This window comes from Crinia signifera, chromosome 11 (assembly GCF_055691185.1).
Source record: "Crinia signifera chromosome 11, ASM5569118v1, whole genome shotgun sequence".
NCBI classification, from domain to species: Eukaryota; Metazoa; Chordata; class Amphibia; order Anura; family Myobatrachidae; genus Crinia; species Crinia signifera.
This window is the reverse complement of record NC_139227.1, coordinates 63,059,096-63,203,274: the sequence shown is the minus strand read 5'-3', so window position 1 is coordinate 63,203,274 and position 144,179 is coordinate 63,059,096. Positions and strand designations below refer to the sequence as shown.

General features: G+C 45.3%; 1 protein-coding gene and 1 long non-coding RNA gene across 2 annotated transcripts; both read right to left on the bottom strand.

Annotated features, from left to right (window-relative positions):
* Positions 1-330: 330 nt before the first annotated feature.
* LOC146044973 (uncharacterized) lies at positions 331-14,742 on the bottom strand. The gene is made up of 3 exons (XR_014465359.1): positions 14,567-14,742; positions 8,556-8,690; positions 331-665 (listed from the first exon to the last, which is right to left on the bottom strand). It is a non-coding gene; the product is annotated as an uncharacterized LOC146044973 (long non-coding RNA).
* Positions 14,743-44,965: 30,223 nt separating this feature from the next.
* Positions 44,966-133,648, bottom strand: LOC146045223 (transmembrane protein 272-like). Its single transcript, XM_083163937.1, has 6 exons — positions 133,623-133,648; positions 112,899-112,941; positions 67,778-67,837; positions 67,510-67,686; positions 57,241-57,404; positions 44,966-45,294 (listed from the first exon to the last, which is right to left on the bottom strand). The coding sequence occupies exons 2-6, from the start codon at positions 112,921-112,923 to the stop codon at positions 45,226-45,228; spliced, it is 495 nt and encodes a 164-aa protein (XP_083020063.1). The 5' UTR covers positions 112,924-112,941; positions 133,623-133,648; the 3' UTR covers positions 44,966-45,225.
* Positions 133,649-144,179: the final 10,531 nt, after the last annotated feature.

Sequence of the window (144,179 nt, the reverse complement as noted above, 5' to 3'; positions counted from 1 at the left end):
CTTGTAAATTACCCAGGTTTTTCTGTGGTGTGAAAGGGTCAACACAGGTCTTAAATCCCAGCTCTCCGACCCTGGTCAAGAGCAGTGTCAGAGTGCCGGGATTTAAGACCTGTGTTGACCCTTTCACACCAAAGAAAAACACGGATTTTTCAGAAAATTCCCGCGTGGAAAATCTTTATCCTGGGAATTTGCTTCTGGTGTGAAAGGGGTATTACCTGACCCCTGTTGGGATTAGGACCACCGGCAACCCAACAGTCAGACATCGGTATTAATCCTGTACAAATAATAAGCCCACAGCCTAAGCCTTTAACTAAACCCTTACCAAAAAACACCCCGACACTGCCATTAACAGATTAAAAAACCAGAGATGATCACCCATGGCAGGCCTTACACTAGATGTTTAAACCACCTCTTTTCTTTTGTCAGTCATTCAGTTTCTCTTTCCAAAAACCAAATTGCAAAGATGTGAAGGCAGTGTGGCACTGATGCTTTATGTACAGATAGTTTGTAAAATGTTGAGCAATGCAACATACAGTATACATGTATTAGTAAAAACATCTTCAGTCCAACATTCTTTCTGTAATTGGATGGAATCCTCAGTGATACCAAACATTTTGGTTGGACCTGTCTTGATGTCCTTAGATGAGGGATGCTTTACTCAGGCTCTGCAAATAATAATGCACAAGCAAGAATATTACTCAAGAGTATTATAATGAATATGTTTCATCACTTACATATATGAGTTGTCTTATCACTAAAATGTAAAAGTCAATTGGGCGGTATTCAATGAGGCTGATTCGCCATGTTTTTATGTCGATTTTGTGCTGTAAGGCGAATTTTTGACTAAAACGGTGAATCACCCTATTCAATGACCAGATGGCGAATACATTTCAAGGTTTTTTTTGCGCCATGATTCACCGAGTAGCAATCGCTATCTTTTTATGGTGAAGTGGAATGTGAACTTTTAAAATAAAGTGTTTTTTTTTGGTGTCAAAAAATCAGGATTTTTATTCTGAGGAGGGGCATGCTATTTTTATTCATGTGCTTTAAGCACATGAATATATATTTAATTAAAAAAATATATATATATTTTTTTTTACACAGACCAGCCAGCAGGGGGCCGGAGCCGAGCCGCTCATTAGATATTCATATATTCACTCGGGTGTAGTGAATATACCCGGTCCCCTGCTGGCATCCCCGGGGGGCAGCCTGTGCTGCCTGGCACCCGGGGAGCCCACCTCCCCCCCACAAACATTCTGGGGCAGGCAGGGAGACTTCCATCTCCCTGCCTGGCGCCGTCCTCAGGCTCCCTGCGGCATCGCCGCAGGAGTTAAAATTCGCCGGTCAGGGGCAGCGAGCCCCTGACTCGTTGAATACTGGAGCCGGCAAGGCTCCGGAACGCGGCGAGCAGTGGCGAATGTGCAGCGAATCCTAAACAGGATTCGCTGCACATCGCCAAAATGCTCATTGAATACTGCCCAATGAGGCAGATGTACTAAACTATGAAGAGTGATAAACTGGAGAAAGATGATGGGGCCTGTTCACACAGGTCAGAATTTGGCTACCCAGTGATCATAATAGCATCCACCTTGCACCCACGAAATCCAGCCTTGCAAATGGATTTGGTAGGTTTGGGGAAAGCATGTGTAGAGATGCACATCCATTCGCATCCAAACGAATACGCCAAAAATCATTCACATTTCACTCACCATCAAATGATTTCTTTAATGGTCTCTGGTATTCACAGTCCCTACATAGACTAGGACTTAACTGGCGGCTGCAAAGAAAACAGGCCCATCCGGCCTGCTGCGGATGTCATAGGCCCTCCCATAGCAGGCTTTAACATACCTGCATTGTCATTTAAGAATCATTCAGGTGAATATACAGTAGCTATAATTCTAAATACTTGTGATGTATTAACTAGAGATGTGGGCCAGCCTCCATAACTGGTTTTGGCTTTGGATCTGTATCCCCATTCGGTTTTGGATCTGTATTTGGTTTTGCCAAAACTGCCCTTGTTGTTTTTGGTTCTGGTACTGGATCTGTATTTTTTTTAAACCATAAAAACAGCTATAATCATTTTTATGGTATTATTAACCTCATTTACATTCATTACAAACCAATCATTTCAGCGACACACTTTTTGGCTGAAATTATTGGTTTGTTTGGGCCCCTACAAAACAAGCTGCCAATGATCTCTCCCTGCACAACCTGGCTCTACATATGCAAGCTGTCATCTTCCTCAGATTCCTCACCCCATCAGTGTGTAGATCCTTTACAGTCAATTGTTTTTGAAAAAAAGATGTTTGTGAAAAAAGATATTAGTGAAAAAAACACAAAACAGTACAAAGATTAATACATATTTGCGCGTATCACTAAAAAAAGATGGTTTTGACGAAAAATGTTTGTGAATAAAAAGTTTGTGAAAAAATGTGCACCAAACAATACAAATGACATTTAGTTTTCTTTTTTTCTTATCTTTTTTTTTTTTTAACAACACACAGGCAGAAATTTATAAAATACGATGTTTTAACCCTTTCTTTACATGGCATATGGATATTAGGTCGACAAGCATTGGGTCAATAAGCATTGGGTCGACACCATTAGGTCGACATGCAGAAAGTTTGACATGGGTCTAGGTCGACAGGTCATTAGGGCGACACAAGCATTTATTCGACATGGGCAATAGGGCGGAGTGAAAAAACTGAAATTGAGATATTCAAAATCGGCTAGTGTGGAAAAGTTGTGACTTGACCTGAATAAGAAATGTGGAAAATCTTTTTGATCTGAGTCAACAGCTTCTGTTCTGGCAAGAGGCCTGAAGTTTCATTTTTTTAGGTGAAAATAACGAAACCTATGAAGATGCTCCGATCTAGTTAAAATTATGTCAGGATGTCTTAGAGTGGTTCATTAATATACTTTAGCATAGTAAAAAACAGTACGAGCTTGTCCTAGTGCAAAGTGACTGACTTTGGCGGGAGAAAAAATCCCCAATAATTGACCCATTTTCATGGTGAATATTGTGTGTTTTCTCCTGAATGTGTTTGTAACAAAGCAATGAAGAAGGCAAGTCAGATGCTTGGTTGCATAGAGAGAGGTATCAGCAGTAGAAAGAAAGAAGTTATAATGCCACTGTATAGGTCATTGGTACCACCTCACCTAGAGTATTGTGTTCAGTTCTGGAGGCCATATCTCCAGAAGGATATAAATACATTAGAGACTGTACAAAGAAGAGCAACTAAAATGGTGCATGGCCTACATCACAAAACGTACCAGGAAAGACTAAAAGATCTTAATATGTATACATTAGAGCAGAGAAGGGAAAGGGGGGACATGATAGAAACTTTCAAATATATCAAGGGTTTTAACAAGGTACAGGTGGGAGACATTCTTCACAGGAAGAGGAGCAACAGAACACGAGGACATGCACTGAAACTAGAGGGAGGAAGATTCAGGGGAAATGTGAGGAAGAATTTTTTCACAGAAAGAGTAGTAGATAAGTGGAATAGCCCACCATCAGAGGTGGTAGACGCAAATACAGTAGTACAATTTAAACATGCTTGGGATAAGCATATTGATATCCTTACAAAAAAATATGGTTTGAGGTAACATGTTTAAAAAAAGGGGCAGACTAGGTGGTTCTTATCTGTCGTCAAATTTTGTTTCTATGTTTCTATAATAGAAGAAGCACAAATACTCTAAATGGAATTTCAGTCACACTGTGTGAAATATAACACTGCATAATGGCCCTTAATCAGACCTGATTGCAGTACAAATTTGTTCTCAAAATGGGCAAAACAAAATGCTGCACTGCAGGTGGGGCAGATGTAACGTGCAGAGAGAGTTAAATTTGAGTGGGGTGTGTTGAAATTGAAATCTAGCAAAAAGGAGAAAAGTAAATGTCTTTCTGTGTGGTGCACCTCATGAGAAAAATAGCATAAAATGTAGCTTTTATTAACTTATATTAAAAGACAAAGAGGCGAAATATAGACAAAATAGTGAAACATAAAACACAGACAGTGTATTAGAAAGGATAAGCGAATTTATCCTCACTCAGTGTGGCCCAATTCCCCTGTGGTCCCCTTTAAGAGTTTGCAAACGGTGTTTCTTTTTTAATTAGAACCGTGCTGACAGGCAGTGAGTACTAGTATTGTGGGAGTACAACATGCTTTACTATATGTGCCCTGACAGATTGGAGTTGTGTCCAGAAATCTGGAAATGCCGATCACCTTAAGCACTATGGCTTGGAAACTGTGTAACCAATATAACAATTAATCCCAGATGCGAGAATGATGTCCCTGTGGGGAGATTAACCGCAACAGTTAACACCTAACAAAATCTTAGTGCTTTGGTCATCTTCATCTTTCTAATAAACATTTATTCACCTGTTTATTATTACCATTGTGTGACACATATGTTGAAAAAGTCAGGCACATGCCTGTATATATCCTTATGTGCACGGTATTCCACCAATGCAATGTTCACCATAAAATTCAGGTTTAAAATTATTTTATGTACAAAAATTGCATGGAGGCTACACACCTGCAGATATGTGGTGTGTATGCCGTGCAGGAGAAGATTCAATCCAGCATTAGAATGTGGATTACCATACACACACCCACAGGACAAATGACCAATGAATGGGCGTATTGCACACACCCACCTGCAACACCTCATGTGAATCAATCATTAAGGCAGCAGGTATATAATGGGCTTCCGGGAACCTGCCAGGTTGGTCCTGATGAAGCTCTGTTTGCGAAGTGTACACTGACCTAACCCTCAGTGTGTTATGCCCTCTTCCCCTCCCCACTTATACTGCATTTTGATTGTGTCCAGTTTTATTTTTAGACCAAGTGAACGCCAGTCTCCACTGGGCTCACTAATTGTCTCAGGCTGCAGCGTGAGACGTCTGCGCTGCAGCTTGCTGTTTTACAGAGCTGGTGTTAAGTCAGACAGCGTTGTATTTGGCATGCCGCCGCTCACCATAGTCTCTGTTTACTTTTGCCGCTACCTTATATTTATTAGGAGCAGGCTATAAGATGGACAGCGTTGTACTTGACACGCTGCCGCCTGCCTTGCTCGCTGTGTATGAGCTCCCTCCTTACCTTCTAGAGCGGGCAATAACTCGGACGGCGCTGTAATTGACACGCCACCGCATGCCTTAGCTCTTGAAGGGTTAACCACCAGTGTATCATCTCTATACCCCCGGCTAACACGGGGTGCCAGAGGAGTGGCAGTCCTCATTGGCTACCGCAGGCTGGGGAGATCTGCAGTCCCAATTGTATGGTGATTGCTCAGACACTGGTGTGCTTTTTGGAGGGGCCTCTAACTCCCTAATTAATACCACACTATCTGGGATTAATTGTTATATTGGTTACACAGTTTCCAAGCCATAGTGCTTAAGGTGATAGGCATTTCCAGATTTCTGGACACAACTCCAATCTGACAGGGCACATATAGTAAAGCATGTTGTACTCCCACAATACTAGTACTAACTGCCTGTCAGCACGGTTCTAATTAAAAAAGAAACACCGTTTGCAAACTCTTAAAGGGGACCACAGGGGAATTGGGCCACACTGAGTGAGGATAAATTTGCTTATCCTTTTTAATACACTGTCCGTGTTTTATGTTTCACTGTTTTGTCTATATTTCGCCTCTTTGTCTTTTAATATAAGTTAATAAAAGCTAAATTTTATGCTATTTGTCTCATTTTTCCACACAGAAAGACATTTCCTTTTCTCCTTTTTGCTTGAACATTTGTAAATAAACCTGTGCGACTGACCGTCCTTTCCCCCTGTCCCCCAAAAAACGAAATTGAAATCTAAATTGCAGTGTAAAAATAAAGCAGACAGATTTTACCCTGCACAGAAACAAAATAATTCACACAAATTTAACTCTCTCTGCACATGTTACATCTGCCCCACCTGCAGTGCAGCACTTTTTTGCCCATTTTGAGAACAAATTTTTACTGCGATCAGGTTTGAATAAGTGTTTACTAGGGGAGAGCAGACAGTGTAACGCACATGTACCACAAGCAAGACAAACAAGCCGGATCTCAATATTGATTTCACGATTGAGGAGATAATATTGAGGCTCAGCAAAATCAAAAGAAACAAATCACCAGGGGCAGATGGGATTCCTCCTAGGGTACTAATGGAATTAAGGGTGGAACTAGTGACCCCTCTATATTACATTTTTGATAACTCACTATCATCAGGTAAGGTACCAAAAGACTGGAGAATAGCTGAGGTAGTACCAATATTCCAAAAAGGATAAGGGACGACCCAGCAAATTACAGACCGGTGAGCTTAATATCAATAGTTGGTAAAATATTTGAACGATTTTTAAGGGATGGTATCCAGGAATATTTATATAGTTTGCTCAGTACTAACCAGCATGTGTTCGTGAAAAATCGTTCATGCCAGACAAATTTACTAGGCTTCTACGAGAACGTTAGCAAAAACCTTGATAACGGAAATGCTGTAGATGTGATCTTCATAGATTTTGCTAAAGCTTTTGAAACAGTACCACACAGGAGGTAGATAAATAAAATGGAGGACCTAGGATTAGGCGCAAATATCTGTAGATGGCTAGGTTACTGGCTGTGTAATAGAGACCAGAGAGTGGTTGTTAACAACGCAGAATCAAATATGATACCAATGTTAAGTGGTGTGCCACAGGGTTCGGTCCTTGGGCCCATCTTGTTTAACATTTTTATTAACGATATTGGGATGGGTTTCTCAGCAATGTATCCATCTTTGCAGATGACACAAAATTGAGCAGAGTTATTAAATCACCCGAGGATGTCGCTGCGCTTCAAAATGATCTTGACAATCTAGATGAGTGTGCAAAAATGTGGAAGATGAGGTTTAATGTAGATAAATGCAAGGTTATGCACCTTGGGAGACATAACCGGTGTGCTAGTTATAACCAGGGCTATTTTTGTGCAGGCTCCAGCAGGAACTGTGGCCCTTATTCTAGTTCACTCTTTCTGACAAAATATTTCTTAGATGGACAAAACCACATGGACAATTTGCACTGCAGGTGAGGCAGGTGTAAAACCCCACCCAAATCTAATTATCTCTGCACAAGTAACACCTGCCTCACCTGCAGTGCACATGGTTTTGTCCATCTAAGAAATATTTTGTCAGAAAGAGTGAACTAGAATAAGGGCCACAGTTCCTGCTAGAGCCTGCACAAAAATAGCCCTGGTTATAACCTAAGCAGCCAGATGTTGGGTAATTCGGTACTGGAAAAAGATTTAGGAGTCCAAATAGATGACAAACTGGGGTGTAGTGCTCAATGTCACCTAGCAACAAAAAAGGCCAACAGAATTCTAGCATGTAGTAAAAGGGGCATGGGAAATAGGGACTCAAAAGTAATAATGCCCCTGTACAAAGCATTGGTTAGACCTCACCTTGAATATGAAGTACAGTTCTGGGCCCCATACTAGAAAAAGGACATCATACAATTAGAAAAATTCCAAAAGAAGCAACAAAACTAATTAGGGGAATGGGGAATTTAAGCTACGAGGAGATATTGAGAAATTTGGGACTATTTACTCTAGAGAAGAGACGTTTAAGGGGGGACATGCTTAACATGTACAAATATATCAGGGGCCAATATAAGGAACTGTCAAACACCCTTTTTACTGCTAGAAAGGAATCTAGGACATGAGGGCACGAATATAGATTAGAAGAAAAAAGATTTTGTTCTCTTAGAAGAAAAAAATTATTTTCGGTCAGAGCAGTCAAACTTTGTAACAATCTTCCTGGGGAGGTGGTGTCAGCGGAGACAATATATACGTTCAAATTAAGGTTGGATAAACATTTATTGGTTAATAACATCCTTGGGTACAATTAGTAATCATAATCTGACTTTAACAACATACTATACAGCAAGGGATAAGCTATTAAAACCTAGGTTGAACTTGATGGACGTAAGTCTATTTTCAACCTTACCTACTATGTAACTATGTAACTATGTACATTTGAATAGCTCTGTTCGGCATCCTCTAGTACCTGCAGGTGCAAAAAAACCTTTGATTCTGGCCCAAAGTGTTTATCCTTTCAAGATTATTTATACATTTACTCATCCTGACACGCCCACCTGGCATATTGCCAAGAGATTCAGTAGAACTTCCTTACACTTAAACACCACTTTAAGGATGCTTATATCTGACATTAGAAGACTGGCACTGAAGTGGCATTAAACAAAAGGCCACAATTCCCAACAGTACTTGACACGAGATAAAAGTTCCCCGTAGGCTGCAAGAATAGGTTTCTCAAAAGCTGATCCCGCACAGGCATCCTAGAATAGAGAGACCATGCCAGACTATAGGAAGCTAGTTAGTTTCTCCATAACTTGGTGCAAATATACCGCATCCGCTGTCATCATTAGTTTTTGAACTATGTAGCCTCCCATGTTGTCCTGACACCAGATTATTGGTAATCACCCCACCTTTCTGCTACAACAGACACAAGACATTGAAAACCACAGAGAGTGAGACAGATACATATGAAAGAAATGAGATAAGATGAAATGTAATAACTCACCTTGAGCCCACAGTGTCAAAGAGAATATAATTAGGTATATATATTGCAATACGAGGACACCAACGGAAAATGGATATATGACACTGTTGCATAGGTCTGTATACATTGTGTATATGGGAAATATCCACATACTACCTATAGGGTATAAACACAGACATACAGTTAAAGGGATAAGCATTACATGATTAAGATACAAGTCCTTTTTCAGAAGATCAGAATGATGGCGCTCGACTCAATAAAATACTATTTTAGACCAACCATAAAGAGCCTCCAAAACCTGACCTCATTTTTATCTCTACATGAGCTCACAATAGCATATTGCATTTTCTGATTTACATATGAAAAAAAGAAAGGTGACCTGGAGAAGGGGACATGAAGCAGCAGCCGGAAGGAGAAACCAAAAGTGGCTAGCACAGTGCGAGGAGTGGCGTGTGTGGTTAAGTGTGGGGGAATTTAGCCAGCTACCTACATCGTGGGCAGCCATGGAATGAACAATGAGGGTGGGCACCATTCATAGCTTGAATTTGGCTTGATTTGCCTGAGCATGGAGATGTGTGGGCTGTGAAGTACAGGGGAAGCCAGATATCTCTGTTCCTGGACTTCACTCTTATGATTACCATTAGTAATGGTGAGACACCTTTCTTATCAATGAAATAGTACAACACAAGTGATGGCAGTCAAAAAATTAAGTGGGAAGTCCAGTAACAGAGAATAGTGGACCTTATTCTGATTGACCCGCAAGGCTGCAAAGTTCTTGCAGGTCCATCAGACACCCCCTCACATGCATGACCCCCCCCCCCCGCAGGCCTGCAAATGGATGATTTACATATTCATCCATTAGCAGGCAGGGAGAAATCATTTGATGGTCGGCGAATATCGAATGATTTCTCCTGCGCTTGCAGTGCAGAGACACCTACAGTATATGGTGTCTCTAAACTGCATGCTCCCTGAGTGAGGAAGGGGCGGGCATCTGACATCAGCTGCCCGCCCCCTGCACCCGTGTCACAGCCTCATTAGCATGAGAGCGCCTAACATTCTCATGGGAACGCCCATGAAACGCTTGGTGTTCCCATATTGTAATGGGGCTGCGTGGCATCCCCACTCTTCTCCGTCCTCTGCCCGCTGTGTAAGGTGTGTGCACCCAGCGAACAGAATGTTCACCATGTGTGCTCTCACTCTGCATCTGCACATGTGTAGAAATGCATCTGTGCATGCACAGACGCACACCATCGATCCCCCGCACGCGGCACCAAAGCGATTAGAATAAGGTCCAGTGTCACTCCTCGAATGGGTCATGTAGGGAGGCATGGACATCACCAAGGACGGTGATCTTTTTGATGCGATTAAAGTAGATGTGACTGATTGTTGTGTTTAATGCTGATTGATTTGTTTTACCACTACAACCCCACTGGCCTGGGTTTGTCTGCAGGGTCAAAAGTGGTGAGGTTCCCAACTGTTTTTGGTTTCATCTGTTTGTACAGTATTTATGTCCCTTGTTTTTTTTTTGTCTGATTTTACCTTGCTAGAGGGCTGATCTGTTAACTGGTCTGCACGGTGCAGAAAAGTGAGAAGGATTTAGGAATAATTAACCTTAACCTCACTGTGGCTAAAAGTACATTTAATATATGGACTACAAACATTAATATGTGTCATTAGAGACAGAAACCTATCCTCACTACCCATCCAAAGTTGGACGGGTGTAACATGCAAATTTATGGTTGCATGTAGGTCCTTTCAACACCCTCACTGTGCTATCAGTACGACATAACATCTGTACTTTATTGCTCTTCTATACATGTTGTGTACATTATTATGTGCCTGGGTGGTTTGTTCTATGTGGGCCAAACCACATGTAAGTTTAAGGAGAAGATGGCTGCCCATCGTTCATCCACCAATGCTATTTTGAAAGGCAAGGCCGTGGACCAGCCAGTACCACAGCATTTCAAGCAGGCTGGACATTCGTTTGACACGTCAAAATATTTTATTATTGATCAGGTCCCCCATAACCCGCGTGGGGGTAATAGGCAGTGCCGGATTTGTGTCTATGCCCATGAGGCACTGGCCTCAGGGCGGCACCGATTAAGGGCGGCAGGCAGGCTGACATTCTGTTAAATAGAAGCATGGCAGAGCGGTTGGGCAGCGTCGAGTTACGAGCGGCGCCGCCCCGCCATGATTTATCATATCACTCGTCACCCACCGCTGCCCACCCGCTCTGCCATGCCCATTATATCCCCGTTATATGCAGGGTCCGATGGTCCTCCTGCGCATCCGGCAATTGGCTCAAGCTCACTGCCGCCTGCGCCCATTGGCTACCCTATACACGCAGCCTATTGGCTGCTGTGAATCCAATAGGCGGGTACAGCAGCTGAGTCAGTCAGTCACAGTGTGAGACTGTGGGCCTTAATATAGTTCACTCTTTCTGACAAAATCCTTCTTAGATGGACAAAACCATGTGCACTGCAGGGGGGGCAGATGTAAAATGTGCAGAGAGAATTAGATTTGGGTGAGTTATTTTGTTTCTGTGCAGGGTAAATACTGGCTGCTTTATTTTTACACTGCAATATAGATCTCCCTTTGAAGTAAAACCCCACCCAAATCGAATTCTCTCTGCACAAGTAACATCTGCCCCATCTGCAGTGCGTATGGTTTTGTCCATCTAAGAAGGATTTTGTCAGAAAGAGTGAACTAGAATAAGGTCCTGTGAGAGAGACTGACTGAGACACCTCTAATAAAGATCCTCCAACTTCCGGCCTCCCTCCCTCCGGGTCCTCCATACAATGAGCAGTGCAGACTGCTTAAAAAAATAATAAGGTGGGCTACAGTTAAATTTGAGTGAAATAAATATATATATATACAATAATATACGTGCATTAAGAGTCATTTAATGAAAATTAAAATATAACTTTTAGAATTATTGATAAAATCTGTGAAATTCTGGTTAGGACTTTTACCTTATTAATGATTACATTAAAATAGGGGGGGGGGGGGGGGGAAAATGTTGTGCCTAGGGGCGGCCAGACCCCTAAATTCACCCCTGGTAATAGGGCGGAACAATTAATGAATTTCATGGATACCCAGTGGTTATGAGGCTGGGAACTATTAAACCTAGTGGCCCCAATGATAAAATTAATTGGAATAGCCTCCTACAGTTGATTTGTCATTATTCATTTTATTGTTGTTATTCATTCCTGTCCCTGTCCCATACTGAAACCGGAAGTTCGGGTGATGGGCTTCCAGCAGGCTTTCGGCTCCTGGGGTCTGCGGAGATGGGCTGGTAAGTATAGTATATATATCTGCTTCTCTGTTTGGGATATCTGTTGCACACACTTCTATTATCAGGGGTGAATATCCTGATGACGGGGCTGTGACCCCAAAAGCGCTCAATACGTTTGCCTAATACACAGTGGTTTTTAGCTAATTTGCCTGAGTGCCTTCTTTCTTTGGACATTTGTAATATTCTTTTAAGTGCACCGGATTACGTTGGATGGGAGTACCGGCATACTGTGGATATATATATATATATATATATATATATATATATATATATATATATATATCTGCCATCCTTTCATGTAGGAGATAGAGGTCCCATAGAGAGGTTTTTATGGGACTAGCATGAGAGGGGTAGGAAACACATTATAAGGGGGGTATTCAATCCTTGTCGTGCTCCCGCAGCCATCTCCCGACGGGGGAGATGGCTGCGGGGCCCTATTCAATGCTGTCCCCCAGCATTGAACAGGGGTTCTCCGCAGAACGAGCCCGACATCACAAGCTGTCTGGCTCGTTCTGCCGAGAAAAGACGGAAATAGGCGAGCTTCCGGCCGGAGCTCGTCTATTTCCGTCCTCAACTCGCGGCCACACCCCTTTCTCGGAATAAAAGAAAAAAAGCGTGGAAAATTTCAGCCTGATCTTCTTTTGCTAGATTTTTACTATTCCATAATTTCATGAAGTAAAAGCATATCATACCTTATTTGATCTGTACAGAAATCTCTGTACAGATCAAATAAGGTATGATATGCTTTTACTTCATGAAATTATGGAATAGTAAAAATCTAGCAAAAGAAGATCAGGCTGAAATTTTCCACGCTTTTTTTCTTTTATTCTTTTTTCCTTCTTTTTCCTTCCTCCCACTTGAACCTTTTTTCCGAAGTTTGACATTGAATCTTTCCATTGAATTATGGAGAGTTCAAAAATAATATATAAAAATGAAAATAATGAAAAACCTCCTGTCTCTCATATACATATGTAGCGAAAGAAAATACTACATCTAGTATCAAAATAAATGTATAAAATCCATCTGTTCTTCATCTATATTGGACAATCTGTAAAAATGTAAAAAAGTTAAATTGTATGTCTTTCCTTGTCTGATCAATATGTTTTATTTATAGATATATGTAAAGTACCCCTGATGAAGTCTCGTAGTGAGACGAAACGCGTCGGGCTTTTGCATACATCCATTGTATAAAAGAAAATCCTCTGTTGAGAAACAACTGTGAACAAATTGTTTTTAAAAGCGATTTTATAATAAATGTATTTTTATGTGTAAAAATGTGTCTTTGGATGTTATAGACAGGAAAGACTAGTGTAATTACTGGGCGCTATTTGGCACTATTGTGGTGGTATTTGTTTGGTGTAGCCTCACTAGTAGGGGGCTAAGTGCCATTAGCGACCTTCTGTTATATAGGATTAGCGCAAATCTAGGAATTTTGTGTGTTGTATATATATATATATATATATATATATATATATACATATCTGTATACTGTAGCCATCAATTACAAATTAAGTAGCCATTGATTACAGCAGTATTCTTTTAAAGCATTACTGCCTCACAGCACTGAGGTCATGAGTTCAATTCTCACCATGGTTTCAACTGTGCGGAGTTTGTATATTCTGCCCGTACTTGTGTGGGTTTCCTCCGGGTACTCCGTTTCCTCCCACAATCCAAAAATATACTGGTAGGTTAATTGGCTTCCAACAAATTAACCCTAGAATGTCTGTGTGTACATGTGGTAACAAATATAGATTGTAAGCTCCACTCGGGCAGGGACTGATGTGAATGTTCAAATATTCTCTGTAAAGCACTGCGGAATATGTGTGCGCTATATAAGAAACTGTTAATAAATAAATATATTGTTGCACTTTTATTTTTGTACTTTCAGTATATTATATGTTGCAATTATATGTGTGACTATTGTCATTGTTATTATATATAACTGGTGGCCACCCAGTATATTTTATTTATTCTTAAATTTTGTATTAAAAAAATTATGATACATATAGATGCGTTTGCAATCCTCCAAATATCTTAAACAAACAGCACGGTGCTTCCATTGCTTTTTTTTTTTTTGCATTGCGAAACATATATGTGCTTTTTAACACACACATGCATTCATATATTTATATAAGGTAGTGTGTGTCACCGGGGGTGGCACAGCATGCTGCCTTGCATGAGAGCCCTGTTTGTCCACTGACCAGATAAGACAGGTGAATCTTTTTATTTATTTTTTTGTAATTGTCTATGTCATTGCACCTTATTTTGTTTTGTATCTGGCAGTGCTGAGGAAGGGGGCAAGGACAAGCACATTTTAGTGGTGAATGTGGGGGGTAAGGTTGGCACTGCCTTGGCTGTCAGGAGGTATTGATACCAGTCTCAACATCAGGGGTGCACTGATGTGATGGAGGGTAATCAAAAATGTTGTGCCTAGGGGCGACATGACCCCTAAATTCAGCCCTGATGACTGTGTTGATATATATTCTGTATCTGGAATAATGTAGAAAAGTGTTATAGAATATCTTGCTGTAAAGGTGATGATAAGGAAATGTATTGCAGGTAACACAGTGAATATTTGGGAGCCTTGTGTTTTCATTACCTGTAGAAGAGCTTTTAGAAATAAGGGAGGGGATCTAACTGTGTAGTTTCAGATGAAAGATTGAGAATGAAGAAGTTAGGTAAGTAAACAGTAAAAGAGAAGATTAAATACTAGATATGTGTGTGTATACGTACTTACCAGAAATTAACCAACACATAATAAGTAATAATAGAATCCACTCAAACATTCCATATAATTGGCGGGAAAGACACTGTAATGGCAACAATATGATGATGGCTAATAAGTGGATCACCCCAGCCACAATTAAGTAGATTGGTATTAGGGGTTGCACCAGGCACTTGTCCAAGTATATGGTACCTGTAGGAAAAGTGATTTATACAGAGGAATTAGTGCAGTTTTATATAATGAAATGTTATAAAGTGCATAAATACAACACAACATATAACTATATATTTAGCAGAATAATTAGTATTCACTTATTTGTATTATATATAAGAAGAGCAGTGCCTAACTGTCATTGCCAAGTGATTAATTATATTTATTGATAAAGACTGATTATTCATTTTATTCAGTGATACATTTCTTCCCCATTTTTTTAGTTCACTCATCTATCTGTCTTAATATATTCTGTAGAAATAATACATTTTAATTTCCTTCAGTCTGTAAATACCTTGTAAACCACGTTATGTGTCTTATTATTGCTGTCATCAAAATCCCGACAAGGGGGGCGTGGATCTCGGCGGTCGGGATTACGGCGCCGGGATTCCGACCGCCGGGATTTGAACTGCATCCCGTTCATGGGGATGTCCATAAAATGCAGGGCACTCCCCTGCTCTGGCCTGGTATCCGCCCCCACCCCCTCTGGAAGGGGCGGGTGCACAGACCATCCACCATCAGTACGGGGTCGAATTTGGCCTCTTCCGATTGAGTCTGAATTAGGCCCAAAATGTTTGAGAGAAGAGAGAAATCGAAATATGCTCATTTAAAAATAGTGAGAAATTGTGCAGTGATAAAAAATGTGCAGTACAAGGGGATATGAGTTCCATGAAACGGAAATAATAATTAAAATAAATAAATAAGAAAAATATGAAAAAAATAATTGATTGATAGATTATGTAAATATGAAACTCTCTTATTTACTGTAAATTTAAATCTTAGTCACTGAAGGTTTGTGCACATAATTGGATTAATACCCTATGAGTTGTTTAATATCAGTAAGACTGGTTATATACTATATACTAGACATGTGCTCACAAAAAGGTACTGAAACATTCTGCAGAGATGAAGAATGTGCAAGACAAAGAGATGTGAATTTCCAAAAGGCGCAGAGAAAAAACCTGAAACAATATGATTGCATAGAAGGACTATTTCAAATTAGCTTCTAAAAATTTATAGATAATAGATAACTCTAGATGTATTAGAACCACTATGAACTATAATGTTCCAGGTTTTAATATAGCTGTCACTAGGGTGGCCAATCCCAGGGCATTTTTTTTTTTATCCTAGGATTTAAAAATGCTCAATTACAGGATCGCCCAACCCGATGTATTATTTACATGGGGCTGGCCAGTGGTGACAGACAGCAGGTCCTGGCAAGTGATTGTTGCGGTGGAAGGGAGGGAGGCGGTTGGTGTTGCACCCAGAACTGGTGAGAGGTCATGGAGAGAGGGCTTTATGGAAAAAGTGGGAATGGGAGAAATAGAGGAGCAAGAGAGAGTGTCAGAGAGAATGGGAGGGGTGCAAGCAGGACTGACAGAATGTCAGGGAGGAGAAAAAAAGAGGAGAGCAAGAGAGTGAGAGTGTCATGGAGAGAAAGGGGTAGACATAGGTGGAGAGAGAGAGTTTTCTGGAGAGGGAGTGTCAGGGAATGAGAGAGGGGGAGAGAGAGTGTAGAGACAGAGGGTGTCAGAGAGAGAGGGAGTGAGAGAATGGGTGTCAGGGAGAGAAAGGGAGACAGGTAGTGACTGTCAGAGAGAGAGAAAAGAGAGAGAGTGGAAGTGTGTGGAAAAATCTGGAGAAAAGAAAGAGAGAGAGAGAGAGAGAGAGACTAGAGACAGAGGGCGGTATTCAATGTGAATACCCTGCGAGGTGCAGCGAATCCTTTTTAGGATTCGCTGCACATTCGCCACGTTCCGGAGCCAGCGGGCTCCGGTATTCAACGTGTCAGGGGCTCGCTGCCCCTGACAGGCGAATATGAGCTCCTGCGGCGATTGCCGCAGGGAGCCTCAGGACGGTGCCAGGCAGAGAGATGGTAGTCTCTCTGCCTAGCCCAGACCTTTGTGGGGGGTTAGGTGTGCTCCCCGGGTGCCAGGCAGCACAGGCTGCCCCCCCGGGGTCCCAGCAGGCAAGCGTATATTCACTACACAGGATCGTAATGATCGTGCAGTGAATATATGAATATGTAATGAGCGGCTCCGCTCTGGCGCCACCTGCTGGCTGCTGTGTAAAAAAAAAAAAAAAAAAAAAATATTATTTTTAAAATTAAATATATATTCATGTGCTTACAGCACATGAATAAAAATAGCATGCCCCTCCTCAGAAGAAAATTCCTGATTTTTTGACACCAAATGTAAAAAACAGAACACTTTATTTTAAAAGTTCACATTCCACTTCACCATAAAAAGATAGCGATTGCTGCTCGGTGAATCATGGTGACCAAAACCTTCAAATGTATTCGCCAACTGGTCATTGAATAGGGTGATTCACCGTTTTAGTCAGAAATTCGCCAAACAGCACAAATTCACCATAAAAACCTGGCGAATCAGGCTCATTGAATACCGCCCAGAGAGAGGGGTGAGCGTGTTGTAAGATAGTGCTGAGAGAAAGAGGGGGCAAGGGGAAGAGAATTTGCCACCTATTGGGACTATGTGCTGTTTTTTGTCATGTTGCACGTGTTGTGTTTGTTTATTCTGTTGTGCCACATACAGTATAGTATATCAGCATACCTCCAAAGACAGCTAATGTGGTCCATACTGTACCTATTGTGATCATTGCAATGCTCATGAAGCCCCACAGCACCAAACTAAATATCTGAACTCCTGAAATACAATCAAATTAAGGCCATAGATCAATATACAACATAATCATTTTTCACAAATTGGATAAATAAATGTTAGAATCCATCTTGGAATTACCCCTGGCTTATATAAAGCTTTCAACAAAATAATCACGGCTGTGCCTTCTGGAATAGGAAGGCACAATCATAGAACGACAGAGTTCTTTGTATTTCTTACTTTCCAGTTTAAATAAAGTCAAAGGGGTAAATGCATACTTGCCTAAGTTTGAAAACTAGTTTCAGGGAGATTTATGGTTGGAAGTAGAATTTTGCACAGCACCCCATTGAGAGGGCGTGTCATGCTCCACCCAAAGGGTGTGTCTAGTGCCATATATGGAGAGATTGTGAACGCACCTAGAAGCGTGGGTGTGTTTTACTACATCTTTTAAGGAATCAGGAATCTTTTAAAATGACATATCCAAATGTAGATGTGCCCCAAAGCAGTTAGTGAGAGCTACTATACTTGCTAAAGAAGAATCACTAGTACATGTCAGGGATTGTTCATCTATTGAGTTTTACACATGGTTCCATATAAATGGCCACAAGACATGCAGGTAGCCATAGGGATCATTGTGTTATATCATCAACGATGGGAAATGGTGCTGATAATTCAATGTAAATGCATCTATCTCTCATTCCTTTTTTTTTTCCAAAAATGTACAGCTACATAATGTGAGCTAGAGGTGAAATGAGGGAGATTTCTAGGCTAATCAGGGAGAGAGGGAGATTGCTGCAATTTCAGGGAGTCTCCTGCAGAATGAAGGAGGGTAGGTAACTATGGGGAAATGTTATTGGATGGGAGAAGCAGGAAGGCCCTACCAGTGTAAAGATTGCCATTTTAAGAACTCAGGTATTCTTATTACAATAACCCAAAAGCTTAAACAGAAAACCATACTGTAGCATTTCAGTTATTCCTCAAGCTTCATGGTGGGTCAGGGTCATTGGGGCAGATGTATTAAGCCTGGCAAAAAGTTTAACTGGAGATGAAGTGGAAGGAGATAATGCACCAGCCAATCAACTCCTAACTGTCATATTTCAAACACAGCTGATTGACTGGTATGTTATCCCCTTCCACTTTATCTCCAGTTTATCTCTTTGTCAGGCTTAATACTTCTGCCCCATTGTGTCTACATTGTAACTCTGCACATTATGTGGTTAATGGTTGCCTACCCTTTTGCATTTATAGGGAGTCTCCCGCTTTTGTAATCATCTCGCATAAGAGGTCCGCACCACCCCCAGCCGGCACACACACTGTCAAAGGCTGGGACAATGAATCACGCTGCTGCAGGACAAGCGTGCAGGGAGGAGACTCACTGAGCTGCTGTGCATAACATTACCCACAGCAGCTCAGTGGGTGATGTTACACAAAGCTTCTGCCGATTAGCTGCCGGGCATTTTAAATTATGGCGGCCATAGGCAGATTGGACGCAGGGGGAGTCTCCCTGCCAGAGCCGCATCCAGTGCCTTGTGTGGAAGTTGTCCAATATAACTCTGCATGAAATGGCGCAGTCTGAGTCTCTGCTATAGCTTTTAAAGACCTTTGTTTTCTTCAAGGTTTCAGGTGTTAGCTGAACCCAAAACGTTAAAGGAAATAAAGGCCTGGGTGCCTCCTCATGCAAGAGTGAATCTTGCTGCATATAGGAACCAAATAACGAGTGTCACTCCGGGACTTGAATACTCAGAAAAACAAAAGTGCATTAATGTCTATGGCATTTTGGGCTCACGCCCGTCTTCAGGACACACAGGTACAAATAATAGTGCTCAAAACAAACGTATACTGTATAATGGCATACTTACAGAAATGTGGGACCTGACATGCTGCTCTGTTCTCCGTCTGGGGCCGCCAGTGACTGCTTCCAGTGTCTACCCGGAAGCATAGTTACCTACCCTCCTGCATTCTGCAGGAGACTCCCTGAAATAACAGCAATCTCCCTCTCTCATTAGTCTAGCAATCTCTCTCATGTCACCTAGCCCACATTACACTGTTACATTTTTGGGGAAAAAAGGAATGATAGATACATTTACATTGAATCCTCAGCACCATTTCCCAGCACTTTAGCAAGTACAGTATCTCTTACTAACTGCTTTGGGGATCATCTACATTTAGATATAAATAATTTTAAAAGATTCCTCTCAGATGTAGCAGTACACACCCACGCTTCTAGGTGCCACGTTCACAATCTATTTTCACAATATGTCCATATATGGATCTAGAAACGCCCTTTGGGGCGCTGTGCAAAATTTTACTACGAACTATAATCTCCCTGAAACTAGTTTTCAAAAGTAGGCAAGTATGCCCGTAAGTGACATCTCAGGACTGAAGGTGAGGAGGGGGCATGTACTGGAGAACAAAATACATTGCACATGACAAATCAATTCATAGCATACATATTATTAGTGTACATGGCAATCGTTAAATCGCCATGCAATGTGACATGTACTGTATATGATTAGTGAAAAAAATGCAAACCCCGGTTTTAAAATACAAATAGTGATGTTCTTCTATTTACCATAATTATTAACACCACTAGGTGGTGCTGTTGTGTTGCAAATTAAATATATTTTTTCAGCTTCAATAAATATTCTGCTATGTGAACACAATATATTGGGTGAAATGTAATAGGATGAGAGATTCAGAAAGTGAGAGATTTGGTAAGAAATCCTTCTGGCCCTAATGAACTGGGAATAAGGCAACAGGTCGCTCGCCACTTTTGGCAGGCCAAGCATAGCATGGCTGTACTTAAATGTATTATAATTGACCATGTACAAGTAAGTCTTAGGGGAGGGAATAGATCTGCCAAGCTCCTAAAATGTGAAGCAATGTGGATCCGACAGCTTGGGACACTCGCGCCGGGTGGTCTGAATGAGACCCCGGGCCTGCATTGCTTTCTTTAAATTATCTGTATTTGTGTATACCTTTTTGCATAGCCCAACTACTTGCCTTGTAGTTTTTGCATTATATTTTGCTCCATTTTGTGTTATAATGTCTTTGACACACTGTCATGTATTATGTTGTGGATGCTTTTTTATCTACAATGCATTTTAACAGAGCGGAGGCCTTGGTCTCTAGGACAACGGATTGACGCTCAGTGATGTCAGTGGTTTCCCGTAGAGCTTGGTCAGTGACCATGGCAAGGGGCACCGCAGATTGACGTCACTTTGATGAGCCTTTGTCGGTGTCGGGTGGCCGGCGTCCGCCCAACACTGGTGAGTTGTGTATATATATGTTCATTGCACTGTATATTTGTTTGTGTCCTGAAGACGAAGCATAATAAACAAGCTTCGAAACGTTGACTAAGATCTGCTGCCTGTGAGTCAATTTATTGTCTTGTGCCGTCCATACTGTCTACTATTATTTGGTCTCCCAGCAAAGAGAAGCCAAGGAAGGGCACCGCACCAGCTGATGCACGAGAGGTGTGCTCTCCCATCCCAAGTCGTATATATATATATATATATATATATATATATATATATATATATATATATATCATACTTGCCTACTTTTGAAAACTAGTTTCAGTGAGATTCCAGGTGCTAGTAAAATGCGCCGCTCCGTTGAGGGGGGCGATGATGACACATCATGCTCCACGCCAAAGAGCGTGTCTGGATCCACCAATTTACTGACACTCAGGGGTGTGTTCTGCATTGGCAAGGGAAAACTATAGCATATCTCACAACTCTTTTTGATTTAAACCTCGACCTGCCGCGCCAAGGTGGGTGTGGAATTGGGGAGGGCATGGCCTACACACCAAGTGGTGTGGAATTAGGGAGGGCATGGCCTAGCAACACGACACCCATTTTCATCCTTGCAGCTGGGCAGCCCCCTGCTCCCTGCCTGCACGCCCTCCGTCCCTGCACTGAAGAGATGCCATGTGCAAGCTTATGGCATCTCTTCAGCGATTACCAGCTGCTCTGCAAAGCAAAGCAGCGTTGAGCTCCGGCTCACCCAGTGGCGTAACTGTAAGGCCGCAGCCCCCGCGGTGGCGGGGAGGCGCCGGGGGGCTGCGGGCGCTATTTTTTCTCCACCAGCTCCCCACTGCTTGTGGGTGCAGCGGGGAGCTTGCAGGGTGGTCCGTGCGGCGCGGAGGTACCTGTATTCAGGGAGAGCCTGGAGGTCCCTGCGCCTGTGGCGCTGAGTAGGATGTTGCCGGGGTCCCTGCAGTGAAGTGGAAATAACGCGCTATCTCCGCCGGAGATAGCGCATTATTTCCACTTCACTGCAGGGACCCCGGCCGGCAACATCATACTCAGCGCCGCAGGCGCAGGGACCTCCAGGCTCTCCCTGAATACAGGTACCTCCGCGCCGCACGGACCCCCCTGCCAGCTCCCCGGGGGGATCTTTTAACGGGGGGCAGTGGCAAAATTGTCCCGGGGGGGGGGGGCGGCGAAATTGTCCCGGCGGGGGGGAGCAAAAGTTTTCGTTACGCCACTGGGCTCACCCCAATTACTCCCGTGGCAAGGACAGCAGGACAGTCTCCAACTAGTGGGACTGTCTTGCTGTAATCGGGACAGTAGGGAGGTATGCTATATTACTAAAAGCAGCATTCACACACAACACCTTGGTGCATTACATTTTACACTTGGCAATATAATGAACTATATCTCTCATTTTGGTTCTTGTGAGTGATATCATTCATAATATTGCCCTGTCTATACGCAACAAATGAGGCGTGCTCATGATAATAAACTTGATGATATTGCTCATGAAGCAAATCGTCAAGTCTGTATGGGTAACACAGCATACCCCTTCCAAGTGTTACACCCAGTACACACAGCACCAAGCTACATTACACACACACCCCATATTATACTACGTACACACAGCACCATATTACACTATACACAGGCCCCATATATTACACACAGCACTATGGGCCTTATTCTAGTTCACTCTTTCTGACAAAATCCTTCTTAGATGGACAAAACCATGTGCACTGCAGGGGGGGGGGGGGCAGATGTAAAATGTGCAGAGATAATTAGATTTCAGTGAGTTATTTTGTTTCTGTGCAGGGTAAATACTGGCTGCTTTATTTTTACACTGCAATACAGATCTTGAAGTAAAACCCCCACCCAAATATAATTCTCTCTGCACATTTTACATCTGCCCCACCTGCAGTGGACATGGTTTTGTCCATCTGAGAAGGATTTTGTCAGAAAAAGTGAACTAGAATAAGGCCCTATATTACAATGGGCCCAAATGAGACCTGTTTGCATGGCTGCAAATTTGCATTGCGGCCGATTATCAGTGAACTGCGCATGCGTATAGTTTGCAGTATGCATGTATGAGGCCGTGCTGCAATGAAATCCTGTTACTATTTTTGTTTGCTGGCCGCTCCCAATGTGACAGGAGTGGGCGTGCGAGGTGAAAACGACAGTTTTTTTTTTAAGTGCCAGGAAAAACACTGGGTGTGCCTAAGAAAACGCTGGGAGTGACAGGGAAAAGCCTGTTAGGAGAGGGTGTGACATCAGCACCAGGCCAGATACCGTATGCCTGTTTTCATCACAGCCATCGAGTAAGTCCTGGGCTACGTGACGGCTGCAATCACTGGTGCCCAGTGTAAATATAATTTGATGGCCAGCAGCATCCAATGGGATTTGTGAATATTAAGACAGGCATGAACAGATGTGCAGCCATACACATCCATTCACACAGCGAGCACATTGATTTGCAAGGCGGGCTTTTACTGGAGCAGGTCAGAGGTCAAACTGCTCGCTGGCCGCTGCAAATTCGCACCCATGCGAACAGGTCTGAATCTGGTCCAATGTGCACAGCCCACCATATATTACATTATACACAGCCCACCTTATATTACATTATACACAGCCCCCCATATTACATTATACACAGCCCCCCATATTACATTAAACACAGCCCCCCCATGTTACATAATACACATCCCCATGTTACATTATACACAGCCCACCCTATTACATTATACACAGTCCCCCCATATTACATTATACACAACCCACCATTTATTACATTCTACACAGCCCCCATATTACATTCTACACAGTCCCCCATGTTAAAATATACACAGACCCCCATGTTACATTATACACAGCCCCGCTATTAGATTATACCCAGCCCACCCCCATACCTCCCAACTTCTGTGCTGATTAAATAGGGACGGGGCGTATGCAAATGAGGGAGTGGCTTATGCTTATTAGCCGCAACCTCATTTTCATACGAGAATAGACGCACAGCGTCTATTCTACTAGATTGGGGGTTCTCCCAACTGCCACCCACCGGAGCAGGACAATGCCTGCCGCGGGTGGGACAGCGGGACAGGACCCGAAAATCGGGACTGTCCCGCTGTAATCGTGACAGTTGGGTGGTATGCACCCCCCATATGACATTAAACACAGCCCCCATATTACATTATACACAGCCCACCCACACCCCCCCCATATGACATTATACACAGCCCATCCCCATATTACATTATACACATATGGGGGATATTACATTAGACAGTCCCCCCCCACACATACATTACACAGAGTACCCACAGTCATATTACAGCCCCCTTTCCCACACACTAGTACACATCATACTTGCCTACCTGACCCTCTCCATGCGGGAGAAAATGCTCTGCTCCTGGACTTCCCTGGTAATGTCTGATTGCCAGCACCTGTGGTGAAACGCCTTTACCTAGCTCCCCACAGGTGATGGTAATCATACATTACCAGGGAAGACCAGAAACAGAGCATTTTCTCCAGCATGGAGAGGGTCAGGTAGGCAAGTATGGTACACATAGCCCCACAGTAATTCATACAAGTGCCACATTACACACAACCCCTCACTCCCCAAGTACAAAGCACTCACCTGGCTATGTTGCCCCTTCCTGGGAGGTGCAGGGAGCTGGCAGTGTCATACTCTCCAACTGTACCGATTTTGCCGGTGCAGTACTGTTTTTTAACAGTCTGTACCGGCAAAATCATTTTGTACCGAATGTGCCATTTTTTTTCAAGTGTCCTCTGCTTTGTGCGGTGCCCGGCTCTCCCCTCCCGTTCCCAAGTGTCCCTTGCGGTTTTTTCAAGTTTCTTCTGCTCTTTGCGGTGCCTGGCTTTCCCCTCCCGTTCCCAAGTGTCCCTTGCGGTGCCGGTGGGCATTGCATGACGTCATGATGTCACTGCCGCACCAGCGCCGCACCCTGCGCACAGTCTGTGCGCTCAGGGGACGGAGAGACAACTGTACTGCCCTGCCTCACTGTCGGCGCGAAAGATCATGTGAGGCAGAGGCAGACTGGCAGGTGCGCGGTGGCCGCCAGCCAGGGCACACATGAGGGGGGATCTGAGGAGTCTGACCCTGGTGACCCGGAGCTCAGCCCAGCTGCCTAACTTGTTCAAGCTGCAGTGCACCAAAGCCTCCTGAGAGAGATCATCCTCTCCGTGAGTCACTGTCACAAAATCTCATTCCAGTGAGCGTGGTGGGGGTGGGGGTATAGCCTGGACATTGTGACTGTGTCTGTACTGTATAACAGAGAGGGCACATGTGTGGGAAGGCTGCAAGTGTTTGGGATGGTATAATCCAGCCTGGCCATATATTATCATGTTCCACCTTTCTGCACAGACGTGTCTGACTGGTGGCTTAGTCTTATAAGTGGGCTGCTGGCATATTAATATAGTATATTATATTTAATATATATTTTTTTAAATAAGTATAAATATATGCTGATTTAATATGCCAGCAGCCCACTACTAAGCCACCATGTCACATGAGCTGCAGACGTTTGTCTGCAGCTCATGTGACATAGTGGCTTAGTAGTGCGCTGCTGGCATATTAAATCAGTATATTTAATATATTATTTAAAAAATAAGTATATTGAATATATTGATTTAATATGCCAGCAGCTCATCAGCTTCTTCATGTGCTGAGCCAGGGGTCAGGGTCACTGCCATATGCCCTCCAGGGCCACTATGTTATTTCACGCTGTCTCGGGCAACAAGAATTATGTGGGGGAAAAACTGCCCACTACACATTCGGAAAGGGGGCGTGGCCACCCCCACTTTGTCTGTGGTCACGCCCACTTTGTCCGTGACCACGCCCCCTTCCTAAATGTGTACCGATTTCTGCCCCTCAAATGTTGGAGGGTATGCAGTGTGGTGGATGAAGCACGTGGCAGCCGGTGACAGGAGCAGGGAAGCCCTGACGGCTCTACTGCTCCTACTGCAACAGACTTCTTACAGCACGTCGGCTACCCGTCCCGCGGTAGCCGGCTGTCATGTAGTCACGTGCAGGTGGCGCCCCCCTGGAATCAGTCAGTCAGGATTTTGCAGGAGTCCCCACAAAAACCGGGAGGTGGGGGCAGGTTTGCGGTGCAGCGGGAGGCTCCTGCGGTGCAGCGGGAGGCTCCTGCAAAAAGCGGGAGCCTCCCGCTGAATGTGTGAGGGTAGGCAAGGCATTTTTTTGCCCATTTTGAGATTTTTTTTTTTTACTGCGATCAGGTTTGAATAAGGGCCAAAAGGCAGTGATACAACAGTTCAAAAGACTCATTACCTTGTCACTAGTAATGTCCAACCAACCTTCTATATAACAGGACATTAGCACATAAAGAGTAAAGCTGATTATATTTTTCACAACCTTATATGAATTTTGGAATGTTTTGTGATAGTAATGTCAATCAAGTATAAAAAAAACCTGCACTGTTTTTGAAATCTGTAAATTAAAAAAAAAACATACTATTTAGCATTGTTTGGAGCACTGTGATTGTGGTATATTGGGCGAGATTTAGTGAAGTGCAATTTTTTTGAAATGTGCGATTTAGGTGAAAATCGCTTTTTTTTTAAATCGCATTTTTGCTGTGAATTCGCATATTTAATGTGATGCGAATTGACGGACAAATAATGAGATATTGTGCGATATGGGGTGATACAGTATGAGGCGATTTAAAAAGCTAAAAAAGTGTGATTTCCGGCTCTGGTCATGTGCGATTTTGTGATTTACTACACTACCTTGCCACTCCTTACAACCTCCTAAGTTATTGGGCCATCAAAGTCCACTAAATTCTGCATCACAGACCCTATATAAAGGGGCACAGGGGCCATTTTGAGCTTTGATAGGAAGTAAGGAGCAGAAAATGGAGAGAGCAGTGATGAGAGGTGCAGCGGTTAGAGGCAGATGCAGCAGTGGCAGAGGTGCCAGAGTTAGAGGCAGCAGAGGTCCACTATCAGGTAGTGGAGGGGGAGGCACCAGTGTCCCTCTCACATCTAGCTGTCAGTGCGGGGTGAGCTGGCTGTGGAGGAGGGAGGCAGCGCTGGACCCTGTTTCTGTAAGTATATTGATGTAAAAGTGAGGTGTGTGTGTGTGTGTGTGTGTGTAATAAAGTTGTACTTTTCTCTGTGTGTATTTTTTATTTTAACATTCTTTTTACAGGTGGACTACAAGTCCCAGCGCCCATTAAAGCCCTGCATGCTGGGACTTGTGGTTCACCAAGTCCCAGCATGCGGGGGGGGGGGGGGCTGCTGGCACTTGTTGTTCACCTGTATAAAGCAGTGTTATGTATGAATGAGTTAACCCTATCAGGCCTGCGTCCAAAGCCCACGGATGCCGGTGACAGCCCCGGGTTTCAGCCCTGGATGGGTGAAGCCCTGGGGGGGGCACTCCCCCAGGTACGCCGTCCAAGGCTGAGCAGCCACAGTGCTCATGGTACGGCCAGGGGACCTTATGTAAAAAGTGTCCCCCGGTTGTGGCATGACACCACAAAAATTCGCACCCTATTAAATGTCACCCAGTGTGTCTTATCAATAAGAGTGTCTGGTCAGATCTTGCTAATAAGAAATAACTGTTTATTGAAAAACAGTAACTGTTACAATAAGTATTACAAGTAACTGTAAACTGTTTACTGTATTATTTTAAATATCACTAAACATTACATGTATTTGTTTATTACATCATAATACACTTCAACGTATGTTACTATGGTATGTCTACTTGGCAACCTTTGCAGGGGGAGGGGAGTTAGCGTAAGCAAGTCTCCCACATGTTCGCCGCATCCTCTACTTCCCTCTTCCAGCAGTAGAAAACGCTGGAATCTGAAGGTCTTCAGAGAGGGGTCAGGGCTTAAATGACGCGATTCACATCATTTCGAGTAATTTTATCCACCAATGTGTTGTCTCTGCATCTCTCTCTGGGCTTTAAAGCAAGCATGACATTTCAAGACACTGTTCTGTACAGAAAAGCACAGTGTTGTAAACCTTAAGTTTTATGTTACAAAAAAAGTTCTCAACTTCTTCAGCATTTCATCAATGGTAAGGGATACACTAGGACTGTGGGGGTACAGGGATCTATATACCCCATACCTGCTACAGTATAGTGTGCCAACGGAGAGCATCATCACATGTACAGCACTAATGTGTAAATGACCTGAACATTGTGTATTCTAACATTTAGATCAATGGAAATGGCACTTACCTCCTTTAAATGTTAGACTCATCATACGTATTATCTGAAAGATTAATTTTTTGTGTTTACAATTTTTTTTACATAACATTTTTAATCTTTTCTATTAAACTATCTATTAATGGGTTTATAATTATAATTAAAAATTATATTTATCAGTCTGCTAATTATGTTTCCTTCATTATATTAGGTGTTCAGTCTAATGTATGCTGTATAATTTGTTTGAATATATAATATACCCCATATCACATAAGTCTGTAAAGAAGTCAAGAGGAAAGATTTGTTTCCCAATAACAGACACGCTCAGGCCACCAGTCACTGTCACTGGCCACAAGTCATTTGTTGGGAATCTGGATTTTTGATTCAGTCTGCTTTGGTTTTGTGTTCAGCATTTGACTCACTGGTGGCCTCCAGTGGCAGGTCTGTGCCACATCAGCTCAATATTCTGTGAGCAATTATTCACAAGGCTGTGAGGTAATTAGCTCTTTAAGCACAAGCCTGGGAGCTCCCTGGATCTTCAGGTGTAATTAATCACCTGAGCCCTTTATAGGGCAGGCTCTCCTGCAATACTCTGCCAGTGATAGCTTCCTGTTAACCAATGTTTAGTTCCTGCTTCTTGTGCAGGGAACTCTCTGTCAGTTCTCAGCTTCGCTACCTGGTTCCTTGTTCCGGTCTGCTGTTTGGATCTCAGGATATATCCTCTGCAGCTCAGCTCCCAGTTCCTTCATCTTATTCTGGGTCCCATTACATTTGCAGCTCTGCCAAGCTGTTTCTGGTCCCCGGTGGTTTTCAGTTCTTTTGGAGTCTCTTGCTAAGGTTCTCTTGCTAAGGTTACACCCAGCGCCCAGGCGGCATCCGTAACAGCATTAGTGTTTCAAGAGAGGAGGAGACCATGTGCAGCCTCCTCCATACAGCCACCTTCGCTCTGCTGGGAGTAGCGGACGATGTAAAGCCTGAGCAATAGAGCGCTAGACCCTACTACGCATGCGGGCCTTGATTATAAATATGCCTCTGCCAAATGGCCATATTCCCTATGTTCACAGATATGCTCTTTATATACAAATGCATTTGCAGCTGCTAACCTGTACGCAGATACTGGGCCTAATTCAAGCTTGTACACAATGGGGGCTATTCAGTAAGGATCTGTAAAACAAAATCTTTTGCTAATGGGCAAAACCATGTGCACTGCAAGTGGGGAAAATATAATATGTGCAGAGTTAAGGTACACACTATATTATTTACATCAACGATATACACGCTAACGATATCGTTACAAATATAATTGTGCATATCATTCAGTGTACCCACTATATCATTAACAATGTGCACTCTTGGAGATTGTTAACCATAACCCCTATCGTATGAACATGCAGTGAGATCTAGTGATATCATCAGTGACTGCATGTTCTGCAGGGGTCCTGGTGATGTTACTGAACAATATCGTTTTACCTGCGGATTATTTGTTAACTTTATCAGCTGTGCTGCATATCATGTTGAGGAAAATTACTAAGCCAAATACAGCTAAAATAGGAGTATTCGTACACGAAAATATGCCTATTTTATTTGTATTTGTATTTTCGGCATATACTATGCCGAAAATACGTGCAATCATATTCGTATTAATGGCACATTCGTATTCGTATTTAAAAATACAAATGCATACGCCAATCGGTAGAATATGACTAGGAATCCCCATTCAAAAGAATGGCGATTCCTAATTGAATAAGCGTCCGTTAATTGCCGGTAAAATATGTCTGGAAAATTCATTTTTCCAGGCATATTTGGCAGAAGCCTCCACGGATCAGAGTAATTTTGTCTCTGTGCAGCATAAAAACTGGCTACTTTATCTTCACACTGCAATTTAGATTTCAGTTTGAACACACCTCACCCAAATCTACCTCTCTCTGCACATGTTACATCTGCCCCACTTGCAGTGCTGCATGGTTTTGCCCATTAGAGAAAGATTTCTCTTGTAAGATCCCTACTTAATAATCCCCAATGCCTGATGCAATAAAGCGATTATCGGCAAAGAATGATGGCTGCATGAATGTACATACAAATACATGGCGTGTCATAGCCATTTTGGAGGTAGTATCTTCTGATGGCTGCATGATCGTAATTTCAAGCACGTGGCGCCTGATTCGCTACTGCTGTGGCCAGTCTGTGTAGCCATAAACCAACCCTTAGCTTCAATGTTCTTTGTAATTGTTGTGTATAGTTTGCCAATGTGTACACAAATGCGATTGTGCTTACAAGGAGTCCTGTGGGCAACTCCTTTCATCCAAGGCCTCACAGCTTAATTTGCTTGCATTAGGAGCTCTGTAACCTAAAGAGTTGTAAATAAATATGTGTACACACACATGAATAAGGCACACCATACAAAATATGCAAATGTCTCAGGCAACAGGATGAAGTTCAAGTTTTCTTTCGCTATAGCTGTATTGTAATATACACCTTGTGTACCTGCAGTTGACCTTTCCTTTCTCTATCGCTGTACTGTACTGTACTGTAACAACACATGCCTTCTGTAACTGCAGTTCACCTTTCCTTTCTCCATAGCTTTATTGTACTGTAATAACACTGGCCTTGTGTACCTGCTGTTAACCTTTGCATTCTCTATAGCTGAACTATACTGTAACAGCACTTGCCTTGTGTACCTGCTGTTGACCTTTCCATTCTCTATTGCTGTATTGTACTGTAACACTTCCCATGTGTACTTGCTGTTGACCTTTCCATTCTCTATAGCCGTGGTGTACTGTAGCAACACTTGCCTTCTGTACGTGCAGTTCACCTTTCCTTTCTCTATAGCTGTGCTGTACTGTAAAAACACTTGCTTTGTGTACCTGCAGTTCATCTTTCCTTTCTCTATAGTTGTACTGTACTGCAACAACACTTGCCTGGTGTTCCTGCAGCTCACCTTTCCTTTCTATATAGCTGTACTGTTCTGTAACAAATCTTACCCTTGGGTACCTGCAGCTCACCTTCCCTTTCTCTATGGACCTTATTCTGGTTGATTCGTTTGCATGCACGTTCCGAACGGTAGTCGGACGCATGCAGACATGCAAATTTACGCCCATAACACATGCAAACATGAGCATTCGCAATGGTACCCAAAGGATACGCAGTCAGCCCATTCACAACCCATTAGTTAATGACATGATTTAACTAATTTCATTGTGTTTATTGGAACTAATTTTCTAATCTTAACATACATAAGAGCCATTAAAAAGACGGATGCAAGTGTGGTTTAAACAAATGATACATATATGTGAGTTGTTAGAGTGTATAGGATTAAGATGTTTTGCACAATGATTGTCAGTCATCACAGTGATTTAGTAGTCATGTTTCCAAATGAAAGTGTCCACAAGCACACAGCAACAGTTTGTAAAGTGAATGATATTGAGGTGTTACATATAAGCAAACATATATATATATATATATATATATATATATATATATATATATATATATATATATATATATATATATATATTAGATATGAAGCATGAAAGGTAGAAATGTTTCATGTGCAATAGTGTGCTTACCATGGGTCTGCATTGAGTATAGGTGGTTAGATAATTGTTAATGAGAAACTTGTATGGTGCATATTGTGTGCAGCTGCATGTATCTCAGCTATTATGCATGCTGATTGGTGTTGCGAACATTGGTCCACTAAGCTGCAGCCCTGCGAGACATGAGAATAACTTTTTCCTTGCAAATGTTTTTCAGCCTGAGCACTGCAAGTGAACATGCAAGGTTGCGAAGCCACCGCCCAGCACTTATAGTCAACTCCCCTTGTATATACCAAGGCTTCCACCCATTTCTGCCCTCTTGCGAAGCCGCACCCAGAGAAACACCCACATCATCACTCCTTCATTTTTAGGACTCATTCGCAAGCGTATTTCTGTGTGCAAGGGTGCGACTATGCACGGACAATGAAACTTGCACATGCGCACTGCGGCAGTTGCGCATGCATAATTGGCTAAATTTCGCCTTGCGTGCAAATTCACATATGAGCATATCAACCAGAATAACCTCCTATAGCTATACTTAACTTGTGTACCTGCAGCTCACCTTTCATGGAGTTCAGAAGTTTCTCTACAGGAGTTTCTCTACAGTACAGGCAGACAACAAATATGAATTCTTATCTCATCTCTTCATCATCCCATTGAACTTAATTTATGCTCACAGACTAAAAATGTCCCGGATATAAGATCCGCTTGCAAATATCCCTAAAGGTATAAGAGGAGGAATATTAGACCTTCTGATGTGTGCTGAGAATATACTACAGAGTAGTGATGCTTTCCAGAACTGTTTACAAGAGAGAAAGGTTACATATAGAAAAATATTACACCTTACACATATGAATGATTTTTGCAGAAAATCATTATTTCAGTAGAACTTACATATATGATTGTGCTATTGTAGAATACAGATGTGTACTCATACACATTTACAATATGGCTTAAGTCGCCAAAAACATTCCATCTTGTTCCCCAAATGATCATGTGCAGAATCAGATCAAATAGAAATGACCTGGATGTCCATGCAGCCACAGGGATCGTAAAGGACAGCTCTTACTGGGAGAGCTGCTCTTTGATTTGCTCATCGCATATGCCAGTAAATCCCACCCACAGAGAGAGAGAGGATGGGAGAAAATGGAAGAGAGTAAGGAGGAAAAGTCCTGACAACAGACAAGTACTAACCTTGGTGGGGCTAAGTGGGCGGTCCTGGCTTTCCTTTTGCCCTGAGCCTTCTCTTTGGATCAGTACATCTTCTTGCTTGGTCTTCCTCTTCTCCTCCTCACAGGCAGTGACCTAACTGCTTGCAGATCTCCTCCTCAGATCTCCTCTGTCCTGAGCAGCTGCTCATACTGAGAGAGCAGCTGCAGGCATCGTCTAATCTTGTCTGGTGCTAGACAGCAGGGGATGCATGATTTTTCCTCTGTTCGTTGCTGAAAGTAAGCTAGGACTTGCTTTTCATTTGACCGGTCTTCTGCGAAATTGGGGGCGAGTGCTGATGTCATGTTTCATCATCCACCCACCCCGAGCAGGCAGGGACATGCTTGCGTTTAAAGGGGCCACCCAGAATTTCTATGGGTGCACCCACTGTTTTTGTGGGCATGTCCATGAAATGCTGAGTGTCCACCCTGGAAAGCCCCCTGGCAGTAAACACCCCGGCAAATTATATTTTAGCAAAACTTTCATAATGTCCTAAAATATCACCTATGCACACCATTTTCTGTTACGTTATAAAGTAAATGTGCAAATAATATATTTAGAAAATAAAGCATTGAAACATTTATACAGTACAGTGAGTTGTGAATAATTGGCATTTATAACCATACTCTGGTAAAAATAATAATAATAATAACATTACATCAAAAATATGAAATAGCATAACATCCTTTGTTACCAAGGGCCTGATTGTGGGTCCCTCACAAAAGCAAATTCTCTCTCTAATGGATAAAACCATGTGTACAGCAGGGGGGCAGATGTAATATGTGCAGAGAGATAGATTTGGGTGATATTTTGTTTCTGTGTAGAGTGGGTGCAATATAGATATCGGTTTGAAGTACAAACCCCACCCTTATCTAACTCTATCTGCACATATAACATCTTCCCTACCTGTAGTGCACATGGTTTTGTCCATTAGAGAGAGAATTAGCTTTTGCGAGTGAACCAGAATTAGGCCCCAAGTGGCATCCAGGAATAGTGGTTTAGAAGAATGTTTCTCAATTGTTAAGCGCTATGGAAGAAACTGATGATAATAATAATAATAATAATAATATATATATATATATATATATTTTTAAAGGATGCTTAGTGGAAAAGTTAATCGTGGGATAAAACAAATACATATTGTGCACATGTGTATGGCATGTATTCACAAAAGAGAGGGATTTGGATCATGCACATGATTTGGGCATGCACCACAGACAAAAAAGGGTACTTTTGGCATATTACCTAAAGCCACACCCCTTCGTTGTGATGCCATGCCCCCTAATTTTGGATGTACACCATTGTCATCTGTGATGGTTAGGAGGTATAAAACTGCCACAATAGAAGTACACAAACATCTTTGCTACAAGTACACCATTTTCTATTGGACCCATGCACCAGAGGAGTAATTGCTTGATTTAAATTGACCAGGAGATCTTAGAATCTTCTGGATTCAGTATCTATCTATAGAAAATTGGTCATGAATCATGCAAACATATTGAAATATAGTTGGGTCGTGTATTATCCCCATAGATACATGACATATTTTTTATACTGTACATATCTTTGATAATTTTGCGCCCGGATCTTTGTATTAAAATTGAGTGAAATTACCGGTTCTGAAAATGTGCCAGTTTTGCCCATAAAAAGTCTGGGAATTTTTTACATGCAGTTTTTGCTGAACCCCCATTTGTTACTGTATATCAATGTCTGCCAATAATCAGAATGGAGAATTGGGGCCCGAGATACAGTATATGGTCTGAGGCCCGTGCTGGATGGGTGGCAGACAAGAAAAAGAGCTTAAAGGCCACCACCATGTGAAGAACTAAGAAGATGCCGTAGAAGTCCTGGGATAGAATGTGGCCATGCAAAACTTGTAACTGCTGGTGGGAAAATGGTCACTGGAGGTGGGCAGTGCAGTAGGGTCCCATTGGGTCATTCGGCCCATGGGTAGGGGCACTTTGAGCCCCTACAATGAGAGAGCCCTGTACACAGCCATGATTAAACACAATCAAACCATTACAGTGAATAGCTAATTAGTCTTTTACAATATTACACCCATGGCTCGGCAATTACGGTAGGTACTTATTGCAATATGTCCCTGATAATAGAGTGACTTAGCTATGGTACACACAGAAAAGACTACACACAGTAAACTAAAATATACTGTATCAATGCCTTTATGCTGCACTTATATTCATTATAATTATGCGATTAAGTCTTACATTAGATAATTCCAAAAATATTTCACTGCTACAGTATTATTGTTAGTGTAAATGTTTCTTTGGGAAGTACTTTGTTCCTCTTAATGAAGTTACAATGCCAGGTAACTCAGTAAGCCTGTGAAGAGAGACAGAATGCACTCAATATGCCTGGCAGATTCTAAAACACACAAGTTTTGTGATCAGCAGGCACTGCCTAGACAAGGTTAACCCCTTGAGTGGTATGCCCGGCTCAGCTGCGGGCTGTCCCGGAAAATTTCCGGGCATACCACAAATATCAAATAGGTGCGCGCCAGTGGTGTCCAGGTGCGCACCACTGGCGCAGCACCTCTAGAGCCCCCCTCCCCAATCACTACCCTAACCCCCCATCACCTGTGCTCCGGCGATCACACGCCGGAGCTCTTCTAATAGTGCTGCCCCCGGCGCTTCTGCCTGCCGCCATGCTTTTAGTAGCAGTGACGTCGGCGGGAGAGGCTCGGGATGTTCGGGGTGGCTCGGGCACCCGAGTCCTCCCGAGCCGCCGCGAACATCCCCCAGCCTGCCGCCGACGTCACTGCTCAATGTGACAGGCAGCGGACTGGGACACAAGCGGCGGCAGGGAAGCTCCGAGCTGAGGGTAGGGTGGGCTTCCCACTGTGGTTGGTTTTGCTGGGGCAGGACAAACCTGCCCCAGCAAAACCTACCACTCAAGGGGTTAATGGTCCTAGTGTCTTGGTTTGGCATATTCACAGTTTTGATGGTTGCATAGTTAGAGGTTTGCATGCTTTAGAGCAGTGGTTCTCAACAGTGCCAGATTAAGGTCTAAATGGGCCTGGAGCTGAAAATTATCAAGGGCCTATTATTCGCAATGATAGGGGTTGTGACCAGCACCTAAGAATGTGGGAGGTATGACCAGTGTTCTGTATGGGTGGTCTGCTCATGGGTGTGTATTTATTTGTGTAAATACTTTCAACGGTACTTATTTCCTAGCACGGCGCCCACGATCTAGATTGTATGTGTCGGGACGATATCGCAAGCATTGCATGCATCTTATGTGTTTGTGCATGGACGAGATATACAATCTATACAATTGAAAAGATTTTTAATTGTATGTACAATATCGCATCTTATGAATCTCATCTTATCTTATGGATCTTATGCATCCATAAGATGCATAAGATCTATGAGATCCATAAGATAAAAGATCCATCAACACCAACCCGAAGCGTGGCGAGCGCACTCAATATGCCTGGCAGATTCTAAAACTCACAAGTTTTGTGATCAGCAGGCACTGCCTAGACAAGGTTAACCCCTTGAGTGGTATGCCCGGCTCAGCTGCGGGCTGTCCCGGAAAATTTCCGGGCATACCACAAATATCAAATAGGTGCGCACCAGTGGTGTCCAGGTGCGCACCACTGGCGCAGCACCTCTAGAGCCCCCCTCCCCAATCACTACCCTAACCCCCCATCACCTGTGCTCCGGCGATCACACGCCGGAGCTCTTCTAATAGTGCTGCCCCCGGCGCTTCTGCCTGCCGCCATGCTTTTAGTAGCAGTGACGTCGGCGGGAGAGGCTCGGGATGTTCGGGGTGGCTCGGGCACCCGAGTCCTCCCGAGCCGCCGCGAACATCCCCCAGCCTGCCGCCGACGTCACTGCTCAATGTGACAGGCAGCGGGCTGGGACACAAGCGGCGGCAGGGAAGCTCCGAGCTGAGGGTAGGGTGGGCTTCCCACTGTGGTTGGTTTTGCTGGGGCAGGACAAACCTGCCCCAGCAAAACCTACCACTCAAGGGGTTAATGGTCCTAGTGTCTTGGTTTGGCATATTCACAGTTTTGATGGTTGCATAGTTAGGGGTTTGCATGCTTTAGAGCAGTGGTTCTCAACAGTGCCAGATTAAGGTCTAAATGGGCCTGGAGCTGAAAATTATCAAGGGCCTATTATTCGCAATGATAGGGGTTGTGACCAGCACCTAAGAATGTGGGAGGTATGACCAGTGTTCTGTATGGGTGGTCTGCTCATGGGTGTGTATTTATTTGTGTAAATACTTTCAACGGTACTTATTTCCTAGCACGGCGCCCACGATCTAGATTGTATGTGTCGGGACGATATCGCAAGCATTGCATGCATCTTATGTGTTTGTGCATGGACGAGATATACAATCTATACAATTGAAAAGATTTTTAATTGTATGTACAATATCGCATCTTATGAATCTCATCTTATCTTATGGATCTTATGCATCCATAAGATGCATAAGATCTATGAGATCCATAAGATAAAAGATCCATCAACACCAACCCGAAGCGTGGCGAGCGCAGCGAGCCCGCGAGGGGCGTCGGTACGCGTCCTCTGACCTTTTCATACCCCCACTATCCAAGTCGGCGTGGAGTTGATTCTATATAGTGTGGTGAGTGCTTCGGGCTCGGTGGCTCGCTGCACTCGCCACACTATATAAAATCAACTCCACGCCGAAGTGGATAGTTGGGGTATGAAAAGGTTGGAGGACGCGTGCCGCTGCCCCTCGCGGGCTCGCTGCGCTCGCCACGCTTCGGGTTGGAGTTGATGGATCTTTTATCTTATGGATGCATAAGATCCATAAGATGAGATCCATAAGATGTGATATTGTACATACAATTAAAAATCTTTTCAATTGTATAAATTGTATGCCTTAATTAAGGCATACAATCTTATGCGATGGGCGCCGTGCTAGGAAATAAGTACTCTTTCAACTAATTATATATCAGGGGGCTGGCATAGGAAAAATGCAGGGAGATATATTGACGGGTGCCCTCCAAAGGTGATGTCCTAAGATACTTGCGGAGTGATGCGGCACTCCAGTCATAAAAAAAATACTGAAAGCCGAAGCTTGGTAGACAACATTTCAGCAACTTTTATGTGGTCACCTAAGTTTACCACACCATATACCCCTTATACAATTCATGCAATACAATAACCCCCTTATACTGTACTTGTCTCTTACACATTATGTCACATGGAATGAGCCAAAATTCACACTACTGTATGTGACACGGATTGAGTAAAACCTCATGTTATGGCACACAGATTAAGGCAAAATTCACATGGATTGAGCCACAATACACACTATACCAAATGGGAATAATGCACAATATGCTTCACAAACAGGGGCATTGCGTGCCAAAGGCGTGTATTAAAAATTTACACCATAATGCCTATTACATGTTAAGCCACACACCATAATGTCCATTATATATTCTGCCAAACACCATAATGTCAAATAAAAATGATGCTACATAAGTGCTGCTTACCTACATGCTCATTGCCAGGAGTTCCATGCTCATTGCCAGGGGTTCCATGCTCGTTTCCATGTGGGATTACATGCTCATTGCCAAGGGGGAATACATGCTCGAGGTAACTGGGGGACAGCTGCCGCCGGGCAGAAATGATAGGTATTAACAGCCAAGCAGAGAGCAAGGGGCTGCGTGGCTGTATTCCGAGCAATGCAGGTCCTGGCTATTTGAAATAATACCCCTTTCACACCAGAAAATGCAGGGACTTACTCAGGAATATGGTCCCATGATCATGCAGGGACATTCCCGGGCTGGCCCCTTTTACACCAGCCTAGTCCCTGCATTTTCTGGTGTGAGAAGGAGAGAAAACCACACCCCCCGCTCATTAAAAAAAACAGCTATATCTTCAGAACCAACTGACTCATTTACATGTGGGCTTCGATGATTTTGGTCCTGTGAAACTGGGCCATTTGGTTCCAGAGAAATCTGTCCTCAAACAACATGAACAGCCATGAAATTTAATTTCCTGCAATATCTCTAGAAACAATGAACCCATATGGACCTGGTATCAGATTGAAGGCCCAGCGGGTCCCATGTTAATCCTATTGGGAAAACGTTCCAGCTTTGCCTGGCGGTATCTCCGGTTCCCAGGGGGCTAGCGACTCGCGACCAGGCTCGTTCGAAAGCCCTTGCCCTCAGCTATAATGGGCCTATTTGGATGGAGAGTAGGCCTGGAGCTGTAGCTCCATCAGGCCCATTGTTAATCCACCTCTGGTTCTCAACAGGGGCAGTAGTGCCCCCTGGTGGGCGTTCTTGATTTTCAGGGGGGCAGTGAAACAAGAAGAAGCTGGCTGTGTGGCTGCTGGCTGCCTGTAGGGGGAGCAGCAGCAGCATCACACAGCTCCTCTCAGGCAGATCAGAAGTCAAAGTTAAAATGGAGCTTTGAAACAGTTACGGAGCTGGGAGAGGCAGTGGTTGTCACCAGGGCAGCCAAGAGGCGGGGGGGGAGCGAGTACTAATTACCCCAGCAGGGGCCCTGGTCCGACCCCTCCCTTCCCCCTCCATCCCTCCTGGGTAGCAACAGCAGCACACACTTTTACACCACGCGCAGGCTCATCATGAGCATCTTACTAACAGTGTGAGTGTTACACGCAGGAATGTGGTTCAGCGGGTCCGAGACGGCAGCAACTCCCAGCCGCTCACTCCCTCTGCTCTGGCGTCTCCTGGACTGGTCTCTCAGCAATAGCCTGCAGCATTGCTTATTACATTCAGGTGTATGTGTTTGACTAGTAATCAGCATTAATTAGCAGACCCAGGCGTCCACTCTCATGCGGTATCTCTAGGGGTGGTCTGGAGCACTCTTTGGTGTCCGCCTGTTTTGGGGCCAAAAACAACGGTGCATTCACCGATCGAGGCGGTTGTGGCACTGTGCATTTTGTGTGCACACCCCTGTGTATGCCATGTTTACGCCCAGTTTTCCTCATTATTCCGACCGCACCCATAAAAACGCCCACATGCCGCCCACAATGACCGTGCTCTTGCAGACAGGTTTTTTTCGCACGGAGAGACCCGTCCGTGAGCGGTGTGAGGTCGCCGCACATGCGCATTGCGAAAGATACGCATGCGCAGATGAAAAAAAGCCCGATCCGACCGTATACGATCCCACCGTACCAAACAGAATAACCCCCAAAGTGACCAGGTAGCATTCTCTTCCTGACTCTCAGCCTGCAGCCAGATAGTGAATGGCTGTCAGCATGCTGATTGGTAGATGGCGGAAGCTGTCCACCATTCAGAGTGCTGACAGCCATTTACTGTATGGAAGCAAGTGGGGAGATGGCACAGGAGGGGCATGTTATGATTTTTGTTTACTTTTTTTCCCCCGTGAATGGATGTGGAGGGGCCCCAAATGCATTACAATGCCAGGGGCCTACAATCCTGACAACCCTGCTCAGATGGACTGTTAAGAAGCAGATTTGCCAGATGAGTAAAACTGCACTAACTATCCACTCTGCAGTATACACCTCACCACATTGTGTATTCCTTATAAGGTTTTGGGCCTGATACAGTTGCAGATAAAAAAAAAAAAAATGCCACTGCTGTCTCCTCTCATGCTGAGTGCTGCCCAGCACAGGGCAAGGTGGCCCAATAAGCCATGATCCCTCCTACTATGCAATTGCAAAATAATTGCGATTACATCACAAAAATGAGAACATTCTGGGACAACATAGTTACAAAAAACAGGCCGCGCAGTTTAGTTCACTTTTATTGAAAGAAAATACAAAGAACAATATTATTCATTATCATAGAAGATGCTCTGATTTCATTGATACTGTATTGATTGTACTGAGAGGAAAATATTTAGCATATTGTCAAAACTGATTTATACAGTATATTTATGTTTTGTCAATCATGGAGATATTCCTACTAAACATGATCACGACCTCTACATTATTTGGAGGCGTCACTGACCTTTGGAGCAGGTGCTGCCATAAATGCACTATGAAATGGGATCAGGACCGCACATCCCAGACTCCTGATTTTGTCACTATAAGGGTCTTGGAGTACAGACTCCTACACAGTGACAGGAGCTGGGTACTGCGTGTACCCAGTTCCAGCTCCTCCGTGACCAGAGGCATGCAGCACCTGCCTCTTTGTACTGAGGATTTGGCACTTTGGTGTCACCTGTCAACCAGAAACCCGCACCCCTATGGTGATGCCACTGCCATTATTATTCCTTGTCTATAACCATACCTCTCAAACAGGACTGCCATCAGAAATTGTAGGGCATGGGACTGACAAAATAGTCTGGAGCACTGGTCGCACTACCCTATTTCTACATTTCTTCAAGGAAAATGTAAACTTTGTTTATGCCAAATTATATTTTATAAACTCCAGTTCTGGGCCCGGGACTGAAGTCCCCGCAGTTCACCTTGATCTTGGCTCTGCTCCCAACAGTCCCGATTACAGCAGCACAGTTCTGCTATTTGGAGACTGTCCCACCCACGGGTGGCAGTGTGGGGAGCCGGAGTTCACTGTTGCTCTGCTCTTTTTGAGCTTTTTCAGTGTGACATGGCATCAGTGCAGGGATGGACACGGGAGGCTCCCCAGCTGCTTGAGGAGCTCTGAAAATGATAAAGTGGGGGGACAAATGCTAGACCACGTACCTCTGTCCGAGATCACGCCCATCTGGTGTGTAGCTAGCTCTGTCCATTTCTCAGGGTGGCTGCGCCTTTGGCTCGGCAGCTCCCAATTTCAGGACACAAAATTTGGGAGGTACGACATAACAATTTAACCCTTATAAAACAAATCTTCCCTTTGGTAATTTGTCTGAGTTCTTCTTTGACGTGGTACGCATCAGCCGGCAGGGTGACTAGGGACAGATACAGCAAACTGACTGGGTAGTCGCGTACTGCATCTTTATAGCAGCCGGCAGGGTGACTATGGACAGATACGCCAAAGTGACTGGGTAGTCGCTTTCCATATCTTTATAGCAGCCGGCAGGGTGACTATGGACAGATACAGCAAACTGACTGGGTAGTCACGTACTGCATCTTTATAGCAGCCGGCAGGGTGACTATGGACAGATACGCCAAAGTGACTAGGTAGTCGCTTACCACATCTTTATAGCAGCCGGCAGGGAGACTATGGACAGATACGGCAAAGTGACTAGGTAGTCGCTTTCCGCATCTTTATAGCAGTTTGCCGTATATATCCATAAACATGGGGAGAGGTGAATGCTTCTTGTGCTGTAGGAGAGATCATGCAGCTATGGAACGCCAAGCTTTGGCAGTATAGTCGCAAGAAAGACCAGCATATCGATCGAACATGCGTACACACTGCACTTTTGTTCCGATATAGGCCCGTCCTGTCGGATGAAAAGTAAACAGCAAAGAACCTTCGACCGACCGAGTATGGACCGACAACACCGTTTTGGGCCATTTATCAATCGTACAGAGTGAGGTGGGACAGCGTACACACCTATACAATTGAACGGCCGTCCGATTGTATAGATGTTTACCCAGCTTAAACCTTGAAGAATGATAAAGTGGAAAGAGATAAGTACCAGCCAATCAGCTCCTAAAAAAAAATTATAGTGATGAGCTGGTTGGTATTGTGGGGTAGATGTATAAAGCAGTGATAAGAGAGAAGTGAGCCAGAAGAGAAGTGACTCATGGCAACCAATCAGCTGCTCTGTATAATTTTATATTATGCAAATTATAGGTGTTACTTCAGTGCTGATTAGTTGCCTTGAGCCACTTCTCCGCCTTATCACTGCTTCCCTACACCTACCCCCCTTATCTCTGTCCAATTTAACACTCTCCAAGGCTTAATACTGTACATCTGCCCCACATTAATAGCCTTGTTTGGTGGTGATGTATATGGGATCTCTCAGGATATAAATCAGTCAGTGTATACTGTATACAGTATATCTATTTCTGCTACTAATACATTTCATTTTTCTTCTATACTATTTATTCTGCAGTATATAATAATGTAAATCATGTAAAACAAAGATATATCATTTATAAATGGTGATTACATAATATATAATAAATAGCATACTATCTGAGCTTTGCTTTCTGAGACTTGTGGTTACATGGCTTTATATATGTAAAAATAAGCATATGCAAGCATATAGGCAAATGATTTATTTACCATCAACACTTTAATGGGGCTTACACATGGGGCGATATCAGGGCAATGTAACTAGATCACTTAGAAAATGCCCCTACATCACTCTGTGTGTAGGGGCCATAGTGATAGCCACATGTCTCTATTGCCCAGCGATTAATATCCAGCATACTGGATAAATCTAGTTAGATTGTCGGTCAGGGCCAGTGTTCTCTCTGGAGAACACTAACCCTGACAGATGGCTCAGCACACAGCGCTGACACATCGCTGAGTGATCTTGCTGAGCAATACGAGCGTTCTAGCATTGCACAGATCGCTCAGAAAAATCTCCCCATGTGTAGGCCCCATAAGTCGAAGATCTTAAAGAGATCTGTAGATAAAAGACCTATTAAAAAGGACATTTTGGGGGAAATGTAATAGGGTGAGGGAATCAGAAAGTGAGATATTTGGAAAGAATTCTCCAGGTTTTTTTTAAGGCGTCAATTATTTACACTGCAAAACCAGTTTGATTTTGCAGTGTAAATAATTGGCGCTTTAAAAAAAATAGAGATTTCTTACCAAATCTCTCACTTTCTGATTCTCTAACCCTATGACATTTCACCCAGTATGTTCTTTTCACTGGTCATCTGACATAATTCATATTTATCAAAGGCTATCTCATTGGGCGGTATTCAATGAGGCTGATTCGCAAGGTTTTTATGGCGATTTTGTGCTGTAAGGCGAATTTCTGACTAAAACGGTGAATCACCCTATTCAATGACCAGATGGCGAATACATTTCAAGGTTTTTTTCGCCATAATTCACCGAGTAGCAATCGCTATCTTTTTATGGTGAAGTGGAAGGTGAACTTTTAAAATAAAGTGTTTTGTTTTTTTACAATTGGTGTCAAAAAATCTGGAATTTTATTCTGAGGAGGGGCATGCTATTTTTATTAATGTGCTGTAAGCACATGAATATATATTTAATTTAAAAAAAAAAATATATATATATATTTTTTTTTACACAGACCAGCCAGCAGGGGGCCGGAGCCGAGCCGCTCATTACATATTCATATATTCACTTCACCCGATCATTACATATGCATGATCGGGTGTAGTGAATATATCCGGTCCCCTGCTGGCACCCCGGGGGGCAGCCTGTGCTGCCTGGCACCCGGGGAGCCCACCTCCCCCCCACAAACGTTCTGGGGCAGGCAGGGAGACTTCCATCTCCCTGCCTGCCACCGTCCCTCAGGCTCCCTGCGGCGTCCGCCGCAGGAGCTCAAATTCGCCGGTCAGGGGCAGCCAGCCCCTGACTCGTTGAATACCGGAGCCGGCGAGGCTCCGGAACGCAGCGAGCAGTGGTGAATGTGCAGCGAATTCTAAACAGGATTCGCTGCACGTCGCCAGTATTCACATTGAATACTGCCCTTTGTCTAATGAATTCCTAAATACTAACACCAGATGGGACATTGGGTCCGATTCAGACACATTCGCTCAGCTGCAAATTTTAGCTCCAGCAATTATCGAACGAATGCGCTAGCTGTCTGTGTGAACAAAGCCAGCGATCGAAGGATAGTTATTACTGACGGCTGTTCGTAAGGTGATTAACAGGCAGGGGGTGTTTTAGGTGGCACCACTGCATTTTCTGGGCATGCTGCCTAAAAGTGCAGGAGGCCCGGCGGTGGGGAGGGTGGACTGCTGATTCCAGCTGCAGCCTCCATCACCCCACGGTGATCGCAGCGCCGAGTAAGTGTAGACTTACTCAGTGGCTGCGAACAGGGGGTAGCGATCAGGTCTGAATCGGGCCCATTATTTCACAGGTAGGGCACCGAAAATATCTGGACCATTAACCCATTCAGTGGTACTCCCGAGAATTTTCCGGGTTGTGCTCCAGTACTCGGAAAAATCTCGGGATTGGCACTGTCTGCGCTGCTTAGTGCCAGGCAGCACAGCTGAGCCGAGTGCTGAGATAAGCGCAGTAATCCGTTTCAGCCGCTCACCGCCTCCTTTCCCCCGGCTGTGTGTGGCGTGACCTTGCTAACGTCACGCTGCATACAGCCGGGTTATCGGGGGCAGGGCAGGGCAGTGGCTAATATAACGCACAGCAGCACTGCCCGGCCCTGGTAGACACAGCGGTGGAGTTTAAAAAAAAAAAACACTGAAAGGGTTAAATGATTATATACATTAAGTGCTGCCAATTATAAAATAACAGTGCCCCCTGTGGCTAAATTGTGTGGCCAAATTATCATGGAAAATGGGACAATGGCACAATATCTTTATGGCCTAACCAATCATTCACAAGCATCTCTCAGTCAAGGGACTAATGTTTCTTTATTCACAAAGAGCTCTATAAAATATATATATATATATATTTAAAACAATTGGTGTTACTTTATAATGTCCCTTTAATATGATGATAGAAATGCTTGCAACCTTGACAGAGGACACCAGCATCATGAAAGAAGCATCTAAATCCTATGAGCCAGGTGGTGGTGTCAGTGCGTCTCATTCTCTCATCAGCACCTCCATAATGACAGGGTTCCTCTGCTTGATCCACAAGTCAGGAAGTGTTTTATTTCAGAGCTTCTACATCCTCCGGTGAGGTGTTCCCAGCAGGAGCCTCTTCTGTTGTTTCTGATGCCTGAAACATAGCAGAATTGATATTACAATACAACTTGCTTATTCATGTAAATGATATGGAAACTATGTACCAAGTGACAATAGTACAGTGCCTATAATACCCAACTGCCCCGACCCATGGGAATAGCATAGGTTCTGTAATCACCACCCACTTAGCATTAAATATTAAATCCGTAAGCAGATACCTTAATAAATATGCCTTCTTATAGTTTTGCTTGACTCAGCATCCTGATATCAGAGGACATTGTAGAATGCTGTATCAGAATTCCAGATGAGAGAGTGCCCAGTAATATACCTCTGCACAGAGTGTAGGTGCGAATTATATCAGGAAGTCGATATCAGAGATCCAATGACAGAAGTGCCCCCTTTACTATTCTTTCAACCCAACTGTTAATCCAAGTCTCGCTCATCCACAGTCTCATGCTTTGCATGACTGTGGGACAGCAGAAGACAAGGCAATAACAAACGGGTTCTAAGAACTATATTTATATTACACATGTGATACAGTAAAACTGATATATAGCACACCTACTGTATATGTGCACCGCTCTGACAACAGCAACCATAAACATAATTGTTTACTATGGTACTTGTGTATTATCTGGGCGCCCGTTTTTTTAATCTTAAGTGATTGCACAACCAAAAATCGGTCACATCGCATGCGATGCGACCCGATTTTTAATTGTACAGGCACCCAGATGCCTGATTCCTGTATTAAATCCCCCCCGACCCGATTTTTGATGCCTCCCCATTGTTAACGCCACCTCACGATCAACGCCAACCCGAAGCGTGGCGAGCCCGCGAGGGACGGCGGTACGATTCCTCCGACCTTTTCATACCCCCACTATCCACGTCGGCGTGGTGTTGATTTTGTATAGTGTGGCGAGCCACCGAGCCCGAAGCATGGCGAGTGCAGCCGCATTACTTCACATGTATTCCACGTCCCCACGGGGCTCGCTGCGCTCGCCACGCTTCGGGCTCGTATTCCACGTCCGCTCGCCACGCTTCGGGCTCGGTGGCTCGCTGCGCTCACCACACTATATAAAATCAACTGCATGCCACCGTGGATAGTTGGGGTATGAAAAGGTCGGAGGACGCGTACTGCAGCCCATCGTGGGCTCGCTGCGCTCGCCACGCTTCGGGTTGGCGTTGATCGTGGGGTGGCATTAACAATGAGGGGGGGGGGGGGTATTTGACCTAATAATTAACCATCAGGGTGGGTATACAATTAAAAATGGGGTCTGGGGGGGCATTTAACATTCCAATGTAAAAATCAGATCGGTCGCGTCGCATTGTAATGGCATGCGATGCGACCGATCTTTACATTGTACAGGGAACATCCAAAAACCCCGAAAATCGGGTCCCATCGCGTCTCATCGAATGCCTTAGTTAGTGAAAAAATCGGGTGCCCAGATATTACACAAGTACCATATATATATATATATATGTCCAGGATAAGTAGACGGCACTCTGGAGATTTTTCAATAGAAACTGCACGGCGGCAGATCAAACAGTCAGAAAGACAAAAAGTCGGTCAGTGTGTCAACAATTCGGGAAATGAAACCCTTTATCATGTCTTGATAAAGGGTTTCATTTCCCGAAACGTTGACACACTGACCGACTTTTTGTCTTTCTGACTGTTTGATCTGCCGCCGTGCAGTTTCTATTGAAAAATCTCCAGAGTGCCGTCTACTTATCCTGGACATATCTCTCCCCTACCGTGGGGATAGAAAGGCACCGGAGTCGTTGTGTTTCGTTAGAGAGTGCCTGGATTCCTTCATGTGTTATATATATATATAATTAGAGATGAGCGGGTCCGGTTCTCTGAGCTCCGAACCCACCCGAACATTGCGATCGGAGGCGGGATCCGAGCAGACTCGGGAGTTCCCTCCGGACCGAAAACGAGGCAAAACGTCATCATCGCGCTGTCGGATTCTCGTGGGATCTGGATTCTATATAAGCCCCACCATCTTTACTCCAGCATAGGAGAGGGAAGAGGGTGGTTGTGCTCTGTGCTGTGCTATAATAATAAAATATTATTTTGTTTGCTGCTGCTCACTCGATTAGGGTCTGCAGGGGCTGCTGTACACAAGTCTAGTGTACAGGGGCTGCAGTGGCCAGTGTACAAGGGGCTGTACAGGGCTTGTGTCCAGTGTGACAGGGCTTGTGTCCAGTGTGACAGGGCTTGTGTCCAGTGTGACAGGGCTTGTGTCCAGTGTGACAGGGCTTGTGTCCAGTGTGACAGGGCTTGTGTCCAGTGTGACAGGGGCTTGTGTCCAGTGTGACAGGGGCTGTGTCCAGTGTACAGGGGCTGTGTCCAGTGTACAGGGGCTGTGTCCAGTGTACAGGGGCTGTGTCCAGTGTACAGGGGCTGTGTCCAGTGTACAGGGGCTGTGTCCAGTGTACAGGGGCTGTGTCCAGTGTCCAGGGGCAGTGTCCAGTGTCTGTGTCCAGAGGCTGTGTCCATTGTCCAGGGGCTGTGTCCATTGTCCAGGGGCTGTGTCCATTGTCCAGGGGCTGTGTCCAGGGGCTGTGTCCAGGGTGACGGGCTGTGTCCAGTGTGACGGCTGTGTCCAGTGTACAGGAGCTGTGTCCAGAGGCGTTGGCCAGAGGCTGTGTCCATTGTCCAGGGGCTGTGTCCAGGGTGACGGGCTGTGTCCAGTGTCCAGGGGCAGTGTACAGTGTGACGTCTGTGTCCAGTGTACAGGAGCTGTGTCCAGGGGCGGTGTCCAAAGGTTGTGTCCATTGTCCAGGGGCTGTGTCCAGGGTGACGGGCTGTGTCCAGTGTACAGGGGCAGTGTCCAGGGTGACGGGCTGTGTCCAGGGGCAGTGTCCATTGTGACAGCTGTGTCCAGTGTACAGGGGCAGTGTCCAGGGTGATGGGCTGTGTCCAGGGGCAGTGTCCAGTGTACAGCGGCTGTGTCCAGTGTACAGCGGCTGTGTCCAGTGTACAGCAGCTGTGTCCAGGGGCGGTGTCCAGAGGCTGTGTCCATTGTCCAGGGGCTGTGTCCAGGGTGACGGGCTGTGTCCAGTGTACAGGGGCAGTGTCCAGTGTGACGGCTGTGTCCAGTGTACAGGAGCTGTGTCCAGGGGCGGTGTCCATTGTCTGGAGGCTGAGTCCAGTGTGACAGGCTGTGTCCAGTGTAAAGTAAGAAAAATAAATAAAAATAATAAATAAAATAAAAACACATATTTGGAGGATGATGGAGGAGGAAATAGTGTGAGATCAGCAACCTGATAGAAGTGCTGAAGCTGCTACCACCAGTCATGACAAGGCCGATGGTCAAAGGCCTAGAGGCCATGTGAAATCAAAGCAGAAATGTCATTTTACAAAGGTCCATAAAAAATCCAAACAGGTAAAATTACCTACAGAGAAGCATAAAATTGGCAATATGCCATTCACCACACGCAGTGGGAAGGAAAGGCTAAGGCCTTGGCCTTTGTTTCTGACTGATGGTACAGCATCTCAGAATGATGGTAGCCCTTCTGGTAGTACAATCAAACAAAGGAAACTTATTAAGAAGACAAAGGCGAGTTCACAAATGTCACAAATCCCAGAGGAGAGTCGAAGTGTGTCGATGCCATATGTGAGCCGGACCTTTCAAATACTGTATATGAAGAGGAGGTTCATTCCACCATTTGCGTGCCCTCTGCAAGTGTGTGGAAGAGCATCCCCAGTCAAGATGCTGACCTGGTTATTGAGGATGCTTGTGAGGAACTGGATGAGGATGTGGGTTCTGTTGGTGTAGCTGGCACACAGAAGCATGTGGATGATGACGATGTTGAGGATGATGTTGTTTGTTTCAAGGCACCGACTGAGACAGTTGTCCGGGGTACGAAAAAGCCCATTCTCATGCCAGAGCAAAAGACAAAAAAAATCTATGTATGTAAAATCTATGTATGGAATTATTTCTACCCAAATCCGGACAACAACTGTCAAGCCGTGTGTAGCGTTTGCAAAGCAATTGTAAGTAGAGGTAAGGACGTGCAGCACCTTGGGACCTCTTCACTGTTACGTCACTTGCAGCGCATCCATCAGAAGTTTTTGTCACAAGAAACTGTGAACAAACATGTAGCAGCCTGCCCAGTGTCACCGTCCTGCTCCCCTGTCTCTTTTATCTCCAAGGGCCTGCAATCTCCTCAAACACCTGCATAATCCACATACTCATCGATTATCGGATTGGGAAGTAGTCCTGCACCCAATGTCATGATCCTGACTGAATCCTCTCCTATCCTGGATTCCTCAGAAGCATCCTTAACAGCTACACCTGTTGCTTCTGCTGCTGCTGCTGGTGCTGCTTCCAGGAAGGGGACCAGGAATGGTAGTCCTGATCAGTTAACCAAGCAACTGACTGTAAAACAATCCTTTGCAAGGGGGATGAAGTATGCCAGCCGTCACTCCGTTGCACAGTGTATTACTGACCCCTTAACAACTATGTTGGTATTAGACGTGCGTCCAGTATCCGCAATTAATACTGTGGGTTTTACCCAGTTGCTTGAGGTCCTGTGTCCCCAGTACCAAATTCCATCTAGGTTCCTCTTCTCCAGGAAGGCAATACCCAGACTGTACACTGACATTAAAAAGCTGTCCGGACTGTCCACTTAACCACGGATATGTGGACAAGTGGAACAGGGAAAACTAAAGACTACATGACTGACTGCCCGCTTGTCATTCAGAGGCAGGCTACTCTGTGTATCACCGGTTTCAGTAACAGGCACACAGCTGAAAACCTCCTAGAAAAACTACGGGAAGTCATTGCGCAATGACTTACCACAAATCCCGAGGAGAGTCTAAGTGGGGTATCAGACAATGCCACCAATATTGTGAGTGCATTACATCTGGGCAACTTCCAACATGTCCCATGTTTTGCTCACACAATAAATTTGGTGGTGCAACATTTCTTGAAAAATAACAGGGGTGTTCAAGAGATGTTGGCAGTTGTCCGGAAAATTTGTGGAGATTTTCGGCATTCTGCAGGTGCGTGCAGGAGATTGCAACACTTGCAAGAAATGCTAAATTTGCCCTGCCATCAGCTGAAGCAAGAGGTGGTCACGAGGTGGAATTCCACCCTCTATATGCTTCCGCGGATGAAGGAGCAGCAAAAGGCCATCCAAAGCTACACCTTGACCTATGACATAGGGAGAGGAATGGGAAGGCACCTGAGTCAAGCTCAGTGGAGAATAATTTCCGTGTTGTGCAAGATCCTGAATCCCTTCGAGGTTGCTACACGCAAAGTTAGTTCTGACACTGCCAGGTTGAGTCAGGTCATTCCCTTAATAGGCCTTTTGCAAAAGCAGTTGGAGATATTGAAGGAGGAGTTGAAGCAGAGTGAATCTGCTAAATATGTAGGACTAGTAGATCACGCCCTTAATTCACTTTGCAAGGATCCAAGGGTCATCGATCTCTTAAAATCAGATCATTATATTTTGGCAACAATACTGGAACCTAGGTTTAAGTCTTACATTGTGTTTGTTACCAATGGGCACAAATCTGCAGAGGTGCAAAGACCTCTTGATCCAAAAATTGTCAGCTGAAGCGGAATGTGGCAGGCACAGAACTCCTCCTTCAGTTTCTCCCACTGGGGTTGTGAGGAAAAAAACAAAATTTTCCTAAGAGACCCACTGCTATTCAGTCCGGAAATATATTTGACATCTAGTCCGGACTGAAGGAACTTCCTACCATAATGGACATGTCTACTGCTACTGCCTATGATGCTATCACAATTGAAAGAATGGTGGATGATTACTTTAGCGATAGCATCGATATAGGTATGTCAGACTGTCCATTCTATTATTGGCAAGAAAAAAAGGCAATGTGGCGGCCTTTGCACAAACTGGCTTTGCTTTATTTAAGTTGCCCACCCAGTGTATATTCTGAGAGAGTCTTCAGCGCAGCTGGGAACCTTGTTAGCGATCGGCGTAGGAGGTTACTTCCACAAAATGTGGAGAAGATGATGTTCATAAAAATGAATTTCAAATTCCAACAACTGGACCTCCTTCACCAGCACTTACGTCCTAATACACACAGTCCTCCTGTATTGGTTGATTCCAGCGATGACAAATTGTGTGTAAAGAGGATGAGGAATCGGATGCGGAGGGTGACATCTTGCAAAACCAGTTCGTGCACTGCCCATTGCCAGCTTGTTTTGTGGGGGCCCAAACAAACCAATCATTTCAGCCACATGTGACAGTCCCTGCTGCTGAAGTCCCTGTCGCTGAAATGATTGGTTTGTTAAACTGTGCATGTCCTGTATACAACATAAGGCTGGGTGGGAGGGCCCAAGGACAATTTCATCTTGCACCTCTTTGTATTTTTTGCTCTTTGGAGCATTTCTCTTTTTTTGGGGTAGTTTATTAAACTGCCACCCTGTCTGCCCCTGCAGTGCCGCTCTGATTCCAAGATATGACGCTTGATAGAGTCTATCAAGTATAATTTGTCATATACAAAGTTAAGTTCTTAGTGAGAGAGGTATAGTTAGCATCAGGTGGCATGGTTGGACCTGAGTTGCTTTGCACTGTAAACAGGTAACCTGGGACGAGTGACCCGGGTCCTGTTCAGCTCCAAGTGCTGCCTCCCCCACCTCCCGATGACGTTCCGCCTCTCTGCTACGTCCCCCAATGGTGTCGGCATAAGCAGAGTCACTGTGGGGGATCTTGCATTGCAAATGCTGGGTTGCGCCCTCGGTGGACCAGTGTCCAAATCCAGGATGAGAGCGGATGTGAAATTGGTATAAGAAAAATCTGTGCAATGACTAACCATAGAAGAGAAGGTATTCCCTTGAAACAACAACATTTTGGACTTCTAAAATGAAAACATTTTTATTTAGAAGAGCCTCTAAAAGGTGATTAACCTGTGAATACAAAACTTTTTTTATTATTATTTCACTAGGTATCATGAGAATATATCGCATTTAGAAATAAAATATATTTTTGGTTGAAAATGTTTTAACCATCCTATTTCTGTTCTCACTAGAAATTTTATGTGAGATTAATAAAAAAGTTATGTTAAATAAAAGTCCTTCTTTCTGCAAATAAAAAAAATAGTCTTTTCTCTTCACATTAATGTTCTAACTGTAGGGAGCACCATCCACCTATTGTTTTTGTATCAAAATAGAGAAATAAATCCCATTGGGTTTGGTTAAAAGAGCATTAATAACCTTCCACTATTTCCTAGCCTTTTGATAAAGGATAGATTCTGGGGGGAGCAAATCCTGTGCAGAATTCACTTGATTTTTGTGATGTACCAACAGGCAGAGTCTAATAGGGTGAATGTCAGTAAAAGTGCACAGGGCAGGCTATGATGCCAGTGAAGGCCAGGTGAAAGGTGGAGGGGCCGCAAATATATAACTTTATTAGGGATCCTTGAAATAATAATCCAGGATGTGACCATCACCATTACTATCTGTTACATGTCATTACATGTTATTTGTTGGTATCATCTAGCATAATGCTCCCTAATTCTGAAGTTAGATAGTTGGATCCTGGCGTGCTCTAAAACAGGGTTGCTGACCCTCCCGGAATTACTGGGAGTCTCCCGAAAATTGGGTCCCCCTCCCGGCCCCCCCGGAAGGGTGGGAAACCCTCCTAGAATCAGGGGGACCCCCACTGAGCCCCCCGATCACAGCATTTAAATGCCGCAATCCGCGGGTCTCAGAGGAGGGGGCGGAGCTAAAATGACACTCGTGTCTTTTAGCCCCGCCCCTCCCTGGAGATCAGTGATTGCGTCTATTTCCTGTAATGGGGCGGGGCTAAATGACGGCACAGTTAAGCCACGCCCCCTCCTGAACGGGTAATGAAAGTCTCCTCTCCGGGCTTCTCCCGAAGAGGAGCATTTGAAAGTCGGCAACCCTGCTCTAAAAGGAGATGAAGCCTTGCAGCATGATCCCCCTCCCTACACTATATAGATTCTGTGTGTAAGCGCAAGGCATCTATTCAGTGATCACCAGCTACTATGCAGACCAGGGGTGATCGCAGGCTTTCCTGATGTGTTGTCCAAATAGAGGGACTGTCCCTCTGTAATCTGGACAGTTGGAAGGGATGATACTGTATTGGTGATTTTAAAGACCCAATGTGCGAATGCCTACAGGGACTATAACAGTCGGCGAGGCATTAGCACACAGCGGGGCAGGTAGTGGGAGGGCAGGGGGCTGTCGCTTGGGGACACCCAGTGTTTCCTGTGCGTGCCCACAAAAATGGTGAGTGCACCCAGAAAAGCACTCTGCGTCCCTATGCAAGCGCAGGCGTGGCACAACCTGTATGGGTCGGGCGTCTAACGTCTTATGAAGTCAGACTGACTTTTATATGTGAGTGGTGAAAACTCATTCGATGGTCGGCGACCATCAAATGATTTTTCGCCTGTACACCTGCATGCTACTGGATGTGTCAGCGTACATGCTGGTGTTTCCCACTGGTCATAAATACAGGAAGCCAGCTGTACTATAGGTGTATTTCCAGTGCACCCTTTCGTACTCATTCAATGTTACATACGGCTGGGATCAGCTGTTCGGCTGATTTACTATCAGCTGAATTCCGCTGATTTGCCGTTTTTACAAACTGCAACTTTTAGGCAAATTCTTCTGTATGGATGAGTTCAGCCATACAGTATATGACCATGAGTTCTATAGTGTTTGGCTCATTTACTAAAATTCGTACTGCTGAATTTATCTGGGAATTCAGCAGACATTACGAATGGAAAATGCACCACATTTTCCATCCATTTTGTGCTGAAGCCTGCTCGAATTAGTCAGATCCCTGTAGGCTTCTCTGATTAAAAATGTGAAAAAATAAATAATAAAAAAAAACTGGGTGGGGGTCATCCCCTACGAGTATAACCAGTCCCAGGCTCTTTGAGCTGGTGCTGGTTGCAGAAATACGGGGGGACAAAGAAAATAGGGGTCCCCCATATCTTTATAACCAGCACCAGGCTTTAACAGCCAGTGTCATGCCACAGCCGAGACTTTTTATACAAGTTCACCCATGACAACTGACCCCAATAAAGGGGTCCCCCCTCCAGGGCACCCTCAGCACAGGCTGAATCCCGAGGCTGTCCTCTGCCCCCCTGTGCAGGGCGTTGGGCTTGTAATGTAAAAAAAAGGCATTGGTTTTGTAGTAGAACTACAAGCCTACCCCCGTATGCTGGGATGTGGTGAACCAAAAGTCCCAGCATGCAGGGCATTAATGGGCCCACTGGGACTTGTAGTCCCACCATGGACCCATCACCCAAATTAAACACACACACGATTAAAGTATATTTTTATTACACGCACCATACATACATACATACTTATCCTGTCTTGACACGTAGGGTCGGTCTACTTCTCCTGTAGAATCCAAAGGGTATCTGAGAAAAAAATTATACTCACCATCCCTCTGGCATATATCGCTTCTTCTTTGATCCATGTACTGTAGGCATCCAGGGGTTGAAAAAAAATCTGTAAAATCCCGACACCAAACGGACTGAGGAGTTGCAAGTGTGTTTACACTTGCAGCTCCTCCCTGAGAATGAATGAATTCCCTCAGTTTATCCAGAGCAGGCTCCGGGTGCACCTGATAGGCTGTGTGCGGTTCCTTAGACGCAAATGTTATGAATTTAGTATGTTCGTCTATGGCCGATTCCCACCATAGGACCTATGTTAAAACTCCAGGTGTTTTTCCCCCTGTATTTCTGAAACCACTTCTGTCTCAAAGAGCCCAGGGCTGGTTACATTTTTTACACAGTGAAGCATGCTTCTTGGTCACCTGCCAAATACGAATGACTTCACAATCTGAAAATACGAATCCTGAGAGTTTGTCAGCTTAGTAAATTTGCCGAATTCTCAGGCTGATCACGGTCGTACCCGTTTGTACTGCGGGTCAACTGTGATGGTCAATTTTAGCATATTTTCCCCTGTAAAGTATCCCAAACACTACAACGATGGAATTTCCCTTGAACTCCCCGGGAATGATTCTATCCGATTTTGTACCTTGGTGTCATTTTTGCATAAGATATATCTCATGCGATTGATCAAGCTGAGATAAATTGCATGCACTATATGTTAAGGCATACAATTGTACCATAAGATATATCTGATGGGCTGGATTAGTGGGCTAGAGGGACTGGAAACGTCAGTCAAACTTCATGCAAAATATATAAAAATGCAAATAGCACTCCTTTTCCATCTGATTCCGATAAATCACTGGTGCATTACGACCGATCTAGGGGCTCCTATGCGACACAGGACTATGCATCAGATTGTATTGGGTGGAAAACACAAACTATTTAATACTTTTCAAACAATATATCGACCCAAAACATCGTAATCGGATGAAATCGTGCAAAGTCATCCTTTGTGTATGTGGTTCTTAAGTTTGAAGTTGAAGAGTGTTATTGTGATACTGTACATTGTTTATTTCATAGACAAATATTATATATAAGGCACTCTCATCACTGTAAGAAAATCCCACCTAGTGGACACATGATTACCATTTTTTATTGTTTTAACATTTAATTGCTTGATGTTTGTTTAACAGATAATAATTCACTTACAGTATACATCTAATTGGCTGCTATATCTCGAATGGTGTGCACAAAGGGGCCAGAGCCGCAGCCTTCTCGGAAGCCGCTGGCTGGGTCTGTTGGGACAGCTGGTGTGCAAGATAAGGAGTCCAAATACATGGCATGGCCGAGTATGAAGAGGGCACCGACGGTTAACGCCACAACAGCGGGGGCCTCACTCAGGTAGCTGGCTAGGCTCAGCAGGGGGCCCCAGGCTGGGGCCCCCTGCATGTGAAGAGTCTCTACAGGGGCAGGAAAGCAGCATCCAGGAGATATCATCTGCCCAGGCCAGCAGAGGAAATGCAGTGAGAGAGGAGGCCAGGCCAGGGTAGCTTGCACTCATGTAAACGGATGAAGAGAGATGTGTTCTGGGCACCAGGAGGGACCTTTACTACACCCTCTTCCATTACCTGGTCACAGCTTGCTGCCTGTGTAGCCCCTAGGCCGTGCCTCATGGGCCTAGTCACAAATCCGGCCCTGCTTTCAGCCTGAGGAAGTGGTTGGGCGATCACAAAATGCATTGCCTGTTATAGCGCTGAGGAGATTCACATATATTACAGTAAGAATCCTTTTTTTCACTCCGTTATATTTTTGTTTTTATGTTTTTTTGTATTATTTTTTTAATTTATAATAAAAAATATATATAACTTGGTTATTTATTGCACAGCAATCTCTATCAGACTGTCCATAGCCTGTTCTCATCAGTCCATAATCACATTCTCAGCATCTAATTGGTATAACCATACACATTATGTTTCTATAATCCCTTTCAGTACTCTACCTAGAACGGCGCCCATCGCGATTTACATTTTAACATGCATTTCTATGTAAAATCGCGGCCATCGGTCGCATTGCATGCCATTATAATGGCATGCGATGTACATGCGATGCCTGCGATTTTACATAGAAATGCATGTTAAAATGTAAATCGCGTCGGTCGCATCGCATGCGGCCAAAAAAACGCATGCGATGCGACCAACGCGATTATACATAGGGAACAATGTTAAATGGCCCACAGACCCAAAATAGCCACCCTGAAGTGTGAAATGCCCCCCCCCCAATTGTTAACGCCACCCCACGATCAACGTCAACCCGAAGCGTGGCGAGCGCAGCAAGCCCGCGAGGGGCGGTGGTACGCGTCCTCTGACCTTTTCATACCCCCATAATTAACATTGTTCCCTATGTAAAATCGCGGTAATCGCGTCGGTCACATCGCATGCGTTTTTTTGGCCGCATGCGATGCGACCGACGCGATTTTTTACCTTGCGATGCCTAAGATCAAAATCGTGGGCGTCGTTCTAGGTAAAGAGTACCTCCCTTTCCTTAAATATATTCATTGAGATAAACATAAATAATTTGCCACCATACAAATAAAGAGCTAGGACATTTCTATATAAAAAAAAGCCTACTTACCATTAAACCCCGATAACCTGCACAACATCCGCATAGGCAAATAACTGCAACAAGGAACGCTATAAATATGTAATCGAAGATCAGGATTCCAAATGCAAATTTATAAACCAGATCATTACAACGTCTTGAATTGTCCTGGTAGATTCTAAACACCCAGACATTACCTGGGAAGCAAAAAGGAAAAAAGGGTCTTAAAGAATACAGACGTTTATTTTTACATATAATTGTATTATAGTGATATAAAAGTGTTTGCTACAGTACATTATTTATGTTGTGGATCAAATTTGAGGAAGGTTGTTGGGGAGGTCCATTATTCTTAAAGGTTTAATTTATGGAGCATTTTAATATAAGTTTAAACAAAAACTAATTGAATACATGTATGGGTAAGGTGAAAATTGTGGCTGATGTACATTTCGGCTAAAATTTATCTTTAACTTTTTAGTTTTTTTTTTCCATTTTGCAAAACTTGTTTTTAGTTTAGCTTTTGCAAAACTAATCATTGGCAATCAGATATTTAGATTTGGAAATGGATCGTGGTGCTCTGAACCCAAATGGCCGGCTGCTAAGTCGAGTGATCCCAAACTCTAGAATTGATGCTGATAGTATTGACCAGCGCTCAGGCACTACAAATAAATGATATATGGTAACCTTAGTGTAACCTGTTTGTTGGAAATGAATGGGTCTGTGAAACAAAACATGGGGTGAAAAAACAGTATTTATTTGTACAGAGGGACACACAGATGTGGTCTGTGTGTGCAGTGCCGTTCCCGGCCGGGAAGGCAGATGGTAGGGCACAGTGGGATGCACTGGCGGTCCTCTGGGGTATAATGATACTGCGGTGGTGGGAATGGTGGGGCGGTGGTGGATGTGGTGGGGGGGGGGATGCGGGTGGGGGGTAGGTAGGTGATATCAATGTGGACTATGCCCACAGAAAAGTCCCGGACAAAAGTCAATGGTGGAGAGTCAAATGGCGTCCTGGAGGATGGAAACCAGCTGGTGGGTCAAGGAAGGTGTCAGGGTGTCATCGAGGGCTGGCGTCCCAAAAACATTCGGCGGTGCACCGTGCACGTACCCGATACCCGATGCTTCTTCTATCGTCTGGAAGGTCCCTCGATGTCGTCCACGGTCTGGAGATAGCGCCGGCGTCTGCTGTGGGTGATGATGCCGGCTGTCGTTCCACGCCGCTTCAACACCTGCCGTCAGCACTTCCGGGTTCAGCGGGGTTCGCGTCTCCGGTAGTGGAGGCTGATGGAGCAGGGTGGGCTCAACTCGCTGGGGGAGGAGACTTAGTTGCTGTGTGGATGCTGTATGTCGGTCTGTGAATCCAACACGTTTCTGCCCTAGTGGGGCCCTTTTCAAGGATCCTTCCTCGTCGAGGGACCTTCCAGACGATAGAAGAAGCATCGGGTATCAGGTACGTGCACGGTGCACCGCCGAAGGTGTTTGGGACACCAGCCCTCGACGACACCCTGACACCTTCCTTGACCCACCCGCTGGTTTCCATCCTCCAGGACGCCATTTGACTCTCCACCATTGACTTTTGTCCGGGACTTTTCTGTGGGCATAGTCCACATTGATATCACCTACCTACCCCTCACCCGCATTTCCCTGCTCCCCCCCCCCACCACATCCACCGCCGCCCCACCATTCCCACCACCGCAGTATCATTATACCCCAGAGGACCGCCAGTGCATCCCACTGTGCCCTACCATCTGCCTTCCCGGCCGGGAACGGCACTGCACACATAGACCACATCTGTGTGTCCCTATGTACAAATAAATACTGTTTTTTCACCCCATGTTTTGTTTCACAGACCCATTCATTTCCAACACACAGGTTACACTAAGGGTACCATATATCATTTATTTGTAGTGCCTGAGCGCTGGTCAATACTATCAGCATCAATCAGATATTTAGATGAACTGTTTTGCAAATCTAGGGCAAAATGTTACTGATACGCAGGGCTGATTTGTACTGGACACGGAAGCCACAGAGGTACAGGACCTCTAACTAACGAAAGATTATCAAGACTTGGAAAGTGGAGTAGCCGACCAATCAATCAGCTTCAAACTGTTATAGCAAAGACTGTGCTAGATTAATGACAGAAGCTGATTTTTTGCTCTGGGAAGCTTTATCTCATACCACTTTATCTCTTACCAATGTTTGATACATCTTTCACTCTTTTTCTTATCACATAGTGGGCCTGATTCAGTACCGCTTGCTAAACTTAATGCCACGATGCCCGCCCCTTCTCCACCGCTGAATCCAATTCGACCCTGTCTGATCACTTATTAATCACGCACAGTGCATGAGGTTCGAGTTGAGCCATGCAGCTACAGTAGTTAAATGTGTCCCAATGTCTACATTCAGGATGATTGAATGAAGCCATAGAACTTCTTGATTGGTAAAAATTAGATGGTTAGATAACTTAATTGGCATTTATCTGTTGGATTATAGCAGAGTATTTTATATCTGGTACAGGGAAAATGGATGAAGCAGTGAAAATAGTGATGAAGTGGGCCAGTGCGGAAGTTGTCCATGCCAATCAATCAGCTTTGCGATTACATTTGTCAAATTAATGAAATATAATTATAGGTAGCAGTGGGGCAGGTTGCCATGGCAACTTCACTGGCTTACTTCTTCACTCTTTTCACTGCTTCATAATCTACTACAAAATTAGTAATGGAAATTGGAAACGTATATTAAATGAGTTCTTACTATTATTTGGGCATTAATGTTTAATATAACATTACAGTGTGTGGGTCATGGGGTCGACAGTAATAAGGTTGACAGTCAATAGATCAACCACTATTGATGGGCCATACTGTACGTCGACACATGAAAATGTTGACTTACCTTAAGTCGACATGGTCAAAAGGTCAACACAAGCAATATGTCAACATGAAAGAGGTTGACATGAGTTTTCACACTTTTTGGGTGTCTATGTCAACATAGGTCAACATGGACATCGTATAAGTGTACCATGCCCCCCCGCTTCTGTTAGGATTCTGGAGGGTACCGCCAAACCTGACCCCTAACTCTGTTGCCTCTCCTTGTGGTTGACGGACACGTGCGGTGCTAGTCTTAACCTATAACAACCGCATTCGAAGAAGCTGGTTATGCCAGCTCCAACCCCGATATTGCCCGGCCTTACATGAGACAACGTGTCTGCCAAGGTGTGGAGAGTGCAAGAGGAAAGCTGACTAAAGAGACACACAGTATGGGGTACCCCCAGAGTCTACAAAAATGCACTAAGGTAACAAATAACAAATACAAAAACAAATACAAGCCCAGACTACTGCACAAAAGAAGGAATGGCCCCTAGAGGGCAACCAGACCCCCAGTGCGAGCTGCTGCAACAATACAGAGATGGTACCGTACAAAATAATAATAATAAAAGAAGCAGCTGCAGGGAGAAGCCATGAAGCCATGGGGGGGGGGATGCTCTTACATCCGCGCCCCCTTACCGCTGCCCATCGCCGGTTACCGCAAACATACTTATCGCATATGATCTAACATATGTTGTAATTATCACAAAAGACCGCTCGCGTTATGAGCTGTCTTTTGCGTTGACCCGCCGATGAGCGGCGGGTCCCGGTGGCTCCCCCCTCCCTCTCTTACCCGGCTGCTGCGGAAGGGGGGGGGCTGGTTCTCCTCCTCTCTGCACCCGGAAGAGGATGTACAGTGTAGTGAGGAGGAGGTCACAGGTCCGGGCAGCACAGCACTGTGCTGCCCAGACACAGGTGAGGGGGGTCGGTGCGGGGTGGCGAGGGGTCGCGGTAGAAGCCCATAGGCTTCTATGGGGCATTGCCAGATTTTTCTGGCGATGCCCCCCGTCGCGGTTACCCGGCGGGGGATGCTTAGAGCATCCCAAAATACGGCAAAAACCTGATAACGTGGTTTTTACCATATTTTTAGTTTAGAGAATCTCCCCCATTGACTTATCTGGAATGATGGTATTACAGTAGACAGATCTCAGGAGGCTGCAGCGCAGGCAGGCAGGACTGCTAACCGGGACCAGGAACTTGGACACCGTAGCACTGGCAAGGCTTGGGGCTCAGGACGCTCGGCAGGAGGACTACACAGGGCAGTATCCAGGCTATGACAGGCTATGACAGAACTAGACAAGGCTAACAAGCAGCTACTGTAGGACAGAATACTGACTAGACTTAAACAGAACTAAAACTGAACTATAACTGGCAGGGTCTGCATGCTGAGAACCTAAACCTAAGAACTAAATAACCTTGCATGCAGCCACACATAAGAAGCAGGGTATGCATGCAACCCAGGGAGCTGGATCCACAAAACCTGGAGTACAGATCCAGGGAAAACATACAAGCTACAAACAGAATATATAAACTGCACATTTACAACGATCCGCTGGAGGTGAATCATAACAGCTTCGCTCACCATGCTTCGGGCACGGTGCCTTAATATGCACGGCACACTATTATAATCTAACTCTATGTCCACTTGGATGGTAAAGTGTGAAAAAACCAACATGAAAAAGTAATGTCAACCTTTCCCACGACAACCTATTGCATGACTATTTGATAATGTCGGCCTAAGGTATGTTGACCTTTTTATGTGTCAACCTATAGCCTATCAACCTATTTACTGTATCCCACATTGCACTGGTGTTTCCCCAGGTGTACAATCTACAGAAAATCCTACTGGCATAATTATTTGCTCCTGAATTAATATCTTTAGATTATTAGAAGCGATATAGCAATTTACCCCTCCAGAGTCCTGTGTTGATGGCAACAGCACTATTTTCCTGGCATTTTGCACATGCACAGTATGAAAAATCACTGGTAAAATGGCCACCACTATTCCTTTTCATTGAGACTTGGACTTGCAAATTAGACTCCGGCAAAGCTCTAGGGCATGTATGTCCAAACTATGGCCCTCCAGCTGTGAAACTACACATCCCAGCATGCTTTGCCATAGTTTTAGCATTCCCTAATAGGAAAACTGTGGCAAGGCATGATGGAACTTGTAGTTTCACAACAGCTGGAGGGCCATAGTTTGGACATGCCTGCTAGAGTCTACTTGTGACCAAAATCTGCTGCCTGGCTAAAAAGGAGGGGGCCATGATGGAGACTGCACACAGGCTATCTCCTCTATTAAAATGCCCCTGCAGTTTGCGGTCATAGGTGGAAATTTACTAAGATGGGATTTCTATTTCATATGGGATGCTGATATGGGCAACCAATCAGACTCTACTTCTTATTTATTTAGCACCCTCTAGAAGAAAATAGACAGGATCTGATTGGTTGCCCATAGCCAGGGCTATTTTTCAGTAGGCTCCAGCAGAAACTGACGCCCTTAATCTAGTTCACTCTTTCTGACAAAATATTTCTTAGATGGACAAAACCATGTGCACTGCAGGTGAGGCAGGTGTAAAACCCCACCCGAATCTAATTATCTCTGCACAAGTAACACCTGCCTCACCTGCAGTGCACATGGTTTTGTCCATCTAAGAAATATTTTGTCAGAAAGAGTGAACTAGATTAAGGGCCTCAGTTCCTGCTGGAGCCTACTGAAAAATAGCCCTGCCCATAGCAACATCCCATGTGAACTAGAACTCCCATCTTAGTAAATTTCCCCCATAATGTCAAGAAGAACATTGCATCATTTTATCCTGATCATATCCTGTTGTAATACAAATTAACACTGTTCGCAGTATAACTATAAACATAGTATTTTTAAAGCACCATGCTGACATCTATACTGTCAATAGCATTACAAAGTTTTAAATACCATTTTAATGGGGCCGACTGGTGCTGGGTTCACAGTGCTGACAAAAACAATTTCTGTGATGTCCTTGTTGACATAACTTTCCCAACACGCTGAGTGCAGCATTAAACAGAACATAACTAATGAATGACCATAGTTCACCCCTAGCCTCTTTTTACTTGGATTATTACAATAAAAATATTAAAATGTCGAACAGGTTCAAAAACCTATTTAGTATGTTGTAACCATGTCTGGAGGAATTTAATGATTTCCTTTTGGCAAGTGTAACGATTAGGTAGAAATAAAGATAACTTCTTTTGTGAAGTCTATATTCTGTATTACTATATTGGGGGGTATTCAATCACCGCCGCTATTTCCGACAGGGGATATAGCGGCGGGCGCCTATTCAATGTTCTCCCCACAACAACTGGGAGCATACCCCCCTTTTTCCCTTTGGGAGTCAACTTCTGGAACAAGTGAGAAAAATTGTCTAATGCTATACTGATATTCCCATTTTTACGCAACATATCAGGCTGTACACCATTATTGATTATTCGTGTTTATTATATTGGGCTGAGTATCAGCCATATTAATGTGTATATTATATGCAATTGCTTTTTTTATGTGAAACATCACAGTCTTTTATCAGTAATAAATAATTTGTAATACCCAATTGGTCATATCGTTCTATCTGAGCGCTCCACCATTTTATATATTGTTCGTTTCTTTCTTCTTTTGGGGGCTGACCTCCCCACGGTGGTAGCAGCTTGCCAAATCACTCACCTCAAAGCGCCTGTTGTATTATTCCACCTAGGTGGCACAATAGATACTAGCATTGAAGAGGTAGATCAACAAAATGGGCCCGATTTTAAAAGCTGTCAGGCCCGTTTTGCCGTGAACGGCCGCGATCCCGGCCGGATCACCACAATCCACGGGCATTTACATAGTTACATGTACGGCCGTTTACATAGTTTTTAACCAATAAATGTTTATCCAACCTGATTTTAAACGTATTTATAGTGTCTGCCGACACCACTTCTCCAGGAAGAGAGTTCCAAAGTTTGAATGCTCTGACTGTAAAGAATTTTTTCTTCTAGATGAACAAAATCTTTTTTCTTCTAATCTAAATTCGTGCCCTCGCGTCCTTGATTCCTTTCTAGTAGAAAAAAGGGTGTTTGACAGTTCCTTATATTGGCCCCTAATATATTTATACATGTTGAGCATCGTCTTTTCTCTAGTGTAAATAGTCCCAAATTGTTTAACCCCTTCCCGACATTTGACGTACATTTACGTCATGGTCGGGAAGTACTTCCCGACATATGGCATAAATGTACGTCATGGATTTAAACTGTCACCGCGTCTATAGACGCGGTGACAGTTTGGAGATGTCTGCTGTCCCTGACAGCAGACATCCCCCCTCGCCGCCCGGGGGGGGGCAGGGATGCCCCCCCTGGTCGGCGATCGCTGTGATTGGCTGTTCAAATCTGAACAGCCATTCACAGCGTTTCCTGTGTTACCGGCGGCTAAGCCGCTCGGTAACACAGAGATCGGTGGTGATCGGTGCTGTTAAGTACAGCACCGATCACCACCGATCCGCAGACCCCCCCTCCCACCCACCCACCCGGCAGCCGCTCTCCTCCCTCTGCTCTGATCCAGCAGCGCCGCAGCGCTGCCTCCCCCTTCCCTCCCCCCCGTACTTGGGAGAAATTGGGGCACAGATTTTGGGGTGCTTTGTCTCCTTCATTCCTTGTGAAAATGAAAAACTTTGAGCCAGAACTGCATTTTTGTGTAAAAAATTACATGTTTTTACACAAAAATGCAGATCTGGCTCAAAGTTTTTCATTTTCGCAAGGAATGAAGGAGACAAAGCACCCCAAAATCTGTGCCCCAATTTCTCCCGAGTATGGCAATGCCTCACATGTGACCAAAAAATACCAGTTGGGTGCATGGCAGGACTCAGAAGGGAAGGAGTTATATTTGGATTTTGCAGCACAGATTCTGGTTGAATGACCCCTGAAGCACCCATACAGTGGAACCCCCCCACAAGTGACCCCATTTTGCTAACTACACCCTTCAGGGAATTCATCAGGGGGTATAGTGTACATTTCAAACCCCCAGGGGTTTCACCAATTTTGATACAACTGAGCTGTGAAAATGAAAAATTAAATTTTTTCATTTTCACAGCCCAGTTGTATCAAAATTGGTGAAACCCCTGGGGGTTTGAAATGTACACTATCCCCCTAAATGAATTCCCTGAAGGGTGTAGTTTGCAAAATGGGGTCACTTGTGGGGGAGGTTCCTAACTTTTAGCATCTTATGGTGCCTAGAAACCTACATGGTGCCTAAAATATAATCTCATAAAAAGGAGGCTCCAAAATCAAGTAGGTGCTCCTTCTATTATGAAGCCTGTGGTTTGGTCAATGTGCACACTAGGGCCACATATAGGATATTTATGAAAACAAAAGAATTGGGGGAATCAATTTTTAGTCACATTTCTCTAGTAAAATGTACTGTGTTCCTTAGAAAAATGTATTAAAATTGCAAATCTGCAAAAAAAATGAAATTTTGAAATTTCACCTACACTTTGTTTTAATTCCTGTGAAACACCTAAAGGGTTAACAAACTTCCAAAATGCTGTTTTGAATACTGTGAGGGGTGTAGTTTTTGAAATGGCATCATTTATGGGGGTGTCTCACATACAAGTCCCTCAAAGTCTCATCAGAACTGAACTGGTCCCTAAAAAAATCAGTGTTTGAAATTTTCTTGAAAATTTGAGAATTTGCTATTCATATTTTAAGCCTCCTAGTGTCCAAAAAATTTAAAAGGAAGTTGAAATAATGATGGAAACATAAAGTAGACATATGGTCTATGTTAGTTATTAACTATTTTGAGTGGTATGATTATTTGTCTCACAAGCAGAAAATGTGACATTTTGCAAATTGCTAAATTTTCCATTTTTTTACGACATTTTGGTATTTTTCACAAAAAAACACAGACTGTATCGACCCAAATTTACCACTAACTTGAAGTACAATGTGTCACGAGAAAACAATCTCAAAATCACTGGGATAAGTAAAAGCAAAAAAAAGTTATCCCCACTTAAGTGATACATGTCAGATTTGAAAAAAAGGGCTCTGTCAGGAAGGCAAAAACTGGCTGTGTCAGGAAGGGGTTAATCTTTCCTCGTAGCTTAAATTCTCCATTCCCCTAATAAGCTTTGTTGCTCTTTTTTGGATTGTTTCTAATTCTATGATGTCCTTTTTATAGTGCGGGGCCCAGAACTGCACTGCGTATTCGAGGTGTGGTATAACCAATGATTTGTACAGAGGCATAATTACTTTTGAGTCCCTAGTTTCCATGCCCCTTTTAATACATGCAAAAATTTTGTTGGCCTTTTTTGTTGCTATATTACATTGAGCACTACACCCCAGTTTGTTGTCTATTTGGACTCCTAGATCCTTTTCGAGTATTGAATTACCCAATTCATCCCCGCTTAGGTTATAACTAGCACACTGGTTAATTCTCCCAAGGTGCATGACCTTGCATTTGTCCACATTGAACCTCATCTTCCATTTTTTTGCCCACTCATCTAGATTGTCAAGATCATTTTGAAGCGTGGTGACATCTTCTGATGATTTAATAACTCTGCTCAGTTTTGTATCATCCGCAAAGATGGATACATTGCTGAGTAACCCCATCCCAATATCGTTAATAAAAATGTTAAACAAAATGGGCCCAAGAACCGAACCCTGTGGCACTCCACTTAATATGGGTATCATATTTGATACGGCACTGTTCACGACCATTCTTTGTTCTCTATTATGCAGACACACCCCCTTTTTGATGATCGGCACCTGGAGATTTGCGGTCGAGCAAAACAAAAATGGGCCAGGGTCACTGCTGTCGGAACAGACCGACAGTCGTGACCCGGGATTGAATCCCCCTTTAATCTTTGTATATTGAATCAAATTGTGTTTTATGTAATTTGTAAACTAAAGCCATGATACGTAAAGTCTTCATATATAATCTGTGAGGAAATTTATTAAAGCTTGTAAAGAATGAAGTGGATAAAGATAAAGTACTAGCCAATTAGCTCCTAGCTGTCATTTTTCCCCTCTCTCATTTTACAGTCTACTAATTCAGGGCAACTTTAAGAATATAGGCAAAGGAGGCCCGTGTGCAACTCTCTAGACGGTAGCACTGTCAACTATAAACACAAGGTTCTCCCTATGCAATTTTCTCAGTGATTTTATTTGCTGCACTTGCGCAAAACACTAGGAAAATGGCCGCTGTGACATTTTCCAGGTGATTTTTGCAGCACAACTGCTGCTGCCGACACGGGTAAGTATTAAAATAAGAAGTGCGGTTTGGGCCCATCTGGACCCTGAGGGCCCGTGTGCACCATGCATACTGTACCCATTATAAATACACCAGTGTACTTAATATATACAATGGCAATGTCAGTTATATTATTCTCTGTAAATGTTATTCACTGGCAAAAATTCAAACCCCAAATGTCCTCATATTTACCTGCAATGAACCAGCAAAAGGAGAAAAGGCCCATAATGCTCTCTATGGCATTTGCTAGCTTGTCTATCACCAGCTTTAGTGGAAGGAGTGCAAATGCCACCAAACGAAAGACCCCTGCCACAATCAGGTAGATTGGGATTTTTGGCTCTACCGGACAGTTGTCAACATGCATGGAACCTGTAAAAAGAAAGTTCCAAAGATTACAACACAAAAATGTATTTACTTATCACAATAAATAATATTGCTCTATAAATCTATAGAGTCTTACCTATAATGACCATAGCAAGACTGAGAGCCGTCCACAGTAATACAGTAAATATCTGTAAGCCTGAAATAAAAAACAAATATTTATGTAATTGAAAGTCTTAACAATTAGCCCAAGGATTAGTACAATAAACATGGCTGCATTTGAGGAGTGCAAATGGGGCAGTTACCAGTGGCCTGGGTAAGGGGGGCTCTGAATACCCTTGTGCCCCCATTAAACACCCCCTGCAGTATTCACTACTGATGTCGCCCCCTCACCTCCAGCATATCCCTAGTCTAACTAAAACAAACATCCACATAAGTTATTTTTAGCTATGATAAAAAGAAAATAAATTAAAACAAACATCAATGTTCAAAATTACATGTTGCTGTATCCTGTCACTGTGTTGTGACCATAGCAATACCTACGGTTGTCTCACCCAAATATCTAAATATGGAGCACTGTCACTGAGACGAAGGGGACTTGAATCATATGTTTTAAATTACCAGGCAAGAGTAGTATTCTACATTATATACAGTCTGGTCCATAAATATTGGGACATCAACACAATTCTCATATTTTGGGCTCTGTACACCACCACAATGGATTTGAAATGAACCAGACAAGATGTGCTTTATCTGCAGACTTTCAGCTTTAATTTGAGGCTATTTACATCCAAATCAGGTGAACAGTGTAGGAATTAAAACGGTTTCTAAATGTGCCCCGTTCCGACAGTGCCCTCTGCAGCTCCCCGCCATCTGATGCAGCTGCCCCCAGCTCCCCCCTAAGGCTGGTCATCTCCCTGAAACAGAGACGGGCAGGGAAAGTACTCCCCACCGCCGTGTTGAAGGGGGCGTACGTGCGTGCGTGTGAGACGCTGGCGCGTTTATGTCAGATGTAGGGCCTCTCCGCCGGTGATTCTGGCGATTGGCACCACTGGCTGAGCGGTCCATCTGTATTTATTAAATTAAATCAAATATATCAGGGGCCAATATAAGGAACTGTCAAGCACCCTTTTTTATGCTAAACAGGAATCTAGGACGCGAGGGCACGAGTTTAGATTAGAAGAAAAAAGATTTTGTTCATCTAGAAGAAAACATTTCTTTACAGTCAGAACAGTCAAACTTTGGAACGCTCTTCCTGAAGAAGTGGTGTTGGCAGACACTATAAATACGTTTAAAATAAGGTTGGATAAACATTTATTGGTTAAAAACATCCACGGGTATGGATAAGTAACAATCTGTCTTTAAAATATCAGAACATACTATACAACAAGGGATTAGCTACTATAAACATAGGTTGAACTAGATGGACACAAGTCTTTATTCAGCCTCACCTACTATGTAACTATGTAAATTGTATAACCATTATAACATGATAACACATGAAAACGGTATTACTGAGCGTAAGGGAGGGATCGCTGTGTCACCAGGATAGTATCAGAGAAAGGGATTCGAATGGTAAATTCTTTCAAAAATCCCTTTTTCTCTTTCAACCTATCCTGGCGCAACCTTGGGACGTTCAAGAGCCGGTCCTTTGGGAGGGTACGCTCAGGTCTGCAGTTCTAATCACTGCTCACCCGAATGATGTGTGAAAATGTGAACAGATGACCAAATGGCAGCCCACCCTACTTGTTCTGCCGCAGCCCCGTGACGCACCGCCCAAGAGGCAGCAACCGACTCGGTGGTATGAGCCCTGATTTTGAAAGGCACTGGTCTGCCAACTTTGGTATAGGCCAAAGCAATTACCAACCTCAATCACTGAGCAATGGTCTGCTTAGAAGCAGGCAATCCCTTTTTTTTGTGTACATCATACAAACCAATCAAGAATCAGTTTTACTGAGTTCCTTCACTCTGTCCACATAAATGCGCGAACATCATCCAAATTTTTAATTCTGTCCCTTTTCCTGGTGTCCTCCGGGGAACTGAACACCGGAAGAACCATTTCTTGGTTTAAATGAAACGAAGAAATAACTTTTGGTAAAAAATGTAGGAACTGTACAAGCACAGCCTGTTAGGATCCGGGGGCAACCACGCCTGCCCTACCTCCGTTGCCTCAGACTAGGGTTGGCGGGCGCGTGCAGAACTAGGCTTCGCCATGCCACCTGATCTTAAGAGTGACAACACGCCCACCAAGGCCAGGAGAGAGCAAGGGGAACAGCTACCTAATGCCCACACGATGCAAGGGGCCCCTGGACCCCCAAGGGGTTGACTATACAGGGAGATTGGGAATGCTCCTACAGGTGATGAGACAAGGTAATCTATGGCTGGACGCAACAATGCGTGACGGTGGTATATATACACAATGGCAACAATGCTCAGAAGATGATATGAATAAACAATAATAAACAATGGCAACAATGCTCAGAAGATGGTATGCATAATAAACAATGGCAACAATGCTTAGAAGTTGGTATGCAATAATAATAAACCTCAACTGTACTATCCTGCACTGCGAGGGACAAGCCCCACAATGCAGACACCCAGGTTGGTATTAGGGAAACCAGGAGACAGGAGGAATACAAGGCAAAAAATCCAATGAACACTTAGCTGCAGCAGGGCAGGATGCAGTAACCAACACTACGAGACTCTGGAGGACTCGGGAACCAGGAACACCAAGGGATTGCTAAGCAGGGTCCACAAAGCTGGGACAGCACTAGTAGCACACAGGACTCTGGCTGGGGCTTGCACACGGCTGAATGAGGGCTGACAAGACAGTATAACTGGCCGGGCTACACAGGTCCAGATCCTTTATCAAGGCTTCTGGTAATTAGTGCAGCTGTGCACTCCAAGCTAGCATTCTGATAATGACACACCTGTGCCCAACTGACACTGAGAGAGCTGCAATGGCACAGGCTGATCAGTGGAGGCCACCAGCAAGTAAACACAAACACAGGCTGAGATAAACCCAGGGAGCAGAATCCAGGGAAAACATACAAACTGCAAACAGAATAAGTAAACTGCACATTTACACCGATCCACTCAGGGCGGATCGTAACACAGCCCTATGTTCATGGAAAATCAAAAACGGAGTCTTACAAGATAAGGCCTTGCAGAGGCGATTGCCAACAAAAATGTCAATTTCCAAGTAACGAATTACAGGTCAGTTGACCCTAATGGTTGAGAAGGAGGTTTCTGAAAAACTGAAAACACCAAGGACAAATCCCAAGGTGCCGCAGGTTGTTTATAAGGAGGCTTCCGTGTCGCAACTCCCTAGATGTAAGTCTGTACCACCGTTAACAAAGCTACTTTCTTTTGAAAGTAGATAGACAAAACCGATATTTGAACTTAGGCCGGAAGGGAAAACCATCCTGTAAAAACTCTAGAAGTCTAGAAACTTTAAACCTAGATGTGTGAACCGTTAGCCTTTTACACCATCTAATATAAATCTTCCAAACTATAATAGTTTGAAAAAGAAACCGGTTTCCTTGCATTAAACATGGTATGGATAACTTCAGAGAACCCCTTCTTCTTAGAGAAAGAGGTTTAAATAGCCAAGCTGTCAAATTTAGCCAAGCTAGGTCCTGATGTAAAAAAGAGACCATGTCTGAGCAGGTCTGGTCGAAGAGGAAGGCACCATGACGCTGTCAACAACCTCAGTGCTGGAGTACCAAGATCTCCTTGGCCCATCCGGTGCTATCAGAATGAAGCAAGTCCCTTGTGATCTCACCCTCTTCAGCACTCGGGCAATCATTGTAAAAGGAAGGAAGACATATGCCAACCTGAACTTCCAGGGCACTGTCATGGCATCAACGGCCCAAGCCAGTGGATCCCTGGTCCTTGAACCAAACTTGGGCACTTGGCAATTGTGCCGGGACGTCATCAAGTCCACTTCTGGATGACCCCAAACAGCTACAATCTCTTTAAAAACTTCCGGGTGCAAAGCCCATTCCCCTTCCAGGACGTCCTCCCTGCTTAGGAAATCCGCTTCCACATTCCAGATTCCTGGAATGAAAATAGCAGATAGAGCTGGAACATTAGTCTCTGCCCATTTGAAGATCCGAGACACTTCCATCGTCACCATCTTGCTGCGAGTACCCCCTTAGAGGTTTAAATACACCACAACCATGGCATTGTCCGATTTGAATGCGAATGGGAAATCCCCTCAGCATTTCTTCTGCTTTCGATAAAGTCTTGTTTTCATGGTCTTGGGTTTTCTGACCAACATGCCAAAAAGTTCCACTGGAAAGGCCCAGAATGGAATCTGGCATACTGAAGGGTCTCGAAAGATGCCCATCTTGCCCAGTAACTTTAGGCACTGCCCTTACTGATGGGCCTGGTAACCTCAGAATTGTACGGCCCAACTGACAAATGTCCCTGGCCTTCAATACCGGGATGAATACCAGATTGGTTTTGTTGCAGTTTCTCTGCAGCCTCTGCTTTGAACAGGAGATCGTCCAAATACGGGATGATCACAATCCCTTTGAGTCTGAGGGCAGCTGCCCTCACTGCCATAATCTTTGTAAACACCCTTGGGGCTGTTGCCCGGCCAAAAGGAAGTGCCTGAAATTTAAGATGTAGTTCCCGTATTGCAAAACGCAGTAATGACTGATGTTCTGCACAAATAGGAACGTGTAAATATGCATCATGAATATCCATAGACGCTAAGAATTCCCCTTGCTCTAGGCTCAGCAGAACCGATCTCAGGGATTCCATTCTGAAATGATCTACCTAAACTTGTAGATCTAGGGACTTCAAAATCAGAATTGGTCTGAATGAGTTGTATGGCTTCTTTCTTTCCTGTCGCGGTACCGGGACCACCATACCCTTTTGGCTCCCCCAAAAAGGGCAGCTCTGAGGCGAGCCTCCCTGGGTAATGGAGTAGGTAGAAACGTCCTTGGAGGAACCCCCTTTAGATTTATCCTGTAACCCTGGGATATCACATTTAGGACCCAAGGATCCTGGTCCAAAATGGCCCAAGTGTCCCGGAACTGCAAAAGATGACACCCCCCCCCCCCACCTTGAGAACAATCCGTCATCCTTCTGGCCGTCATGCTGAGGATTTCTCTTCACACTTGGAGGCCTATCTTTTTGTAAAGGCCTCATAATGGGATCTTAGTGCTTTTTTCTGCTGGATCCTCCTCTAAAGGAGGAACAAAAGGAAAGCGTAAAAGCAGCAAATGTAGATGAAGCTTGTTTGGCTGTCGGCGTGGGCAGGAAAGTACTTTTCCCCCCTTTTGCCTGTTTAATTATGGCTTCCATTCTGAACCAAAAATAACTCTCCCTTAAAAGCCAAAGCCTCTAGGGACTTCTTGGAGTCATTGTCAGACTCCCAGGCCTTGAGCCACAAGACTCTTCATGCATTTACAGAAACAGATGATACTTTGGCCGCCATTTTAACTTTTCAGTGAAGGCCAAGGCTTCTGGATCTGGTTGTAGTAAAGCACACTATCATAACTTTTAAAGGACATCTCTGCCCCGCACTCTCCCTCCTCTTTTGAATCCACATATAGGAGGAGAGGATAAGGAATGCCTAGAGGAAACCCCAGGTTCCTTATAAAACTGCTCCATAAGGGGATTAAATCTGTTTATACCTTGAACAGTGTCCTGCATTACCTGCAGAAAAACAGACTCCCCCTGTAAAGGAATGGAGTAGATTGAATGGAGTAGATTGTTGAGAGGATGACAATGGTCTTTCACCAGCTCATCCCTCTGTCTATTCAAAACCTGCACCCTCTGAGCATGTGCTCCTCTGGGTACAGCTTCATCAACAGGGCAAATATCCCCTTTTTGGAAACCCATGCAGAAGCAATGACAGGTCTAAGCAACCTTCTAGCGGGATGCAGTCAATTTCCCGGCGTTTAGAATCCCGACCGCCAAAATCCCAAAACTTTCTCCCTCCGTGGGTGTCCACGACACCCATAGAGGGAGAATAAATTAGCGTGCCGAGCGCAGTGAGGCACCGGGCCCGCTGCGTGGCGAGCACAGCTCCACGTCACCCCTTGTCAGGATTTCGGCGGTCGGTATTCCAGCGTCGGGATTTTGAACGCCGGGATTCCGACCGCCAGGATTCCGACTGCTGGGATTCCATACTGAATCCCTTCTAGCTTTTTTCACAGGTAAAACAGTTGCTTTAGACAATCTAGCAACGGGGGCATCTACCAAGGGAACTTATTACCCCACAATTTAGCATGCTCTTCTGGCATGGGATACAGGCTTAAAAACCTTTCCGGTATAAGGAGTTTTTTATCGGGCTTTTTCCAAATCCCTCTCCTGCAAGGCCTCATTTGAGGGGAAAGTGACTGCGTCTCTGCACTGCCTTTTAAACACTCCCAGCATTGGAGATGTATCCACATCGGACAGATTTAATGCCTGTTTAAAAGCAAAAATCAATCCTCTTTACCAGGGACAGATATTTCTATATCTTCCCTCTGTTCCCAGGACATCCCTGCCACATACTCTCTCTTCCTTTGATTCCACATTAAGAATAGGAAGAGAGGTTATGGATTGCCTAGAAGACACTTCAGGTTCCTTAAAAAACAGCTCCCTAAGGGTATTAAACTTTTGAAACCCTTGAGCCGTATCTCGCATTGCTTGTAACAGAGCTGGTTCCCCTTGAAAAGGGGAATAGAACCATGAGGCTGTTGCGAGGATGACAATGGTCTATGAGATTTCACCAACTCATCTCTCTGTCTAACATCTGCACCAATGTAGTTACAGACTTGCCCAGAGCAGCTTCAGGCTGTTCTCCCCTATGAGCATGTGCTCCACTGGGTACAGCATCACACACAGGACAAACGTCTCCTTGTGTCATCTGCTCAGGGGTTAAATTTAGCACACATAATATGCAGCAATTTAACCTGGCCAGCAATTCCTCCCCTTTTCCAGCAGCATTACTGTCAATACTGTCATTTCCACAAAATACACACAGTGCACAATGTCAGGCAAAAGTACTTATCGGTCTGCTGGGGTGACCCTCCTGGTCAGCGGGGTAGCGTGGCCTCAGGAGAAAAGCAAGTTCTCTGTTCCAATCTGTCCTCTCAGCACACAGCCCGGGATTAATGGCGCCAAAACAGAGTGCAGGAAGAGACCTTAAAGTCCCTGCTACAGCGGGGCCTGAGGCTTGTTTCGCCTTCTGCCTCCTGTAACCGCTCCTTCTCCTAGTGCCTCCTTTTGGATGGGGATCACTTTGAGTTGCCCAGCTTGTGGGCTCCTGTGACAGGCTGCGACCTCCAAGGAGTTCAGCCTGTAAACCCTTAAATCCAAGATGGCGGCCGCCATCGCAGAGATACCGTCGCCCACGATCCCCACCTATGTGGGGAGCCGGCTTTGGGGTCCCCCAGGGCCCAAGAAAATCTCCTTTAGTAAGGAGGATTTAAGCACTGTACAGAGAGACCAGACAGTGTCTCTCTGTACACAGGGTGCTGACAGGACATGCTTCTGTCAGCCCCTGCTGCTCTGCCAGTGTGAGGATTCTCAATGAATCCTCCACTGTGCCTGTCCTAACTAAACTGTAAAATTAATAAAATAAAAAACACCCTAGTTAACTCTTTTCTGGCTGCTTTGCATCACTCCTTCAGCATAGCACCCACTCCTGTGGGCACCTAAACGAAACTGAGGAATCCTGGGAGACAGAAGGGAGGAGCCTGCCTCTCCAAAGCTTTAGCATAGGTGCCTGGCTCCTTCAGCACCCCCTCCTACATTCCAAGGTTGAGCTGTGTCACCAGGATAGGTTGAAATAGAAAAATAGTTAACAATATTTTTTTTTATTTTGATTAAATTTGATTAGTAAAATGTTATAAAAAGACACATAATAATTACATACATTAGGGGGAAATGTATTTCACATGGGATGTTGCTATGGGCAACCAATCAGATACTATCTATTACAGTATATTCTAGAAGGTGCTAAATAAATACGATTCTGATTGGTTGCCACATTTCATGAGAAACAGAAATCCGGTCTTAGTAAATTTCACCCATAAGTGTAAGAATGCTTTGAGAACAGTTTTTTGTAAAAAACTCCAATAGTAATTGGTCATCATGTGATGATCCCACATTAAATAAATCATTTAGTTCCTGAGAATATATGTTTGGAGTAGCAGAACTTCCTTCAAACCCAATTTGTGTTGCCACTAGCACTGGATGAAAAGAACATTTTCACATCATCAACTTTGAACAAAGAACTGATTGATGCTACAGGTAACTCTTCGCTATGTGGTATCAGTTGTTTTAATATATAATGAATTAATACTTGGGTGTTCCCATTTCTTAAATTGTTTAATACTCTTCACAATTACAGCACAAAAATAGCAGTCACTCACTTGATTTTGGCTCACACTACATCTTAAATACAAATGGAGCAGCTCACATTGGAGCTGCTCCTTCACCGACATTCACCGCCTGCCGCAAGAAGGGGGTGCGCGTGCACGAGATGCTAAAGCGACCCATTCTGACACATGTGTACCCGGTGCCGTCACTCTGAGCGCTACGGTACTGTCCAGTGATCATGCTTCCATTTCCTGGTTACTGCTGTTACTTGTCCCGGGATGATAAGTAATTTGGGGTTGCAGCATATTATATGGAGTTGGGGGGGGTGCAGAGTATGCGGTATATGGAAAGAGCAGTATATGGAAAAGGGGGCGTCCGGTATATAGAGTGTACTTTATGGAGGGGTAAAGCAGGTACAGTGTGTATATAGGGGCAGTATATGGTGGGGGTGCAGAATATGGAAGATGATGTGCAGTGTAGAAAGGAATGTGTGTGTGTGTGTGTGTGTGTGTGTCCCGAATGGAGCTCCATTTGGTGCTCTCCATCTGCCGCTGGCGGAACCAAAGAGGTGAGGAGCAACATTTCCTTTTTCTGTCTGTATAGATGATTGTCCTGCAGGCATGCCAGTAGGCTTATCACATGGTCAGGGCCGCCAAGAGGGGGGGGGGGGGGGGGGCGGGTACAATTTACCTCGGCCCGGGCATGTCAGGGGGTCCCGGGTCGCAGCTCACGCCCACTTTTTAAAAAATTCGGCCGGCAGGTATGCGTGTGGCTGGGGCGGCCGGGGTGATGGGCTGTGTACCGGCTGCTCCCTCCCTACATCCTTACCCCGCAACAGCTTCCTGAACCGGTGAACTGTCCACCACTGCGGAGTCTGCAGGAAGCTGTGGGCTGTGGCCGGGGGAAGGGGACCGACATAGGGAGGGAGGGGGAGCTCAGGGAGGCTGCGAGGACGGGGGGGGGGGGGGGAATGGCAGCAGATTTAAAGGACAACCACAGTAGTCGTCCCCCACTGACTGATTCAGTGTTGTCAGTCAGACAGTTTCTCTCCTCCCCCCACCCCCTCCATCAGTTTGGGTGTGCTGTGTCACATGCCACTGAAGGAGGAACTGGACTAGGCATTGCAACAGACGGAGCTCAGCAAAGGGCCAGGCTGACTGACAGAGGTCATGGTGGGCACTCCGCTGAAGGAGCAGCACATCGTTCTACTCAGATGCTGCCTGTGATAAGAGGCTGGACTGACTGAAGAGGTCATCATCAGAGGAGAGGTGAGTAGAGGAGACTAACCTGCAGGGCACACTCACTAAGGGCCAGATTCTCTAAGCTTCAAAAGTGATAAAATGGAGAGTCATAAACAGCCAGCCAATCAGCTCCTATCTGCTATGTTACAGGATGTGTTTGAAAAATGTCAGACAGTAGCTGATTGGCTGGTATTTTATCACTCTCCATTTTATCACTTTTGAAGCTTAGAGAATCTAGCCCTTAATAAGATGTTGCCACTGACAGAAGGGGGGCCACTGATGCTTCTGGTGATCGTGGCTGCAGCCTGATTCTCACTCACATGCAGATGTCTGCCTGTACAAGTGTGAGGGAAGAAGAAGCTTGGGGCTGGTATCATCAGCACCAGTGGGCCTCTCTGTGTCAGTCTTAAGAAGGTGGCATGGGGTTATGTGCCCCCTCCTGGGGAACGGACTCGTAGGAAGCTGGCTGAGCTACTCAGTCAGCTGTGTCTGCTCCTCCCCCTTCGGCTTCTATGGCTTAGCCCCTCCACCCCATGTATGCCTCTGTCACCTCCCTCTCCCCATGTCTACCTCTACCACCTCCCTCCCCATGTGTGTCTATGCCACCTCCCTCTCCCCATGTGTACCTCTGACACCTCCCTCTCTAAATGTGTGCCTCTACCACCTCCCCTTCCGATGCATGCCTCCACCTCCCCTCCCCATGTGTGTCTATGTCACATTCTCCCCATGTGTGCCTCTACTATATCACCTCCCCATTTAGCCCCAATTCCTTATTTATTGTTGTTCCCCTTTAAATTATCCCCATATGCACATTTGGGGGGGGGGGGGGGTGGCGGGGTTACACATAGTGCGCACTTGCTCTGGGCGCAAGGTGTACACGCTACCCATCTGGCTTCACTTACAGGACACAGCCTGCATGTGTGTCAGCACTGGTCACCTCAGTGCACCAGGCTGTCATCCACACAGCTGGAGCTGTCGCTGGATCCTGCTGATCACAAGGCTGTGTTCCCCACCACTGATCCCCTTACAAACCCTGCTGGAGCCCACCTGGTGCACCCAGCTATAATCCCATGCCACCTCTGGAGCCCCGCTGGATGCTCATATGGGGTGCGTCCAGCTGTCATCCCCACTGCTGCACCATCGGACTCCATCACTGGACCCCTGGTAGGTAGGCTTGCACATTAAATAGCCTACTATAATGCATCACTATGCCTGTGTACCCGAATTTTGACTCATTCTGTGTGAATTTAGCTTATTATGTGTAGCATAATGTGTAAGGGGGTCTACTATTGTATTGAATAAGGGGTATATGATGTGTAACACTAAACTCAAGGACATGCCCCCTTTTGAGTGGCCACACCCCTTTTCCATAGCGCCTTAGGCGCACGTATGACTACAGCCTTCACTTCTCCATTCTGCTATGTGTTAAACATGCCCCCAAAATGATGTGGTCACACTCCCTCCAGCGGGGCCCCAGGAAGGAAGCGGTTGTACCAGGACCAAGTATTTCTCTTGGAAGCCCTGCACATGGTACCAAATCATTATTATATGGTGAACACCAATATGCTGTATAAGAATGGAGCACTGTGAGTCAGTATATTGATACAGATAGTGTCTGAAGGATGCCCAACACATTTGTTGGCAAGCTGCTCAATCGGGTGCCAAAAGGGAGGGGTAATTCTGGCTAGGAAAAAAACATATCCCAATTGCACATTGAGTGAGAATTATCTACATAATAATCAGATAATACAGAGATCTTGGTTGCATATTTCTGCAGATATAGGGCTAAGCCCCAAAGCCGTACGTCAAGGTGTCTCTGTGTCACTGGGGGTCCCTAATACTGGGTATGCCGATGCAGGCTAAGTACTCCAGGGCAGCACACAAATGAAAATTAGTAGGGGTTAATAAGAAGCACATAAGAGCTATGTAAGGAAGTGAAGGTGTGCTTAAAATAATGCAAAATATATACAATGTGATAGGGAAAACATAAGTGTTAATAAAGTGTTAGCAGGGGCGTAACTAACTATTTTGCGCGCCCCCCCCCCCCGCACACACCCAACCTGCCCCCCCCCCCTTCTTACCCGTACCTGTCCTGCACCCTGCACCCGCGGTCTGCGTCTCGCCCGGCTCTCTGCCGGGACCTGCCTGACCGTCACGGCCCCGGCCGGCTCCTGGTGTTACAATGAAAACTGACTCTTAGAAAATGGCTGCCCCATACTGCAGACAGAAAACTGTATGGGGGCAGCCATTTTCTAATTGTCAGTTTTCATTGCAGCAGGAGCCGGCCGAGACCGTGAAGTCAGGCATGTCCCGGCAGAGACCCGGGCGAGACGCAGACCACGGGTAACTATAGCCCCGCCCCCAATTTCTCTGTGCCCCCCGCCACCACGGGGGCTGCGGAGCTATAGTTACGCCACTGAGTGTTAGGGTGTGCTAACCTGGAGCAGACCAGCCATACCAACACAGGGGGAACCACAATCCCAAACCCATCCCATAAACAGTAACATATATGTCTGGATCTAATAGCCCAGTGTAAGGCCACATGATAATGGCTTATTACATCTGAGAGCCAGCTTACCTGGAGATACCCCTGGCTTCTCCAATGGCACCTCCCTCTCCCCATGTGTCATCAATCCCTCCTAATGCTGACCCATCTTTGCCTCTCTCAACTACACATTTGTTGGCAAGCTGCTCAATCAGAGGTCATTTTGGTGCCAAAAGGGAGGGGTACATTTTCCTAAAACTTTGCCGTCAACATTACCTCAGCCACCAAGCATCTAATCACTACTTACAGAAATATTATCACTTCAATTGACTGAAAAGAATGTTTTACTTTATTCCTTACGGACTTAGGCCCTTATTCTGATCGGTGCGGCCCGATCAGAATATGCGGCCAGGACCGTGCAGGCGAATCCCCGCCTTCCATACGGATCGCCACCTCCGTCCGTACGCGGATATGTGGCGGTCCGCATGAAAGTGGACGGGGATACGCCTCCTCCATCTTGGGAGCAGCCCCTGCATTCGATGGTCGCCGAACATCGAATGCAGGGCCGCACGCTCCACCAGCTCCCACCACCCTAGACCACACGGACACTTGTCCGTATGAAATCATGTATGGGGGCGGGCAGCTGACATCCGGCGATGTCAGATGCCCGCCCCCTACACAAGCGTCACGGCTTCATTACCATGCATACGCCCCGCGTTTGCATGGGAACGCCCATGAAACGCGGGGCGTATGCATAGGGTAATGAGGCTAAGTAGCCCTTCACGCCCCTCTCCGCCCCCTGTGCGGCGTGTAAAGAATACGTACGGCGAAACCGCTTGCACATGCGCAGAGTGACCTCTGCACATGCGCAGAGTGACCTCTGCACATGCGCAGTCCAAAACCATCGGTGGTACGACCGCATGCGGAGAAATCCGCACCGATCAGAATAAGGGCCTTAGTACCATAATAGGGTACCATTTTGTCTGATGCCCTCTCCACCTATTTGGTAGCTTTTGCACACAAGTCAGATAAGCGCTCACATGAAGCGCATGGTCTCGTGGAAGGCGTACAGTTTCCTGGAAGAGCATGGTCTAGTCATGCTGTGGTCTATTTTACACATTGTGTTGTGCACCCCATCTCATTCCCCTTTGTGTCTCTCCAGAATGTTGTTATAGTACTGCACATTCATACAGGGTGAGGCAAAAAAAACTCTCAGATTTTAAAGGTTAACAAAAAGGGCATGGCAGATGCTATAAGGAATGCAGTTTATTTTCTATTGGTATGTATATAAAAAGGTGCCAAGAGGTAAATAGAGGTGTGTAATGTAACTGGCTTACAGTACGTAGAATAAATTTTGTACAAAACAAGGAGTGGACTGCAAAAAAGGGATTTTTGTAAGAACTTACCGTTCTAATCCCTTTCTCTGATATGGTCCTGGTGACACAGCTCAACACTGGGATGTAGGAGGGTCCGAAGGAGCCAGGCACCTATCCTAAAGCTTTTAGAGGGTAGGCTCCTCCCCTACTGCATCCCGGACTCTTCAGTTCAATCTTTCAAAGCCACTGGAATACATTAACTCAGGACAAACGCCTGCACATATTATATGCACATTTTTCAACAATCACTTTTAACCAAATAACATGAACCATCATGAACCTGGCATACTTACTGAGCGTAAGGGAGGGATCGCTGTGTCACCAGGACCATATCAGAGAAAGGGATTCGAACGGTAAGTTCTTACAAAAATCCCTTTTTCTCTTTCAATGGTCCTGGTGACACAGCTCAACACTGGGACGTTCCAGAGCCGGTCCTTTGGGTGGATACGCTCAGGTCTGCAGCTCTCATCACTGCTCGCCCGAATGATGCGTCCTCCGACGCGAACTCATGGAACCTATAGAATTTGGCAAATGTATGAACAGATGACCAAGTGGCAGCCCTGCAAACCTGCTCAGCTGTTGCCCCATGTCGAACCGCCCAAGAGGTGGCAACCGACCTGGTGGTATGCGCATTAATCCTGGCCGGAACAGGCCTACCAACTTTAGTGTATGCAAACGCTATAACAGAGCGCAACCACCTAGCAATGGTCTGCTTAGATGCAGGCCAACCAATTTTGTGTATGTCATACAACACTAACAAGGTGTCAAGTCTTTCTGACACTCTTAACTCTGTCCACATAGATGCGTAAGGCACGCACAACATCCAAATTTCTCAATTTGTCCCTTTTTCTCTAACCCTCTGGGGGTTGAAACACAGGCAGAACTATCTCCTGATTTAGATGGAAAGCCAAGACTACTTTTGGTAAAAACTGGGGTACCATCCGAAGAACCGCCCTATCCTCGTGAAATATCAGGAAAGGAGACTTGCATGACAATGCTCCCAATTCTGACACCCTTTTTTGCAGATGCCACTGCCAACAAGAATGCCAATTTCCAAGTAAGGAACTTAAGGTCAGCCGACCTTAATGGTTCAAAAGGTGCCTTCTGAAGGCATTCCAAAACCAGCGACAAGTCCCAAGGTGCTACTTGTTGTTTGTAGGGAGGTTTCAACCGAGACACCCCCTGTAAGAAGGTCTGTACTTCCGGCAATAATGCAATCCTTTTCTGGAAGTAAATGGACAAGGCCGAGATCTGCACTTTTAGAGACTGAAGGCTTAGCCCAGAGGAAAAACCATCCTGTAAAAATTCCATCATTTTTGTCAACTTAAAACGTGATGTATGTGACTTCCGTCGCTCACACCATCGAATATAAGTCTTCCAGACTCTATAATAATTTGCCGAAGACACTGACTTTAATCATGGTATTTACCACTGCCTCTGAGAAACCTTTATTCCTCAGAATGGCGGTCTCAACAGCCAGGCCGTCAAAATTAATCGAGCCGAATCCAGGTGATTAAATGGTCCTCGTCTTAGAAGGTCTGACCTCAGAGGTAGACGCCACGAGTCCACAGACAATCTCTGAAGCCTCGAGTACCAGGACCTCCTTGGCCAATCTGGGGCCACTAAGATCACTGGGATTGCCTGGGCCTGTATCCTTTTCAGCACTCTCGCCAGCATTGGAACTGGCGGGAAAACAAAGAAGATTCCCCTCCCAGGGGATAGTCATGGCATCCACTGCTTCTGCCAGTGGATCCCTTGTTCTGGCATAAAACCTGGGCACCGGATGGTTGAACCTGGATGCCATCAGGTCCACGTCTGGAGTTCCCCACTTCAAATTAATCTGATGAAATACATGAGGATTTAGGCTCCATTCCACTTCCTTCAGCTCCTCCCTGCTCAGGAAGTCGGCCTCTATATTCTCCACTCCTGGTATGAATATGGCTGATACTGCTGGAACATTCTGTTCCACCCACAGGAGGATTCTGGACACCTCCCACAAGGCCAGCTTGCTGCGTGTGCCTCCCTGGTGATTCAGATATGCCACAGCTGTGGCGTTGTCGGTCTGAATCCTTAAAGGGAGTCTCTTTAACCTGTCTCCCGCCAGAGAAATCACCTTCCAGACCGCTCTCAGTTCCAAGATGTTGATCGGTAGAGCAGACTCCTCTGGAGTCCACAAGCCCTGCAGACGCAGGTCCAAGACTACTGCCCCCCAGCCCCTGAGACTGGCGTCGGTAGTGACTACCAGCCAGCTCCAGGACTGCAGTGACCGACCCCACTGAAGGGAGTCCACACCTGTCCACCATTTCAGGGAGGCTCGAGTTTCCGAAGACAGCACTATCTTTTCTGACTTCATGGTCTGAGTGTTTCCTGACCAAGCCGTCAAAATGTTCCATTGGAACACCCGAGAGTGGAACCTGGCAAACTGCAGCGTCTAGAACGACGCCACCATCTTCCCCAGCAGCTTGAGGCACCTCCACACTGATGTGCTCCGAGAGCTGAGAATCTCCTGGACTAAGGCAACCAGATCCCTGGCCTTTGTCTCCGGTAAAAAGACCCGGTGTAGATGGGTATCCAGAATGACTCCCAAGAATTGGAGTCTCTGCGATGGCACCAACTGAGACTTTTGTAAGTTTAACAGCCAGCCGTGAGCCTGCAAAAAACTGATGGCCTCTGTCAAATGACTCTGCAACCTGTCTGCTGACTCTGCTTTGAACAGCAGGTCGTCCAAATAAGGTATCACTGTGATTCCCCTCAGCCGGAGCACAGCCGCCATTACAGACATTATTTTGGTGAAAACCCTTGGTGCTGTGGCCAGACCAAAGGGCAACGCCTGGAACTGTAAGTGCAGGTTTCCTATCGCGAACCTCAACAGGGCCTGATGTTCTGGGTGTATGGGAACATGAAGATACGCGTCCTGGACATCCATGGATGCCAAAAATTCTCCCTGGTCCAGGCTCAGTAGCACTGACCGTAGAGACTCCATTTTTAAATGGTCTACCCACAAATGGACATTTAGTGACTTTAAATTCAGTATTGTTCTGAAAGACCCGTCTGGTTTGGGCACCAGAAACAGAGTGGAATAAAAGCCTTTCTTCCACTCTGCCCTGGGAACCGGGATTACCACCCCCTTCTCTAATAGAGAATGAGCTGCTCCTAAGAGAGCTGTACGGAGCCGGGCTTCCTTTGGTAAAGCTGTGGGGATGAACCTTCTCGGAGGAAGACCTTTGAAGGGAATTCTGTATCCCTGGGCTATAATGTCTAACACCCAGGAATCCTGGTCTAGTGAAGCCCATGCTGCCTTGAAATGTGATAGACGACCTCCCACCTTTATCACTGCCGGGCAAATCCCCTGACAGTCATGCGGAGGGTTTGTCCTCTCCCTTGGTGATAGGTTTCTTGTGAAAGGAACCAAATTTCGCTTTTGGGGCCTTGCCCCTGGAGGACTGAAACTTTCCCCTAAACGACTGTCCTCGAAAGGACGCACCACCTCTAGGGGAGGGCCGAAAGGACGGCCTAAAAGCAGAAAATCTTGATGTCTGCTTGGCAGCGGGAGCCGGCAGAAACGTACTCTTGCCGCCTGTGGCCTGCTTGATAATTTCTTCTAATTCAGATCCAAATAACAGCTTTCCTTTAAAAGCTAATGTTTCTAAGGCCTTCTTAGACTCATTATCAGCCTCCCAGGCCTTAAGCCAGAGCACTCTCCTGGCATTAATAGACACTGTGGAAACTCTGGTCGCCATTTTGATAGCTTCCTCCTCCGCTTCCAATACATATTCTGCGGCTGCCTTAAGCTTCTCCGCCATCAACAACACACCAGGATCAGCATGTAAAATGGTGCATAAATCATTGGCCCACTCAATCATGGCCTTAGAGACCCAGGCTGAAGCAATAAGAGGACGTAGGGTGAATCCCACCCAATCATGGCCTTAGAGACCCAGGCTGAAGCAATAAGAGGACGTAGGGTGAATCCCACCCCTTCAAATATAGCTTTGAGGTTACCCTCCAGCTTTTTGTCCACCGGTTCCTTAAAGGCTGCGCCCCCTTGCACTGGTAATACAGTAGCTTTTGATAGACGCGCCACAGAAGCATCAACTACTGGCACTTTTTCCCAGAGCTCCGCATGAGACTCTGGCATGGGGTACAGACTTAAGAATCTCTTTGGCATCTGCAGCCTTTTATCAGGGGTTTTCCAAGCCCCTTCCAGCAATTCTTGTAAACCTTCATCAGAAGGAAATGTAACGCTGCCGTTTAAATACACCTTTAGCAGGAGTTTTATCCTCCACTGAAAGTTTTAAAGACTGTTTAACAGCTGTAATCAAATCCTCCACCCCTGTGGCTGAGGAATCTTCAGAATCATCACCCTGCTCCCAGGGAATGTCTGCATATGCTCCCTCCTCCTCATCTACCAATAAAGGCACCGAGTAAGACCTTTTAGGGGTCCCTACAGCATCAACATCAATTTTGTCTAGTAAATCACTAAACCTGTTGATCCCCTTTGCAGTATCCTGCTTCACCTGTATGAAGGCAGGATCTGCCTGGGTAAGAGGCAAGGAGCCCGAGGACTGCTGGGATGATGACAGATTCTACCAAGGCATCACCCTGTCTGTCCAGCAATTGCACTAAAGCGTTAACTGACCTGCCCAGGGCACTAGCCCACGCGGGTTCAATCTGCTCTGCCCTCTGGGGTTCACTCCCCATGGGTCTCACAGCAGCGCAAGCAATACACAAACCCCCCTTGGCCATCTGCTCAGGTACAAATTTTTGTGTACACACATTACAAGCGCTCAGTGTAATAAGGGCTCCCTCCCCCAAAACCACAGCTTGTTGCTCAGACATGATGTAAAGTAACCCACACAGTGCATACAATGTACAACAGCGCTTATACAGAGTCAATGCACGCAGTCACTTATCTGTCTGTCGGTTTCAGATGCGGGGAAACGATGCCCAGGAAATCCAAACACTCTGTCAGGATCTGTAAGCCAGCTCAGCTCCGCTGCAAGCGTTCTGAAGGCGCCAAAAACAGAGTGAGGGAAGAGACAAAGTCCCTGCTGCTGCAGGGTCCGTGACTTTTGGCGCCAACCACCCACAGTCAGCCGCTCCCTTAGTAGGATTTCCTAGTTCCAGTATCTCCCCCTCGGCTGGGGACCACTTGGAACATGCCTGTAACAACACTGCTGTCCTCTCATAACAGGAGCTCAGTATGTAAGCACTGCAGAAAATGGCCGCCGCCATCACGGAGCGCCTGTCCCCCATGATCCCACCTAGCGTGGAGCCGGTTTCAGGACGCTCCGGAGCCCAGGCAGCTTCTTAAAATAAGCTGTAAGCGCTGCACAGGGAGGCCAGACAGCGTCTCCCTTGTGCAGAGTGAGCTGACAGGACGCGCTTCTGTCAGCTCCTGCTGCCCTAGCAGTGTGAGGATTCACTAGTAAGAATCCTCACACTGTGCCTACCTAGCTAGAGTGAAAATTAATAAAATAAAAAGAATCCCCTAACTACTCTAATTCTTCGGCTGCTCCCGCAGCCCTTTAGAATAGCACCCACTCCAGTGGGCACCTAACACGAACTGAAGTGTCCAGAATGCAGTAGGGGAGGAGCCTACCCTCTAAAAGCTTTAGGATAGGTGCCTGGCTCCTTCGGACCCTCCTACATCCCAGTGTTGAGCGGTGTCACCAGGACCATTGAAAGAGAAAGACATTAATAAAAATAATATTGTATATAACACAGCAAGTGCACTTATTTATAGTGATCAACTTTGTTAGGTATAGGATACAATGAGTAGGAGCAGGATATAACTAAAATGTATACATAATAAAGTACAGTGTACAGTATTCATAATAAATGTCAGTAGTTCACTTCAAAACACAAATATGCACACACACACACACACACACACACACACACACAATATACATATATATTGTGCAAGTACACCATATAATACAGAGAGTATCAGTGACTTCCATACAAGCCATCGCCTCCTACTGGTTAGTGAACTGACCAGTAATTCTAGGACACAGCATTGGAACACTGAACTCAACATCAGACATCTTGCATTGCATCATGGGTGCTGCAACCTGGCCAATGGAAATCCAGTGATCCAAACGTTGCAGGGGACAGGTCATTTACTACAACAGAGATTCTTGGGGCGGGATTCTCCAATCTAAATATGCTGTAAAGACCCTGTTATCTGGGTTTTTACCGCATTTTAATAAGCAGCAAAACCCGCATGGTGGGTTTTTCGCTGCGGCGAGTATCGCCAGCCGAAACCTATATCCTTAACACACCCATGCCGCCCTGAACAGACCCCGGCTGCATCACGCCAACCCCTCCTCCTCACCTGTTTCCGTGCAGCACAGCGCTGTGCTGCCTGGACCTGTGACCTCCTCCCTGCACTGAAAATCCTATTCCGGGTGCAGGGAGGAGAGCCCACCCACAGCAGCAGCAAAATAGCCTGTTAACGGAGGGAGGGGGGAGCCACTGGAACCCACTGCACATCGCTGGCTCACCGCAAAGGACAGCTCTTAATGCAAGACCTGTTAGAGAATATGCGATAATTATGTCTGCGGTAGCTGGCGATGTGCGGTGGGCGGGGCACAGATGTTAGAGCATCCTGCCCTTGGCCTCTTCCTAAACGATGGTGACACACCTCGGTTTTCCCAAACCCTACCCCTACCGTCCTCCAGGCACTTCCATCCTGCTACCTTCATGCGCACAGTAAGTACTGATAATTAGTACGTTGCACATCCTGAAGCAATAGCTATGGAATCTGATTAAGCTGTGGTTTCCCATGATTTGGAACCTATATTTCATAATAAAAATACATGTGGGACTTTGCAGCAACCTTAAAACAAATAAATAATCATTGTGTATTAAAGTACTGAGTGATGAATTTGAAAATTGTTGGAATAATTGCAAATATGAACTTTATGTACTCAGTGGTATTTTCTGGGTCGTAAGAACATCCTACCTACAGTATGAAACTCAATATATTTTCTGATGTTAATTGAATCCTAAGATTTAGGTTGCACCTCTCTTTCAAAAGGAAAATAATGCTGCACTAAATGAACAGTGTGCAGTGCTTGAATAAAAATATGTTTACTTCAATAAAAGAAACCAATTAAAAATAGAATGGTGATTAGAGCTGTATATAAGTGTGCATTGACCCTAGTTTATAGTAACCCTTTATCTACCTTGTAGCCAGTCAGCTCCTACCTGCCAAGTTACAGGCTGGGTTTGAAAAATGTCAGGTAGGATCTGATTGGCTGGCTGTTTATCACTGTCCATTTTTGAAGCTTGATACATCTGGCCCAAGCTCCCTTGGATCCAATGGAATGGGTGGCATATTCTCCTCCAACTTTGGAATATGAAGCTGGTTCGGCCACAAATCCTGGACTTTCTGATCAGGGTGGTAGCGGGTACTGATGCAACACTTATGCCCCCCATACACGGTCCGTTAATCAGGAGACAGATCTAATTTATTTTAAATCAAACAATTATTGAAAACGAGTATTATAAATATGAATTAATGATCAAAACTCTTCATATGAAGAGATCCATTTTGGGAAGTCTGGTTGGAAGATTCACTTCCGCCCTATGGAGTGCAGGTGAACCACAGCATCATGTCAGGGATCACTCTGCGCTCCAGTATTTTAATATTTGCTTCCGGTTTATTTGGAGTCAATGGGGAGGTGTTTTATTGCATCCTCTTGCTGTCTGATGTATCACATCTGGAGGATGTGAATTTTCCCCCATCTAATTCAAATGGTTCACGACAATTTATGTGACATTTGGTCTTTACAGTGCAAAGTTTGCTAGCGCAAGCCACAGGAGGTTCTTTATACACTTGATTGGCATGGAGGCATGAGATGTGACTAGGAGACTAAGTCAACACATGCCCAATATCTCAAAGTTATATTTCTCAGAATCGGATCCCTCCCAGCATGCCCCCTGCCGTCCCCGTCACTCTGCGCATGCACAAAGGGACTCCCGGGTCTCAGACCCGGAAGTCCAGTGCCGGTGCTGCATCTCAAGGGACAACTCTTATCGCAAGAGCTGTCCTTTGTGCTAATAATCGCATATGTTAGAGTATATGCGATTATTAAGAATGCGGTGGCCGCTAAAGGGGGGGGGGGGGGGCGAAAATGTTAGAACATCTCACCCTGTGTCAACTCCCAGTAATGCACTGCACACTTGTGCAGTCAGTGTGCCTTGGCACCCAATGGTCAGAACCATTAATCATTGTCACATTGGCAGATAGGTGAAGCTGCAGCACTACCCCACTCCCATGCAAAAATCCTTTAGCTAAAAAAAAAAATACATGTCAACCACAGGGGGCCCCTAGGAAGAGGGAGGCCCAAAGGGACTGACCCCTGTAATCCCTCCCTGTCTGCCGACGCTATTGCCATGTCCAGTCTGGGTATCCGTAGTTCTACCCTTAACCACTGATGTTCACAGCCTACAGTCTGCGAATGTGCATGCAATGTGAATGAGCTGCGATTGCATCAGTGAGCATCTCTTTTATTTTCCTGGTGGCAGCTTTACTGGGAGATATCCTTGCATTTGCATTTGTTTTCATTTCTGAATCAGGCCCTAAGTCAGGAGAGCCTGGCAATGAGTTGCTGGAAGCTACTTTTCCAGCAGCTGATGGGCTCAACCCTCCACTGTCACACCAACCTCATTCTGGCAGCTGGGCTACTGAATTTTTCCTTGCCCGTACATAGGGGTCTGTGGTGCAGATGTACTCCGCAATAAAATAGAGAGAGAAAAAACTACCAGCCAATCAGCTGTCATTTTTTAAACACAGCCTGTAACACGGCAATTAGGAGCTTATTGGATGGTATTTTATCATTCCCCCTTTATCACTCTCCAAGCCTTAGCACATCTCCCCTTGTATCACGGAGCACTTAATCAAAAGGTTTGAAAAATTTCCCACTTAAAGTTGAAGTCGCGTGGTCATACCATCTGGCTGTCCCACAAATGGATAAATGAAAAAGTTCTTTGGAAACCAGGAGTACAGTAGCTATAACAGTGCATATCCCCTCTCAGGGTGCAGCTTCAAGGTTGCTCTATCTAGTCAATGAGATTTAGATCTGTACTTTAACAAGGCCAGTCAATGACCTTGATTATTTTACTTTTCTTCTTGCCAGCAATAGATTTGTTGGTGCGCATAAAATGACTGTCATGTTGTATGATCTAATTGGATTGGATTGTTTTTTAAAGAAGTTTCCATCATTGCAAGATGTCTTTGTATTATGGCTGAAAAACACCTCCAAATCATCTCACCTCCACTATTGTGCTTAATGTTAGCTGTAATACTGCCGACTCTCCCAGGCATGTGCAGCAACAGCTCTCTTGGAATTACGTCACTGTACCACTTACATATCAGGTACAGGGAGATTCCTCCGTCTCTAGGCAACCATGACGCTGGGTCACTTCCACATCTCTGGTTGCCTAGCTACCCAGTTTGCTCACGAGGCTGCAGGACACCTGTCCTTTATTACCTGGCTGCAGCCTGTGATTGGAAGGACTGTGTTTGAATTCCTCTGAGCCCATTAACTCCTGCCACTGATAGTATGTTTGTATGTTTTGCAAGTTAGTCTCTTTTCAGATTTTTTGGATCCTCTAAGAATACTCTGGGAAATTCTCCTAGCCTTGGAATTCTTGTCTTCAGTCTGCTCTCAGCTTCAGTCTCTACTGGATTATACACAGATCTGGCCTGCAAGCTCCCAGCATCTGCAATAACTTCGGTACTTATGTATTATCTGGGCTGCCGATTTTTTGATTGTATGCCTTAAGGCATACAATCAGATGCGATGCGATATCGCATCGCATCGCATACGACCATATCGCATGCCATGCAATGTCCCGATTTTTCCATAGGATTCAATGTTAAAATGGACTGAGTCCATTTTAACATGGAATTCAATGGGAAAAAGGGGTCCTTTTCATACCCCTACTATCCAAGTGGGCATGGAGTTGGATATAAACCTGTGGCGAGCGTAGCGAGCCACTGAGCCCGAAGCGCGGCGAGCGAATCGAGCCCCGCGAGGGGACGGCATTCTGTGTCCCCTCGTGGAAAAACCGGGCCAATCGCATCGCATGCGATATGGTCGGGTGCGATGCGATGGACCCGATTTCAAAATCGGCAGCCCAGTTACTACATAAGTACCATAACTTCTTAAAAGTATCCCTCAGGGCTAGCCTGCATACTTCCAGCACATGAATTAACCCTTTTATACAGCTGGCCTGCAATCTCCCAGCTTCTACAATGCATATACAGGAATATTTATCAGGGTTGGGCTGCATTCTCCTAACCTCGGCATCAACCCTTTTATACAGCTGGCCTGCAATCTCCCAGTTGTTCAAATACCTTCACAGGAATAACACTATGCACTGGCCTGCATTCTCCCAGCTCCTGCATCAATCTCTGCATTATTGCTGACCTGCAGTCTTCCAGCATTTACACACTATTGCATCTGTATCCAGATTATATGTCTGCTCCTTCCAGCCTCTGGCTCATTCACAGGCCAGTCTGATTTTTGGTTCAATCTAACATCTGTTTGTTGTCTCTGTATCATAAATTATTCAGTGTCAACTGACCAAGGGCAGAGGACAGTGACATGTACACCGAGGGCAACAAAGCCCATATCCCCTATCGGGGTTACCTGGTGAACACCCCCTGGTGTGTTAGACTCAACGCCTCTGTTTTGGGTTTAGTCAACCACTTGTTTCTGATCTTCCAGTTATCATAACAGTTAGGACCTAATTCAGCATCAGAGAATTTGCAGTGGACTGCAAGGAGAAAACCGCCACCCATTCAAAATGAGAAGACACCCCTTGCTAAACTGGGATATAACTGTGAATGGATTGCTAATCGCTATCCACCTGCAAATCCATTTGCAATTCCTGAACTATCAAAGTAATCTGTGCAAATGTGAGTAGGTCTGAGGCTTCCACTAATCTGCGACTCAGATTAGTGGAACAGATCGCTAATGTCACAGATCTGTTGGACAGGCCTGTGTTTTTCTGACACTCCCAGAACCATGACCCTCTGCTCTGGACAAACATATAACAGGAAACCACATTTTCTTAAGAGATCCTGGACTGTATCTAATACCCCTTTTACACCAAGGCAAAACCCAGGTTGGACCCAGGTCAGCATTGGTGTAAAAGGGACAAATCAAGGGCCAGTAACACTGGTCTCCTACCCAGGGTTAACACTGGTTGGACCTTTCTTTTCTCTGTGGTCTCTCTCAAGACCAGAAAGTTCCCGGTTTCCAAGGGAACGAAACGCGTTGACACTACTTCCGCCTTTGAAAACCCTCCCACTCCTGAGGTCACGATACTCACACTTGGAGCCGGCTCACGCTACAAACTGAGCCGAGCCGCAAGCAGTTATTTACAGCGTCTTCAGCCAACGCTGTCTGGATTCCCTCCTACGGCTAAAAACATCAGCCAGAAGCTTATTGGAAGCCCCCATCTGCGGACGTCACACAGCCTCCTGCTCCGGGTTGAGCCCTAGCACTTCCGGGTTCCCCGCCATTACACCAGAGCACCTGTCTGCGGACACAGCACCACCACGTATACCGGGTTGAGCCGCATTACCATCGGGCTCCCTGGCCCCTCCAAATATCCATCACAAGGAGGGTGAGCATATTACCAAGGATTAAGTGCGTTTCCTGACTATTCCATCTTGGCGTTATATGCGCCAACAGGCTTCACGCAGCTTGTCTCCTGCTCATATTTTTCTGCTCATAATTATCTGCTCTGGCTTGTGTCCCCCGCATACCCCCATCACCTAACAATCCAACTTCTGCTATTAACAGACTGGCTGCTATACTTGTGCTTATTCTGCTTTTGGAGAAACCTACTCCTAATACCTCCAGCCCGTGACCCCATTGGAGTGTAGCACCTGCTACATACAAGCTTATTATATTATGCCATTTAAAACCAGTATAGAGTAAACAATATTAGGATTGCATCTGCTTTAATATACTTAATTGTGTAAACATAAATTTTATGACTTTTTTTTATATATATAAAACTTTATTATAATTATTTTAAGTGTGTCCAGGTGTCCTTTCGTTCAGCACGGCTCACAGGCCAACATTATAGATCCAGCAGCGCAAGTGTGACAGTGCCCCTGTACGGTGTGGTGCAAGATGGCGTACCTTAATCTGGAGCTGGTGACTGCGGCGGCTTCTGGATTCTTCGCGGCTTCTGCTGGAGAACCTGTGGCAGGGAATGGCACAACCCAAGGGACCCACAAAAGACAACGCTACTTCGGTTAACAGCGACAAATATTTATTAAAGAAAAACAACTGCACTAGTCGCTGTGATATACTCCTACACATATGCAAACATCAATAAGAAAGATAAAAAAACACAAAGACAATGACATCAAAGAGAGCAATATTAAAGACAATAGTCTGACATCACTAGAATGCTTCACTACACCTGTAATACTATAACTCAAGGTGTCCAATGGGTGGCGCTGCACACCCTATAACTACAGTCTCAGATATCACACGCAGTTCCTGAGAGCAATCACGGTCCCACGACGCACAAATCCTCACAGGTGAATTAGGCCCTAACAGTGTGCACACTACTATGAATAGGGCAGAACAAATGAACAATCCCCTTCAAAGGGGTACAGGCGGGTTCCCGTTACCTAGGGCAACTCCCTGCGAGGTTGGTGAGGAACAACTGTAAGGGGTGAGGTTGGGTGCAACAACACCCTGGCGATGGGGTCACTGGCTCCGCCAGTGGCTGATGGCAGCGGTGGCTAGTTCCCTTTGGCTGGGATAATGGGGCTGCAAAGTAACCAGGCATATGCGGGGTCTTACACCTCACACCACTGTGAGGGTACTGTGTGGCAGGGTGGCTGATTGTTGGGCGTCATAAGCTAACGAGGTGCAGGTCAGGCAACAGTGTCCCGGGGGCTGGGGTGTCAGGGGTGCAGACAGGAGGATTTAGAGTACCTTTTTTCGGCTGCCGCTGCCAGCTCCTGCTGGTCTCGAATCAGGCCCCTTCTGTGATGCTGCTGCTACCGCCTCGTTTTCAGCGCGGGGTGCCTCGGGCCCTCCAGACTCCTCTCCCTGCTGGGCTCCGCTCCTCCTCGCCGCCTCTCTGGACATCCAGTCGCACTTTCCGCTCCCTCTGGCTGTCAATCACGTGGCCGGGAGCTTCCCTCCATGACCACGCTGCTTCTTGGTCCCCCTGCACACTGATCTCCTATCTTCTGCTGGCCGGGGATGCCGGCTGTCAATCACCGCCCGACACTGCTCCCTGCTCTCTGTAGCCGTGCGCTGTCCTCTCCTCACACGCTTCTATGCTGCACGCTCTGCTGGGCTCACTCTGTGTCCTCTCTCCCCAGGTCTTGCTCTGCTGCACAGTCTCTCCTCACTCTCCATCAGCACGCTTCCAGGCTGCATGCTCTGCTACACGCTGCTGCTCCTGACCTCTGACCCCTTCCTCACACGCTCTGGGCAGCCAATCAGGGGGGCGTCAGGCTCCCTTCACGTGAAGGTGAGCTGGGGCTGTTTAACCCCTCACAGCCCTGAACACAGGGCAGGGATTTGCAGGCAGCGTTAGCTGCTATTAAAAGGGCTCCATTGGGTCACAGGGGCACACCAGGGATACCCTTTGGAGTGGATTGCCACATACCTCCCTGCTAGAAATTTGCCTGTCCGCAGGCAACTTAACCAGAGCCCATAAGTCCCGGACAAAGTCCTGTCAATAAACATCCTAACGGCAAATGAAATAATTGCAAACAGTAATAATTACATAACAACCGCAAGTATCACTACTTGATATCCAATGTGGGCTCCCCGGGTCAACCATTCCTCCGCCACAGGACTCCCATCCCTCTGTGGTCCAGCTTCTTCACAGTTGTTCATGGATGGCGCCCACTCTCACTACTTGCACTCGGCTTTAGGCATGTCTCGCCTCCCGGTCCTGCTTCTTGGACCTCTGTATTGCCTGTTGGATTCTGAAGGCAAATTCCTCTCCTGAGATGGTCGTATATTCACCACTTGATACCGGCTTCCCACCGATGGAACAGATATCGGCCTTGTCTTTTCTCTCTGGCGTTTCCACCTTGGCCTTGGATCCCTGCAGTGTTTCAACTGGTTCTTCTGCTGGTGGCTCTGCTTTCTGCATCACAGCCTTCTGAACCACGGTCTCGGGGCTTCTCTGCTGATCTACCATTCTTGGCCTTAGGTTCGCCACCCGATAATCGGCATCATCCATTCTGGGGACGTACTCTCTTGTTTGCTCTGCAAGTTGAGGCCTAGTCGCTGCTTGCTGCTTCTGGTGGACTGCCTCACTCCACGCGACCGGTTTCTCGCTTGCCCTCGTGATGTCAGGTTCTGGTGGGCGGGGCATCTGTCCTGGTCGAGGAGGGTTGGTGTTGACCCTTTCGTTCTCCTGCTTGACCTCTCTCGGTTCAACTCTGCTTCCGCTATATTGGTGGTAGGTTGGAGGCTCTTTACGGTGTGGGTAGTGCCAATGCTGTTCTGGGGCGTGTCTGTTGCGAAGCACCGGTGTTCCATTTGGCCCAGTCACTTTTGCGGCCTTTGTGCCTTTCTTCCCGCTTGTTAATTCAAATTCGACTGCTTCGCCATCGCTCAGGCTCCGAAAGCAATTCTGGGGGTCTTCGTTCTGTATGGCGGTGTAATGGACATAGACGCTACGCCCGTTGTCTGCACGTCTAATGTATCCATATCCGCGCGGCACATCAAACCACAGGACACGACCTGTGATCCTTCTTGGGCCGGTTCGCGGCCTATCAGTCATCTGCGTTACACCGGATGCTCTTGACGTGTTCTGGAACACTGCCGGTGGACCTCTTCTCCCATGCCATCTCACAGTCTGTGGGCATACATCGGCTCGGTCACTGTGTAGTCGTTCCGACCTCCATTGGCGATTCTGTTGCCATCTATGCCTTCTGCCACCTTCACGTTGCTGTCTTTCCTTTTCATCCTCCGCCCATTCCTGACGCATCTCACGGATCATCCTGGTAATTTCGGTCATCGCTTCGATGATGGCCCCAATCGAGTTCTGATTGGCTTGGGCTGGTGGAGTGGCAGTTCTTCGCATCTCCAGCGGTTCTATGTACTGCGATCGCCACATCTTGCTGTTCACAGGGGTCTTGTGCAATCCTGTTCGTGACGCCAAGTGTGACAGTGCCCCTGTACGGTGTGGTGCAAGATGGCGTACCTTAATCTGGAGCTGGTGACTGCGGCGGCTTCTGGATTCTTCGCGGCTTCTGCTGGAGAACCTGTGGCAGGGAATGGCACAACCCAAGGGACCCACAAAAGACAACGCTACTTCGGTTAACAGCGACAAATATTTATTAAAGAAAAACAACTGCACTAGTCGCTGTGATATACTCCTACACATATGCAAACATCAATAAGAAAGATAAAAAAACACAAAGACAATGACATCAAAGAGAGCAATATTAAAGACAATAGTCTGACATCACTAGAATGCTTCACTACACCTGTAATACTATAACTCAAGGTGTCCAATGGGTGGCGCTGCACACCCTATAACTACAGTCTCAGATATCACACGCAGTTCCTGAGAGCAATCACGGTCCCACGACGCACAAATCCTCACAGGTGAATTAGGCCCTAACAGTGTGCACACTACTATGAATAGGGCAGAACAAATGAACAATCCCCTTCAAAGGGGTACAGGCGGGTTCCCGTTACCTAGGGCAACTCCCTGCGAGGTTGGTGAGGAACAACTGTAAGGGGTGAGGTTGGGTGCAACAACACCCTGGCGATGGGGTCACTGGCTCCGCCAGTGGCTGATGGCAGCGGTGGCTAGTTCCCTTTGGCTGGGATAATGGGGCTGCAAAGTAACCAGGCATATGCGGGGTCTTACACCTCACACCACTGTGAGGGTACTGTGTGGCAGGGTGGCTGATTGTTGGGCGTCATAAGCTAACGAGGTGCAGGTCAGGCAACAGTGTCCCGGGGGCTGGGGTGTCAGGGGTGCAGACAGGAGGATTTAGAGTACCTTTTTTCGGCTGCCGCTGCCAGCTCCTGCTGGTCTCGAATCAGGCCCCTTCTGTGATGCTGCTGCTACCGCCTCGTTTTCAGCGCGGGGTGCCTCGGGCCCTCCAGACTCCTCTCCCTGCTGGGCTCCGCTCCTCCTCGCCGCCTCTCTGGACATCCAGTCGCACTTTCCGCTCCCTCTGGCTGTCAATCACGTGGCCGGGAGCTTCCCTCCATGACCACGCTGCTTCTTGGTCCCCCTGCACACTGATCTCCTATCTTCTGCTGGCCGGGGATGCCGGCTGTCAATCACCGCCCGACACTGCTCCCTGCTCTCTGTAGCCGTGCGCTGTCCTCTCCTCACACGCTTCTATGCTGCACGCTCTGCTGGGCTCACTCTGTGTCCTCTCTCCCCAGGTCTTGCTCTGCTGCACAGTCTCTCCTCACTCTCCATCAGCACGCTTCCAGGCTGCATGCTCTGCTACACGCTGCTGCTCCTGACCTCTGACCCCTTCCTCACACGCTCTGGGCAGCCAATCAGGGGGGCGTCAGGCTCCCTTCACGTGAAGGTGAGCTGGGGCTGTTTAACCCCTCACAGCCCTGAACACAGGGCAGGGATTTGCAGGCAGCGTTAGCTGCTATTAAAAGGGCTCCATTGGGTCACAGGGGCACACCAGGGATACCCTTTGGAGTGGATTGCCACACAAGTGTAAACCCCATTTTTTGCAATTCCATAAGTGAGACCCAAGCAGTCTCATTTACATTCTGCTGCAGCTGTAAATCTAGAGTCTATTAAATTTCTTGTATTTTACAAGCTACTGGTTAAGCTACACCTATTGCTTTCCTAAACCAGCGCCAGGATCTGTGAATAGGAGAGGATCTCTCTAAGACCCTCCCACGTTCACAGGTTTTTTTTTTTGTCTCTTTTTTTTATACATGATAAACATGATGCTTTTGCAAAAAATTCCAAATGCAATTTTTCCTTGTGTAATATGTTGCTAAGTGGAATAGTGCTTAGAATCCTAATAGTGTTTATTTAGTGACGCAGAGGGGCTGGGGCCATGGCAGGCAGCTTATACAATGCTAGTCATGCCCCTATGGTGATGAATATGGGCCGATCATCGGGTTCAGATAGTTGGGAGGTACGCCAAAGTAATTGTTTTATATTTGCAGGCAAGATCAATGCTGGCAGGGTTGGTGCATGTTTTTTTGGCACCCTAGGCAAAGCTTACTTTTCCCACTACCACCTACACACCAATACCAACTTTCCAGAACCACAGGTGACATTGTAGAGGATGACTCGACCCCTGGGGTGGAGGATTTGATTGCTGCTGTTAAGCAGGCCTTGAATTTGTCAGAAGAAGACAAAACTACCTTCCTGGCAGATGAAGGTTTACAGGATCTTTTAGAAGGGGCTTGGAAAACACCCGATAAAAAGCTCCAGATGCCTAAATGGTTTTTGAGTCTTTATCCTATGCCTGAGGTGCATACAGATATCTGGGAGAAAGTGCCTGTTGTGGATGTTTCTGTAGCCCGTGGACAAGAAGCTAGAAGGAAACCTTAAGGCTATATTTGAGGGGGTGGGGCTTACTCTCATTTCGATCGACCGACATTTCCAATTCCAGGCCAGACCTACTAAGTCAAGGTCCGTTTTTCCATCAGGATTTAGCTCGGCTAACTTTGACGGCTTGGCTATTGAAACCGCCATTTTAAAGAACAAAGGATTTTCTGAAGCGGTTGTGAATACAATGATCAAGGCTAGAAAGTTGGTGTCTTCGGCTAACTACTATAGGGTCTGGAAGACATATATTCGATGATGTGAGCGCCAGAAGCCTCATACATCCAGATTTAGGCTACAGTATCTAAGTTGCTTGAATTCCTTCAGGATGGATTTTCTTCAGGGCTGAGTCTCCAGTCTCTTAAAGTCCAGATATCGGCTCTGTCGATTTTCTTTCAGAAAAGAGTGGCTGTGATTCCAGAGGTGCAAACCTTCCTTCAGGGAGTTACTAGATTAAAGGCACCATACAAACAACCGGTGGCACTATGGGATTTGTCTCTGGTGTCGGAGATTCTTCAAAAGCCTCCTTTTGAACCATTAAGGTCGGCTGACCTCAAGTTTCTCACTGGAAGTTAGTGTTTTTGTTGGCTGTTTCCTCTGCAAAGAGGGTTTCGGAGTTGGGAGCATTTTCTTGTAAGCCTCCCTTCTTAATCTTTCATGATGATAGGGCTGTTCTGAGAACGGTACCCAAGTTTTTGCCGAAAGTGGTTTATGCTTTCCATTTGAATCAGGATATTATTCTTCCTGTGTTTCAACCCCCAGAGGGTTCTAAGAAAAGGGACAAACTGAGGAATTTGGATGTGGTGCGCGCCTTGCGCATTTATGTGGACAGAGTTAAAGTTTTTCGGAAGACAGATACTTTACTGGTCTTGTATGATGTACACAAGATAGGCTGGCCCGCTTCAAAACAGACCATTGCTAGGCTGTTGAGATCAGTTATTTTCAGTTATATACCTTACATATATTAAGGTTGGTAGGCCTGTACCGGCCAGAATAAACGCACATACCACCAGGTCTGTTGCCACCTCTTGGGCGGTTCTCCATGGGGCTATGGCTGAGCAAGTATGCAGGGCTGCCACTTGGTCATCTGTTCACACTCTTGCCAAATTCTACAGGTTCCATGAGTTCAGAGAAAGGGATTCGAACGGTAAGTTCTTACAAAAATCCCTTTTTATAATTCCAGTTTGCTGTTGCCACTGACTAGTGGCTACCAGTACCTAACGCAGTATTTTATAAATCCAGTCGACTGCTGTAACTGGCTACCTGTACCTAACGCAGTATATAATTCCAGTTTGCTGTTGCCCCTGGCGACCAGTACCTAACACAGTATTTTAAATTACCAGTCGGCTGTTGTCACTGGCTAGCCGTACCTATCGCAGTATATAAATCCAGTTTGCTGTTGCCCCTGGTAACCAGTACCTAACGCAGTATTTTTTTTTTTTTAAGTTTTATTTTTTTATTATGCTTTCACCTTACAATACATTTGTCAAATGCATTATATGTACAAAATAATTGTGATGTTGCCATGAACACAGAGTTACTGATATACATATTAGCTTGAATCGCAATAAAGAGTAATAAGAAAAATAAAAGAAATTCAAAATACAAAACAGCATTGACAATTAACCTGTGTCCACATCAGTCATTGTTCGACACTTGTTTTCTGTGTTATTCGTTTTGTCCCAAGTTAATCTCAATTATTATATATCATCAGCGGGGAGGCCGCGTCCCTCAGAAACTCCCATCCCCCATTCCAGACCCTCTTCCTTCTCGATTTCCTAGGGAATTGGTGGATCTCCCTGTACCACTCTTGTTTTGAAATATTCTGTGTTCTGGAGGATTTGCTTGATCCTGCTCTGAAAATCTCTCGGTAATGTATTAATATAACTCTCCCAGGTGTTAAAATAAGTTTTTGTGAGTTTTTCTTTATGCAGTGTGGTCTCCAACCAATCCATCATGAACAGATGGTGGAGTTTTACCTTGAATAACTCTAAGGGAGGGGGGGAGGGGTCAATCCAATTTTGTAAAATAGCCTTGCAAGCTGCTGCACTGATTGCAACTGATAGTTTTTTGCAGCCTCTTGTTATCCTCTGTTGTTCGGGAAGGATGCCAAAAATCGCCCACTCCGCAGTAAATGGTATGTAGTTTAATAAGTGGTCTAGGGCAAAAGATTTTACCTGTGGCCAGAATTTGCGGATAAATGGGCACGTCCACAAGCAGTGAAATAGGTCGGCTTGTGGAGCTTGACACTTACCACAGTGTCCTGTGTTTGGCATGCCGGCCAAAAATTGTCTCTTGGGGGGATAATAGGATCTGTGAGTGATGTTCAGGAATAGTTCCTGGTACTGGGCGGCTGGGAACAGTTTGCGAGATATGGATAGCTGTTTAATTAATTGTTCGCAGGAAAGCGTGGGGAAGTGCGTTAACCATTGTTTCATACCTGATTCTGAGTTAGAGTGCTCAAGGAGAGGATTGAATATCCTATAGTGTATTGAGATAGCTTTTCTAGTGATCTGTTGGGCGCGCAAAACCCCGTCAAGTGTGTTTGATAGGTCCTGTTTTGAAAGAGACTTCAACACTGAGCTTACGTAATGTTGCATTTGGAAAAACGCTATTGGGAAATTTCTGAGAGTTGGAAAGGAAGTTTGTGCCTGGGAGAACGTCAGGGGTTTACCGCTGGATGGATCTGTAAGATCGCCAACGTTTGTCAGGCCTTCTCTACTTAAAGTTGAAAAAGGGAAGCTAGCCTCCCCGTGTTGGAAATCAGGGTTGCCCAAGAATGGGAGGAATAAGCTTTTATGTGAATTTAATTTATAGGAGTGGCGTAATATATGCCATAAGCGATATGTAGACCACAGTAATGGGTTCTGGGATAGATTTGTAGGGATTTCCTCTTTTATTTTATGTAGAAAGGAAATTAGTGTGTCTTTCTAAAAAGGCTGATCCAGATGTGTGTTGGCATATACTTCCGTATTTTTAAGCCAGTCTCTCAAGAATCTGGTGAGGGATGCGTAATTGTAAGCTTGGACGTTGGGGAGGCCGATTCCTCCATTGAACCTAGCTTGTTGTAGTTTATTCAGTGCAATCCTGGATTTCTTCCCTTTCCATATAAAAGTTCTAAATAAGGTGTTAATTTTTTTGAGATCAGTATTGCTTATTAGGAGTGGCAAGGATTGTAGGATATACAGCAATTTAGGGAACGTTGACATCTTAATTAAATTCGCCCTCCCTAAATAGGATAGTGTTAAGTGTTTCCAGCTGTCCAGTTCTGAGGCCAACGATTGAATAGTTTCTTGAATGTTTTTTCGATAGAGTTCCATAGGGTATTTGGGAAGTTTAATTCACAAATAAACGATGTGTGATTTCGCCCAGGCAAATGGTAGGTTTCTACCCCAACCTGGTTTAGCTATTCCTGGTTGTAAAAAGAGACCTCTGGATTTCTGGAAGTTTACTTCGAAACCTGAAATTTTGCCAAATTTGGATAGTAGATCAAGAATTTCTTTAATCGAATCCTTTGGGTTTCCTATATATAATAAAACATCGTCTGTGAATGCAGATAGTTTTATCTGTGTGGCCTATCTTGATTCCCTTGAAAGGAGTGAAGGTCTCCAGTATTCTAAAGAGGGGGTCGATGGATAAATTAAAAAGGAGCAGGGAGAGAGGGCAGCCCTGTCTTGTACCTCGCTGCATTCTGATGGGGATCCCTTTTTGGCCGTTTATTATTAAGGATGTCATGGGGTTAGTGTAAAAATATTTAATGAGGTTAATGAAGGTGGCATTAAAACCTCGAGTTTCCAGAATCGAAAACATGTGTGGCCAGGCTACTGTATCGAACGCTTTGTTTGTGTCTAAGCTAAGTAACATGTTTTTAGAGTAAGGAGACTGATTAGAGGCCACAGTGGCCGCTATCGCCATACGTATGGCTTTGACAGTGACAGTCCCGAACAAAGCCAAATTGGTGCGGGGTTAGCAAGTCAGGGATAATACATTGAAGCCGGTTGGCCATTATTTTTGCTAAAATTTTAAAATCGGTGTTAAGGAGGGTTATTGGTCTGTATGATTCTATCAATAAAAGGATCCCTTCCCGGTTTAGGGATCAGTGTGGTGTGAGCCTGGTTAAATGTTGGGTATATTGGGTTGGTTTTGTGTATTGTGTTAAAGAGTTCTAGGAGGGTGGGAATTTGTTCCTGTTTTAATAACTTATAGTATGCTCCTGTGAATCCGTCAGGTCCCGGGGATTTGTGAGCTTTGAGGCCAGATATGACCTCCGAAAGTTCTTCCTCTAATGTCTTTTTCTAGGATTTCTTGTTGATCTTGAGTGAGCTTTGGCATGTGTATGGGTGCCAACAGCTCTCTCCGAATATCCTCTTGTAGTGGAATGGCGCTATAGAGGGAGGTGTAATAGTCAGTGAAACTGTTTAAGATATATTGTGTTTTGGTGTGTGTTTTGTGAATTGTAGCATCTCTAATTGCCGTAATATAGGATTTTTTCTTCCAGGGTTTGGACATGGTGGCCAGTAGTTTCCCTGTTCTATGGCCCATCTGTAATAGTAGTTTTTAGTATAATCCAGGCGGAGCTGTGCCTGAGAGGTCAGGAATGATTCCAGAAGCTGTTTGTCCTGGAGATATAAGTTAAGATTGTCCTCAGAGGGAGTAGTATTATATGTTGCGAAGCTCCTTGTGACTGCGGAGTAAAGGGATTTGTATTTTAGTGTTGATTCTTTACGAGTCCGTGTTGTGTAGTTTATGATATGCCCTCTCATTACTGCTTTTGACGCCTCCCAGAACAGCACTGGGTTGTCCCAGTGTTCAATGTTGTCATCTATATAGTTTGCCCAAGATTGAATCAGGTATTTTTTAAAATCCTGGGATGAGGATAAGAAGTCTGGGAAGCGCCAAAATCTAGCAGATGTTTGCATTAAGTCTGAGGTTATTTTTAGAAATATAGGGGCATGGTCTGAAATAATGATGTTTCCTATATCAACTTTTTCCAGTTTATTTAGTAAGGAATGGGATATGAGGAAGTAATCTATCCTCGATGTGGATCTGTGAGCTCTGGAGAGGTGTGTGTAAGACCTATCTGTGGGATTTAGGAGTCTCCAGGGATCATTGAGTTGTAATGTGTTTTTAAATTCTTGGATGTATTTCCAGCATGGGGAGGAGGGACGTAGGACTGGGTTTGATTTATCTAAGAGGGGGTCGTCTACTGTGTTGAAGTCTCCGCCAACCACTAGGGGGAAGTTAGTTCTTTTGGCCAGTAAGGAAGATATGGTGCGTATAAAATCACCCGTTGAATTATTAGGTGCATACAAGTTTACTAAAGTAAATTTGGATTCTTCGATTACCAGATCAACAATTAAATATCTTCCCTCAGGGTCAGCCATTGTATCTAGAATGTTATATCTGAGGTTCTTATGGAATATTATTGCCATTCCTCTGGATTTGGACGCATGTGATGCCTGGAGGCATTCTGCTATCCAGGGAGCTCGAAGCGTGCTATTATCCCCTGACTTCCAGTGTGTTTCCTGTAGGAAAGTGATTGCTGAATGCTGCTTCTTGATATGCATAAGAACCTTTTTCCGTTTAATTGGGGTGTTCAGGCCTCCCACGTTCCATGACATTACAGATAATGAGGCTGGTGGAGGGTTTATTTGATTGGGTGTAGATATATACTGACATCTATTCTGTGTGGGTAGGGAGGGTCCAAATCCCCCCGACGTGGCGGGGGCAGAGCCATATTTGCAATAGTGCACGATAGGGCCTCTCCAGCCTTCAACCCTCTGTGTCCTACAAATCTTACAGTTCTACAAGTTCGAAATGTACATGACAGTGTGGTATCATTTTTAGCAGTGTAAGGTGAGATCGCATATTTTCCAAAAACATAAAAGAAAAAAAGGTGGGTCTTCAAACTGGCCCACTAAGTAAATCTGAGGATCCTCTATGGTGGCACAGAGGATGCTCCGAGGTGTTAACAACTGAACATGCAAAAACATAAACATAGATAAATGGGAGAAACATGAGAATAACATTGTTACATAAAGAGAAGGCACTGATGTACCGAATAGTGACATTATATCCAATAATACTATAAAACAACATACATAGTTAGGCGATAAATATGGAAACCATACCTATGACCTGAAGAGGGTGGAGTATATCGAAGGTCATTATAAAGCCGTGTGGCATATTAAATGTAAGGTAATTACCTAGATTTAATCTCTAGAGCTAGCATTGGATCTCGCCGCAGAAGGTGGATTACTCCTTGAGAAGTAATTTTTTGCTGTCTGGGGGTCCTCAAAGAAAAGTGGTTTGCCATTTTCCATGACCCTTAATTTGGCGGGGAAGAGTAAAGCAAATTTAATCTGCTTGTCAACAAGTATTTTACACACCCCTGAGAAGGCTTTTCTTTTCTGGGAAACTAGGGCAGAAAAATCCTGAAACACCATAATACGTTGGTCATCGATTTTGAGTTCAGGGAGGAAGCGGTATGCTCTTAGGATTTTTTCCTTATCCCTGTAATCGAGAAATTTGGCTATTGTTGGCCTAGAACGGGTGTCCCTTTCCCCACGATTAGCCCCAAGTCTATGGACTCTTTCTATTGGTATTGGGGTATCTGAATCAAGGAGACCCAGGGCTTTTGGGATCAACACCCCAACGTATCTTTGTAGTTGGGCGTCGCTGATCGCTTCTGGGATGCCAATAAAACGAAGGTTACTTCGTCTATTGTGATTCTCCAGTGAGTCTAACTTCTCTGCCATAGATTGTATTATTTGCGGTTTAGAATCTAACTCTTGTTGGAGAGTGTGGAGTGTGTCCTCGGAGTCACTTGTTCTTTGCTCTAAGGTGTTAATTCTAGAAGTGTTCGAGTCTATTCTAGCCAGGGAGGCATCCAGCCTCGCCTGTAAGTCCTCGAATTTTTGGTCCATTAAGGGCATTAAAAGATTTATTACTTCTTTTGCAGTCTCGGCTGGGGTGGGAAAGCCTGTGACCGTGGACACGTCAAATGACGTGGTATCTTGCCTACTCAATGGCGATGGGGGGGGGATGAGGAGAAGGTTCCAGCCATTGATTTATTGGCGGAGGGTTTTTTGGAGCTTGCAGATTTTGCGCTTGAGGAAGGCATATTATCGTGAGATGAGGTAGGCCTTTCAAGAAATCTGTCCATACCAAGATGGACGATATTAGTGTGAGAAATTATAGTGTCTTACTCGACCCCTTTAGACCTTGTAATAACTATTTAAAAGTGAGTAATCCTTAAATTAGATGTACATCAGTACCCGCTAAGGTATTTATCCCATCATGAAGGCATTATAAATCCAAATTCAACATCAGAATATAAAAAAAAAAAGAAAAAAAAAGAAAAAGACAAAAAAAAAAAGGGGGGGGGGGGGTAGGGGGAGGGGGATGCGAACAATAAGAGGGAGCACAAGATATGTTATCAGTAATATATCACATAAGACGCACCAAAAGTGTTTCGGATATTTTGTGCAACTCTCATATGATGAGGAACCGTCTTTACAGCGTGGTGACGAAGTATTTGTATGGTCACCATTGTTTGGCAGGATTTAAACGGTGTATAGGGGGACCGAAGTCGCTTAAATTTGAATTACTGTAACTAGTTCACCAGATGCAGTAGTGTTTCAATATTAAGAGTGTAGAGTTTTTCTCAGATGAGGTGTATAAGTGACCAGTAGGTGGTGCTACAACCTTGTAAAACTAATCTAATGAATTAGCCGTATGCTTACAATGAGAGAGTCTCAAGAATTGTGGCTAGGAGCAAGCTTACATATATAGTAGAAATGCTGGTTCTGGGCAGTCAAATGCAAAGTTTCCAACCAGCTGATAGCTTCAATTCAGCAGCTGGACTGGAGCGAGCAGACTCTCTCTTCCCCTATGATAAAATGTCCTGTATTGGGGGCAATCACAGAGAGGCAGCCCGTCGCGAGTCACACTGCTCTCCCTGAGGCAGCGGTGGTATAGAGATGAAGTCCAGGCAGCACTGTTCAACTGGTCTTGGGGGGGGGGGGGGATCTGGGCTGGGGCAGCAGTCTTTTAGCGACTATTGAGGAGGGCTAGTATTTCCCTTTGAGCCCAATTAATATTCATTCCGCCCATAAAGTGGCAACGGGCGTTAGTAGTCCTGGGATATGTCAGACAAGATCCTCCTGATGTAGCACTCCACAAATGGCAGTGCAAGGGCACCTGAGCTGCAGAATCCACCAGCTAGTGATGTTGTGTGGTTTAAATCTGGATCCCCACGTTGCCGAGGGAGCAGCGTCTCTGGAGGTGCTAGGAGCAGGGGAGCTCACGCGGTGTCCGGCAGATGAGAGACCCGACACAGGGCAGCTGGACGCCTATGGGGCAGTGATTCCGTGCCGACTCCCATCACGCACGGAGGTGCTATGGGTGGGGAAAGTTCTGCCAGTCCGCACCCCACCGGTGAGTAGTGTGGGTTAGGAGTGCTGCTGTTACGTCTATGCTGTCGGGTGTCGGGAAGGTGGCTTCTACGCACCTAGCGTCCGTGGGGTGTCCGGCTGGTGCAGAGCCCAACACTGGGCAGCGGGAGCAGATGGGGAGTCCTTACCGGGTTCTTGGAGCAAACGGTTATCAAACAGCGTGGTTCTCCTCTTCCGGGGACCCGCAGACAATAAGCGGGTTGTTCCGTTATCGGCTCCCTCTGCACTCGCTGTTCGCGCCAACGCCGATGTCGGTGCTGGCGTTCATGCAGGCCTGCGCACGCTGCAGGCCGGACTCCGGGGTCTAAGATGGGGTTTTTCAGCTCGCGTGGCAAAGCAGATTGTTCCCTAGGTGGTAAGGAGCAGTTGTAGCTCTATTTTCGTCAATTTGGTGGATGAATGTTTTCGTTATAGATGAATTAGGGAACGAAGCCACGGAGCTGAGCTAAAATGCGGCCACTCTAGTTGGCCCGCCCACCGGAAGTCCTCCCTAACGCAGTATTTTATAATTCCAGTCTGCTGGTGCCCTGCCAACCAGTACCTATTGCAGACAGTCTGCTCTGCTGTTGCCACTGGCTACCAGTACCTATCACAGTATATAATTCCAGTTTGCTGTGGTCACTGGCTAGTGGCTACCAGTACCTATCGCAGTATATAATTCTAGTTTGCTGTTGCCCCTGGTGACCAGTACCTAACACAGGGGCAGATGTATCAACCAGCGTTAAGTGCAAAAATGCACTTAACGCTGGTTAACTGGGGGGGGGGGGGATTACGATTTTGCTAATGTATTACTAGCGCACCTACGCTCGGCGGGGCTGTCCCTGCAATCCCCCCCAGGGATTAACGGCCAGGGCGATGTATTAACAGCCCTCAAGGCGTTAATTCGCCCCGGCCGCTTCGCCAGCTCAGGGCTAGCGTTGTCCTATCCCCCACTATGGGGACAACGCTAGCCCTGCGCTGGAGATCTCGCGGTTTTAGCGAGATCTCGCGCATGCCCAGAAAGCCGGGTAGGGGGGGGGGGCGACGGCGAGTGCGCATGTGCGGGGCGGCGAGGGAGCCGATAAGGAGAGCCGTTAACGCTGGGGATAAAGGCTCTCCTTATCGGCTTTGGGGGGGTTAATACATCTGCCTATAACGTTTGCCCGCTTCCCCACGTTATGCTGGCGAAGCGGGAATCGTTATTCGCCAAACGTTATAGGCAGATTAATACATCTGAACCACAGTATTTATAATTTCAGTTGGCTGTTGTCACTGGCTACCCATACCTATCTCAGTATATAATTCCAGTTTGCTGTTGCCCCTGGCGACCAGTACCTAACGCAGTATTTTATAATTCCAGTTTTCTGTTGCCACTGGCTAGTGGCTACCAGTACCTAACGCAGTATTTTATAATTCCAGTCGGGTGTTGCCCCTGGCGACCAGTACCTAACAAAGTATTTTATAATTCCAGTCGGCTGGCTACCTGTACCTATCGCAGTATATAATTCCAGTTTGCTGTTGTCACTGGCTAGTTCTACCAGCACCTATCGCAGTATATAATTCCCGTCGGCTTGGGCCTACCTTCTAGTGGTGCTGTCCTGTGTCATAACTACTAGATTGTAAGCTCCTCCGAGTAGGGCCCTCTTCCCTCCTGTTGTCAAAGCCCACTTCTCTTCACATTTCACTCACAGCTCTCCTTTAATCCAACACTCAGTGACCATCTTCATACTCATCTCCATCATTGGCCTCAAGCCTCTAGTTGTATGTTGATTGAGTCCTCACTACTTATATTTAAGCTGTAATGTGTATTGAACTGTGGTGCTCTTTATTTGTACTCTATTTTTGTTATTTATTCAATGTTATGCCAAGTTTTGTCTCCCTGTATTGTTCCTTTGTACGGCGCTGCGAAACACTTGTGGCGCCTTATAAATAAAATAATAATAATAATAATAATAATAATAATAATAATAATAATAATAACTTCACAAAAATAATGGAGATCCAAAATAGGGAAAGATGAACAGCCACTTTCTCGTAGTTCTGAATCTGCTGCCACTTGTCATGATGACAGACAATGAAATGCCATCAACATCGTCTGCCAAGGCCGATGCCCAGTGTCAAAGCAGAGGGCATGTAAAATTTAACCCAAAGTTCGGTAAAAGGATTCGAAAAAGTAAATATAAATCGTTGGAAGAGAAACGTAAACTTGACAATATGCCATTTATGACACAGAGTGGCAAGGAACGGCTAAGGACATGGCCTCAGTGCATGACTAGTGGTTCAGCTTAACGTGACGATCAAAGTCCTCCTCCTCTCCCCCCGCCCTATATAGTAATTTAAGAGAGTTAAGCTGACACAGACAAAAACATAGCAAACAACTCTGCCTTCTAAAGACATATCACAAATCCCCAAGGAGAGTCCAAGGGTGTCGGTGGTTGTGATGCTGGACCTTCCCATCACTGTACGTGAAGAGGTGGCTCCTTCCACCACTTGCAGTACGCCCTCTGCATATGCTGGATCACCCACAGTCTAGTTCCAGATTTTAATAATGAAGGTGATGTTGTACACCAGGAGGAGGATATTGATGTAGCTGGTGCTGAGGAGGAAGTTGACAAGGAGGATGCTGGCGTGGTTTGCTTAAATGAGGCACCAGGGGGGAATGAGGCACCAGGGGGGCAAACAGTTGTTGTCCATGGGATGAAAAAGCCCATCGTCATGCCACGGCAGAGGACCAATAAATCCACCTCTATGCTCTGGAATTTTTTATCTGAATCCGGACAACATATGTATTGCCATATGTAGCTTATGTAAAGTTCCAATAAGCAGGGGTAAGGATCTTGCCCACCTAGGGACATCCTCCCTTATACGTCACCTGAAGACCCTTCAGAAATCAGTGTTTAGTTCAGGAACTGTGGCTAGCAGTCCAGCGACACCTAAATCCCTTGGTCCTCCTCCGCCTGAAAAGCACACCACCAACTCCCTCCTCATCAAATTCCTCCTTGATCTGGATCGGGGGGAGTCCTGCAGGCCATGGCACCAGCATGACTGACAACTTTTCTATCCAAGACTCCTCCGGAGGATCCTGCAGCGCTACGCCTACTACTGCCGCCGCCGCTGCTGGGAGTCGGTCATCATCTCAGAGGGGAGATCATAAGACTGCTACATCTTTCACTAAGCAATTGACCGTCCAACAGTCGTTTGCCATGAGGACAAATTACGACAGCAGTCATCCTATGGCAAAGCAGATAACTGCGGCCTTGACAGCTATGTTGGTGTTAGACGTACGTCTGGCGTCCGCCATCAGTGGAGTGGGATTTAGACGGTTGATGGAGGTATTGTGACCCCGTTACCAAATCCCATCTAGATTCCACTTCACTAGGCAGGTGTATCGCCTGCATTATTCTGTGAGTCTGCCACTGCAGCTCTCACCGTGCATTATTTCGGGAGTCTGCCACTACCGCTCTCAACCCTGCATTATTCTGGGAGTCTGCCACTGCCACTCTCACCCTGCATTATTCTGGGAGTCTGATACTGCCGCTCTCACCCTCAATTATTCTGGGAGTCTGCCACTGCAGCTCTCACCCTGAATTATTTCGGGAGTCTGCCACTGCTGCTCTCACCCTGAATTATTCCGGGAGCCACTGCCGCTCTCACCCTCTATTATTCTGGGAGTCCGTCGATGCCGCTCTCACCCTGCGCCGCTGGTGGTAAACAACATGATCAAGCCAGATAGTGGTCTTATTAGATATTAAACTGATAAAAACAGATACACAGCACAGCACACTCGCAGACCAACTCAGTGCTGCACTAACCGCCCACTGCTCCTTGGCTGGTCACTGCCTGTGGTCAGTAGGTTTCACTCCTTTGCAGCTATTGCATTGCTGCACCAATTGCCCACTGATCCTCGGCTGGTCGTCACCTGGTTATGTCTGGTCAGTAGGTTCCATTCTATTCTACTGCCGTACATATAATACCTCTCTGCTGCTGCATCTACTGCCTTAGATACTGTAGGGTGTTACATGTGTCTCCGGGAAGCCATTCTGCAGTGTCATTAATGTTGGCACTGTACCTTAAGCACAGATAACACGCACATGACTGTCACATTCATAGACACTGTAATGCAGATGAGGATATTCCCTATATTAGTCCGGGAGTCCGCCGCTGCCACTCTCACCCTGCATCACACAATCAGACGCCGTAGGAAGACGGCCTAAGTGACAGGAGCGTTTCTGCCACTGCCTGCAGAAGGCTCCCGAATCGCCCACTGCTCCTCGGCTGGTGGTAAACAACACGATCAAGCCAGATAGGGGTCTTTTTGGGGCCTAGTTTTTCAAACTGCCACCCTGTCTGCCGCTGCAGTGCCACTCTTAGATGAGCCACGTGTTTGTGCTGCACACTTGTGTGGCTTAGCATAGTTATACAGCTAACTCGGTGCAACCTTTTGCCCTAAAAACAATAATGTGAGGTGTTCAGAATAGACTGAAAATGAGTGGAAATTAATGTTATTGAGGTTAAGAATAGCGCAGGAGCAAAAAAAACCACAATAATTTTATTGCGATTTTAGCAGTTGTTATGCTTTTAAAAAAAAAAAAATCAGAACCCAAAACCCAAACGTTTTGGCTAAACCCATTAGAACCCAAAACCTGAAGGTAATCAGAAATCAAAACCCAAAACGTGAAAAGTGGCCAGTGCACATCCCTAATATGTATATACACCAGGGCTTCTCTGCCCAGCACACACTGCTTTGTGCTGGGTTGCAGTGTGGCCAATATTTTCTCAGGATTTTTTTCTAAGGGTATAATGTGGATAATGTGAGGTGTAATGTATATATGGTAAAGTGGTACTACCAGGGGCGTAACTATAGCACCGCAGCCCCCGTGGTCGCTGTGCATGTGGATGCACCGGGAGGCTGCGGTGCTATAGTAATGCCCCCATCCCCCGCAGGCTTACCTGTCTGCGCGCCCCTCCTGGCTTCAAACAATTCTATGGAGACGGACCACGATAAAATGGCCGCCCCATAAAGCAGACAGTTCTCTGAAACTGTCTGCGGTATGGGGGTGGCCCATTAACGGCGGGGGGGGGGGGGGAGGGGGCGCCCCAAACCAAGCTACACCACTGGGTACTACTGTGTGATGTAACGTGAATAAGGGACACCGTTGCATGATATAATGTGAATAAAGTTGGACTACTGTGTGACATAATTTGAATTGGGGGTACTATTGTGTGGCCATGCCCCTTCCCAGCAAGAACACACCCCTGTTTGGGCTGCGCACCGAATGTGTTCACTGTTTCTATTTAAAATATTGTGGGTAGGAGCACCTAAATGATGACTGCTGTGATGAGGGTTGATGGTGCTGGGAAAGGGGAGAAGGGTGAGAGGCGGAACTAGTGGCGGTGCTAGGGGCTCCAGCCAAAATCTTGCCTAGGGGTCATTTAGACTAGGGCCGGCTCTGCCTGCCCCCCCAACACACACACACACACACACACACACACACACACACCATATCAACTAGAATAAAAATGTATTCTTCTTCCTGATTTAGAATAGTGTATTTTCATTTAGTAATGATCGTCTTCTAACCAGTTTGAACAATAAGCAATACAATAATGCACTGAGCAAACAAAGTAAGTTTGCTCAGTAATGAACCCTGCATACAATCACATTCATTGGTGTTAGTAACCACATACATTGTATTTATTCTGCATTGGGCAACCGCATAAGGTATAGCTTTAGCGTTAATGTGCTGGAGCTATGGCTTCTTGCGGAGCCTTTGTACTAAGAATGGGAACAGTGCCTGCAAACAAGGCAGGGCTAAGCACACATTGCGCTCACCTGATCTGGTGCATTTTTCACCCATTGTTGTCAATTGTTAATCCTAAAAGATAAAAGAAGGTTAAAATGTATCTTCATCTAACACAAAATAGTACAAATCAGGAATTCCAAAATGCACATTTACAGGGGAAGCGGTCATCTATTAGAATGAATTTAGGTCTACATGGGACAAGGTCGACATGACTTAAGGTCGAATTTGCATAAAGGTCGACATGAGGAAGGTCGACTGGTCATAAGGTCGACATGGGGTTTTTCACCGTTTTTTGAGCCGACATGTGCCAACAGGCGGTATTTCATGCCCTACCATCCACTAGGGCGTGGAGGAGGTTATTAAAGCTGTGGCGAGCGAAACGAGCCACCGTGCCCGAAGCATTGCGAGCGAAGCGAGCGATGCGAGGGTCCGACTCTCATTGCCAACTGTGTCCATGTCGACTGTGTCGACATTCGGCTAAAAAAACAGTGAAAAACCCATGTCGACCTTATGACCAGTCGACATTCCTCATGTCTACCTTTATGCAAATTCGACCTTAAGTCATGTCGACCTTAAATCAGGTCGACCTAGTGGGGTTGACCTAAGTTCATTCTGACAGATGTACCGATTCCCATTTACAGTATACCAACTACCTACACTCAGAGAATTGCCATTAAACTTGTAATATTCTTTGAGATACTAATACCCCTTTCACATCGCAAATGCCTGGTAGTACCCACGATTTGCACACACATCCGTCCTGGGAGCGACACAGAATTTGTAAGGGGAAGCTCCCCTCGGCGATCCAGCAAAAAGCCGGATTGCTGACATCATAGGGGGTGGCATATCATGAGGAGGTGGGGATGGAGGCAACACTTAGAGCTGATGTTGCCTGCTCCCTGTAGTGTGAATGGGACCCGGGTTGCTCAACCAGGGTTACCCAGTCACACTGCCCAGCAACCCGGGTCTGACTCAGTTAAAACCCTTCTTTTAACCCAGGTCGATTCTCCGGGTTGCTTGACCTGGTATTTTTCAAAAGGGCCTTTCACACCACACAGTGACCGGGGTCATCCAGGCAACAACCTGGGTTATTTATGCAGTGTGAAAGGGGTATGAGTAACACCTGTGAAACTACCGAATGGGAGTCAGGGGGTGGGCTTAGAACAGAGGCAGAACTATCGTTGGTTCAGTAGAGGACTAAGGGACCCACTGCTCCCCATCAGCCACTCTTTTTCCCTGTCACACTCTGCCTCTCCCTGTCATCCACTGCTGTGTTGCATATTGTGAGCTTGGGTTGTGGTGGATGAAGTGGAGGACCTGTTGATTCATAATTCTGCACCTGGCCCAACCAACCAGTCACAAGTTCCACCGCCGGCTTAGAAGTAGAGAAGCTGAATGCTGGGCCTTGGGCGTTGCACCTTGTCTCATACACACAGCCAAGGGCATAACTACCATAGGTGCAGGGGATGCAGCTGCTATGGGGCCCAGTGCTGAGAGGGCCCACTTTGCCTGTGTTACCATATATAATTTTGTTTGCATAGAAATTGAATATTATTTTGATACTATAAAGTAATGTAGCTATATCATTTAAATGTTTACAGAATGTAGCAATATTTGTATTTAGGTAGTCTGTGCTGTAAGGAGTAAGCAATGTATACACTATAGGCCAGACACCAGCCATCTGGAGAATGTAGACTGCTAGTACGTCATCCAAGTTACTTTGCAGGACAGACAGGACACTATTGTGTATTTTGACAACAGGAGTGTAAAATAGATTGATGCACAGGGAGAGACCAGAAACAGGAAATCTCGCAATGGAGATTACCACTAGCGTCCAGACAAGCAGGAGACCCTGTCACCATTAGCATCCATAAATTTAATAACGTCATGAGAACAGGGAACTTCAATTCATGTATTTGTGATATAAGGAGAGAGATAGAGTAGACATTCACTCACATTCGCACACAGACACACACGGACAGTCAGCAAGAAACCCATTCAGTGAGTCAGGAGGAGAGATGTGAGATACGAGCAGGAAAGAGAACGGAACCAAAAGCAATGGGCTGGAGTGAGAGACTAACAGTAAATATGGCAGTTATGAATGTTCGTTTATGGGTATAGGTATAAGTTATGTCAGTATTGTAGCAGTCTGTCTGTCAATTGTTTAATGTAATTTTATGTAATATAAGCAAGGAGGCGTATATATAAATATATATATAATAACATATACAACAATCACTGTGTTAATCTATTCTGTATGGTTTGTTTTGCCTGTAAATAAATATCAGACTTTCTGAGCTAAAATTACAAGTCATGAACTCTTATATATTTTGGGAATCGGGTTATTGCAAGTACTCTGCATATTGTATTGTAAGGTCTATTAGAATATAATTGCAGATGTTAAATATATGTATATATGTGTTATATCAATACAAGATATAATAAATATATTTTATATAATAATATCTCAATCTCAATAACTATTATTGGGCTAAGAGAGATATATGATCCCAAAAATAAAACTCTACAATGGCGACCACGAAGGGACTTGTGAATTTTGGTATCTGATTGTATGATTATAATATTTATAAGGAGTAGCAGATGCGTGAAGCTGGCTACCTAACCTACAGAATCACAGTGAGGATGTATCTAGGAAAACGTAATACTATTGTGTATTTTTATCTTGCATTGTTTGTAGACCTAGAATAACGTATTGGTGAAACAGAACTGATATTCCATTGTTACCATTATCTGGGAGTGCACGCTTAGATATTGATAATATGGCATTATTCAGAAACATTTTTAACTAATACTACATTTACTAGGCTCAGCACAAGGGCATGTTAGCCTGCTGACACATTGCAAGATCACAATGGGGTATGTTACTAAATAGGCACTTGATAATTGTAAAGGCCTAGAATAAATAAACAGTGGAAATGAGCATTTCCAAATAAATGAAAATTAGTACCAGATATTAGAGTTAACTTTGAGAATCCGGACACTCTCATGGGGAGGATATCTTGTGTACAAAAGTATAAATACAGCATTGTAAAATAAGTGCAATGTTGAAAATGCAAAGAGTTGCTGTAACATTTAGGAAAATGCACAGAGCAGCGACTTTAGAAGTTAAGCAGGAATGTAAAGAGAAATCAGGTTCACGTCTTAAGAGCGCATGCCTGAAAATGAATGCAAAGGTGCATTCCTTCTTAAAATCCCTAAAGGTTAAGAAGTGTACTCAGAAGAATTCTGAGACAAAAGTAAATTTTCTGGCAGATTGTGAACAAACTGCCCAGATCTCTCATAAAGGGATCACAGAAGCACCCAGCAAAGGTGTTAGGAGCAGGGATGAGACCACAGAGGGGCTCATTCACAAACAGACTACAAAGTCTGAAATGGTCACAGATGCTAATCAGGGCTCTGTAATAGAGAGAGAACGTAATATTACTACAAATAAGGCAGGAGCAATGAGAGATGTCCCCTGCACTGTTTTGATTAAGGGGGGAGATCAGTACAATAAGGAGAGTGATTCTGCAAAATCCACACTCATAGTCCCTATTGTGACAAAAGAAATTGTGTTGCCCTCAGGGAAAAGGGGAACAGACAATAACCTTGTATACACACACTCCAATTGTAGGTAAAGTTATCACAGAATTAAATGAGCAAATGTATTCAGCCACAAATATGTCTGAGCTGAGCAATGGCATGAATTTGAGCATGCATGATCACACAAAAGGTTCCACCATCTCTGTAACCCCCACACAGCAGTTAGAGACATCTAGTGGTGGAGCAAATGTCCACAGTCTTTCAGAGAGACCAAATGCAAAGTGTCAATCTAGAAACACCACACCAAGTTTCAGCAATGATACAAAGTGTCACCAGGATGAATATGTTTTTGTACCCTGGAAACCTAACAATTTTGTTACAGATCTGGACAGGCAGAAAGCCCTCCTGAAACCTGCAAAAGGTATCCGGCACGGATTAACAAGTTTCTCTCCCCACAAGAATATTTTCCAGGGCTGGCAAAATTCTCCAAGGCTGAAGAGTCTCACTGAACAGCAAGCACTGCAGATGGAGAAGTGCTGGATTCAGACCACTTCAGATAGTGCAAACACAAGTCAGACGGTGGTATCACTTATTTTACTTTTAAAACCCAATGTAGCCATTGTTTGCTTTGAGAGGATCTCACATGTTAAACCAGCCCAGTTTTCCAAGTTAAATTTGCCCAGCATCATATATGCAGCAGAGTTTGTGCTGTCAATGACACACAAAACTACAGAAAGTAAAGACTGCCACGGACCAGCAACCATTGCTAGTTATTAAGTCCTTAAAACCATAGTTATGGAAAGTCTGCATCTGGCAGCATAGAGGAGAGAAATGGTACAAACCAGAAAACATGGCCAGCAATGTTGGACCAGCAGATAGCACAAAAGATATAGCTAGCAATGTCACACCACTAGCAATGATAGTAATTGTATTTCTTTTTGTTTCAATTTTAGGTTACAAGTTCTACACAGCAGCTTCAATACTAATGGACGCAAAGTTTTAAACAAAGCTCCAATTTACACCAAAGTTCTACTAACCCTTTTATTGCTGCAATTATACAAAGAGCCAGTACCTCGCACAGCTTGTATTTGTCACCTAAGGAGGATCCAAAAACTGTCACATGGACAAAAATCAAAGGACTTTTTTTTTATTAGTTTATTTTTCTTTCTTCAGTCCTTCAGAGAAGGAAAAGGTTTAAATACAGCAACTACTATTTGTTTTCTGGACACATGGACAAAATCCCCTTTTTTCTTCTTCAGGAGAAGTTCATTAACCCCCTCACTACAGCAATCATTGTTTGTTTGTCAGGACACTGTGACACATGGACATTCCATTTACAGTGTGCTTTATTCTAACCACCAAGCATGCAGAATCCTTTTGTACATACATTTTTAATTGCCGATCAATTCACACATATGATCTTCATTCTTATGTAATTGTATATACCTTGTAAATATTTGTTTTCTTTTTCTTCTTATTTTTCTTATGAGTATATGCTGATTATATATACGCTTCCTTCTTAAAAAGCTTCAAACTAATTTAAATATCAGACAAAGAATGGTATGCCTTACATCAAATTGTAAAAGAGAAACGTTTTGTTAGTTGTTGAGATGGACCAATCTCTTAATACAGACATAACCAAGTCTAAGAGAATGAACAATAGCATAGATGGGATATTGTAGTTATTTTATATGCACATGGCTGCATATCACACATACTGGATGGAATTCGATATAGCCAAACCCATTCTTAACAGATATTTGGTATTACTTTGAAGCAAAATCATAGTCATTTATTGTATTGATAGGATGTTGTCATAGATACGTCAAATCAAAATATCATTGTTAGTTATAGGATTTAGCTGGTGTATGGTTATTTTAGTTTAAGATAAGATAGCATATAGGAAGGTAGGTAAGAGATCAGAGACTGAATTGTAAATTATTATTCAGTGAGGAAATTTAGTATAAATGGAGTGGATCCTTTAGAATCTACCCCAGACATTTACCTGCCAATGCCTGAAGATAAATGTTCTTATCAACCAGTAAAGCAAAAATACTTGGTTAAAGTTTCAACTGCTGTATTCGACATCACAAACTGTTTTGTTCAACACAACGAGGTTGGGGTTAAAGAGAGACATGGACACTTATCATGATTGCAGCGCGATAATCTTAAAGGACGCACAAGGACACTTGTCACGATCACAGCGCGATAATCTTAAAGGACGCACAAGGACACTTGTCACGATCACAGCGATAATCGTAAAGGATCGTAAAGGACATACAAAGCAAACTCGCTAAGGACTGCATTAATGAGGCTTATCAAAGGCACTGTGTTTTGCAAAACTGTGGTGAAGAAATTTATCAAGACCACAGCACTCCAAGGGCCACACAAGTAAAGCAACATTTCAAGCAAGTCAACAGCCTCTATACATGTAAAGCAACATTTCAAGCAAGTCAACAGCCTCTATGAAGAATTCTACTTCTACGTGCATTATACTGCAAATGTAAAGTGTCTCCAAGAACTACAACCCACACAGGTGACAGCCCTCAGCCAGGAAATCACTGTGAGCAACAGTTCAAGGAAAGTGTCCTCACTCATCGACCAAACAAGATCGACAAGGCAAGCCGTGGCGTGGCATATAACTGTCTGTAGCAATGAAAATATTTTCCTCATGAATACTGAATATAAATAACCTCTGTCCTTGGTCAAATTTAGTTATTATAGGGTAAAATAGGTTAATTAAATGAAGGATATTTCATACCAATGGTTAATTTATGTTCAGGATAGTTTGAAAAAAGAAAGTTTGAAAATATATATGAAGCAATTATGGTAATTTACTGTGTGACCAATCAAAATAATTTCTCATGGTCACAAGCGGGGGACTGTTACCATATATAATTTTGTTTGCATAGAAATTGAATATTATTTTGATACTATAAAGTAATGTAGCTATATCATTTAAATGTTTACAGAATGTAGCAATATTTGTATTTAGGTAGTCTGTGCTGTAAGGAGTAAGCAATGTATACACTATAGGCCAGACACCAGCCATCTGGAGAATGTAGACTGCTAGTACGTCATCCAAGTTACTTTGCAGGACAGACAGGACACTATTGTGTATTTTGACAACAGGAGTGTAAAATAGATTGATGCACAGGGAGAGACCAGAAACAGGAAATCTCGCAATGGAGATTACCACTAGCGTCCAGACAAGCAGGAGACCCTGTCACCATTAGCATCCATAAATTTAATAACGTCATGAGAACAGGGAACTTCAATTCATGTATTTGTGATATAAGGAGAGAGATAGAGTAGACATTCACTCACATTCGCACACAGACACACACGGACAGTCAGCAAGAAACCCATTCAGTGAGTCAGGAGGAGAGATGTGAGATACGAGCAGGAAAGAGAACGGAACCAAAAGCAATGGGCTGGAGTGAGAGACTAACAGTAAATATGGCAGTTATGAATGTTCGTTTATGGGTATAGGTATAAGTTATGTCAGTATTGTAGCAGTCTGTCTGTCAATTGTTTAATGTAATTTTATGTAATATAAGCAAGGAGGCGTATATATAAATATATATATAATAACATATACAACAATCACTGTGTTAATCTATTCTGTATGGTTTGTTTTGCCTGTAAATAAATATCAGACTTTCTGAGCTAAAATTACAAGTCATGAACTCTTATATATTTTGGGAATCGGGTTATTGCAAGTACTCTGCATATTGTATTGTAAGGTCTATTAGAATATAATTGCAGATGTTAAATATATGTATATATGTGTTATATCAATACAAGATATAATAAATATATTTTATATAATAATATCTCAATCTCAATAACTATTATTGGGCTAAGAGAGATATATGATCCCAAAAATAAAACTCTACACCTGTCAAAGTGTCATGTGCTATATATACATTTTTCAGCATTTTACCCCGTTCCCACTGCAGCCAAATTCCCGGGTCTAGCATGTGGACCCGGGAAGTTGCTTTTTAACGCGGGATTTTTGGCAGTGTGAACGGGTCGCATATCCAGATCTCATACACGGGTAAAACCCTTCTTTTTACCCGTGTCTGAGATCTGGGTATGCAGACACGGGTTGACCCGTTCACACTGCCGAAAAACCCGTGTTTAAAGGCAAATTTGCCTTGCAGTGAGAACGGGGGTCCTGCGCGGCAGTCCCAGGCATTTTAATGCCGGGTAAAAGCCGTGTCTTTCTCACTCGCAGAAAGAACACGGCATTAGTTGATGAATAGGGGCCCTTACAAGCTTTTGTTATAGGGCCCACATGTATCTAGTTACGCCACTGCACACAGCGCTGCCAATTCCCAGGGAAACCACTCATATATTACAAACAGATACAGCATAATTTATGTTTATATCTGCTAAGTCCCCTCCCCGCCCCCTGTACTTTTTGTTTGTGCTGCAGCTGCCGCTGAGTAATCCTATATAGAAAAATATATAGAAAAATATGTCAGTTATCTGGTGAGGGACAGGATTTGCTTCTGTTTGTCCACATATATTATGATTGGCAGCCACCAGGACTGGATTTGCCTGTTACATTGACCATGCATAATATGAATTGATTCTGGTCCACCAACCCAAGGCACACAGTTTGGGAACCACTGGTATAAACTATAAAGTCCAAAATAACAGATAAAAGCAAGTGACAATGGGGCAGATGTATAAAGCCTTAACAAGAGATAAATGCAAGGGTGATAAAGAGAGATAAACATCCAGCCAATCAGCTCCTTACTGACTTTTTTCAAACACAGCCTGTAACATGGCAGTTAGCAGGTGATTGGCTGGACGTTTATCGCTCTTTATTAACCTTGCATTTATCTCTTGTTAACGCTTACATCTGCGCCAATATTAGCAGGAAAGCCTTGCATATAGATCATACATATGTACTATGTTAACATAAACTATAAGGCAATTTAAAATGTAAGGATATGTTATAAAGCAAAGATAGAAACATTGTGATAAGACATGTAAACTCCAAAGTTGTTGGGAGAGTACATGTAAAATCCTTTTCCATGTTGACCGTTTTGCCTTTTGACCATGTTGACCCTTTTGATGTGTCGATCTTTTGACTTTTGACCAATAGTTGTCGACTTTTTGACGGTTGACAGACACTGTCGACCTAACAACCCCTACCCCCAGGAGCTAGCTCTTCAAACTTTTAATACTAACTAAATTTAAAACAACATGTTTGATCAGAGTTGTACAGCTCAGTTCAGTATGACAATTTTTTCCCTCATTTACCTGATTTCTGCTATGGCTGCACAATGGCCCTAATTCAGATCTGATCTGTACAATTTGTTCTCAAATTGGACAAAACCATGTGCACTGCAGGTGGGGCAGATGTAACATGTATAGAGAGCATTACATTTGTGTGAGTTAATTTGTTTCTGTGCTGGGTAAATACTGGATGCATTATTTTTACACTGCAATTTAGATTTCAGTTTCAACACACCCCACCCAAATTTAACTATCTCTGCACATGTTACATCTGCCCCACCTGCAGCGCACATGGTTTGGCCCATTTTGAGAACAAATTTGTACTGCGATCAGATCTGAATAAGCGCCAATGAAATAATGCAGCCACTTATTTGGTTTAAGTATTATCACTTATAATGTAATTTATTACTTCTTTTTAGAGATGTGCGACGGCGACTTTTTCGGGTTTTGGTTTTGGATCTGGATCTCCCTTCGTGTTTTGGATCTGGATTGGTTTTGGTAAAACCACCCTTGTGGGTTTTGGATCTGGATTTTTATGAAAAAATGCTAAAAATGGTTAAAATAACAGAATTTGGGCCTGTTTTTTCCCCTAAAGTATGATGCCCCTTTCCCACTGCAGGCTTTACACGTGTAAATGCCGTTTTTTTAGCCTTTTTAAACGGCTAGAGCTGCAGTGGGAAAGCTCCAGGTTGCTTTACACGGGTAACAAATACCGGTTTTTGTTACCCGTGTAAAAAGCAGTGTTTTTAACGTGTAAGAGCCGTTTTTTCGGCAGTGGGAAAGGGGTAGCCCTTTACACGTTAAAAAAAAAAACGGCATGGGGTCCCCCCCACTGCCGTAACCAGCACCAGGCTGAAGGAGCCGGGGCTGGTATTAAAAAAAAAAATCAGGAAACCCGACAAATAGGGGTTCCCTGAATTTTTACAACCAGCCCCAGGCTCCAGGTCCGGGGCTGGTTCCCAAAATACGGGGGACAAAATGACTAGGGGTTCCACCGTATTTTAAGAACCAGCCCCAGGCACAACCAGCCAGCAGGGTAATGCCACAGCCGGGGGACACTTATGATATAAGTTCCCGCGGCCAAAGCATTAACCCTACCGACCAGTCAGCCTGGCCAGGGGCCCTGGGGGAGTGGGGACCCCCCCAATAAAGGGGTCCCCCCCCTCCAGGACTTACCTGACCAGGCTGAAGCCTGGTGCTGTCCTCGATGCCCCTGGGCGGTGGGCATCGAGCTGATGGTATGGTGTAAAAAATAGAATAAAAACCATTGTCTTTTACTGGTGAACTATGAGTCCCAGCAAGCCTCCCCGCAAGCTGGGACTTGGAGAACCACAAGTCCCAGCCTGCGGGGCATTAAAGGGCCCGCTGGGTCTTCTAGTTCCACAGTAAAAGAAAGAGTTAAATAAACACACTGACACACGTGAAAAATAAAAGTTTAATACATACATAACACATACATACTGATACTTACCTATCTTGAGCCCGTAGGTAGCCCTGGTCCTGATCCGTGTCGGCGTCTGAATCCATGTCGGCATCCCTGTCGGCGACGGCGTCGGCGGTCCGGAGTCCGAAGAAATCCATTTGGGAAACTGCGGCCAATAGCGGCATTCGGGAGGCGGAGCCGCACGATGTAAACAAACACCGTGTGTCTCAGCTGTCCGCTTGGTTCGGGTTTTCGTTTTTTTTTTTTTGCAAAGACCTTACCTGGACTATGTCGCGCTGGGACAGGTGAGTATGGTTTCCTTCCACAGCTTCCCAAATGGATTTCTTCGGACTCCGGACCGCCGTCGCCGACAGGGATGCCGACATGGATACAGACGCCGACATGGACCAGGACATCAGGACCAGGGCTACCTACGGGCTCAAGATAGGTAAGTATCAGTATGTATGTGTTAAACTTTTTTTTTTCACGTGTGTCAGTGTGTTTATTTAACTCTTTCTTTTACTGTGGAACTAGAAGACCCAGCGGGCCCTTTAATGCCCCGCAGGCTGGGACTTATGGTTCTCCAAGTCCCAGCTTGCGGGGGAGGCTTGCTGGGACTCATAGTTCACCAGTAAAAGACAATGGTTTTTATTCTATTTTTTACACCATACCATCAGCTCGATGCCCACCGCCCAGGGGCATCGAGGACAGCACCAGGCTTCAGCCTGGTCAGGTAAGTCCTGGAGGGGGGGGACCCCTTTATTGGGGGGGTCCCCACTCCCCCAGGGCCCCTGGCCAGGCTGACTGGTCGGTAGGGTTAATGCTTTGGCCGCGGGAACTTATATCATAAGTGTCCCCCGGCTGTGACATTACCCTGCTGGCTGGTTGTGCCTGGTTCTTAAAATACGGGGGACCCCTAGTCATTTTGTCCCCCGTATTTTGGGAACCAGCCCCGGACCTGGAGCCTGGGGCTGGCTGTAAAAAAATCAGGGAACCCCTATTTGTCGGGTTTCCTGATTTTTTATTACCAGCCCCGGCTCTTTCAGCCTGGTAATGGTTACGGCAGTGGGGGGGACCCCACGCCGTTTTTTTTTTAAAAATTCTCCCCCCCCCCTCCCCCTATCTTAACACTGCTTAAACGGGTTTTTAAACGGGTAAGTGTGAATGTGACAAAAACAGCTTTTAAACGGTAATTTACCGTTTAAAAGCTGCAGTGGGAAAGAGTCTTTATGGCTCTTACCCGTTTAAAGACCCGTTTAAAAAAAACGGGTCATTACCCGTGTAGGCAGTGGGAAAGCAGCATTATTGACCTCAATAACATTACTTTCCACTCATTTCTAGTCAATTTTGATCACTTCACAGCTTACAAAATTGTTTTAATTTACTGTAGTTGGGCCAAAAGGGTATACCGAGGTAGCTGGATGACTAAGCTAAGCGACATCAGTGGGCATCACATACATGTGGACCTTACACTTCCAACCTGGCACATCTTGGAAGCAGAGCGGCACTGCAGGGGCAGACAGGGTGGCAGTTTAATAAACTATCCCAAAAAAAGAGAAATGCTCCAAAGAGCAAAAAATGCAAAGAGGTATCGGCCTTGTCATGACTGATGGTAGCAGCTTTAGCACTTCTATCAGGTTGCTTATCTCCCACTATTTCCTCCTCCATCATCCTCCAAAAATGTGTTTTTATTTATTTATTACTTTTATTTATTTTCCTTACGTTACACTGGACACAGCCTGTCACACTGGACACAGCCCCTTGGACACTGGACACAGCCCCTTGGACACTGGACACAGCCCCTTGGACACTGGACACAGCCCCTTGGACACTGGACACAGCCCCTTGGACACTGGACACAGCCCCTTGGACACTGGACACAGCCCCTTGGACCCTGGACACAGCCCCTTGGACCCTGGACACAGCCCCTTGGACCCTGGACACAGCCCCTTGGACCCTGGACACAGGCCCTGTCACCCTGGACACAGGCCCTGTCACCCTGGACACAGGCCCTGTCACCCTGGACACAGGCCCTGTCACACTGGACACAGGCCCTGTCACACTGGACACAGGCCCTGTCACCCTGGACACAGGCCCTGTCACCCTGGACACAGGCCCTGTCACACTGGACACAGGCCCTGTCACACTGGACACAGGCCCTGTCACACTGGACACAGGCCCTGTCACACTGGACATAGGCCCTGTCACACTGGACACAGGCCCTGTCACACTGTTATTGCATATGCGATAATTATGAATGCGAAGTGCGGCAGAGCTGGGGTGCGGATGTTAGAGCATCCCCCCCAGGGACAGATATCGGTGTCAGATATATGATATGGGCACTTACTGTGGAATTTGCATAAAGGTCGACATGAGGAAGGTCGACTGGTCATAAGGTCGACATGGGGTTTTTCACAGTTTTTTGAGCCGACATGTGCCGACAGGCGGTATTTCATGCCCTACCATCCACTAGGGCGTGGAGGAGGTTATTAAAGCTGTGGCGAGCGAAACGAGCCACCGTGCCCGAAGCATTGCGAGCGAAGCGAGCGATGCGAGGGTCCGACTCTCATTGCCAACTGTGTCCATGTCGACATTCGGATAAAAAAAACAGTGAAAAACCCATGTCGACCTTATGACCAGTCGACATTCCTCATGTCTACCTTTATGCAAATTCGACCTTAAGTCATGTCGACCTTAAATCAGGTCGACCTTCCTGCCGGTCGACCTAAGTTCATTCTGACAGATGTACCGATTCCCATTTACAGTATACCAACTACCTACACTCAGAGAATTGCCATTAAACTTGTAATATTCTTTGAGATACTAATACCCCTTTCACATCGCAAATGCCTGGTAGTACCCACGATTTGCACACACATCCGTCCTGGGAGCGACACAGAATTTGTAAGGGGAAGCTCCCCTCGGCGATCCAGCAAAAAGCCGGATTGCTGACATCATAGGGGGTGGCATATCATGAGGAGGTGGGGATGGAGGCAACACTTAGAGCTGATGTTGCCTGCTCCCTGTAGTGTGAATGGGACCCGGGTCGCTCAACCAGGGTTACCCATTCACACTGCCCAGCAACCCGGGTCTGACTCAGTTAAAACCCTTCTTTTAAACCAGGTCGATTCTCCGGGTTGCTTGACCTGGTATTTTTCAAAAGGGCCTTTCACACCACACAGTGACCCGGGTCATCCAGGCAACAACCTGGGTTATTTATGCAGTGTGAAAGGGGTATGAGTAACACCTGTGAAACTACTGAATGGGAGTCAGGGGGTGGGCTTAGAACAGAGGCAGAACTATCGTTGGTTCAGTAGAGGACTAAGGGACCCACTGCTCCCCATCAGCCACTCTTTTTCCATGTCACACTCTGCCTCTCCCTGTCATCCACTGCTGTGTTGCATATTGTGAGCTTGGGTTGTGGTGGATGAAGTGGAGGACCTGTTGATTCATAATTCTGCACCTGGCCCAACCAACCAGTCACAAGTTCCACCGCCGGCTTAGAAGTAGAGAAGCTGAATGCTGGGCCTTGGGCGTTGCACCTTGTCTCATACACACAGCCAAGGGCATAACTACCATAGGTGCAGGGGATGCAGCTGCTATGGGGCCCAGTGCTGAGAGGGCCCACTTTGCCTGTCAAAGTGTCATGTGCTATATATACATTTTTCAGCATTTTACCCCGTTCCCACTGCAGCCAAATTCCCGGGTCTAGCATGTGGACCCGGGAAGTTGCTTTTTAACGCGGGATTTTTGGCAGTGTGAACGGGTCGCATATCCAGATCTCATACACGGGTAAAACCCTTCTTTTTACCCGTGTCTGAGATCTGGGTATGCAGACACGGGTTGACCCGTTCACACTGCCGAAAAACCCGTGTTTAAAGGCAAATTTGCCTTGTAGTGAGAACGGGGGTCCTGCGCGGCAGTCCCAGGCATTTTAATGCCGGGTAAAAGCCGTGTCTTTCTCACTCGCAGAAAGAACACGGCATTAGTTGATGAATAGGGGCCTTTACAAGCTTTTGTTATAGGGCCCACATGTATCTAGTTACGCCACTGCACACAGCGCTGCCAATTCCCAGGGAAACCACTCCTATATTACAAACAGATACAGCATAATTTATGTTTATATCTGCTAAGTCCCCTCCCCGCCCCCTGTACTTTTTGTTTGTGCTGCAGCTGCCGCTGAGTAATCCTATATAGAAAAATATATAGAAAAATATGTCAGTTATCTGGTGAGGGACAGGATTTGCTTCTGTTTGTCCACATATATTATGATTGGCAGCCACCAGGACTGGATTTGCCTGTTACATTGACCATGCATAATATGAATTGATTCTGGTCCACCAACCCAAGGCACACAGTTTGGGAACCACTGGTATAAACTATAAAGTCCAAAATAACAGATAAAAGCAAGTGACAATGGGGCAGATGTATAAAGCCTTAACAAGAGATAAATGCAAGGGTGATAAAGAGAGATAAACATCCAGCCAATCAGCTCCTTACTGACTTTTTTCAAACACAGCCTGTAACATGGCAGTTAGCAGGTGATTGGCTGGACGTTTATCGCTCTTTATTAACCTTGCATTTATCTCTTGTTAACGCTTACATCTGCGCCAATATTAGCAGGAAAGCCTTGCATATAGATCATACATATGTACTATGTTAACATAAACTATAAGGCAATTTAAAATGTAAGGATATGTTATAAAGCAAAGATAGAAACATTGTGATAAGACATGTAAACTCCAAAGTTGTTGGGAGAGTACATGTAAAATCCTTTTCCATGTTGACCGTTTTGCCTTTTGACCATGTTGACCCTTTTGATGTGTCGATCTTTTGACTTTTGACCAATAGTTGTCGACTTTTTGACGGTTGACAGACACTGTCGACCTAACAACCCCTACCCCCAGGAGCTAGCTCTTCAAACTTTTAATACTAACTAAATTTAAAACAACATGTTTGATCAGAGTTGTACAGCTCAGTTCAGTATGACAATTTTTTCCCTCATTTACCTGATTTCTGCTATGGCTGCACAATGGCCCTAATTCAGATCTGATCTGTACAATTTGTTCTCAAATTGGACAAAACCATGTGCACTGCAGGTGGGGCAGATGTAACATGTATAGAGAGCATTACATTTGTGTGAGTTAATTTGTTTCTGTGCTGGGTAAATACTGGATGCATTATTTTTACACTGCAATTTAGATTTCAGTTTCAACACACCCCACCCAAATTTAACTATCTCTGCACATGTTACATCTGCCCCACCTGCAGCGCACATGGTTTGGCCCATTTTGAGAACAAATTTGTACTGCGATCAGATCTGAATAAGCGCCAATGAAATAATGCAGCCACTTATTTGGTTTAAGTATTATCACTTATAATGTAATTTATTACTTCTTTTTAGAGATGTGCGACGGCGACTTTTTCGGGTTTTGGTTTTGGATCTGGATCTCCCTTCGTGTTTTGGATCTGGATTGGTTTTGGTAAAACCACCCTTGTGGGTTTTAGTTTTGGATCTGGATTTTTATGTAAAAATGGTTAAAATAACAGAATTGCCTGTTTTTGCCCCTAAAGTATTATTGACCTCAATAACATTACTTTCCACTCATTTCTAGTCAATTTTGATCACTTCACAGCTTACAAAATTGTTTTAATTTACTGTAGTTGGGCCAAAAGGGTATACCGAGGTAGCTGGATGACTAAGCTAAGCGACATCAGTGGGCATCACATACATGTGGACCTTACACTTCCAACCTGGCACATCTTGGAAGCAGAGCGGCACTGTAGGGGCAGACAGGGTGGCAGTTTAATAAACTATCCCAAAAAAAGAGAAATGCTCCAAAGAGCAAAAAATACAAAGAGGTATCGGCCTTGTTATGACTGGTGGTAGCAGCTTCAGCACTTCTATCAGGTTGCTTATCTCCCACTATTTCCTCCTCCATCATCCTCCAAAAATGTGTTTTTATTTATTTATTACTTTTATTTATTTTCCTTACGTTACACTGGACACAGCCTGTCACCCTGGACACAGCCCCTTGGACCCTGGACACAGGCCCTGTCACCCTGGACACAGGCCCTGTCACCCTGGACACAGGCCCTGTCACCCTGGACACAGGCCCTGTCACACTGGACACAGGCCCTGTCACACTGGACACAGGCCCTGTCACACTGTTATTGCATATGCGATAATTATGAATGCGAAGTGCGGCGGAGCTGGGGTGCGGATGTTAGAGCATCCCCCCCAGGGACAGATATCGGTGTCATATGTCAGATGTATGATATGGGCACTTACTGTGGACATTTTTTGGTAGGGGTACTACTGCTGTGGGCATTATGTGTAAAAGCAATACTACTGTAGGCATTATGTGCAAGGGATACTACTGTGTGCATACGTGTAATAGAGAAACTTATGTAAAACGTGAATACGGGGCACTACTTTGTGCTGTAATATAAATTAGGGTCACTACATGTGGTGTAATGTGAATATGATTGTGCTACTGTGTTGCATAATTTGAATTGGGAGTACTATCTTAAGATCACTGTCCCTTTATAAAGTATCAGAGGTATGGCACAAATTTCATAGTTTGCAAGGGGTGCCAAAAACCTGGCAGAACCCGGGGCTTCACCTAATGGGACGGGGTGGGGGGGGTCTTTGGCAGGGGAAACGAGTTCCACCCAGGGCCGGTGCAAGGAGCGAGTCGGCGCCCCGGTGCCGGGGGGTGGGGGGTACCTGTTGCGCCATCTGGGGAGCGGGCAGGGGGGTCCATGCTGGCGTCTGACAGGAGCCTGCAGTGGTTTCCTTGCCCCATCACTACACAATCCCTCATAGCATCCCCACCACTGCACAATCCCTCAAAGCATCCCCACCACTGCACAATCCCTCAAAGCATCCCCACCACTGCACAATCCCTCAAAGCATCCCCACCACTGCACAATCCCTCAAAGCATCCCCACCACTGCACAATCCCTCATAGCATCCCCACCACTGCACAATCCCTCATAGCATCCCCACCACTGCACAATCCCTCATAGCATCCCCACCACTGCACAATCCCTCATAGCATCCCCACCACTGCACAATCCCTCATAGCATCCCCACCACTGCACAATCCCTCATAGCATCCCCACCACTGCACAATCCCTCAAAGCATACCCACCACTGCACAATCCCTCATAGCATCCCCACCACTGCACAATCCCTCATAGCATCCCCACCACTGCACAATCCCTCATAGCATCCCCACCACTGCACAATCCCTCATAGCATCCCCACCACTGCACAATCCCTCATAGCATCCCCACCACTGCACAATCCCTCATAGCATCCCCATCACTGCACAATCCCTCATAGCATCCCCACCACTGCACAATCCCTCATAACATCCCCGTCATTGCAAATTCCCATAACACCCACTCATCTCATCCCCACCACTGTACCCACCATCAGTGAGCACCCTCTCATCACCCAAAATCCCTTCACACTACATTCACACCACATCCCTCATCACTGCTCTTCTTTCACATCCTCATCAGTACATCACCCACTAAAAAACTGCAGCCACCAGTCAGCGGGCTGGTGGGAGGCACTGGCATCCTCGATCATCCTTTCCCGCCTTTATTTGAAGACGTGATGACGCTGCCGCCGTGGTCCCATCCCCATCCCGACATTTGTGGTGACGACGCCGTCAAAATGCAGTGTTAGGGCCGCAAAGCAGTGACATGGGCTGGCTGACTGTTACAACTACAGAAACAGCAGGTGTGCTGCTGTTCACTGCAGAAATGGTTAGCTGTCACCAGCCGACTACGTAGGCGCTGGCTCTATCTGTGCCCCCTTGATGTCTAACGTGAGTTATACCACTGCTCCACCAGGTTCTGTACCGCTGGGAAAAAAAAAAAAATCAGTGCTTGAAGGAAGTGCCAGCATGACTACTATTGGTCGACAGTCAATAGGTCGACATGGGTCTACATAGTTTGGGTCGACATTGACAAAAGTTGACATGTTAATGGTCAACACAGGAAAATGTCAACATGAGTTTTTCTTGAATTTTTTTAAACCAAATTTTTCTTGATCTAAGTGAGCATAGAGAGGAAATATAATAGTGTGCAGAGTGTGAGGCACCGTGCCCGAAGCAAGCTATTAAAGGGTACACAGTACACTTATACTTTGTGCATGTCAGGAAAAAAACATTTTGTATCCCAATTGCACACTGAGTGAGAAATAGCCAGTACTATTTTTCGGGAAAAATAGGTCCAGGAACTCCAGGTCTGAGGGCGGATCAATTAAATAAAAAAAATATATATAATAGAGAGAGGGAGGGAGAGATAGATGTATATATTGTACTTAGAAACAAAGGCACTCACAGGTGACTTTAAAATAAAACTTATCTTATGGAAAGTACATTTTTCAGTTCCTTATGATGTCATATTTAATTAGAGGTTCAGAAACTGAGTTCCTGCTGAAAAATAGCACTGGAAATAGCTATTTAATAATCAGATAATACTCTTGGTTGCATATATCTGCAGATATAGGGCTAAGCCCCCAGGCCGCAAGTCAAGGCGTCTCTGTGTCACTAGGGGGTCCCTAATACTGGGTATGGGGTGTGGGCCCCTATCAGGGGCTGGCTGGCAACTTTTAGCCTGGGGGGCAAGTCCAGAGCACTGGCCCATAAGTAACAGCACATCCTTAAATTTAGGATTTGCGGTTTAAAATACTGTATGTATTAATAAAATAAAAAAAACAATAATAGGACACCACAGGCTGCTCCCCTGTATAATATCAGGACACCACAGGCTACTCCCCGTCTTATAATAATATCAGGACACCACAGGCTACTCCCCATCTTATAATAATAATAATAATAATAATAATAATAATAATAATAATAATAATAACAGGACAACACAGGCTGCTCCCCTGTATAATAATAGTACCCCCACAGGCTGCTCCCCCTGTATAATAAAAGTACACCACAGGCTGCTCCCCCTGTATAATAAAAGTACACCACAGGCTGCTCCCCCTGTATAATAAAAGTACACCACAGGCTGCTCCCCCTGTATAATAAAAGTACACCACAGGCTGCTCCCCCTGTATAATAGGACACAACAGGCTGCTCCCCCTGTATAATAACAGGACCCCACAGGCTGCTCCCCCTGTATAATAACAGGACCCCACAGGCTGCTCCCCCTGTATAATAATAACAGGGCCCCCACAGGCTGCTCCTCCTGTATAATAATGGGACCCCCACAGGCTGCTACTCCTGTATAATAAAAGTACACCACAGGCTGCTCCCCCTGTATAATAGGACACAAAAGGCTGCTCCCCCTGTCTTATAATCATAACAGGACCCCACAGGCTTCTCCCTCTGTATAATAACAGGACCCCACAGGCTGCTCCCCCTGTATAATAGCGGGACCCCCACAGGCTGCTCAACCTGTATAATAAAATTGCATCACAGGCTGCTCCCCCTTTATAATAACAAGACACAACAGGCTGATCCCCCTGTATAACATGACCCCACAGGCTGATCCCCCTGTATTATTACAACAACGGGACCCCCACAGGCTGCTCCCCCTGTATAAAAATAAAGGGACCCCCACAGGCTGCTCCCCCTGTATAAAAATAAAGGGACCCCCACAGGCTGCTCCCCCTGTATAATAATAACAGGGCCCCCACAGGCTGCTCCCCCTGTGTAATAATAACAGGACCCCATACCTCCCAACATGACCCTCTCCAGGAGGGACACATTGCTCTGTTTCTGGACTTCCCTCAGATTTCATCACCTGTTTCACACAGGTTAAATGATTAGAAAGGTGCTTCAACACAGGTAATGGCAATCATTAATTAATGGAGAAGTCCAGAAACAGAGCAATGTGTCCCTCCTGGAGAGGGTCATGTTGGGAGGTATGGGACCCCCATAGGCTGCACCCCCTGTATATTAAAAATACATCACAGGCTGCTCCCCCTTTATAATAATAGGACACAAAAGGCTGCTCCCCCTGTATAATATTAATAATAATAACAGGACCTCCACAGGCTGCTCCCATTGTATAATAATAATGGGACCCCCCACAGGCTGCTCCCCCTGTATAATAATAACAGGACCCCCACAGGCTGCTCCCCCTGTATAATAATAACAGGACCCCCACAGGCTGCTCCCCCTGTATAATAATAACAGGACCCCCACAGGCTGCTCCCCCTGTATAATAATAACAGGACCCCCACAGGCTGCTCCCCCTGTATAATAATAACAGGACCCCCACAGGCTGCTCCCCCTGTATAATAATAACAGGACCCCCACAGGATGCTCCCCCTGTGTAATAATAATAGGACGCCCACAGGCTGCTCCCCTTGTATAATAATAATGGGACCCCCCACAGGCTGCTCCCACTTATAATATTAACTGGACCCCCACAGGCTGCTCCCCCTTAAAATAATAACTGGACACCCACAGGCTGCTCCCCCTTAAAATAATAACTGGACCTCCACAGGCTGCTCCCCCTGTATAATTACTGAACCTTACAGGCTCCCTCTTACCTTGATGCCAGACAGACAGTGAGGCAGGCTGCAGCATAGGGAAGAAAATGTAACGCACAGGCAGGAAGTAGGTGGAACATACAGAGTCTCTGTGGTGGCCTCCCGCACTAGACATGTCCTCAGTGCAGGAGGCCGGCGGCCATGTTTATGGAGACCACTCGGAAACTGGTCTGACTGCAGCAGCAGCCTCAGAACAATGGCGGCCCGCACTCAAAACGATTCAGCAGCCCGGGGGGGCACATGGCCCAGCCCGCCCCTGGCCCCCATCATGCCGGCACAGGCCGACCACTCCAGGGCAGCACACAAATGAAAATTATTATGGGTTAATAGAAGCACATAAGTGATATGTAAGAAAGTTTAGGTGTGATTAAAATAGTACAAAATATATACAATGTGATAGGGAAAACATAAGTGTTAATAAAGTGTTAGGGTGTGCTAACCTGAAGCAGCCCAGCTATACCAACACAGGGGGCACCACACCCCCAAACCCATCCCATAAACAGTAACAAAAATGTCTGGGTCTAAAAGCCCAGTGTAAGGCCACACGATAATGGCTTACAACATCTGAGAGCTAGCTTACCTGGAGCTACCCCTGGCTTCTCCAATGGCGCTCTGGAGTCAGAAATCCCTCCTAATGCTGACCCATCTATGCCTCTGTAAATTACGCAACACATTTGTTGGCAAGCTGCACAATTGAGCAGCTTGCCAACAAATGTGTTGTGTACTTCGTGCATGTCGGCAGATGTCAACATAGGCACCAGAAAAAAAGTGACAAATACTTGTTGACCAGGTCAATGTCGACATTTTGCTTGTGTTGGCCTTTTGTCAATGTCGACCTAAACCATGTCAACTTTCCCCATGTGTCCACCTATTGCATGTCGACCTATTGATTGTCAATTTAATTACTTTCAATTTGAGATGAGCGGGTTCGGATCCTAGAACTTACCGGATCCGAGGAGTTTGCCGGTTCCCGCCATCTTTCCGAGTCCAAATCGAGGCTACGCGAGCCACCTATTCTATTCTCCCTCTATGGGGGTCGTGGAAAATAGCCGACGGCCGTCAGGAACCCGGCTATCGTTGTGTTTTGACAGTCGGGATCCCGGTCGGGTAAATGCCTGTCGGGACCCCGACTGTCGGGACCCCGTCCGGCACCCGTGAAGCTTATGGGCAACTGAAACAGGGATATTTTTGAGGAGGGACCCCTCGGATCCCTCTCTATGTCCTCTACTAATGAATGAACAGGCCAACGCTGCACATAGGGCCCGATTCAGTTTTTATCGCAGGGCTGCATTTTTGTAGCCCTGCCGATTATTGAAATCCCGCGCATTTGTATGGCCTGCAGTATGCAAGCGGTAGCCATTCAACATTGACCAATTTGCGTGCTATAGCTGGTTTGCGTCCGCATCTAATTGAGGCCCGCAGTCTGGACAGGATTTTAGAGTTTTTGAAGCAATCAGTGACAGGTTTAAGATGACCAGTATAAAGTGCAGAGCATCAAGCACACTAGTGTGATTTAAAAAATAAAAATAAGGTAAGGTAAAAATGTCGTAATATAAACTACTAATAAACAATAGAAACAAAAAAATATTTAACAGCTAAAACATTTATGCAAAATGTATCCAATCTTAACACTTACAGGTTGCCTGAAACATTCAATGATATGAAGGAGTGATAAAAAAAAAAAAAAAAGAATAAAGCGAGGAAAGTTAATTTAGTATTATGGCCAATTGTGGGAGCAAATGTCTTCTGGCAGAGACCTGCAGTGCATCACTGACAATAGCAGCAGAAGCAGCAGCAGCATATCCCACGGTGCTTCCAACCACTCCCTGATCACAAGTATGTGAAGTTAGATACAGTGGTCTGTCCTGGAGACTCCCCAGGGTTCCCTATACACTGTACACTGGGGATGATGAAGAAGTGGGGAACACATTTGGAATAAGTAGACCCATGCATTCAGCTTCCATCTGACAGCAGATCAGTTCTGCATCACACTTGCCAGGCGCAGGGTAGGGTGGACACTATGGAAAGCCATCCACTTTGACACTGATCTGTTGGTGATACCAGGAATTGAGGGGCCGGGCCAGCAATGATGAGGAAGCGGACAGCAGCACACTGCTCATCGCTGCCCCATACACACTCGGTGGCTTTCAAGCTGTAAGACGCTCAGACGAGTAAACTGAGCTGCTTTTAGCTGAAAGTCACTCAGTGTGTATGGGCCTTAAACTGATCGCTCAGACACCTGCAGCTATAAATATTGACAGCTGCAGGTGGCATTGCCCATACACCACAGCAGGTAGAGGGAGTCGGATTTAGACCTCATGGGGCCATAGGCAAGATACAGGTTTTGGGCCCCCCTTCCTTATATAATCAATCCATAGCACTATATTTTTTGTTTCTGATTCATGCCCTTACATTTAAGTTAAAAATCTCCTTATAGACATCTTCCGCACCTAGATCGCATACAGTACCTCCCAACATGACCCAGTCCAGGAGGGACTGTATGATTGTCATCACCTGTGCCAAAGAGTGTAATTGATAAGAAAGGTGTTTTTCAACACAGGTGATGGCAGTTATTCATTCAGAGGGAAGTCCCGAAACAGAGCATCGTGTCCCTCCTTGGGAGGTATGAAGATGGAAATTTTACATACTGTACAGATGCATAGGAAGAGGCGGGATAACTTATAATGACACTATAATATAATACTATCACCTGCATTTGTCCTTACATGACAAAGTCAGCCAGATGCAGTTCTCTTTGTGCAGTACATTATAAATAGAAGGAGATTATTGTGATAATGTATGCAGATGTAAATGCTGTGAAGTATCTGTTAAAAGTAATGAGCTGTGACTCCTCACTACCGTATTAGTTAGTCACCACACCCATTGCTGCTCGTGATACTGATAGGAAGGGATTAAATTCTACAGCATAATTAACAACATTATTATCAACATTTACAATGAGGTCATGAATGCTTAGCTTCATTTATTTATCTTTTATGTGGAAAATAGAGGTGTTGTTTTTATGCCTCTTCTGTATGTATACATTCCAGTGAGTATTCAATCACTGTGATCCATTTACACATATTTCCCAAATTTATACTGAAGGCATACTGGTGCCAATCACCTTAACATGCACTAAATGGGATACAGGGGAATGCTAGGGATTTCCATCGACCATCGATGATTTGCAATCATTGATGGATTATGGCCAATGTCGAATACTTTTTGCATCGATGGTTGATATTGTGGTAATTTCCCATGAAGCTTTAGTGGTTCGGGGGAGAACCAAATGGTTCTCCCCCATCGATGGAACAGAAGAACCAATGTTTTTTCCAAGGTGTCGGGATGCGAAGCATAGCTCCACTGTAATTGCTACTTCATAACACCTGCCAATACTTAGTAGGGTGACATTGACCAGCAGAGGTGTGTCATTAGGTCGTCAGTTTCTAGGTTGACAGTCAATAGGTAGATACATTAAAAAGGTTGATATAGCTTAGGTTGACATGGCCAAAAGGTCGACATAAGAAAAAGGTCAACATGTAAATTATCAACACAGGAAAAGGTTGACACGAGGTAAAAAATATTTATGCCTATGTGGGGATATATATATATATATATATATATATATATATATATATATACACACGTATACTGTTAGTCTACCACGGCCCCGCGCATGACTTTCTGTGCTCACTATGCTTCAGGACCAGTTATATTCCCCCTCTATGTCCCCTGGATTGGTGAAGTATAAACAAGTTAATAAAAAAAAAAAAAATCATGAAAAACTCATGTTAACCATTTCCCACGTGGACCATTTACATGTCGACATTTTGGTTGTGTCCACCTTTTGTCAACGTCGACCAAAAGCATGTCAACCTTTTCATTTATTGACCAATAGCGGGTGACCTATTGAGTGTCAACCTAGACATTGTCAACCTAATGACTGCATATGGACCAGCAGAGGACACCTTTCAACTGTCCTGGCTTGAAGACAAATTTCCAAGGCAGGCTGCGAGCATAGGCCCTTATTCTGATTGCCTCGCTCCCCTGCCCATTAATGCGCATTCACAGATGCTCGGTGCGAGCGGGCGCGACGAACTGCTAGTTTGCTGTCCCATTCGCACCTAGTAGTGCAGATGGGGAGCGTCGGGTGGTGGCAACGGTCTGTGCTCATGGGAATGCCCAGCGTTTCATGGGCGTTCCTATGAAAACCCTTGGTATTCCTATGCAAATGGCCCAGTGACGCGGGTAGATGTCAGTGGATGTCAGCTGCCTGCCTGTTTCCCGCACCAGAGGGGTGTCTTACTTGTGCGAGTACTTGAAAAATCATTAGATGGTCGGCTACAGTAGCGCATGCAGGGGGGTTTCTGAATACCCAGAAACCCCCCCAGGAGACTGAGGGACCTTAACTGAAAGCTGAGGGTCCCTTCTTTCCATGGGTATAAGAATTGTAAAAATCGGCCCTTGGGAACTGGAGATATCTGACTTCAAAGCAGTGGTCCCCATCCAAGCCTGTTAATTGTTATTCCCAGTCAGATATTTCAGGTTCTGTCTGACGGGTGCTGTGTACACACGGGGGCGATAGGGGCTGAAATCGCTGGGAATATGGTCGCTGAGCGACCATATTGCCAGTGATTGGAGTGTGCACCAGCGATAAATCGCCGGATGCGCGCTCCCGTTTTCAGCCCCTGAATGGTCGCTGGTCGGAGGAACATGCTCCTCCGACCAGCGACATCCCCTGCCTCTTCACCCAGCAGTGTTTAAATTTTCATCTGCAACCATCTCTGGTCGCAGATGAAAACGGGACACGGGGCAATATGATTGCTGAGCAATATATTGCTAGCAATATATTGCCAGCGATCAAATTGCCCCGTGTGTACGCACCTTAAGAGTTTTTCTGAGGGTATATTCCAAAAGCTGGGACTCTTCTGCCTTCCAGCAGCTGGTTACTGCTCCAGCTCCACACACCTGGTATGTAGTATTATATACTCGTGGGCAGATTGCTTTGCCTCCTGAACTCTGATCCCCTAGTCCCCAGTACCATTTTGTAGGAGGGATTCTCTAGTTTTTAATTCCATTAAAATCTAAGAAATCTATTTGCGGGAACTGGAGATATCTGCAGTCAAGCAAGCTGTCCTCCCACCAGAAAATTATGAATAATGAGCCCACTCCACTATACACCCCTCCTCTGCATATTAAACATCCTCTACCACCCTGGAAGTTATGTATCAGGGCTCCTTCATTCAGCCCAATGCCCCCTTCTCCCACTCCATTTCCCACCATCTGTGCAGTAAAGGGGTAATTAGTGGAAATTACTGATCCAGGCCCTACATGCAGAGCGGTTGATATAATACCCCCTACCACCCGCGGGACATCAAAGCTTCCCCCACCCCTACTGCTGGAGGATCGGTAGGAACACCAATACATTGCTATGCCCAGGGGTCTACACTGCTGTTGACACCCCTGTATGTATGTATGTATGTATGTATGTATATGTATGTATGTATGTATGTATGTATGTATGTATGTATGTATGTATGTACTGTATATATATATTTTTTTTAAATTATTATTATTTATAAACATTTGGTCTATCTATAATACTTTAACTGACCCGGCATATACTGGGTCACCTAAGTGTCCATCTCCGTGCTTTGCTCCACCCCTCTGGAAACCCCCTTCTGAAAATCCTGCGTTTGCCACTGGGCTACCATCAAATGATTTCCCCCCCGGACCCAAGGCATGAAAGGATGTTTATGCTAAACGCCATTTGCAGCCATGCAAGAACTTGACAAGCGACGAGGGGGCTGGCAGCCGTACGAGTGGCGTTACATCCACACGCAACTCTGCAAATTTCGCAGCATTGCGTGTGGACCAGAATAAGGTCCATAGTGTAGTGTAGCTTTGTCAATAGCCGGTGCAGTGCTGGCAGCTTAGAATGGAAAGACCTTACTGAAAAATAGCAAGCTACTAAAGTGAGATGAGATGAAATCACTCACCTTTAGTCCAGAGATGCAGATGGTGAGCACCAGCGTGACAGAGAATATAACAAGGTATATGTACTGGAATATGAGAACACCAAAGGAAAATCGATACAGGACACTGTTACAGAAGACTGGAAACATCATGTATTTGGGGAATATCCACACACTACCTACAGGGTATACACAGATGGATAAGCATGTTGTATTAAATAGATAAAGAATTTATTTGTCAGATCAGATTGATGACACAAAATAAAAGACTTCTGTAGATCAACCATAAAGAACTTCAAAAACCTGACCTCATTTTTAAGAAATCTCAACGTGAGCTCATAGTAGCATATTGTATTAGGTAATTTACATATAAAAGGCAAACCTGAGTAGTCATTGTGAGACATGGTTTTGGCCTTCGGACTGAGGTCATTACATAGTGAGCACACACTTCCAACTCATAAATAAACCTACTGACTGGCACCTTAATAAATACATACAGTATGATTGCTTTTGCAGTGCTGATTTCATATGTCACCTTAGCAAAGTCAAGTTCGAAGCATTGTAATCATGCAGTGCCCTTTATAATACAGGGTTAAAATGGAGAATTTGTATCTATGGGCAGGGCACGTTAGTCTATGGGCAGCATTCAATGCTTTTGATTGACCGCTTTTTTAGGTGAACAGGGCTGTTTTTCTTTGGCGAAGCTGAGAATATTTTTGCAGAAAATGATATTCGCCGTAATCAATGATCACTGTTCGCTGAAAGCGAACAGCGAATGCCGGTAAATTCTCCATTTTATAGTCGCTGCTATTCGCTTTTGGTTTTCAATGGGAAATTCAGCACAGTTCGCCGAAAGTGTATTCAATGCCAAAATGGAGAACTGTGTTCACTTTTTTTTTTTTTTTTGGTGAAGTTCTCCGTTCTGCTTTCGGAATTTGTACTTACCAAATAAATGTTTTTTATTTATTTTTGGGGTGTGTACAAGTCAATTTTTTTATTATTTGAAGGATCTTATTTCTTTACAAGCATCACATTAATATATTATTATTATTTTGTTGATTTTTTTCCCTCCATTTGCTTGACATGTCTGCCAGGGGTTAACCTGTTCTCTGACAGGGGTTATGCTCTCCGCCAGGGGTTAACATGTCACTGCTAGGGGTCAACATGGTCACTGACAGGGGTTAACATGCTCACTCTGACATTATTTATGCTGCCTCCGCTTCCAGACACCTACACAGATTACAATGTTGCCCCAGCGCTGACATCTACTAATCACGGTACTGAAGCAGCAGTTCGTTCCCATGCTGCTGCTGCTTCAGTGCGATGATAGTAGATGTCAGCGCAGGGGCTGCCGGAGCCGGTGGTCTGCGGCTGCTGCTGGACCTGTCCCCATCTTCTGCGCTGGCCGCTCCCCCTCCCTGCCACCCAGTGGCGGATCTAGACTTCTCTTCTAGAGGGGGCGGTTTACTGTTTAAAATTGACCCTCCCCCTCCAGTCCTGACTCCTCCCCTTCCCATTATTGACTCCTCCCATTGTAAGACTGTCCCCCCCCAATAATAATAATAAAAAAATAATAAGTGTCAATGAAAAAATCCTGCATGGGGGGTCTGTATTGCAAACACACTGTATGTGCAGCCGGACACACCAGCAGCCGGACAGTGCACACACAAGAGAGCTCCAGGCTGTGGCTGCTCCCGCTCATCAGGCGACTTCATCCTGAAACCGGGCACACAACGGCACTGCAGACACAGCCCACCCCACACTGTCTGTGAGCAATCAGGGTGGCAAACCACCTAATTTACAGCCCACCAGCCAATAGGATGGCAGGATGGGGATAGAAACTCATGCTATATCAGCTACTGGGTGAGAGAGGCGGCGTCATCACCTCCCCATCATCACTACAATCATTACTTAGTAGGTGCGGGTGCAGAAGCGGCCGGCAGCAGTGAGGAGTATACCCCTCGCCCCCTGCAGTGATTCCACTGGCCTGGGGGGGCGATCTCCCTGTTCGCCCCCCCCCTTAAATCCGCCCCTGCTGCCACCAGCCCCACTGCCTTCTGCCGTTCCCCAGAGACTTTACATCTGAGCGAGGATCAGCAAGCACAGTGTCCTGCTACAGTCAAACAAAGGCAGCAGCGTGCACCATTTACATGCCACACATAGCAACCAAACACCCGTGGCCATCCCCAAGTCAAGACCGGGAGCCAGCTGCCAACTAGCAGCTTTCACGGTGAGAGTATAACAGCGAGTCGCACAAGACACAAATCACTATTATTATTGCTATTCCACAAGAGTTCCATAGACCTATACAAGTGTAGTAAAACTGACAATATGTTTAATAACTGAATACATACACTAGTAAGGTTGGGCAGTAAGGTTGAAGTTTTGCCTAGGGTGCTGAGAAGCCTTACACCAGCCCGGAACATGAGAGTCAGAGCAGGAAAAAAATTACCTTACACCTCACGTTTTGCACAGTGTAGCTTACACGCATAATGCCCCCTGTAGTGATGATTATACATAATGCCCCCTGTAGTGCCAGCATTCTTCTTCACTGCTGCCACTGCCGCTGAGGGGAGTGCAGAGTGGCAGGCTTCTCACGCCTGTTCTGAGGTCCTCGGCCATTTCAAACATGGCGCTACCTCATGAGCCAATCAGAGCTTGCGGCCCAGCAGTCAGTCACCATGGCTGCTAGTACACAACCTCTGATTGGCTCATGAGCTGGCACAGCATTTCAAATGGCTGTGGGCTGGAGGAAGCCTGCGCTACTCTGAAGAATAGTTGCAGGAGAGTGCAGGCGGTGCTGTGCGGCTAGAGGAACCGACCATTGGGTGCTCCACTGGCCACCACTGTCAGCAGGAGGCGGACACCCTCACAATTGCATGGCTCGCCCACCAGTGAAAAGAACTACACTGTATGAAGGAGCTAATTTGACACTGAAGCTTTGTGACTGTTTTCTTTCCCGTGCTCTCCCCTATGGCAGAGGTCCACTCTTAGGGTTATATTAAGACATGAAGGGGCCCTGGGGCAATTCATTGGTTGTGGTCCTCTCCAATAAAATGTTCCTTTAATCTTCTCTCTCCCACCCAATTTGAGCAGAAGAAGGTGTTGGAATTTTTTAAATTGTCTTCTTAGTGGAGTAGGAGGGTGGGTGGACTGAGAATCAAAGCCCTGTGTGTGGTGGCCTTGGGGCACCTCCCTATTCAATAGGGCTGTGCACCAGCCACTTTTAGTGTTTCATGTTCTGGGTCTGTATCTCCAGACGTGATTTGGATCTGATCCAAAACACCAGCCTTTCGTGTTTTGGATCTGCATTTTTCTTAAATAAACATAAATTTCGCTAAAATCACAGAATTCATTTTTTTTTCAATTATTTCAAATCTATTCTGAATACCTTACACCTCACAATGTTGTTTTTAGGCCAAGAGGTTGCACCGAGGTAGCTGGATAACTATGCTAAGCGACACATTTGGCGGCACAAACACGTGTCCTATCTAGAAGTGGCACTGCAGCAGCAGACCGGATGGTAGTTTGAAAAACTAGGCCCCATAGAGCACATAATGCCAAAAAAGGAGGTGCAAGATGAAATTGTCCTTGGGCCCTCCAATCATTTCAGCGACAGGGTCTGCCACAAAACTGTGACTGAAATGATTGGTTTGTTTGGGCCCCCACAAAAAAAGAAGCAAACCATCTCTCCCTGTACAAAATGGCTTTACAGAGGCAAAACGTGGTCCTCATCCTCATCCTCCAATTTCCCCCCCCCCCCATTTAGTACATACACATCCTCATCCTTATAGATTATCCATTTGACCCCACTAGAATCCACCATTAAAGGTCCCTCTTCAGTATCTGGAGGCAATTGCTGGTCTTCATTGAAGTATTGATAAATCATTTTGATGAACATCATCTTCTCCACATTTTGTGGAAACAACCTCCTATGCCGCTCGGTGACAAGGTTACCGACTGCACTAAAACATTTTTCGGAGTACACACTGGAGGGGGGACAACTCAGGTAAAATAGAGCCAGTTTGTATAGGGGCCTTCAAACTTCCTTTTTCCAGCCAGTACAGGTATGGACTGCCTGACATGTCTACTTGGATGCTGTCACCAACGTAATCCTCCACCATTTTTTTCAATGGTCACAGCATTGTATGCAGCAACAGTAGACAAATGTCGGCAATCACTGGCAGGTCCAGTGCCCAAACTCGCTCTTGCCTGCCCTGCATCACCGCCAGTGGGTAGGGTAGGAAATTTGAGCAGTTCATCCACAAGACCTACATGCTTTGTGGAATCACAACACTTTAGCTCCTCCTTCGCTTTCTCCAGCTGCTTCTGCAGCAGCCTGATCAGGGGAATGACCTGACTCAAACTGGCAGTGTCGGAACTGACTTCATGTGTGGCAAGTTCAAATGGCTGGAGAACCTTGCACAACACGGAAATCCTCCACTGTGCTTGAGTCAGGTGCATCTCCGGTCCTCTGCCTATGTCGTAGGTGGTTATGTAGCATGAATGGCATTTTGTTGCCCCTCCATTCTCTACAGCATATAGAGGGTGGAGTTCCAGCGCGTCTCAACCTCTTGTTTGA

Coding starts and splice junctions, on each gene's coding strand:
- LOC146045223 (XM_083163937.1), bottom strand. CDS start 112,923: ATGGGTGAAAAATGCACCAGATCAG. Junction 67,838..112,898: donor TGAAAAATGCACCAGATCAG/GTGAGCGCAATG, acceptor TTTTTATTTCAG/GCTTACAGATATTTACTGTA. Junction 67,687..67,777: donor TCTTGCTATGGTCATTATAG/GTAAGACTCTAT, acceptor TTCTTTTTACAG/GTTCCATGCATGTTGACAAC.